General features: G+C 56.2%; 1 protein-coding gene across 5 annotated transcripts; it reads left to right on the top strand.

Moving 5' to 3' along the window:
- Nucleotides 1-35,924: 35,924 nt before the first annotated feature.
- Nucleotides 35,925-118,773, top strand: ZNF516 (zinc finger protein 516). 5 transcript variants are annotated; one of them, XM_053912371.2, is made up of 6 exons: nt 35,925-36,113; nt 76,470-78,364; nt 102,538-103,959; nt 108,922-109,026; nt 109,811-109,878; nt 115,813-118,773. In XM_053912371.2, the coding sequence occupies exons 2-6, from the start codon at nt 76,642-76,644 to the stop codon at nt 115,870-115,872; spliced, it is 3,378 nt and encodes a 1,125-aa protein (XP_053768346.1). In that variant the 5' UTR covers nt 35,925-36,113; nt 76,470-76,641; the 3' UTR covers nt 115,873-118,773. The 5 variants fall into 5 exon arrangements, with proteins under 5 accessions (XP_053768346.1, XP_053768347.1, XP_053768348.1 ...); XM_053912372.2 differs by lacking the exon at nt 35,925-36,113 and adding an exon at nt 39,667-39,752; XM_053912373.2 differs by lacking the exon at nt 35,925-36,113 and adding an exon at nt 39,704-39,737.
- The last annotated feature ends 21,208 nt before the right edge of the window (nt 118,774-139,981 follow it).

The raw sequence follows: 139,981 nt of genomic DNA, 5'->3' as shown, positions 1-139,981 counted from the left end.
TGCCGTTCGCTTTCCCTAAAAGACCAAATGTGTTGTTAGCAAGTATTTGATACCCTTAGAAGACAGATTCTGAAAACATGCAAAAACAGGCCGGCATCATGTCAGCAAAACCACAAACGCTACTCGTTGTAAAACCGCTTTTAGAACAGACCTACGGGAAGATGCCTCCCAAGGAAACCACCCTCGTCTTTTCCTGTGACGCCAAATTCACCCCAAGTCGTACTGATCGACACACTGGGGAAGTTGCACGTCCCAGGTTTCTGGGGCCGCACATTTTCCACACACGCGCACACACCTGGATGTGAAGTGTGCCACGGGGCAGCGGAGTGCCTCTGCCCTCTCTGAGGTCCACCTATGGGCTGCAGGGTCTCTGTGCCCTGCTTTCTTCCCCTCCACCCAGCTGGGGACAGTTGCATGGGAGACAGAAGCTGAAATGCTCTCGCTGGCAGCCCCTCTGTCCGGGGCTCACAGACAGGCACTCCCAGGCGTGCAGGCACCTAGGCTCAGCGGGTGGGATGACTTGGGCAAAGCAAGCTCCTCTAAATCCCCAGAGCCACCGTGTTTGGTGACGCTGTCACTACCACCCACTGTTCCGGAGATAGAATGTCGTCACCCCCAGAGGCAGGAAAGCATCCAAGGACCACCCGGGCGACACCTCAAAACCTTAGAAGGAGCTCTGCGTGCCCTCAAGCTGACGTTGAACCCCCCGCCCCCACTGCCCACCCTCTGAGTGGTCTGGCTTCCTGGGCACAACCTCGGGCCCACTCCTACCACACCAAGATGCCCTCATGCCCCTGGTGGCTCCCCAGGCGCAGCGTCAGCTCCAACTTCTGGGTGCTTCTCCACCGTTGACCTCTACACCATGGGGTCGGGTCGCCTAGTTGGACGGAACTGCAGGAGCTGGTTCTAGTGCCCCCACTCCTGTTCCAGGGGAGGGCAGGGAGGACCAGCTGAGGGCACTCCAGGCAGCGTGGGTGGGGGCAGGTGAGGCGGCGCACGCCCCCTCTCTCCGTATGCAGGGTGGTGTCCTCCTCCCTGCAGAGCCAGCCTGGCGGCACCGACTGCTCAGTGACAGGGAGGGGACTCGGCAGGACCTGCTGTAAAAGTGTGCTCTCAGCCCAGGGGTACCTGAGACTGGCCCCCTGTGGCAGGACAGTTACCCAGGGGTCACCAGGAGACGTTCCTGCTCTTGGCAAGTGACAGAAGCTGATGAGGTTTGCTGAGTCCCTCAGGAGGCTGCAGGCCGCAGTCACCTCTGCCAGCACAGCTACTCGGTTTGGCTGCAAGAAAGGTTATTCGGTCTCATTTTTGCCCCCAAATCTTCAACCCGTGGCATCTGCTCTGAAGCTTGTATTTATTTCTCTGTCCCGCAGAGCGCTGACGGCTTAAGGCCTTCCTGCCAGACTCTGGGCAACGCAGAATGTGGAGAATACGAGACAAGCAGAAAAGCGCTGGAATCAGAGGAAGGAAGCAAATGCTCCCGGCAGGGGAGCAAAAACGCAATCCACGTAAAGCCGGAGACTTGGGACACCCTAAAACAAGTCAATTCCAAGGACCCTTCAGCTGGGAGTGAAGATTCTGCAGAGAAGATGTCGGCCCCAAATCTGAATGGAGAGAGAGCCTTATATCCGGCCCCTCCTCGCCTGCCTCTGTAAAAAGCACCATCGCTGACAAACCCACTCCCCTTCTGGTTATTTACAGCCTTTAAACCCATGAAACTGAGTATTTCGAGCCCCTGGCTCAGTGTGGGTGAGCGCAAGCCTGGGTGGACAGCAATTCCAATAAGCTGAGACAGAACCGAGAAAGGTAACCTTGGATTTACCGATCCCCCCCCATAACCCTACAAAAAATGTGGCAGTCTCATGTTACTTCTGCTGAAACACATGGTCCTGTGAACTTCCGAAATTTCACCCTGGCGTTGTGTCCCTCGGGTCCCCGGGGCAGAGTGTCACAGCCCACCAAGCCCCCGTTGCCGCTGCACATGCCTTCCCCGAGCTGTCCCCTGCCCCAAACACAGACGCAGCAGGTGCGCAGGGTCACGGACCCCAGGACAAGCCTGTGGTCTCCCTCCTCTGTGGGTGGGACTTGTCTCGACCCCCGCCCCCCTCAGGGCCTTAAGTTTCTGTTTAGAATCTTATTTTTCAGAAACCACTTGGCAAGTGTTTTATAAGTCTACACACTATTTGTAATACAAGAGGAAATCTTAGGTTGGCACATCCCTCCATCTCTTAGAACTGAGGAAATTTGTCGAATCTAAGCCAGGGTTAAAATTCGAAGACTTTAGGTTAATCGAGAGTCTGCTCCCTCCCCCTTTGACTTTCGTAGGCCTGGAATTCCCCCACAGAAGCTGCTGGCTCTGCACCGCGCCCCTGACCCCAAACTGACAGGTGGTCGTCGTCCCATCCTCGGTGCCCTAAGATGTTCCGCCTACCTAGACATCACCGATTAGGACAGGACACCATGCTGAACACGTCCTGCCGTGCCCCACATTCTTATCTCAATGTCCCCTCTGTTGCCGTCCTCAGAGGCTGGAGACCCATGTCACCTGAGGACGTTGCTCCCAGGAAAAGGCCAAGTTGAGGAGAAGCCACGTAAGAGGATGAAAGTGTCACAGGAAACGGTAAAAAAAAAAAAAGTTAATTTTTTTTTGTTTCGAAACAGATGAAACCAGATTACATAATGAAAATTATTTGGATTTATCCTACGCAAGACGTAAGCTACAATTACAATGGTGCAACAGTCACCAGACTTTCTAAGCAAATGCTTCCCGTATAATGGCTTTCCTGGCCCGCTTTCTCCAACCAGACAGGGTGCCGGCAGGGTCTGCCTCCCTCCCACTTCGGCCGTCCCAGAACGCCGGCCTGGCGGAACCGCTGGAGGGCTGCTTCCCCTTCCTGAAAGGCCCCTGGCACCTCTGGCTGCGCAGGTGTGTTGGGTCGGAATCCACAGTGACGCTGCTCTGTGAGTTCTGGTTGTAATCAGAGGGGCGGCCTGAGCGCGGCCAGAGACGGCCCCCTGAGGTGACTTTCTGTGACTTGTGAAGCCCCGTTTCCGTGAGGTACGGTTTTACTTGCATTGGCCCACACGTACCTGTGGCCTCGCTGCTCCCGAGGAAGACGCCAGCTCTCCTCCCTGGACAGCTGCACGTGGGGGGTGGACCCGCCCCTCAGCTCCACGTCTCAGGTCCAGGACACCCCATGGAACCACTGGCAGAGGCCTCGGATGCAAGTGCCTTTCAACTTGACTCCCCGCCTCCTCGTGACCCCCCTTCACCCTGGGTTTTCCCCCAGGAGCACAGGCTCACAACTCCCAGCACACAGGTGGGGTGGAAGGGCATTTATCTCAGACCTACTCACATGTTCGTCCTCTCACTTCACCTCATTGCTCCCCACAGCCGTTCCACGTCACAGGCAAAGGTGGCAGGAATTCCTCCCACTCAAGGAGCAATGTCACGCTCTGGCCCTCAGGCACACCGCCCCGACTGCCACCGATTCACACAGGTCCCGTGACTTTGGCTCCGTACTGCACTCCCCAAATCCACATGCTGCAGCCCTAGCCCCCGTGTGACACAATCTGGAGGTGACTGGTCCTGAGGGCAGAGTCCGCATGCCAGGATCTGGGGAAGGGCCAGCACTGCCTCCCGGTTCTCCAGGCGTGGATGCAGAGAGAGAGAGAGAAGGGGACCACCTGGGAGCCAGGAAACAGACTCTTGCCAGAGCCTGAACTGCTGGCACCCTGACTGCGGGCTTCCAGCCTTTAGAGCGAGGCTCAGCCTCTGGGGTTCTATCCAGTGTGGCAGCCGGGGTGACTGAGCATCTCATCCCAACGCAGAGATGGGAAACGGAACACAGCCCCCGCGTGGACAGGGGGAGCCCCACCCCAGCATCGCACAGACGTTTCCCACGGGCCTCGAGACCCGCTCGCCTTGCCCCTCTGCCCACAGACCAAGGCCTGGCGACACAGGAAGCTGCCCTCGCTGGCCCGATGGAAGGGACTCACACTGATCCTGCTGGAAGGGCTTTCATGCCAGTCACCCACCACCTGCATGACCTGAGTCACCCTGGAGGTGGCGGCAGCCAGAGGCCTCTGTCCGACCCAAAGCTGTCCAACTGGGAGATGGGTGTGGACCAAGTAACCTACCAGGAAAGAGCAGGGAGAAGGTGACCACCCCACACCCCTTTTTCCACGATCCCCATTAGTCCAAAATACTTACTGTAGGGTGTTAAGTCTGTGTCCCCAGTGTGTTAATCCAAAACATAAACAAGAACTTAAGTACTATGTATGCCCTATGCCTGCCTTCAGTTTCCCCGTTCACCAACCTGCCCCCAGAGCTAAAATGCTGTGTCACTCCTAAGAACACCAGTGCAGTCCTGGGTTTTCCCCGCAGGACGGGCTGCAACAAGCCCCAGGTGCGAGGGCAGGTGTAGGAATCCGTGGGAAAGCAGGAAAAACGGTGGCCCTGGCCCACCAAGACCACAGCCGTGGGTGGGGAGAGCCGCACTACTTTCTAGCTGAGAGGGGGCCACCGCCCTCAGGGAACACGCTGGAGAGCAGCTTGTGAGGAATCTGGTGCCCCTTCCCGTGCCTGCCACCCCTCTCCCCGTGGAAAGGGATGGCCGCATGCAGGCCCGTGTCACCACACTCCCTCTGGTCTTGGCTGACCCTAGAAGGGTGTCTCGCCTGTGTCACCGTGCCGTCCATGTATTTTGTACCTGTAGTTATGCCCCCATTTTGTGCCATGTTTGCATAGGAGTTTCTACGTTCTCAGTATTTCCGATTGGAGGGCGACACTGGGGGAGCCCAGATGCAACTGGAACTCACCACACGCTGCCACCACATTACAGCCTCTCCTACCTGCCTCTCAGCTCTCACCGCGCTGGCTCCGCTCGAAGGCCTCCAGCTGCTGCGCTCAGTTGAACTAGTGGGGCTCTTAGAGGTCTGCGCCCTTTCCAAAGCCCACAGTCCTCTCCTCTCCCGCTGAGGCCCCTCAGCAGGCCACTCAGGCATGGGACACACGTTTCACCTGCTCAGATGGGGGAGGGGAACTGGGGACCTGCATGAAGAGGCAGCCCGAACTCAGCACAGAGCAAGGTGTGCGGTGAGGTTGAACCCGTCCTCGGGGCTTGGTTACTGTTCCCCGCCCCTACCCCCCCCCCCCAAAGACTTTCAAAGCCCTTCCATTCTGGGGAGAAAATGTGGGCTGTCCTACTGTGTGATCACACGTGCACCCATGAGGAGCTGCTCCACTCCAAAGATCACGAGTCAGCTGGGGGGAATCCGCCATGGGGCTTTTATTCCCATTCCACACAGCGCTGGAGTGGCAAAGCCCCGGTGGGCCAGGCGCAGAGCAGGTACCTTGATGACCCCGAAAAGATTTGAAGTCCTCACCACCAGGACCTGTGAATGGGCCTCATTTGGAAATACAGTCTTTGCAGAGTTAAATCGATGTCATCAGGGGGGTCCCGAAGCCAATATGACCACAGCCTTATCAAAAGAAGGTTGGACACAGACACACACACCTGGAGGAGGCCCTGTGAAGATGGAGGCAGGGGTCAGGGAGAGGAACCCACGACCCAGGGGCACCACACACTGCCATCGCCCACCAGAGCCCAGGAGGCAGGCCCAGCCCCACCTCCCCACAGCCTCTGGAGGCACCCACTCTGCCCACACGACCTCAGACTCTTAGGTCCGGACCTGCTCAGAAACCATTCAAACCCGAGGCAGAACCGTGGATTTTTCTTCCCAGCATTTCCACATAGATGTCCATTGTTGGAAGCAGAGAGGTGAGCCCGGGCAGCTTCCCCTGCCTGCTGGGGTGACTCTGGCAGAAACCAGGACTATGTTCCAGCGCTTTCTGCTAGTTTCTCCCAAAAGAGCTGCATTTATACAGATACCAGCAAGCCATGTAAAAAGTCTCCGTCGCACTATCATTTCTGGCTAGACTCCCGGTGAGCTCTGCAGGTCCGAGCCCAGGCACACGTGTGCACAGCCTTGCTGTGTAATGCACCAGCCCCCGAGCCACAGGCATTTTTCAGGGGTTTGGAGTGAATCCTGCCACAGGCTCCATTTTCAACCATCAGCCTGCCTGCACCGAGCCAGCCAACATCTGGAACAGCGGGAGATGATCCGATACCATTGCGAAACATGGGACATGAGGCTCGTTAACTTTTTCCTGTGTTAAAAATATTTTTCGCATTATGGAACCAATCCGATAGCTCATTGAGAAAAACTTGAGTACCCAGAAAAGCTGCAGAGAAGTTTAGTCATTTTAGGGTTTCTTTCTATTCGCCTGAGTTGCATTCTTATCCAATTTTAGAGCATTGTTACCTTTGCAAAAATGGATTTTGCTTTAGAAGCATTCTCATACACGTTTGCCTTTCTGTAGGTACTAAGGTCACGCTGAGCCAAAGGAAAACAAGCAGCCATAAATCAGCGCATTAATGAGCAAAATAATCCCACTACACAGGACTCATTGTCATTGCTGGTCTTGCTCAGGCTCAGTCCTGCGATGGGCAAGATTTTTCCGTGTCCTGGCAGCTCTGCGAGACCCAGCGCCACACACGGGAAGCAGCTACAGCCAAGTCTGCAGGAGCAGCTCAGGAGGAAAGCCCATCAGCCACAGCGTGACTTCCCCAGGGGGCCTGCACCATCCCTGGCAGCTGGCCAGTGGGTGGGGAGATGCAAATGACCTCAGCAGGCCTGCCCCCCGATTGGCCGGCCCTCCTCTCCTCCCAGTAGCTGAAACCTGAGTCCCAGCCATAAACATCCTCAAGTCAAACTCTAAGTGAAAAACATCTTAGAAATGTAGCCTGCACTCAGCAGCCACCCGCCCCCAACCCCCAGATAAGGAACCACAGAGAAGGTACAAGACAGAGGGACAGACCCACAGGACTATGGACACTCTTTAATATAAGTCCTCTAACACAAAAATGAGACGTCTGTATTCTGCAAACACAATGAGTCAGCAAATTGCTTCTTCAAGCCTTCAAGGTCAGGGAAATTGACCTATCATTCTAGCTAAAACATATCCTTGGTTTCCTAACGCTGCCAACACTTGAGTTCTCAAAAGAAACTTTGCAGGCTAGAAGGGATTGACAAGAAATATTCAAAGTCATGAAAAGCAAGGACCTACAGCCAAGACTGCTCTATCCAGCAAAGCTATCATTTAGAATCAAAGGGCAGATAAAGAGCTTCCCAGAAAGGAAAATAACTAGAGGAGTTCATCATCAACAAACCATTATTATATGAAGTGTCAAAGGGACTTAAGAAAAAGATCAAAACTATGAATAAAATGGCAGTAAATATCTATCAACGATTGAATCTAAAAAAACTAAGCAAACAAGGACAGAATCATGGAGAGCATTTTGATGGTTGCAGAGATGGGAGGGGTGTGTAGGGGGATGGGTGAAGAGGTGAGGGGGTTAAGTACCACCAATAGGTAGTTACAGAGTAGCCACGGCCATGTAAAGTACAGTATGGGAAATGGAGCAGCCAAAGAACTTAACAGCATGACCCATGGACATGAACAATGGTGTGGGGATTGCCTGAGGGGGTGGGGGTTGCTGGGTAGAGGGGGGCAAAGAGGGGGGAATCAGGATAACTGTACTAGCATAACCAATAAAATATAATTTAAAACAAAAATAGCTAAAAAAAAGTTTAGAAGGCAGGATTCCAGCTCTGGCAGACCAATGCCTCCCTGACACCTAACCGTAGGGAGGTGCAGCGAGAGGCCCAGGTGAACAAGCCGCTCTGAGCAGCGGAAGGGGCCGGCGCCAGGTGAGGATCCTCATCCACACCCCCTGCCCCCTGGAACCTGCCAAATAGGTGCAGCGGTAAGTGGGGCTGAGAGAGGCCGCGTGCTCTGCCCAAGGTGACAGTCGGGAAGAGTGGCACAGGTGAATGCTCACCTGCATCTCTACCAGAGGGACAGCCTCCTTCCAAACATTAAGTGAAGGACAAATTGCTTTCTCGCTACTTGTGAAAAACTGTCATCGTGATGTTCACTTTGGGGAGAGAAGGACGGACAGTGGCCACAAATCCAGGCCCACCGTACCCCTCCCCCCAGAGCCGAGGGCCGGCTGCGCAGGTGCGCCTGTCTCGCTCCAGGGTTGACCCTCACGTATAGCTCCCTCTCCGGCATGTCCTTTCGACTGCGTGCCCAGGGAGGGCCGCGTCCTCACGCTGCCCCAGAGGAAATGCGGGTTTACACAAGTTAAAGGACCCACCTCATACAAGGCGGGAGGAACCAAACCTGGAACCTGCCAGCGCCAGCCAGCTTACACAGGCAACAGGTCTTTACAGAGCACTCCCCACATGCCAGGCGCCGCTCGGGGGAAGTGCACTAAAGGGAGAAAATTGTGTATTGGGACAGACGTGCTCGTCTGTTGTGGGATGTGAGTGTCCCATGAGGCCCCCAACTCCTGTCTGCTGTGCCCGCTGCCCTGGGAGGCGTCTGGGGAACGTGGTCTCTCAGCTGAGCCTTGTTGCCCAAATTCTGAGACAGGAGCATTGTCTCTTGTGTGGTCGGGAGGGGCCCCAACTTCTTCACTTTGCTGCAAAAATGCTCCCCCATTCCCACAGGGGCGCCCCCACAAGGATGCTGACCGTGCAGGAGGACACCTACCTGGGTGCCACTTTAGTAGCAGGAGGTGGCATGCAATGCGGGTGACCGCCGGAGGAAGGGGCAGGCAGTTCTGGGAGGACCCGATGCCCGGGAAACACTGACAGTGAGCTGCTCCGGGGACTTGTGTCCGTCCTCAGCATGGGGACAGCGAAGGCCCAGCCCTGAGTGAGCAAAAGTGGGATAAAGTGGGTAGCACGATGCCACCGAACTTTCTGAAAAACACCCAACACAAAGTGACCCTGTCTCCGAGAAAACACGAAAAGTCGCATTAAACGTGTTCATATGTTTGGCAACTGGGGGGCACTGGGGGCTGAGAATAAGCGGGAATAAGGAAATAGGATCTGCTAATGACGTAGAGGCGGCGGCCAGCCTGTCCCAGCCCAGCAGTGACCCTGTGCCACCAACAGAGGGAGTAAGAATGAGCTCGACCCTCCCTGTCTGAGGTCAAACACTACCCCTGCACATCAGTGTCCCTCGTAAGGAAATGTGAGGATACGTTTCTCGCACATTTCACCGTGAGACACGCCGAGGCCTGAACAAGCCGAGTGCCCCTGGAGCAGGCTGGGGAGGGTCTGGGCATTAAACAAGTGACAAGTTTATGGCTTTCGACCCTGCATCGCTTTTAGCTCCTTGTGAGCAGGATTGGGTTCACCCTCAGGCGTCGTCCTCGGGGCTGTCAGGACTAATTGCCCACTAGAGTAGAGGAGTTTGAGAAAAGGTGCTATTTGTTGTCCAAGGAGCACCTCCCCCCACCCCGAGATTGCTGCGGCTGACAAAACCTGGGGTGGGAGGGAGGTTGCCCCGTGCTCACTGCATCCCCCGCCCCAGCCTGGGAGCGTCTGGGTGGCCCTGCTGAGCTCCGCAGCTGCCACTGTGACACAGACTCACGTTTGTGCCCTTTGCACACACACGTTAGGTAACCCCTTCCCTGTATGTAGCTTTCCATAAACTCACTATGCGTCCGCCCCGTCTCCCTCCGCCTGGTTACCTCCTGTTAATGAAGCGTTGGCTCCCCAGATACTGAAATCGCCAGTGTACAGGAGTAGCAAAGGTTTAAGGCTGTTTCCGTCAGTCCCTGGTAAAAGGGGAGGTGCATGAGACAATGGGGGGCAGGCTTCCCCCGCAAACAAGGGGGCCTCACTCTTGGAGAAAGGTCATTCCGAAGAGAGGTCGGAACAGAACAGTGAACAGCTTAAGAAATTTCTAGAAAGCTGCGAGGAGGCATTTCCTAGCACAGAGGTGGCTAGGTCTCCCAGTGAATTCCTGGAGGAGACGGTGGGAACCATTCTTGGAAGGGCCGCACAGACAGGACAGTGGAGGAAAACATGGAACAAGCCCCGAGCAGACACTGTTTTCTAAACTCTTCTGTCTCCAGGGCCCAGAGGCAAGGAGGCTCAGTACACGCAAGAGGACGCACGAAAGCAGTAAAAACACACCGCAGTGATTCTTAATAACAAATTCCCTTCCTCGGCACGCTTTTTACGATAACGTCCTGCAGGGTTTCTCTGAGCTGCCTCTTCCTAAGGTTTAGAATTCCGGCCCATCTTTACGTGGCAAGAATAGTTGCAGTTTTACAGGGCGTACTTGAGACTCAAGTGCCGGGACACAGAATAAAACAGAACTCTGTGCAATTCGGTCTCCTGATTTCTGCAGCAGCCTCGTAATTACTTCCAGCAAACCCCCGTCTTCCTGGCCTTCCTCCCCGGTCCCTCGTCCAAACAGCAGGATGCACTAACCACGACCCTGCAGAAGGCTTCGCAAAACCGGGCTCACCCCAAACCCGGGGACAGTCGGACTTACAGCTGATGCCTCAAAGACAGCTCGACCGTCCCCACCTTCCCTGCACGAGGATCATCTTTGAGCCTTCCTGTTTCTGTCTGGTTAACCTCAACAGTTCAGGGGAGAAACTCGGAGGGACACACCAGGTCACTGCCAGCTTGGGACCACTGTGAGAACAGCACCCCGGCTGTTTCCACCTGCAAGATGCTCTTGAGGCAGGGCTCAGAGTCCCGACTCCAGACACATTTTAAAACAGAGACCACCTTCCTCCTCCTGCCGGGCACTGCTTCTTGGGAAGCGTTTACGTGTGAGGCTGCAACAAGGGGACAGGGGATGTCCCTCGTGAAACGTCTGCCCCTTACCCAGCAGCTCTTTGGGAAGGACCCCAGGCCTTGCCTTCCGCCCCTTCTGGGGCATGTGACTAGGAGAAGGGGATACAGGGCCAGTCTCTCCTGCCCTGAAGTGGCAACCTGCTGTGGTCTGGGACAGCAGAATCGCCACCCGTTCAGGGCAGCACCCGGACCTGAGACATGGAAAAAAAAAGTCACTCTGAGGGGGGACCAGGGCATTTGGGGGCCCCAGACCAAAGGCCAGTGTTCTGTTATCCTTCCTTTGAGGGGGACAAGACTGAAAAGCAAACAGGCCCTAGACATGGCTGCACAGCACCCGCTTACCCCACTTCTCTTCACCGTGTCCCACAGAAGACGCCAGCTCATGGAGGGAAACGGAGACTGAGTTACAACGCCCGCCCACACCCTACCGGGCATAGAGGTGTGAGTGTACCTGGGGGAGGAGTGAGGCCTTTTATAGGGATACGTGCAGGGCGAACACTGCAGAGATTGGATGTGCGGGCTCACCCGGGGAGCAGGGCCTTCCACGGGACACGTGCAGGGTGGTCCCTGCAGAGATTGGATGTGCGGGCTCACCCGGGGAGCAGGGCCTTCCACGGGACACGTGCAGGGCGGTCCCTGCAGAGATTGGATGTGCGGGCTCACCCGGGGAGCAGGGCCTTCCACGGGACACGTGCAGGGCGGTCCCTGCAGAGATTGGGCGTGCGGGCTCACCCGGGGAGCAGGGCCTTCCACGGGACACGTGCAGGGCGGTCCCTGCAGAGATTGGGCGTGCAAGCTCATGTAGGGGGATCTTCCACGGGACACGTGCAGGGCGGTCCCTGCTGAGATTGGATGTGCAAGCTCACCTGGGGGTGGGGAGCAGAGCCTTCCACGGGACACGTGCTAGGCGAATCCCAGCCTGTTCCACGGCTTGGGGTCTGAAGTCACTGGGGGTGGCTCACTGGGCCACAGGGGTTATGCGTCATGGGACTCAAGAGGGATGGGTTAAGCCATTGGACAGCACACTGTCCCCAGTACGGCTCAGAAGGCCCAGGCATTCAGATGGGGTGGGGCACAGAAAATCACAGGGTACACCCAGGGGTGGGGTCTCCAGAGTGTGTTAGGGTTGCGCCCCAGGTCTGATGCTCACACAGCTTCCCCTGCAGAAAAACGGGCTCATCGTCCCTTTGTTTCCAGATACGGGTCTCTTTAACTCAGGGGTTGTCCTGACACCATTTATTTCTTCCTTCGATGGTATTCATGCCTCACACTGAACTCTTCAAAACCATTGTGTCAATATTGATCACATCCCCAAATGCCTCTGTAGCACAATCCAAGGTGACTCCCCCTGCACAGGCATGTGCGTGTGCACCCCCCCCATGCGTCTCAGGCGCTGCACCGCGGTGTGAGTGGTTTGGACTTGGAGCAACGTCCGTGGGAGTCCTGTGCGAGTAGATCCGCCCTCCGTGCAGGGGCAACAGCATCAGCGTATGTCTGATGTTTTCACCCAGGACTTATTTGTGCTGCAGCAGCATCACTGTGGCTCCTTGTCTTTCCACACACACATCCCAGCAAACGCCGGCTCTGTTCGCGCAGGCCGAACACCGCGCCACACGAGGCGGGAAGGACTGGACTGGAAATCAGGAAATCAGAGGGCCGGTCCCAGGTGCGCGATTAACCTCTTTGAGGCTTAGTTTCCGTATCTTAAGAATGATGTTAGATTACGATCTCTAAGTACTTTTCAGCCCTAAAATGCGATGACATGGGGCATAATTTGACTTTTTAAAATTAGTGCAGACATCAATAATTACCGCAGATTTGCTTGTATGACATTGTGTTAGTCACACTTATTTATTTAATGCCAATTTTTTAAAGGAATACAACCACTAACTGACACATTGTTTGAGAAAAATATTCAGCTGCACTGCATGAACTCACTGACGTTTCACCATTTTTGATTTACACAAATGGCAATTTCACGTGGTACAACCTAATTTACCTCTTTTGCAAGGATCTACATGGAACTGCACATACTTTTGTATGCAGTATGCATTAAAGCATTATTTTTTGTTTGTTTTAAAGATTGTATTTACTCATTTTTAGAGAGAGGGGAAGGGAGGGACAAAGAAAAGGAGAGAAGCTTCAATGTGTGGTTGCCTCTCATGTACCCGCTGCAGGGGACCTGGCCCACAACCCAGGCACATGCCCTGACTGGGAATCGAACACAGCGACCCTTTGGTTCGCAGGCCTGCCCTCAATCCACTGAGCCACACCAGCCAGGGCTGAAGCATTACTTTGTTTTGAGGGAACATTTTGCCACCGTTTTTGTAACTGCTTCGGCATGACTCGGGTGTGACCGTGCATGTGGACGCGGCCAGCAGAAAGACCTGCCCTTCAGAAGGACTTAAAGGAGGAGCGACATTGGGACTGCACTTGGGCACGTGGAGATGAGGGCAGGTGGGGGGGCCACCTGGGTCCAGACTGTTGGAGGCATGGCCACTCCTGCCACCGGCACTTGGGTCTGGCGAGAGCTGGGCACAGCTAAGGTGGGGGGAGCCCCAAGGGAAGAGGACCTTTGCTCTGGAGAATGAGAAACTTGACTTCCAATCCTACCCTTCAAATCCAGGCATTGGGCACTGAACAAGTGGCTATGTCTCCATCTACAGAATAGGGGGATGGGACTGGCTGGCAGTGGGTGGTGAGCAGCGACCGGTGCTGGAGCAAAGTGACCCATGCAGGGGAGCTCACTGACATCCTCTCCAGCCATTCCCGGTCTTCCTCACTGTCCCCTTCAACGTCATCAACACCCCCGTCCGTCAGGAAAGCCCAGAGGGGCAGGCATGGCTCAGTGGTGCGCTCTGAGAGAGGGAAGGCCGGGCCCAGCGTGGCTGCGCCACGTCAGGCCCACATGCGTTTTGTAGGGTCGGTGGGTGACGAGGAGCAGCGGTCTCGTTGCTGAGACAGTGAGGAGCACTGGTGGCCCAGGAAGACAAGGGGGAAGCCCAGCCTGCCCACTGGGCAACGCAGCCACAACTCTGCGTCATTAAAGATGCGCCAGACTGGCTTGTTGCTTTTAAATATTTTTAATTCTGAAACATTTTAATTTCATGTCTCAAAGACTAGCCCAGGTTCATATGTGATCACCATCTACAATTCTCAAATATATAGCTAGGCCACGCACTTGGACCTGAGAAACGGACAGGAAAGAACATTGCTCAGAGCCCAGAGAGGGTCACTAACCTCCCTGAAGGTAAGAATATTAGTCGGGTTTTTGAAAAAAAATTATAGTCAAGATACCATTTCCCAAGCAATATATTCTCATAAAAAGTTCAAATACCGAAGACAGCTGTTGTCATAAGTCTGATAAGAAATCTCAAATGCACAGGTCTATTAAGTCCTAAGTCGGAGCCCCCACCGCCCGCCCCGCCCCCTCAGAGGTCAGGTGAGTTCTCGCTCAGGGGTCCCCTGGCAGCCTGTCCTCCCGGCCAGCAGACCAGCCATCTGGGGCTGTGACCGGTGAGGCTTGGGGCACCGGCACCACCTGGGAGCTTGTTAGAAAAGCACATTCTCGGCAGCCCCAGGTCTGCCGGATCAGACGCCAGGGCCCGGCCCTGAATTGTCGCAGGCCCTGTGGTAACTCAGACGCCCGCCGAAGTGTGTGGGCAGTGCCACATCCACACTGAGTTCCACCTGTCAACACTCACACACACACCTCGAGGTAACGGGGTCGTGCCAAACAAACAAAAGGAGACCCCGCTTTGTCCCCGAGGAAATGGAGGAGGAGGCAGACACGGAAGAGCCTTTCCCTCCCCTGGGTGCCCTTCAGGTTGTCCCACCAGATGCCGCCCGGTCTGATGACAATGGGGACCCTTCCTCCTCCCACTGGAGGGGCAGGCTCACTGTCACGAGAGGCCTTCCCTGGTTGCCCTCTGACGGGACCCGGAATCGGAGGAGGCGGGTCCTCGCCGGGACAAGTACATCTCTCAAGTCCACCTGCGCAAAGGTGGACGTACCTATTTCAATTTTGACACACTGGGAAAAGGAATGATAAAGCGGAAAAGCAAAACACACCCGAAATACACTTCCTGTGACATGAGGTCACCAGTCAGCCCCTCTGGCCTGCGTGGGTGCGACGCCATCTCCCCGAGTGTCCAAGTGCTGATGTAGGAACGCACTTTGGGTGCCATCTGCTCCTTTCTAATTGTCGAGGACCGTCTGTATGTCTGAGTTCATCAATGAACAGACATCAACGCCGGAAATCTTCGGGGAGGTGAGATTCGATTTAATCCATTTTTTCCCTCTATGTCAGCTCCTCCGGTCATGGTTTTGATGGGGAAGAAGTTTGAAGATATTGGCTAAATAAAGGTTTTTGGATTATGTGAGAATTTCAATTATCCATGCTTCACCTGGCCCCAATTAGCAGTAATAATTGGGTTCACTGAATAGAATTCACCTCCCATCATATCACTCTTTCCAGAGGCGTATTTACGGTGTCTCCCACGGAGCTCCCAAACACAGAGCCTCTTTCTCAACCAGCGCTCTCAGCCCCACCCCACGATTTGTCAGATTAATGCGGCTTAACGGGCACAACGCTAACTGCGGTGTCGACTCAGGAACCCATGCTCTTCCTCACGACGCTGTGCGGCTGAGCCGTGCAGCCAGGGTTTCCAACGCGACGCGCACGGGACGACCGGCGTCAGAGCCGGGAGGCATCCCGAGGCATTTCCACAGCATAGTTGGAAATCAGAATCAATGCTTTGAACTGATTTTTCCCCCCCAGTTTCAATGGAGATTCGTTTATCCCTGTTGACGTTAACAGGGCTTTGGAAAGGGCCAGCTAATTTTAGCAGGCTGCCCCTTCTTCAATGTGTTTATATTTACTAACCACAACCTGTTTGCCTTTTAAGGTTTCGGTTTCTCTTCTCAGACACGCTTGTGTTTGTATGAAGCACAATAAATAGCTCCCATTCCGACAGCCCCCTGTGACCTCGGGTGATCTCTGAGTTCCAACATCCCTTCCCGGGCACAGACATCAGCCGACCTCCGGGCGGGCGCGTTGGGCCTGCGCCCGGCCCTCTCCAGCGGCGTGTTTTCTCATTGCCATGGAGACGCAGCCTGCGACAGAGCACAGCGACCCAGCTGGGAGAAAGTCCCTGCCAGGTAGAATTACTAACTAAACAAACCAGCCTGGCCTCGGGGTGCCAGGGAGGGGTCCCGAAGCTGTCGTCTGCTGCCGACACTCAGGTCACAGGTGCAGGGCAAAGATCGCAGGGGCTCGGGCGCGGTGGTTCTTCTAAACGCCCAGCCCACGTGGGACTCCTCGCCCACCAGCCTGTGGGTCAGACGGGATCCACCCGCATGCGCTGGACTTGGGCACCTGCGAGGGCTAGCGTTCCATCTGGAAGCACGGCCACCGGGGGCCCCTCCCTCTGGGTCTTGATGAATCAAGAACAGCAGACGGTGGGCAGAGCCCCCCGTGAGGACTGGGTGGGGGGCCCAGGGCTCTGCTGGCGGGCCACCCCCACTGCCCTGCAGGGGACACACAGTGACCGGCTTTGGGAACACACTAAGACAGCCACTCGACTGCAGGGCAATCTTTCAAGAATTAATAAACTAATTAACGCACGGCTCTTTTTTGGTTCCTAAGATCACAGACTGCCAACGCAGCCTCTGAGAAGCAGCTAAGCAGGCTTCTCCATATTATTATGTCTTTTATTTGTATTTCCTTAGGGCGATGTATTTGATTTTAGCCAAAGGAAGCCGGGTCAGTCTCTGAGGGACGTAAAAAGTGGAACACGTGAATATTTGGTAAGGAAATAAAGGGACCTTTTGATTTAAAGACGTCAGTGTTGTTTTTTACATGCAATCTCTCACAAAGATTTTCTAAATTCAAAAATGATATGGCAACACCTACGTGTTAATCATTTACTTTTTTTACTTCGACAGTGTAAGCTGATCGTCATCTGACATGAACGACGGCATTAGTTGACTCATATCTGTTCATCTGTCTCCAGTTTCCGTGGCAGGTCCCGGTCACTTCTCCTGCAGAAAGGAATTGAGTCCCGTGTGAGTTGTCACTTTCATGTCATGGGTGCGCCTGTTGCTGTGTTCTCGCCAACTGTCGACCCTGCTTGGGTTGAGGTTGGAAACCCCCAGCCCTCTCAAATCAGCACAGCCCTGGCAGAGGGGGTTCGGGTGACTTCCAGTGACCTTTGAAAATCATATTAACCGGCCACTTAACCTTGACCATTGGAGAGTAGTGTTGGGACGTGTTCAACAGCATTCTAGGTATTAGAGGGTGTTTTTGACAGCAGTTCATCTCGTGCCTGAAAACTCTTTTTGCCCCCATTTTCCACAGACGTTTAAAGACCTAAAGTGACTTTAACTTCCCTTAGAAGTCGTTTCCAGGAAACAGAACTCCCAGTAAACAAAACCAACCGAAGAAGAAACCCCACTAATGTCGACTTCATTTTCCTTTTCTGAATTCAACAGTCAGCTCACTCTTCCCAGCGAGTCTTTCCCCGTCTGCACGGAGGCCGGGGGTGTGTCCTCGCATAGGTGCTGAGCCCAGACGTCCAGCCTGGCAACTGTCTGGGGAACGGCCTTTTAAAATACCGACTTCCTCCAAACCACGCACACGTGCCTGGGGACGCATTCCTAAAAGAGAGGAACCCTGAGCGGAGACGTCCCTGTGGGATCTGCATGGCCCGTCCCACCCACTCGGGGAGGGAGGCAGGAAGGATCACTGAAATTGCTGATATTGGACAAATACTCATCACACCTGTTTCCTAGCAACTAGGAAAGCCCCGCCTCCCCGCTGCCTTCCTGTTTCAGGCAGGTAGACAGAAGAATAGAACATAGAATTAGGAGACAGGCGGCTGGAAGTGTTGCCCGTCCTCACGGTCCTGTTGAAGGGATTGCTGGCCTTCCTGTCACTGAGATCATTTTTAATTGCTCTCGATGACAGAGTGAAGGCCTCTGGGAAGCATTTCACCCGGGCTGTGGCCTCCGGGACGTGGCCTCTCCAGTCGGCATTCACAGTCGGCGCGTCCTAGGAGTCGTGTGTTCTGCTCGCTTTCGAACAAGCGGCAGACGGAGCGCACAGGCCTCCCAGGACAGGCCAGGAGGCCCCAGCTGTGCTGCATCTGGGCGCGGGGCCCCCCTGGGCAGGAGCAGGTCTGTGAGCAGAAACTCGTCCCGGTCCACGGGGAAGGCCAAGGCCCCGAACACTGAGAAGAAAGGGGCCTCTGTGGGCCCCAGGACGTACACACCCCTACCCCCGCCCCCCACTCCCGAGTCCGAGTCTGCACGCAGCGAACACTGGCCGGACGGCCACGGAAGGGTGTCACAGGTGTGTCTCAGTGAAGGTCATCTCGTGGCACTCTCAGGGAATGCCATGTTCATTTGGAAGCATGCTCCCATGAAACCTCTGCCTCCCGTGGCCTTACGTCTAAATGCCGGGCAAAGAGGACTGCTGAGGTTAATTTACCTGCCGCCTAGGATTCTCAAGGGTTGTTAACAGTATGGCTCGGGATTCTTCGAAATCAGTGTTGTCCGTTTAAATGGGTGTTGACACTGCAGTGACAAGAGCCACGTAGCAGCAGTTCCTTAGGACCGACGTGCCCCGTCGTTTCATGGTACCCGCCCTATCCGCCTGCCGACTGGGCTGGAAGCATGGCCGGGCTTTGTGGCTGCAAGTGTGAGGTGTGCAGGTGGGACGGTGGGCGCTCCTGGGAGGCTGCCCCCTGTGGGTGTGACAGGCGTGTGCGCGCAGCGGGGCGCCCTTCACAGAGCCTCAGGGGGCCTTCTCCTTTCCACCTGGGCGCTGACAACCAGGAAGCCCAGGTATGAAGACCAAAGAAATCACTTCGACTAATATAGCAATTAAAGCCAAAGCCTTGAGAAGCAGCCGTGTGCATTGTGGTAAGTAAACGGGCCAGAGAGACCTGAACCCTGCCCACCTGGCGGGAACGAGGCTGTTCGAAAACGGCGAAGAATCTTGTTTCGAGAGAGGAAGAGACGTTCTCTAGCGGGACGACGTCAGCCGTTACAGTGCAGGCACCACTCTCGAAATAAATGTCCGCTCGTGGGACATTTATGTGGAGACGACAGACACACGGCTCCTTTCAGCACTAGAGTTTAAAACGCCTTTGCCAGTTTCAAAATACGTGCTAGTCTTTCCCTGTATAATCTCGGTAGCTCGTTCGTGGGCTGCCTTGGGCAGAACTATCACATAATTGTCGTACTCTGCAGAGAACGTCATTAGGCGCTAGAGAACTCGGGCAACGAGGCCAAGGTCTCCAGGGAAAAGCGTCTCTCCCAGTTTTACTCGGAACGTGGTGCGGACGGCCTTCCCTTCCCAGGACACGGAGGCCCTGGGCTTCCCCACTCTCGGTTCTGGGCGGCGGGGCCCTGCTGGGCTGGGTGTCAGCTTCCACACTTCTCAGGCTGAGACACGGGCCTTGCAGCTTCTGAAGTTAATCATGTTCTGCTCTGAGCTCTGACAACATTGCAGTGGGACGATGAATTCTCCAAGGCGTCCTCCCTGTCACTTCCCGTCTTCCCCCCAAATCTAGAGAGAGAAGTGTCATTCTAATGGGACCGGGGCCCCAACCTGCACCTCTTACTTGGGTTAAATATGGGAGAATTTGGGTTAAATAAGACGGGCACAGGGAAGTGAATACTTCATTGCACATTAACGCTGATCACGACGCCTGCATTGCAACCCTGCAAACGTCAGCAGCTGCCCTGTCCCCGGGTCCGAGAGAATGGACATGCAGATAATTTCCGGGTCCAGCTGAGGGAGCATTACGGCATGCTCCAAGAGGCAATTTGTTATCGGATTGAAACTAAGGGTAAGAACCCTAGAACAAACTGTAACCAAAGGGGACTCCCAGCCGAGGGGTGTCATTAAAACCCAATCACAGTTACAACGTCTGCCCGTGTACACGCAGACACACACATGGTGAGCTTGCCACGTGTGTCTGTAGCTCCGTGTCCCTGAAGGGACCACGGCTTTGTTTTTTGTTTGTTTGTTTTTCAGTGTCTGAGAAAACCCGGGAACTGGGGCCAGGCTAAGTGGCCTAAAGCAGAGCCGCCAAACGGTGTTTGCAAGTGATTCTGCCCCAAATCAGTATGACCAGCGACAGTTTGCCTAATTCAGAGAAATCAGCCAATCAAATAAATGGAAAAGCTGTCTTTGGTAACGAAATGCAGTTTCTACAGAGAGCCCCCACGGAGCATTAAGCCCGAAGAGCTGGGATTGGAAAGGGTGGGCAGCTTGCCACCCCCAGGCCTCCCTTCCGCTTCTTCAGTTTAAGTTTCGCACAAATAGCTTTTTGGAACCCTTGGCTCAGAGTGTAGGCCTGGCTTTCAAAACAGCGATCTCGTAACAGTGTAGCAAAAAGAAGTGAGGGAAAACAAAGCCGGACCAGTGACCCGAAATTAGGTTGTTGAGGTTGTGTAGAAGTAGTGTGTTTGTATCTCTTTCTCCACTCTTCCGATGGCTTTTAAAGTGTACTAGGTCTGCCAAAAAGGTCGTTAACACACCCACTGGGGCCTAAGTGCGCTGCCTTCCTGAAAACACCACCCCAGAATGTAGCAAATCCCCCCAGCACCATTTGATTTTGTATTGTTTCAAATTTCATCAGCATTCGGGTATCTTTTCAAGAGAAACTTGAGAGAAATGGGTCCCTATGCTGATGCTTCAGTCCCCTGCATGCGTGGAAAGCTGGGAACACGGTTGTTCATCACAGGGTTGCCGAGATAAAGCCTGGTGGTCTGTGGGCTGCAGCTCCTTCTCCTGGCAGCAAATGGAACCCACGTCCTGGGCCCTTGGGGGAGGGTGCCAGCCAGTCCCCGCGCATTCCTCCTCTCTTCAGAGCTGCCAGAAACTCCTTGGAAACTCCACTTCCTGTGCTGCAGCGGGAGGCCTTACACGGGACCATGGGAAGAGGGGCTTTGCCCTCTGGGAGACACAGCACCAGCTTCAGTTGTGGGTGACAGGACACCCCTTTCCTCTGGCTTCCCTGCGCGTGTGCAAGTGTGCAGCAGCAAAATTCTGGGGTGTTGCTAACTGGCACTCCGAGCCAGGATTGCCTTACCCAGCTCAGTTTAGGAAAACGTGTCGATCTCTAAAACCTGCAGTCCCAAACCGGAGCAAGTACGTGTTAACGGGTGAAAGCAGGGCTCAGATGGGGGGGGCGGGGGGGCCTCCCCTGGCTCAGACTTGAAAAGAGGAAGGAGGTTTTTCTCAGCAAGGCTGAGTGCAGGGTGCCCGCAGAAGAGGAAGCTCCAGCCCAGCCCTTTGGCAGGAAAGCCAGGGTGGAAGGGGGACCTGGTAAGAGGACCCTCCTTGTCCTTGGCCTGCCTGGAGGGTCCCGTCAGCACGGAGCCCTGCAGAGCCACCCCACAATGCCCCTCATGCCTCCTCCTCTCTCACCGTTGAAGACATGATGTTAGTGTTTTGAAAGAAACGCAAATAAAGCACTGGCTAAATAACCCCAGCGTGCTGCTGGAGGTCCTCTTGGCAAGGACTAGCCGGGGACTCTCTGTGCAGCCCTGTGGAAGCTCCTGTGGACATCGGGAAAATGTGGCTCCCAGAGAAAAGGCAGGACTTGTGAGCGTTTTCGGAAAACTAAATTTATCTCCACGTCCCAAGCGCTGGGCACCTCTGCTTATCCGGACCTGCACGCTGCTGTGTGTGTGTTGTACAGCTCACTTCCGGTGCTCCAGCTCGCACAGCAGGGTATTTAAATAACAAAGGCGACAACCAAGGAGCCCCCTGACTTACAGTGCGATTCCTCAGCTCTTACTCCCGTCCCTGCTGGGGGGCAGAAATAATTAGCACACCCAGGATCTTTCCGGGTACTGACTGCCCATAACTGCGCCCGAAACAGGCAAGGGACCCGGGTGTCTCCTGGGCCCTCGTGTGTGGCCAGGGGCTGCTTGTCTCCCAGAGGAAAAGCCGCTACGCCCCTCAGCTTGCGGGGTTCTGAGGTCCACTGTGAACCCCAGGTCAGTTTCCCACGCATAATAAGCAAACAGATGCAGCCACCTGTGGGAAGACGCCTGATGCCCGCCCCCGCCCCCACCGAATCCACCATGACACTTGCCATGTTCAACAGTTTTTAGACCTTCAATTCTGTTTTCGTTCACGTCTCAAAGCCCGCCAGGTGTGTTTCCAGCTCACAGCCCTCTGACGTCGTTTCCAACGTCCACACTGGAAACCTGACCTCGGTTCAAGAAAACCCTTTCGGCTGCATTAACGACCACGCTCCCAGCCTTGCCCCTGCTGGTGCGGAAATCTAAGCTACCAGGCGGTCGGCCCTCTCCCACGACTTCCTTCACAGGGCAGGACTGCAGGCGCGTTAGCCACTGTGCTGTGCCGCCGCTTCGGTGTGGTGACCGGTGTGAGGGCCCGAGTGCTGCGGACCAAACCGGAGGGCAAGGAGTTCTCTGCCTCTTGCCCGTTCCTGGGGGACAGCCCTCAGGCCCCTCTGCCCCTCCGTGTGTGCGTGAATGACCTTAGCCCACGCACGCCCCTGATGAGAACCCACGCCGGGTGCCAAGGACCACGTTCAGTTTGGAAACCAAGACTTCTCCTATAGAGAAGAGTTCCGACTTTAAAAACGCCAGGGTTGCAAGTACCGCCCCTCGTGGCTGGAAAGCTACAAATGTCTTACATCTGTGTTTACAGACTTAGCAGAAGTATTTCAATCAAATTACCACCTTGTAGCCTATGCAGTACAACACTTTTTAAAAAATGATTTTTTGATGTATTAGCTTAAATATGCTTGTGTTATGGAAGAATTGAGAAATATACAGGGATAAAAATAAAACCCTAATCACCCATCACACAAGACAGCCACGATTCACATTTTGTTCCATGTTTTAAAAAATAAATAAACACAATCTGTTTTGTTTTCATAATTATGTTTATACTTACTTACATATGATATTTTACATCAGAATCACGGAGTTCTAATGTGGGGGGGCATTTAGTACAGGCCTCTGTTTTCAGAGGAGCTGTCTGATGCTCTGAGAAGCTGAGTTACTTGCCAAAGTCACCCAGCCGGTCCTGGGTCACCCAGCCGGTCCTGGAAGCTGGGCGAGAAGCCATTCCTCCCACTTCTGCCCTCCAGATGCCAAGCCGTCCCTCTTCACAGCGGTGACACCAGTCCTTTCTAAATGGCCAGGAGACCTATGGAGTCAGGCAGACTTAAGAAAAAAAAAACTGTAATATAATTTAATACCTAGGAATAAGCAAGGTCTTTCAGGCCATTAAACTCCCTTTTGTGCATAATAGACAAAGACCGTTGGTCATGACCCAGCAACTTTTAAAAAAGATTTTATTGATCTATTTATTTTTAGAGAGAGGGGAAGGGAAGGGGAAAGAGAGGGAGAGAAATATTGATGTGTGAGAAACATCGATTGGTTGCCTGTTGCTCACACCCAACCGGGGACCCGGCCTGTGACCCAGGCATGTGCCCTGACCAGGAATCGAACTGGCGACCTTTTGGTTTGCAGGACGACGCCCAGCCACTGAGGAGCGCCAGTCAGTGCACCCCCGCCATCTGTTTAAACAACAGCCTCACTGAGGTACCACGTGCACCCCGCACAACTCGCCTCACTCAACGGTGCGACATAATGGTGTTTGGCATCACTGTGCAATGTCGTGCAACATCACCTCTATCCACGACCGGAAGGTTTTCACCACCCCGCGCCCGCGAGCAGGCGCCCCCACCTCCCCCAGGCCCACAGCCCCGGCAACCACTCATCTACCTGTGTCTCTGCCTACTCAGCACTGTCCCGTGTACGAGACCTTCACTCCTCTCTCGGGCCCATCGGGGCTCCGTGGCGAACATGGGCCGTTCATGGGGCTGGACATGTGGGCGGTCCCACCGGGGGCTCTCACGGATGATGCCGTCCACGTGCAAGCTTGCATGTGGACATGTGTTTTCACTTCTCCTGGGTGTTGACCTAGGAGTGGAATTTCTGGGTCACACGGCAACTCTCTGTGTAACCTTTGGAGGAGCTGCCTGCCTGTTCTCCAAAGCAGCCCGTCACTTGACACTCCCACCAGCAGAGATAAGGATTTCCCCGCCTCCTTGCCAACACCTGTTACCTGTCCTTTGATTCTGGCCACCCAGTGGGCGTGGCACAGCAGCTGACTGGAGTTTTATATCTTGATTTGCGTCTCCCAGTGACTAATGACACTGAGCATCTTTTCATGTGCTTACTGGCCACTTGCATTTCTTCTTGGGAGAAATGCCTAGTCAGATCCTTTGCCCATTTTTAACACGGGTCACTGGTTTTTAATTATTTGTAAGCATGGAAGACATTTCTATAGGCCCGATACAGGTCCCTTATCAGATACGGCGTGAGCTTTGCAAATATTTTCTCCCATTCTGTGAGTTCTTTTCACTTACTGGATGGTGTCCTCTGAAGCCCAGAAGTTTTTCATTTAGATTGGGTCAAATGTATCTGTTTTCTTCCATGCTCTGCCTAACGCAAGTTCGTGATGGGTTGCTACTTACTTTCTTCCAGGAGTTTTGTCTCGGCACTTCCACTTGGGTCTGTGATCTGTCTGCAGTTAATCTGGGGCATGTTGTGAGGAAGGGGTTCAAGGGCACCCTTTGAATGTGCGTGTCCAATTGTCCACTGCCATTTGTTGGAAAGGCCCTGTCATTTTAGATGGGACTTTTGGACAATTTTAATAAAACCTTAAAGGAAGAGAACATGGATCAGAAGTAGGAACGACACCATAGCTGTCACGCGCTGTATCTCTTGTCACCAATCTGGGGTGTGTGGAAACAAGGTCAAAACCTTGCAGTACTACGTTGGTCTCTTAGTTGATCTCAATGTCAGCCTCTCCGGCCGCCATCACTTTGTCCTTCCGTGCCTCCCCCCGGGCCGACCGGCAGACCCGCAGACCCGCAGGGCCCCAGCAGGGCACAGAGGGCAGTCTGGGGTTCAGCCTGACTTGCCATTTTCGCTGTCTTTCTTTTCCACATTACATTCTTCCAAAAAACTGTCTCCCTCCCTCTCGCCTCACAGAGGGAAGATGGCTGATCAGGCTCGGACTGACACTCCATAAGCATTTTCGCTTCAGTGAATTACTTTGGGGAAACTGGAACCCCTAGAAGAACTAAATGAGCACCTGTGGATATCGGAACTCGGCGTTCCATGGTGGACACTAGGGTAGCCGACTGCCTGAGTCCCGACAACAGGAAGGGTGTCACCCCACCCCGAGGAGCGAGGGGACCAACGCTCAGTGCAGAACAAAGGACTCTTTTTTCCTTTGACACCCATATGGTTTTAAATGGCCAGGCTAATCTGGGACTGGGAAGGTTGCAGAGGAATCCGGATTCTCAGGATTGTGTGGGTGGCAGGTGGCGGAAGTCCCTTGTCCTCTCATCTCCTTTGGAGACTTTTCCCCACGCGGTGCGGTGGGAGGTGTTTTTCTCCCAGGTGGGTGGAATATCGTCTGCTGAGGTCCATGTCTTCGAGGCAAGGGACACGGAACCTCGCTGTCCTGCCGTGTTGTCCCGTGCAGCGGGACAGCGGGAGACGGGGCGCCTGCCTCTTTTCTGCAGGCGATGGTGTCGTGATGTGTGGTTGGTTCCAAAAGGGAGTTGTAGAGCGACACGAGCGTGCTTCTCACGGATTGTGTACACTTGCATTTGCCCACCTGCAGGTAGAGGTCTACAGTTAGCGGGGTTAGACAAAGAAGGGGGTGGGGAGATGCTCTTTTTACTGTATATACTTACAAATGTTTGAATATGTTATTTAAAATGAGCATGTACGGCCTCTCCAATGGAAAACTTAAGAAATTTGTAAAGGATCCAGTTCCATAAAACCACTTAATATGATGCCTTTTAAAATCAAAGATTTAACTTTATTTTCACATTTTTCTGTTTTACTTGTCTGTTTATAGTTACTATTTATTCTTTAAGCTCATATTGGTAACTTATAGTCCTTAATGACTTTTAGAAAAATGCATTTCTTTTGAATTGTTAAATATATTGATATAAATGTATTATTCTTTTATAATTTAAGGAATATTTTTGCATCATTTATTCGTAGTGGTTAGTCATGTGCAATCTCCTGTGTCTTGATCGGACTTGGCCAAGTTTACCTGATCATTCATTTGTTTACTTTGACCGTTCAACTCAGTGATTATTATTTTTTACCGATTTCATTCGACTGCGTTTTACTGTTACAAGTGTCTTCGTTCTTTCTCGGGATTGACTTTATTTCCGCTCACTTTTTTCTCTCGATGACTCCCTGAGCTGACACCTTCCTTTCTGCAGCTGATAACGAACACATCCCATTCAGCATCCTCCCCTCGGGGTCTCAGCTCTCCGAGAACATCCCTCCCCTTGGCCCTGTAGGGCCTTCACTTCTTTTTTTCTCTAGTCATTTCTGGTTGGTTTTTCCCTTGAAGCCTCCCAATGTGTAGTTATGCGAGATACACCTTCTGTTCAGCGTCCTGTTCCTTTTTCCCAGTAGGTGGTTGGCGAGCTGTGGGCGTCGCTGCTGCTCAGGCCTGGCCGTTTGAGTGCGTTTCAGAGTCATGCCCCCTGATTCCTGCGCTTGGGAATTTTATCCGCAGTTCCTGGGGCTCTTTTCTTTTCCTACAATGACAGTTTCACGCCTGTCTGCAGGGGTTATACACTGTCTTCGTTAGCTATAGTTTTTTATTAGCTCAGCCTTAGGGAGTGTGTGATTCGCAACTATTTTTGTGGACTTAACCCGAGATTTCTATTCGTGCGAGTTAAGTCTTGGAGTATATCGGGGGACTTGCCCCTTCCTGGGTGTTCATTACATCTCGTTTTGCATGTTTTAAAGCTATGGAGATCGTGTTGAGTCTGTCAATGTCTGTGACTCTAACCTTTTCTTTTTTACAAATCTTCATCCCAGGATATATTTTTGTTAGTTTGTAACAAGTTTTTCTTTTTGTGATTTCTTTTCTAGTTGTTAATCATGTATTTTGAACACATACCGTATTTTTCGGAGTATAAGGCACACTTTCCCCCCAAAATTTGGGAGGAAAAGGGGGTGCGTCTTAAAATCCAAATGTAGCTTACCTGGCTCACTGGGGCGGGGTGAGGGGAGGTGGTGGAGCAGGTTTTTTCCCCTATTTTCCTCCTGTAAAACCTAGGTCTTATAGTCCAAAAAACACGGTATGTTCCATCAATACCCAGTGGTAACAAGCTCTCTTTCTTCCACCCAGCACCACAGAAATCTTACCAGGCTTGTTAACTCTCCCTCCATCTTGAGATTTTGGGGGATTATTTTTCCACATGGAGTTATTATTAAATTTTGTACATCCAACACTTACTAAAATACAGCAATGCATTTTCCTGGTTTCTATAGTCACCTCCATTTCTTCTATCCCTTTTCTTTTTAAATTTATCCTTTAGCTCTAATTTCCTTTAGTCTGAGGTTCAGAAGAATCCCAGGCCCTAAGGCTGGTGAGAACTTGGAAGAAAACACAAGGTTCCCATGCTGCGTTTTGAGCGGCGTTTCACGACTGAGGCAGGCGGCTGACCTACAACAGCTCTAATGTGGGGTATTTGAATGAGGACTGAGCTGGGCCCAGGGGCGGGAGGGCAGCGGCTGGGTGGGTCCCAGCGATGCTGGACTTCCAGAGCGCTCAGCATAGGCCGTGCACGGCTCCCAGCCCAGATGTGGCTGTGGCTGCTGCTCCCCGGACGCCCACACGGAGCACCCTGGGCGGGAATGGGCTTGTAGGTGGGGAGAAGGGGCCCAGGGTGGAGTCCCAGAGGGCTGGCTGCCGCTGCCAGAATCCCGGATTTTCTCCATCTAGCATGAACCTCTGCCTCCATGGGAAACGTGCTCCCTTCTCTCCACCTTCGAGCAAACCGCAAGGAGAGGAAGACTTCTGCTTTCAGCCCGAGACCCCTCCAAGTAGGGCCCGAAGCACAGGCTGGGCCCCTACTCCCACACTGCCCCCCTTTCCCTTGGGAGCCTCTGTCCCGAGGCCCCTGCCACGGCCTGTCACTGAATCCGATAGAGGTGCTGCTGCATCTGACCCCTGGGCAGCTCTGCCTTCCTCAGGTGCGCCGCCCACCTTGGGGAGCTGCGCCCACAGCCCGGCCTGGCTGCGTTCAGTCTCCTCGGGCCCAGCCCGCCGCAGGCAGGACTCGGCCCTGCAGGCTCAGTCCTCTTTCCTTCAAGGGATCCTCCACCTCCGCACCTTTCTCCCCCGACCGGAGGCTTCTTTGAAAACCTGTCCGGTCCTGTCCGTCTCCCCGGGAGAACGCGTGGGTGGCCGCCTGTTGCCTCAAATTTGATGACAGAGCAGAGTGGAAGTCACACACAACCAGGGGCAAACTCCTCGCAGTGGGAGGGGCAGAGGGTTATCGAGAACCTTAGTCTTAGACGCCCAGTTCCTAAAAACACGGTACGAATTCGGAGCGACTCTGTGGCCCGCTGACCACCACCCGGTCGACAGAGCAACTTGGCCCTGGGCCTGAAAGTGTTAAGTGGATCACGGACTCGGAGCCAGCACACTTTCTGTTGTGAGCGGCACCTCAGTGAAATCAATGGGGAGTCCTGGGAAATGAGTGTGTGTGGTCGTTGCGGTTCCGTGGGACAGCCCCTCTCCCCGTTTCAGAAGGAATACAGCGGTCCCCTGTTCCGATCGCAGCTGGTGTGGGGGCACTGAGGCACACACGTCCGTGCCAGGGCCACTGGGAGATTTGACCGCTGACCGTTAATGCACTGATTTTACGGGGTCTTTCCACGTGTGACTCATCACCGTAGTTCTTTGCCCTTCGGACCTGCGGCCTCTCCACGTCCTCTGGACTTAGACGAGAGAGGGGAGCAGGCGTGGGCTTCTTTCCCACGCCACCACACGCAACGTGACGGATCAGGTGACACCCCCGTCCCTGTTGGGAGGGGATTATTGGGTGGAGGGGCCACAGAACAGATTTGTGTTTCCCTTGGTTTCTCTGTGTTTTGTTTTTTTTGTCCACAGAGAGTTAGCTAACCCTTACACAGACATCAGTGTTCACTCCATTTGGTGCGTCACACCCGAGCGGCCCCGGGTGAGGGGGATGTCTGCACCATTAACTTCCCTGTGATTCTGCACAGCGCGGGGGGGGGGGGGGGGGGGCAGGGGGCTGAAGCAGCTCCTCACTGTCATGTGGACTGGGGGGGCCACTCCCTCATGGGAACGATACTGTCACAGCCCTCCCCGAGCAGAGTTCAGCGGCCAAAATCCTGTGTGCGCTCTCATCGCCCACAGAGTGAACAGTCCACTCACAATTCCACTACGGGGGCCCGTGGGTGCCGGTCTTCACCTTTGAAAGGGAGGTGGCCCTTTTCTGGCTTTGTAAAGGTAACCGTGGTTTCACAGTCGTCGATGTCATCCTTCACAGAGGGGGCTTTTTAAAATTTGGGTTTCGTGTTGTTCCAAAGAAAGGCTTTCTGCTATTACAAATATTAGTAAAATGTTTCCTAAAGAATACAAGGCCTAGAATTAAAGTTTATGATCGGTTTACCTAAAAGTCACTTCTCTGCTCCTTAGAGTAAGTTCCAAAATAAGCAACTGGATAAACTCAACTGAAATTTAAAACATAAATAAATCAAAGGTGGGGGGAGGAGCTGGAAAGTGGAACAGGGCTTCTCCCTCCTGTAAGTTTGAGGTGTTTGTCCAGCAGAAAACAGACACCGACAGGAAATGACTTCATTTTAAGGATTCCTTTATTTTTACCGATACCTTCCATTCACTGAGGTATGACTACTCAGAAGCAAACTAGAGGGGAAAGACGGACCCCATGTGGCTCCCCTCGCTGGGCCAGGCCTGGAGCAGTAGGTGTGCAATGGATGCATAAACGAGGCCCAGATGTGAAACGTTAGAATTTTAAAATTTGGTTAATGTTCGTCATCATATGCTTTAAACGGTGACCGTCCATCCTGTTGAATGTAGTAGCAATCTAACACCCTTCCCCACGTTTCCCACGGGTCACAGTTCCCGCAACGCTGCCTCGCAAAACAGAAGCACACCAGAGCGCGCCTCCGCGGGGCGCCGAGAGAGCGAGCAAACTGCGTCTCTTCCACAACTCCCACGGCGGATGGCCCGCCACACCGGGTCTTGGGAGTAGACCACTAGCTTGAAGCCTACTTATAAACTCCCTCCATCCCCCTTCTGAAGTGGAAGGCCTGCCCGCAACCCGGCAGGGAGTTCCCGGGGCGCAGGCGTCCCGGTTCCAGCCCCAGAAGGTGAATTCTCTCAACCACGGCTTTTCCTGGGGTCAGAAGCTCGGGCTCACCTGACGCCTGTCTGCAGCAGCCTCACGTGTCCAATTCCCAGTTCCTTTCTGTGGATTTAAATGTTTGATTTTCAGGTTTTTTAAATACGCTTTTTCCATTGTTGGGGGGAGCGGTCTGGTTATAAGTCATAAATCAGCCATGAAAATACTGGCCAGAGAGCATTTGACGCAAACCCAGCTCCCGGCCGGGTCTCGGCAGTACTGCTAACCCGGTCTCTGTTCAGGGGGCACGTGGGCTTTCTTCATATTTTGGTTTGTTTAAAAAAAGATTTTGTTTATTTATTTTTAGAGACAGGGGAAAGGAGAGAGAAAGAGAGGGAGAGAAACATCAATGTGTGGTTGCCTCTCGTGCGCCCCCCACTGGGGACCTGGCCCACAACCCAGGCCTGTGCCCTGACTGGGAATGGAGCCGGTGACCCTGTGGTTTGCCGCCCGCACTCAGTCCCCTGAGCCGCACCAGCCAGGGCCTTTCTCCATTTCTTTTGAATTAGGCAAAGACAAGCAAAGACAGCTGGGTAACGAGCTCATTGTATGTATGCATTTATTCATTTTTTATTGATTGATTTTTAGAGAGAGAGGAGGGGAGGAAGGCGGGGGGGAGAGAGAGAGAAACATCAATTTTTTTGTCCCACTTACTTGTGCATTCATTGGCTGATTCCTGTGTGTGCCCCCAGCTGAGATGGAACCCACAACCCTCAAACCTACGGAGCTCCCCAGCCAGAGCGTGAGGTCATTGTAGGTAACAGAAGAAAAACTCCTGAGGAGTGTTTCTGTTGAGGTTACAGCCACTTCCTTAATCAATGTGTTTGGCAAAGTATTGCCTCCAGTGTCGATAACCGCAAGGCCAAACGGGGCCTCGCTGCACGCTGCAGCAGGGATGAACTTGGAGAACACCAGGCTGAGTGAGACAAGGAGACACAGGGAACAGATCTGTCTGGTCCCCGAGACGAGGCCCCTGAACGGTCACGTTCGTGAAGACAGAAGGCAGAGGGTGGGGGCCCGGGGCCGGGGGGAGGGAAGGGAGCCTCACGGGTGGGAGTTTCAGTTCTACAAGAGGGACAGACTTTGGAGACGGGAAGACGGTGGTTTGCAACACGAAGAACATACTGAACGCCACAGAGCCGCACACGTGGAATGGTTACAACAGTAAGTTTTACGTTACCTGGATTTCACCACAACAAAACACGTCGCCGGAAGAAAGTACCTGGTCTCCGCCACCAACAAGGCGCCTTGACTCTTAGTGATGGCGGCCGCTCGCCGGTGTCCCGACCCTGCCTTTGGCTCTTGCTCCGTTGCCAACACCATGGAACCGCCTAAATGCCCAGTTCTCCTTCTCTTCCGGCGGCACCGAGCGATGTTCGCACGTTCCCTCAAGCAGACGTCTCCGAGCGCTTCACACGTCCCCCGCAGTTTCACTACTACTGTGCCCGCCCACACACTGGGAAGGAGGTCATGCTGGTTCCCCAGTCTGGATTTCTGTTCCCCTAGACGAGCCGTCAGCGTCTGCACTTGCCAATCGGGGCCGCGTGGTGAAACAGAATGAGGGCGGGGCAGAACGGTTTGCTGCTGCGAGGACCTGGGGTGCGCGGGGCCACCCCCGGCTGGTGGTGAAGTTAGCGCATGGGGGGTCATGAGGAAAGGAGGGAAAGGAAGCAGGCCCCCTCTTCCCTGCCAGGGGGAGTCTTTCAAACAACACTCCTTGTTGACCGTGTTTCTCCAGAAGTGAAATCTGCTTTTCGTCCTCCTTCCTTTGCTCGGCCTCCCAGATGAGCCCATCTGTGGGATGCGGGCTGAGCAACTCGGCACCAGCTGGTGCTCAGTCTCGGGCTCAGGCTGAGACCGAGAGCAGATTCGAGGGCCCTCTGCCTGCTGGGAAGGCCTGATGGAGTTACCACCTCAGCGGCGAACGGCGAGACAACAGGAACTATATTCCTATAGTTTCCACAGCACTTTTGCCGCAGTGGCAAACCTGCGCTTCCCCCTCTTATCTTCACTTTTGACCAGAGTAGATGCACAACCTCAGTAAAATAAAACCCATGTTGCCGGAATAACAGAACCGCGGGCCATCGTGGAGGCGGCTTTTGAGCAGAAAGCAAGATCAGGTGCTAAGCACGCTGGTTTCCTGGAAAAGTTGTCCGGTTTTTGGCCACAAGGAAAAATGAGCAGCATACTCTGTGTCACACACGTGGGTACGTTTTGCACACCATCTCGAAGGGACGCTTTGCTGCTTATTAAAATGTCTGAAAATTCAGGTACGACCACCAGTTGAAGCATCTTTAGCCTTGGACGCCGCGGAGAGAAGAAATGTTGGTGAAAGTATTTCAAAGAACGTGCAGGTGCCCACCGTGACGGAGCAAGGCTAGAGCCCGGCCAGAGTGGCCCGAACTTGCCCTTCATAGGAGAATGCTGCCGGGTGCGGAGTTACCCCTGCACCAACATGGGAGAGCCTGGGTGTGGGTCCCGCGGGAGGTTGGTTTGTGTGCGTGCTTATAGGAAAATGTGTATTACCTATTTCGTGACTGGCGTACTCATCACCTTCCGCAGAATCAGAATTTAAGAAGCAGCCCGAGAAAGTTTCCGACACAGAGGTTAAGAACCTCCTGCTCCTGAAGTGTGGACTCAAGCGGTCTCGGAGCCGTTTCGTGCAGGACCACTTAGACGGAATCTCGGCCTTGTCTCCTGCTTTCGCAGGGAATTTTCCGACGCCCAGTGGCCCACGGACGCACCCAGAGGTCCGTCCCTCCATCACCTCAGTGCAGCGTAGCCTCTGAGTTTCCAAGTTCTGTGAAAAGGGATGATTTTAGAGGAGGACAGCGAGTCGGGACTGGGGCAGTAATTGTCGAACCGTTGGGGACGAAATGCCGGTGGCACGGGCACCTGCTCCAAACAACGGACAGCGGTCAGCAGCTGTCCTGCTCATGCCAGACTCTTACCGGGGAAACGGGCTGAGCGTCTGAACCAAACCTGCCTCCAACCCACTCTGGAATCTGCAGATTTAAGTCACTTCAGAGAGTTAAAGGTTAGTCCTTGATGCAGGTGCAGAATGCACTCTCCTTCCTCAGACAGAATTTTGAAAACCCTAATAAACTCATCTGGAGAAAGAATTAGCATTAAATATTTACTAATAAGTAGTGCACGTAAATGTGTGAGCATGCATATTTCATAAATATGCTTTACTTTGTCTTGGGTTTCACGCTGCAGTTCAGAGAGTTTCATTTCCAGCTTTCAGGCAGGACAGGCCTTTTTTGGGGGGCGGGGGAGGAGATTCTTATTTGCTTTTTCCTGTTCTCTAGTCTCTAATGGAACTGGTCAAGAAGCCTTCTCCTCTAAACGGCCTCCCGTCCTGCCACCGCCTACGCCACACAGACAAGCCACCGAACCCCATATCACTGCAAGACCATTTCCCGTAGCTTGAACAGCCGGGGCCCTAACCCTGAACAAAGAGTTCATTAGACAACAACAAGGGAAAATAAGTGTTTCCCTCTCCATCTGTTTGGTGGGCTAGATTCATCGCAAAATCAAAACTTGTAAATAGCCAAGTATGTATTCAACCATTAATCCATTCATATTGCTGACTTTTCTCCACCCAGATATTGTAATTTACCTAAACTTTTCAAAATAGGAAGACCGCTGGGGGTTTTCAGGAATTTGTCATTTGTATGGAAATGATCCTTAATCTTGAATGGCTACTGGGAATGTTTGAAGATGTTAAACACTGTCCGGTATGTTACAGAAACAGTGTGGGGACTCCCATTACATGTTTTGTTTTTGTACCGAGCACCCCTGGAACAAGCTGCCAGGGGCTTGCTGACAAATGCAGGGTGACCGGTGGCTTTGTGTACACGGAATCTTAGGCACATTTTGCCCGGCACGAAAGGCGTTGTCCCCAGTAACAAAACCGGCCGGCCCTCCAGCTGCCCTGTCCCAGAACCTAACTCTTGCCCATCTCTCAAATTACCTTCTCAGATTCTGTGTACGTGGTACAGAAGCCTGGAAGAAAGGAAATCTCTTAAAAGCAGGATCTCACCAGAGAACGGCCTCGGCCCGGAGTGAAATCACATGTGGGGGCCGGCAGACTGGGGACAGGAGACAGGTCAGGGAAATCACCATTTTGTGTGGAGGAGCCTGGAGGTCGTTCTCACTCTTTGTTCATCTAACTTCTCAATTCTCAACACATGGAAGTTATTAGAGCAATACTGTCGTTTTTAATAGACCCAAGGACGAAGATGAATGTAGATTTTTACCATCAACTCGAATCTGCTCGAAAATCACGAAAGCTCTTAAAATGCCGAGGATTGAAATTTGAATCTCTTTGTGGGCCACACCATATACGTGATAATATCCATTTCTATATGTGCCATTTCGATCCTCATCGCCCGGTGAGCTGGGGGAGACGGTTATTTGTGCATTTTCACTGTGTTCTGTAATGATTGCGGGCCCTCCGGTACTTTTCTGTGAATCCGGTTGTTCAAGGGTAGATCCAACCGAGGCGTTCACGCTGGGACCGGCCACAATTGTACACGGCCCTCCCCGCGCCTGCTCTCCACACCAGCGCGGGTCACTGACCCCCCGCGCCTCCCACGTTCGGATTCGGGGTCCTTCTCTCCAAGGTTCTCCGCCCTCTGGGCCGCCCCGCCCCGCCATGGAAACACACTCATCGCACGCAGGCACGCGCGCGCGCACCCAGCACACGCAGAATGGCCCCTGTGTCTGAGTCCGGCTTTGCAGGCACAAGCTCCTCCCTCCCAGCGAGCTGTCTGTAGTAGTTTCTGTTGCAAATGCCCTAAGTTGGAGAGGCCCCGAACTGCGGCCCGCGAGTGGAGGCGAACGTTAGGCACGGAGAAATGCCACCGCGGAAGGTAACGCCCGGACCGCAGCGTGGCTGCCAGGGCACCGCGACGTCGGTGCCCTGGACGGAATCCATCTCCGCTGCGGAGTTATCAGGAGGAGGGAACAATATGGCCAGGAGCGACGGGAGAGGACGCTTCCCTCCCCGGGCCACAGCTCCTGGTCGCGCGCCGAGGTGGGGGCGCTCCGCTCGCCCTCCCCCGTCCTTGCCTCCCCCCACCTCTCCGCACCAATAATGGTTTGGGGAGTCAAACTGGGATTTTCGTTCCCAGACTCAACTTATTGCAACTAAGTACCGCCCATGGGGAGTAGTTGGAGTGAAGAAACGGAGTTCGAAAAACAGAAAAATTGGAGTTGAACTTTTCAAAGATACACATAAAAACAAGTCATTAAAAATTGCCCTACGGCCGCATCCGTGTCCTGAAGTCTGTCCGAGGGACCCTTTGATCTCGGTTCGGCACTTAATGCATTGATACTCCGCGTCTGAATACCCTAAAACACATTCGCCAGGAAGTTAAGTAAACGCACCCCCCCCCCCCAGGCCATTTGTAACGCACACGCGCTTGGGGCCACCAGGAGCCCCGCAAATCGCTCTGGACTCGAGGCTCAGAGCTCAGGTGCCCAAGTCGGCTGAGATGCATCCCCAACACGTCTGCACGTATGGATGCGTGCGTGTGTGCGGATCCGTGTGTGCGCGCGTAAACAGCTTCCCGTAATTGGGGCTGCGGCGGCGGAGTCCTTGGGAGGAAGGGGCGACAACGAGCCGTTGGGATCGTGATTCAGGGCTATTAGGAGAAGAATGAGCTGCGACTGAGTCATCGCGAGCCTCCAGACTTTCCCCGCAGTGTGGCAGAACTTTGTGCTGATGAGACAATAGTGGAGAGTGTGCGTTTCCTACAGGGCAGACCATTCTGGGGCTGGGGGAAGCCCAGGGCCTGCGCCGGGCCGCGGTGGCCCGGCCCCCTCCCCGCGCAGCGCAGCCCCCTGAGCCCGGCCGGCGCCGGGGTCCCCGCGGGGCTGGCGCGTCCGGGGCGCGCACGGGAGGCGCGGGGAGGGGGCCGGGCGCGTGGCAGGGCCCGCGCGCCCTCGCGCGTCCCCCGCGCCCGGGCGCAGCTGGCGCGGTCGGTCTAGTGCAGCGCTCGGCTCCGCGCCTCGGGCGCTCGGCTTCACCTTCAGAGGCGCGGGGCGTGCGCATCCTCCTCCCCCGGCCGCCGCCTCCCGGCTAAGGTAGGGGCCGCGGTGGGGGGGCGCCGCGGGCCCGCGGGGGGCGGGGGGCGCGGGGCCCGGGCCTGGACGCGCCAGGGACCACGGTGTACGCCGCGGGTTGGGGGCGCCGGGGAGGGGCTCCAGGGCGCGGGGAGGGCGGCTGGGCTTTCCCTGCTGGTGGTTGCCGGGCTCCGCAATTCCAGGAGAGGGAAGATGCAACTTCAGGCGGCGCGGCGAGCACCGGGAGGTGGTTTTTACCGCAGTGGAGGGGCGGGGTGGGGGCCGGGGTGGGAGCACGGAAGAGCCTCTGTCTTTGTACACTTCGTCGAAGCCGATGTGGGAGGAGGAGGGGAGCTCGGATGCGCTCTCCATCCATTAGGAGACAAAGAGCAAATTGCCTTACTTTAAAGTAAAACGCTCTGGCTAATGAAGGTGAGTGATGGGGCTGCGGGCCTGGAGAGCCGCTTCGGTTATTAAGGGTTTGGCTGACGGGATCGATACGGTGGGCACCGAGCGCTGCTGCTTCGGGGACGCGTTTGCGAGGGACGGGGGGGGGGGTTGTTGTTTGTCCTTCCGCCTCCTTTGCTTGCCTGCCCCTCAGCTTGGAGCCTAAAAGTGACCCTAACATTAAAGAAGTGAGATCCTGGAAAGGAAGTTAGGGCAGTGGTGGGGGTGGGGTGGGGGCGAGGGTCCAATGACTCGGACACTGGTGGGGAGAGGGGGTCCGGGTGGCAGGGACTTCTCAGAGGCGCACCCAGCCAGGCTGGAGCAGGGGCTGGGGTGGGGGGTAGGGACGGGGAGGTGTTGATCTCAGTATATATCCGGGTATATATACAAGAAAAGAATGCTTGGGCGGGGGGGGGGGGGTTGGAAAAGCGTCTTGTCTGCCATTTCCAGGGATAACTAACATACTGAATAGTTACGATTGGCGTTTAGATTAAACCGCCTCGCCAAGTTTAAAGGAACTTGTATGGATAAGTTCACTAAAAGCCAGCGAGCGGAGTATTTAAAACCGCAGTTTACGGCGGTGACGCTCGGGTGGGCTGGGAAGCCAGTGGGCCCTGCGGTTAGGGACCAGAGAGACCCAGCCTTTTACCCGAAAACGTGGGTCTGTAAGTCAGCCCCATTTATTATCAGCCTTAATAAGCACCCCGCAGCAGGCCGGGAGCTTCTGTTTGTGTGTCTGCCTGTTCCTCATTCCGCTGGGCTTGTTGATAAAGAATTACTTGGTCTCCGGGTGTGCAAAGATCAGCTCGCTCGGCCCCCTTTTAAAATATATTCATTCTGTGCCTTATTTAATCCAGATGCACAAAAAGCCATTTGCTGCTTCATTGTTGGTTTACATTTTTTTTGAAAAGGCGACTGGTGTAACCTGTGGAATTTGAAATGCAAATAAAAGCCTGTGGGAGTTGAGGCAGAACAAATCGGCGTTTATAAAGTGAAAAAGATTTAATGTCTTTGAAATCATTGCAGAGGCAAAAAAAAAAAACAACAAAAAAACCCCCCCAAAACCCCACCAAAAACAAAAACAAAAAAAACCCGGGAGAGGGGGCAGTCATTTTTCAGGGAGTGAATTGTGACGTCAGGTCTTTTTGGAAAAGATATTTTTAAGGTCTGAAACCCGGGTATGTAAAGTGCTTACAGGAAAAACAGATTACAAGATTAACATCTGTTAACATGATCATTTATCTCCAGCCAAAAATAGGTCAGTTCTTAAGGAAACATGACGGCTACTGGCGAATGCTTAAATAAAATTAATGAGTTCATAAACTAGGACTGGAGTTTTTTTTTTTTTAATAATATGACCTGTGAAAAAACATTTTCTAATTTCGAAATAAATGGAAGGTCAAAGTTCCTTTTGAGTGTTGAAAAGGACTCTTCACCCTGGGTCTACCCTTCGCAGAAGACCCCCTTCTCCGTATTCTGGGCTCTCTCTCCGTCCCCTCCCGGGATTGCTAATTTTCCTTTTCATCCATTGTGGGAGTGCAAAATATACTTAAATGGATATTGTTTGACCCCTCCCCTGCCCCCGTCCCCCCCGGTTAGAGAAGGAAAACTCTCCGGGCAGATGGCTAACTTTCAGATGTTCTTTTACCATTAAATGAATCGGTGGGGGTGGGTGGTGGGGGGGAAGGAAACAGCCTTGCAAAGTTTCCCTGCCCCCTGAGTGAGAGTGACGGCTCTGCCGGCCAATCCGTAGCGACTCTCCATCCCGGAGGTAATTTGGGGTGTGAGTGTGTGCGCGCGCGCGCGTGCATGCGCCCATGTGTCTGCACACTTAAGTCCCACCAGCCCCGAGCATCCGCAGGCTCCTGATTTGCACAGCTGTGTGCTACATGTAGACGTGGACACGCGTTTATGCGAGTCTGTGCAGCTAGCTGGGCACGCAGCAGTCCAAATGGAGACCCTGCCTCCTCCGAGTGTCCTACTGTACAGAACGGACGCAAGAGGCGCTTTTGGATTCAAGTGGAAACCTGCAGAAGGGGACGAAAAGAGGTGTAATGTGATTATGCTTTTCAACAGCTGGGGAGTTGGCTCTTTCCGTCTCGTTCCCACGCGGCAGGCGCGCCCCAGCGCGCTCGGGGTCCGGGTGGAGGAGCCCACTTGCCGGGCTCAGAACGCACAGAGAACGAGAATTGTTGAAACTGTGTTAACTCCGTACAAAGTGAAGGCGGCGTGTACCTCCCGACTTCAAATTTTATTTTGTCTCTGGAAGTTGATACTTAGTCCCTCTACAACGTGACCTGCTCATGGTCAGTGAAAGTTACGCGGCCCAGTGACTTAAGAGCGTGGAACGCGGGTCGCGTCGCCCGCACAATGGGCACATTCACGGGCGGAGAGCGGCCCGGGCCGCCCCGCGCTGCGTGCTGGCTTGATCTGGCACCAGCCTCCCTGGGAATGTTGGGAGTGGCGTGTGTGGAAACGTGGGGACCGGACCTGGCCGTGTAGCATCTCTGGTCACTGTCGCGGTTGCCGGGCTGCCTCACTGCGGGACGGATGGCGACGCCGCAGTGCACGGGTTAAGGACCCCGTGTGCCCTCTCCCTCCCCGGAGGCCCCTGCTGGGAGACCCCTGGGAGGGACCCGCGCCCCGGCCGTGGGGCCGGACCGAGGTCATCCCGAGGGCCCATGGACGTCCCCAGGCGACCTTCGTCCTCCCCCCGCAAGAACCTAACTCGGTTATCAGGCGACGTCGAGCCCCGCGCCTTCAATTCGGGCCATTTCCGCCCCCCAAGGCGGAGTTGGATCCGATTCTGCCTCCCGCCCTCCCAAGGAGCTCGCCGGTGGAGGAATGGGCAGCGGGGAGAGGAGTCGCTGGATTGAATCATTCCTATTTCTGTATCTCCCGGCGTTTCGGCGCTGGGCCTGGGGCGCACGGGGGCAGCCGGGGGCGGGCTGGGGGCGGGGCGGGGGCGGGGGGACATACCTGCCCGCCCCGGGGGCGGGGGCGGTGGCCGCTTGTTGCTGGGCTTCCTGGGGGCGGGCCGTGGGCGGGGCGGCGGGGAGCGAGGTGGGGGAGGGCCCGGCCCGCGCCCCCGCCCCCCGGCGCCCGCCCCCCGCCCCCGTCATGTGGAGCGGACGTCACACGCCTGCACTGTAACCCTAGAAGTGAAAGAGACCGGGACCCACGGCCCAACTTCGCACCGTAACAAAGGCGGGGGTCCGTGCGGGCCGGAGGGGGACGAGCTGGGGTGGGGGCGGGCTGGGGGGAGTGGTGGGGGCGGGAGTAAGGGGGTGGGGCGGCTGGGGAGTGGGGGCCTGGCCCGGGCTGGGGGGGGTCTCTGCGTCGGGCAGGGGAGTGGGGGCCGGGCCTGGCCCGGGGTCCGTCGGGGGTGGGGGTCTGCGCCGGGCCCGGGGGGTCTGCGCGGCGGCAGGGACCGCGCTCCGGAGGCCCAGGCGCGGCGGAGGCCAGGTAATTGGTTTCTATTTTAAACTTCACTTTGTTCTGGCGGAGGTGGGGCGGTGGGAAAGGCGTGGCCCCCAGAGCGATTACGTAACTGTTCACACCTGATTCGGTCCCGCGCCGGGGGTTCCGCGCGGATTGGGGCGCACGGGCCCGGGCGCCAGGGGAGGGGCTGCTGCGTGTGGGTGTGTGTCCTGCCCGGCGACCTGCCCTGGCTCGGCGGGAGGAGCCGGGTGGACTGGGGGCCGCCTCGGAAGCCTAGAGGTGCCCGTGGGCGTGGGCCGGGCCTGCCAGCGGGGTCCACTGCGTAACAAAGGGCAGGGCTGCGGGACCCTCGACCGCGCACCGCGCTGACCTACCAGCAAGTCACAAAAGGAACTTTAGACGGTGGTCTCAGTGAAACATTAGTTCTCTTGTGAACCTGCCATTAAGTCTCCAATCCTGATTAAAGGCGACTTAAAAATGGATGTACCTCCCCGCTGTGCTGGGTGATAAATAAATACCCTTAGAGAACCGACCAGCAAGGAAGCAGGGTTAGCCGTTCCCCCCCAGGATCTTCTCCAGAAGATTTTCCAGGGCGGCCTAGGAATACGGTTGGGGTATTTTGGATGAGGAATGTAAGTGCTACTTTAAGGAAGGAGGCATGTGTGCTATTTCATAGGCTACTTCCTCCTGCCCAGTGAGCAGCGCATGGTATCATTGGTTTGTTCCTCCTTCATTTTCTCTTGCATTCTTTGGTTGTGGCGTCAAAATCGCCGCGTTATTTATATTTACACAGACCGGCCATAATTAAACATGCCACATGCCGCTGCTGCGTGTGCATGGACAGTTCTCCCGCCCCTCTTGGTAAAAGTGGAGCGAGCTGAGCGGTGCTGGGGGGTGCGGGAGGCTGCGGGTTGGGTTGCAGGCAGGAGGATGTCTTGGGTTTCACCGGAGAGCCGGCCGTGCCATCTTGAATGGGCCCCTGAGAAACCCAGCTCTGACTGCGGCGTCTCAAGTATTTTGGTAATGGAATTACAATTTGGGTGTGCTCAGCTACAAACATAGTGTGTCTGATATTTTTCTGTGCCCATTTGTAGGACTTGGTTTTTGTAAACTCGCTGATTTGAAGGTCCTGAAACAATCAGGGCACGTTAGCATTCAAATAATAATCCCAGGGGATGTGTGTGTGTGAGATGCAGCTGACCAAGAGGCCTGGGAATGCCTCTCCAAAATGAAACCACACAGCTCTGTGCAGAGTTGTTCGGGACAGTACTCAACAAAGGGGAGACAGGAGTTTTGGCTGCTTTGTTTTTTCGGAGTCTCTCTCTCCCACAGAGGCTGGCTGTTCCGAAATGGACCGGCCCAAGCGCTTTGGCTTTGGGACGTGTGACTGCTGCCCTGGGGATACTGTCCAGGAGCAGAGTTAATCCCGCGTATTTGTAAACAACCTTTCAAGGGGCCTGAGCCATTTAGAATTTAATCAGCCTGAAGGCCTAGGTTTGTAACTTCGCAGGATGTTGTCCCAGAAACCGAACCGGAGGGAGAGAGGGTTGTGGAAAGAGGTCAGTACTAAAAGCCCATTGTGCCCACTTCCACAAATTAAACTTCACCTTTATTTACCTTGGTCCTACTTGGGGTTGTTCGAGGCTGGGATAGGGAAACATTTGATGTTACGACTGACCAAGGAAAGGTCGCTTCTTTAAAGGATGCTGCCAAACCAGGTCTACTCTCACAGACGGCTTTTAGTTTTACCAGCAAGGGACAAATGATAATATGACCTGGAGACTTCGGTAGAGTTTAGTCAGGGGTTGTTCTTGAAAAGCCATTACTTAGTTTATGGGGTTGTTGTGGATTTTTATTTATTTGCTCTCAGGGTCTGTGTTGCTCTTCTTCATAATTTACCAGAAGGAATCTTTCTAAAATCTTGAGGGAGTGGCTGGCTGGCTGGAGGCCGTGTGTCGAGTTTCAAGGGCATTACACCTTAATGCCGGAGAAATAGGAAACTGAAAGAGAAGCTGCGGATGCTGCTCCACGCCGAGGAGCGTGTCCAGGCGCAGTGCTGTCCTGGTATGATGTGCTTGCTTTAAATGTCCAAGGCCGGGCTCTGACTTTTACGCCCTTTTTGTTGGAGAAAAGGGCGTCTGTTAATTATATAATTGAAAATGGCATTTTGCTTATCGTGTAGCTAGATTTCCGAGTGAATGAGGCTTCTCTGTCGCACGTGGAGGGAACAAATGATGTTCTCATTGGCATTTGGTGGCCAGTTTAGCTGGGGACATCTACAGTTGGTGATAGCGTGGATTTAAGGGACGGTCATGGAGCTGATGGGAGAAAGCAGGAGAACGTTCAATTTATTCCATGGGCTGCTGCATTATAAATACTGGAATGTGGAAATACCATTCCTAGTTCAAAAGCAGACATCTTACATGCTGTGAATGTTGACACATTTTAGTGTGTGGATAGAGCTGTTCTGACACCTTCAGTTCCTTCTTTCAAACCTGCATGTTTTGGCCGCCCCAGCCCTCCCCCAGGCCCCCCGCCTGCGGAGGCTCTGGGGACAGTCTGATGAACCCTCATCTTACTGAACGTAGTCCAGGGATAGCTGTGGGCCCAGAGATGCACCAGGGCACCTGGTGGCTTGGGCTCTGCCCTGAAGCATGCTCCTCCTCCGGCCCACCTGCTGTCCAGCGAGCACCGGGCACCTAGAGCCGCCCGGGATGGCTTACCACGTGGTGGCTTTGACCTGCGCTTCCAGGATTATTAATGTCCAAATGTGAGGATTTAATGGCCTCACTGTCTTTAGCTGCCAGACCCTCCCTGTGTTGGTGGAGATTCTACCTCCTGTGTGTTTGCATTTTTCAAGTGGATTGCAGAGCGGGGGACGTGGGGGTGTTGTGCGGCCTGACTGCGGGGTGGGCGGAGATGGACGTGTGTCCTGCAGGTAGATGGCAGGAGGCAGACAGAAGTGCGGATGCCGATTCAGGGCTGCAGGCTGAGGGCTGTGCGCCCTTTGCCTGGGAGTTGAGGGAGCAGCAGTTGTCCCCCTCTTTCCTGCGTTGGGCTGGGCGCTGCATGGGGTGTGAGCTAACTCGAGTGACTGTGGCCCTCGGCCCCCCTCCTGGCCTCCCTGGCCACTCACCCCCGACCTCCCTCCCTCATGGCCAGCGGTGTGCTGGCAGCAGCCCGTTAAGGGTTTGAATGTGTCTGGGGCCTTGAGACGGACAGCATTTTCCAGAGTCAGTCCTTGGCCTTGGTCCTTTTTGGCCCTAGGAACCAGTGTGTTTGGGGGGTGGGAGGTGGACACTTTGATGGAGGGGTGACCTCTGCCCTGAGTAAGGTGAGGTCACACCTGTCCCCAGTCTCCCCAGAGGTAGGGGAGCGGTTTCTGGGGGTGGGTCCTCTTTATCACTGGCCTCTCTGTGAATGCTCTTACAGTGTTCAGGAATAGTGGCAAATTGTCACAAACCATTTTAAGAAAGGAATCACATCAAATGGTTATGAAGAATTTATCAAATTAACCTTGGGAGACAACTAAGAACAACTTTGCGAATTTAAAATGTCTCATCCACTTCTTTAAAAAGCATCTTTATTTAAAGTTAAGTTTCCTGAGCAGAGGGCTGCTTTAGGGGCAGGGCTGAGCTGTAGGAGGGGCGTCCAAGGGCACTGCGAAGGCTGTCTGTGCTTGAGATCTGCTAGCTGCCGAGGTCTCCAGCACGTCTGAGTGGCCTGGGGAAACGAGCAGTTGTAACGGTCTGTGTGTGTATTCTTTGTCCCTCGAATCTGGCTGCACGTGATTGGAGCAGCTGAAGCTTTTCTTTGCGAAGCTTGCCCGGCTGTCAGATTTATGTCCAGAAGGAGATGTTTTCCAGCGGCATGCGTTCGAGGGGGAAAGGAGTGTGATTCTGTGGCTCGTGACTTTCCTTAAAAGTAATTTCCTGGAGAAGACGGGGCTGCTAGGCTTGGCTTCCAATGGCCCTGGAAATGACAAAGCAGGAGCAATTACAAATGCAGCTGTTGTTAGCACACAATCATGTGAATATCTGTAAAGTAAATGGGAATGCATAAACAAACAGTTTAAAAAGCAGCTACACCGGGTGCAGATACGTTGTGCTCTTTACTTCAAATGTTGTGTTCTTCCTGGTCGATTTTCTTCCTGTTTTGTGTGTGTGCCTGTGTTGGTCAGGAACTTAATCCAGTTAAGTTCTCAAACTCACTTAAAGAGAAAGGTATTATGCAGGGTGGGGCAAAGGTACATTTACGGTGGTGAGTATGCAAAATAGAGTTTCTTCTTGTGTTGTTATTTATTCATTAGCGTATTGTTTTCCACATGATCAACTAGCAGGAGGCCTGCCTTCGCCCTCCCGAATTGTGATGGAGTTTTTAGACAGCTCCTCTGCGGAGTGGTGAGAGCAGGGAGGGGCGTTAACCTACTTCCTTCTCCAGACAGAATTCGTCTGCTGTGTTACTCTCGGAGGCAGGTAGACGCCTCTCTCCCCGTTCGGCACCCCAGGGAATGGCTGACGTCAGCTCAGCCCGGGGAGACAGCTGTCCTCCCGGCCCCTTGCTCACTGAGGGGCAAGGGAGCCCAGGCGACATGTGGTGTTGGCTTTCAGGGACCGTGAAAGGGAGACTTAAACATTGAGGTTCTGTGTTAAAACTGTAGTTTTTTCTTAATGGCTGATAAGTAAAAAAAAATTTTTTTCAGTGTTATTTAGTAAACCTCGACAAACCCTTTCCCCTTCAGCTCTTCCCCATGTGAAAGGAAAGGGTTTGTTGAGGAATTTTTTCCTTTGTTTCAGAAAAGGGCAACATGTGTCTGCCTTTGCCATATGGCACTATTTAACCTCTACTGCTTGGGCCGACTCGGCTCTGCGTTCTCCCTGATTTATCTCAGCGTTCGAGAATGTTCTTTGAAATTGCGCACCGCTCTGGGTGCGTCGGGAGCTGTGGGAGAGGCCGCTCCTGGCTCGGGCAGCTTGTTGCGCAGCTGATGCTCAAGGGTCGTGAGCCCAGGTCCCGTTTACCGCGCCCAAAGTAATTTTTGTGGGAAATCTTTGCCTTTATGTGTTGACGGATGGAGTTGATTCAGGCAAGCACAGGGCCCCACGCGAATGGTTAAAACCGCTGCCGGTGTGGACAGGCTGAGGCAGGGCTGGTGTGGAAGGACCTTTGCCTCCGACTCCAGTGCCTTTAACCGAGAGCTAAAAATTGGTTCCCCTGAAAGGTGTGCCTATTTTTATTTTTATTTTCGATGATTGGATGGATGAGTGAACAGATCCTATTTCATAATTTTTCATTTTCGCTGCTTCTTTAAATAATTTTTTATTTTTCAATTAAAGGTAACATGCAATATTATATTAGTTTCAGGTGTACAACCCAGTCTGAAAGACGGCTTAATTGTCTTTAATTTCATTCAAAGCAATTTTGTTAGATGGTATGGTGACAACTGTCATATCAGTGTGCATTTAAGAAAATCTTATCAAAATTGGTGAATTTTTGTGCAGCCATTTTAATATTGAAGAAGGAAGAAGATATGCAACATTTTTGGTGTATCATGCTTTATTGTTTCAAGAAAGGTGAAAATGCAACTGAAATGCAAAAGAAGATTTGTGCTGTGTGTGAGAAGGTGCTGGGATGATCGAACGTGTCAAAAGTGGTTTGTGAAGTTTTGTGCTGGAGATTTCTCGCTGGATGATGCTCCACGGTCAGGTAGACAAGTTGAAATTGATCACGATCAAATCAAGACACGAATTGAGAACCATCAGTGTTCTACTATGTGGGAGATAGCTGACATACTCAAAATACTCAAATCAATAAAGTTACAGGTGAAAATGAAAAATGTGTCTTTTATTTGACTGGAAAAAACTAAACAGACTTTTTGGCCGACCCAATAGAACTCACCATGTGCTCGTCCCACCGCATCCGGTGCCCCCGGCACCATGCACAGACGTGACGTCATTGCCGACGACACTCCCTGTGCTGTACGCCGCGGCCCAGTGACTCTTCTGTGACCGCGATCCTGCTTCACAGCCGGAGCGTCTGTGGTGAGGTGCTGGAATTACCTAGAGGCAGCTCTGTAATGTTTCCACCTAAGCGTTTGTTTTGTTTACACAGGCTGTACACGTTTGCGTGTTTGGGTTGACTGCCAGTGAGTTCACAAGGGGGGCGCCTGCAGCCACATCTCGGGAATGGATGAAGGTACCGTATCACAGAGGATTCGCCTCTGTTTTTAACATCCTGCGTGGCCGTGGCCTTGCGGCCGTGCCAGCGTGTCATCACTAGACCCCTGTCCCTGGTTGAATCCGTCTCGTCAGCTTCCATGACACTGTTTTTCCTGTCTTAGGGGAGGAAGCCGACACGCTTGTCCCCGTGACTGTGTGCACCCGCAGCGGGGCCACCGTGCACAGGAAGGTGGGCCTGCCAGCCGCTCGGGCAGTGGCAGCTGTGGGCAGCAACGCGCTCGGGCTGATGCATAATTTATGTTGACATTACCAGCAGCTCAGAGAGAACACTTTTATGCCATTTGAGAAAATATCATCATTCACAGTGTCAATCACACCCCCTCAGACTGAGCCTCACCCCGCCAAAGCCGTTGCGTCTTTAGTGTGACCGTTAGCGCAGTGACGATGGTTGGCCCCTTTGCAGCGCCAGGCCCCGTGGAGGTGCACAGCCCCCGCACTCACGCAGCTTCCTCCTTTCAAAAACGGCTTATTACTCTTGAAAATAAGATGCAAGGAAGAGGGTCTCACATCTGAACGTAGAGACTGTGACTGTTAGTGAATGGCAAATTTAAAGGTACTTGTCAGCGTGGGGACAGTTCTGTGGAGGCCTGGGATTAGAAGTGGGATTAAAATTGCCCTCTGTAAATTACCTTGGATGACCGAAAGGCAGAATCTGTTAATAGTTTTACAAGAAGATTGGCTTACCGGGTTATTCTCTAGGTTGATGGAAGATGACGACCTGCTTAGAACTTGAACTTTAGAAGGAAAGGGTGATTTTCCTAATAGCTACACAGTTTTCGGCGTCTGCGGGAATTGGCTAACACGAGGACTTGGCTGCAGGCAAACATGTCTGTGGCAGACAACCGTGTGTGTTGTGATGGGATCAGGAGCCACCGGGCCTCTCAGGCTGTCCGCACGGTGGGTCCACCCACTGCCCCTGGACGCCGTGGACCACCTCGGAATGTGCATTGGACCTCTCGGGCCTCGAAGGCAGGGGCTGGATGCGTCCAAGCTGTGGTTTCCTCCACTGCCCCTTCCAGGGCTGAGTTCATGGGGCTCTTCCTCCACAGTGTGGGTTTCCCTTGGTTAGGAGTGGTAGGTCGATTCTGTGGAGTGACCGTGAAGGAAAAAACACTGACTTTCACGGTTATTTACCTGTGTTTGTGACTTACTTTCTATCTGGGCTTCTTTCGGAAAGTTAATGTTGAGAGTTGTACATATGTTACAATGGGAGGGAACAGAGAGCTTTCTGGGCAAAGTCTGACGTTTTACGGGGAGTGAAGCGCAGAAGGACGTAGTGATGGGGTCAGGGGCAGGGCGGCGGACGGGCTCCAGGCCAGATTTCTTGACTCCCAGTTCACATCTGGCTGCACGCACAACATCAGGTGGGGAACAGGCCCCCCTCGAGTTGAGCTTGCCCAGAGTTGTCACGCTGCCCAGTGTAGACCCGGCCAGCAACCGGGGACTTGGGGGTCGGCTGCGTACCGTCCCCACACCTGTTCTGCTTCTGGTGCCGAGCTCGAGCTCCAGAGAGGAGGAGAGATGTTAACCAGGTTTTTGCGTTTCTCCACGGGGATGTCGTGTCAGTGTGAGCCCTGGACGGGGTCCTGTTCAGAGGGACAGTGGCGGCCAGAGCCGCGAATCGGGGTGCCCTAGTCTCCAGAGGCCCCGCAGCTGTACACATGGGTTTCCCGCTCGGCGTGGGGCCAGGACACAGGGTTTCTTGGGAAACCCAGTGGCAACACCCACACAAAAACACTTTTCACGAGGGTACGTATAGAGAGTAAATCTGACCAGCGTGGGAGAGAAAGTCCTGAAAGAAAAAATACCCAACCCTTCCGGGGAGAGGGATCAGAGAAGACGGGTGGTGGTGGGGACGATCCAGCTTCTCCTGGGCGCCCGTCCTGATCTGCGTGCAGCACCTGGGGACCAGAGCTGGGGGATCGGGCATCTGCAGGGGTCGGTTCTCCATGTGACAGAGCCCAACCTCGGGGCCCAGATAGGCTGAGGCTTGAGAAGGAGCTGCCAACAGCATCCTTGGTGCCGGCGGGCAGGACAGCCACCGAGGCGGAGCAGCTGGTCACCATGTGCTGCCCTCTCTCCTGTCCAGTGGTGGTTCAGACACGCCACACACAGCCACCCCGGATGGCCAGTTGTCATGTGGACTCTGGCCACCTTGACAGCGTGCGCGTGGGTCCCCATCCCCTCAGCTGGCTCCAGGGACCCGAGTGGGGCCAGGAGCACTGGGCGTTTTCTCACGGTGCCAGAGCCGCGTGGAAACGCCGCCTCCTTTTGCATTCTAGCCCGCGTTCTAGCTGTCCTCTGCGGAGGAAGAATTAGTGAGTTGAGACCCCAATTTTGAATGTGTTTTCCCTTTTCTGAAGAAGATAGTACTGAGAACTTTCTAAATTATTTCTCTGAAACGATATCCTAGGTAGTTTGCTGCCTTTCTGGAAACTTCTCAGACCCTTTGATGACCAGTGTACAGCAAGAGGTGCCCTGGTCGCTGTGCCGGGTACAAGGCTTCCTGGCTGTCGTCCTGTGTGACTGTGACGTGTCTGAGAGTTTTTGTGGGCTTCAGGCGCTGGTGGCTGACACCCTGTTATGTCCACGTGGGTCACAGCCATTGGCCTCTGTGCGCCTGTCCCATCCCATCAAGGGTGTGCGGTGCCCTTGGGGTCACACGTGAAATACACAGGAAAACAGACATGCCAGCCAAGCAGAAAACGGAACGGTGGTAGGCCACGACGAGGGGAAAATGCTTCGTGACCAGGTCATGACGTTCCCTCCGGAGGGTGAACTTGACCCACAATTCAGCATCTGGCTTTCTCCAGCTAAAGCAAGAAGGAGACGTGGCCGTTCATACGGCGAATAGCTGAGGAGGGCAAAACTCATCAGTTCTCCTGTGAAAGGAAAGCCTTTTTTAGCCGCAACCAAAAGGAAATTTTTTACATTGATGTCACACTGGCTGTTTCTGTGCATATTTCTACGCAGGCGAGTGCCTTGAACGGCGTTCTGAAGTCCAATGCCACTGCAGCCTATTCGAAGGCGGCAGCTCTGACATGAAGGACCAAGGGCACGCGAGGAAAATGCGAGGCATTGGGAGCTGTTTTGAATCTCCCGTGACCGTAGGACCCACGTTATTGGGTGTGACAGTTTCCCGTTAGAGTACAAGTTCAATTTTCTTACTGATGACTTACTACAGCCTGACAAGACCAGATACTAAGTGTTTTGGGCCCACCTCTCCATTGGCACGACCCAACCGTGGCTGGGAGTGTGGGGCCAGCCAAAGACGACACACCGGCCAATAGCCGTGCGTCACAGCGGCCCCAGACTTGGGTTTTGTGTACTTCTCGTGTCACAGAACGGCATTCTTCTGATTTTGATCCCGCCACTCGAGAACAGAAGAACCGTCTGTAGCGCACAAGCTGTGCAGAACAGGTGTCGGGCGGGGTTCGCGCCGGCGCCGGCCGCAGTTGGCTGACCCGCGGGCGCCGCGTTGCGGGGTGGAGCTGCAACGCACCTGTTGTTGCAGATGTTTCTAGTGACCACGTGAGAAGGGGTTAAAGAAGTGGGTGAAGTGATGTGGGTATGTTGCATTTAACCCGTGAGATCCGAGATGCTACGGGGTCCTGTGGAATGATACACAGATCGTTACTGAGATTTTTTTTTTACACTAAGTCTCTGAAATCTGGCGTGCATGTCACACTCACAGTCCATCCCCATTTGGACTTTGCCCTGTTGGCCCCCACAGGGGTGAGGCAGCTGTAGGGGTTGAGGTGGGGAAGCCCCTACCATAACCCATGGCCAGGAGCTAAGGGTGAGTCAGAAACCTCCACTCCGCAAGTTCACCTATTTTTAAACAAGGACGTTGAGGGAAGGTATGTTACTTGGGAGCCATCTCAGCCGAATCCTTGCTGTTAAAGGGAAAAGGTGTCTTTGACCACCCGGGGAAATGAGCCAGGAGTCCCTGGGGCCGTGTGGGGTGCTGGGCAGGAGGCGAGGGCTGGGCCTGCAGCGCATCTGCCCTTGAGTCCCAGGTGAGTTGACCGAGGGTGCTCCTGGGTCAGAGACCCACCACTCTGTCTAGGTGTCCCCACAGCAGACTCGCCTCTGAGACAGCAGCTAGTACCCGAGACGTGGTAACTCTGTCCCGGTTGTAGGGAGAGGGGAACCGAGCGGGGTCAGATGCAGCCTCCGTGTGGAATCCCCCTGCAAGCGTGTGGCTCTGGGCCTGGCACGCAGCCTGTGTCCTCCAGCCCTTCTTGTGCTGGTGGGGCGGGGGTGGGGGGGGGGGTGGGGGGGTGGGCGCCGTTGAGGCCTGGCCTGGCCCCAGGGCCAGTGACGGGTGCCCTGATGGCTCGGGAGGAACTCGCGGAGTGCAGTGCACAGCCCGAGGGTCTCGGAACACAGAGGGGAGGTTACAACGGTCTGAGTTCTCTCTCCGTCTCACCCAGTGACCACTTCACAACCAGCGTGAAGACCGTGTGAGCGATTCGGTCACTTCTCCTTGTTGTAAACATCGCCTGTTTATTTGAGGAGGGTGAGGAGTGTGATGTCATCGAATGAGGGGGAGGTACGTCGAGTTTGGCTCACCTCCAACTCTGCATGCCAAAAGCACACGTTCGGAACGGAGATGCCGGTCCCTCTGCCTGGGCGCCAGGTGCACCTGCTGCGAGAGCCGGGCGGGGCTGGCTTCCTGTCTGCACACAGGGTCAGAGTGGCGCAATACCAGCCATGTGCCCTCTCTGTCGCGGAACAGAAGACAGGAGGGAGGCGACGCCCCCCAGCTCCCCAGCCCCCCTCCCGAATTGTCACGGATCCCGTGCTGCTCCGGGTGCCAGAGATTTGAGACCTGGGGCGGCTTCATCAGGGGTCGGTTTGCTCCCGGCTCTGAGCAGAGCTCGGGAAGGGCTCGCTGTCAGGGTCTCCACTCAGCAGGGCGGCGTGGAAGGCAGAACTTCCCTCCTCACGGTGGTTCTGGGACAGACGTGTTTTATGGGGCCTTTTAAGTGGGTCCTTTGAGTATCATAATACTAATAACAACAAAAACGAAGATTTCTCTCCCTCAATGGGTATCGGCAATGGCTCAGAAAAGCTCTTCTTAGAGGAAGGGAAGTGAGTAATTTTGTCAGAGTAAACCCATCTCCTTCAGGAGGGCGCTGCTTTTGAGGAGCTGAGGCCCGAGTGTGTTCCTGCCCGCAGTATTTTCTGAGCATGGGCCTGCGTGTTCCCGGGCTCCCAGGAGTTACAGGGAGGCACACAGGTCCCCCCTGGAGCATGTAACAGGTCCTGCCTCGAGGACGGAGCAAGGGGCCGTTTTGTGGGTACCGGGTGGTGATGGGGTGGTCCAGGAGCCAGGCAGAGGGGATGGTTGCATCATGTAGAACTGCGAGGGAGTCGTGTTGGTGTATTTATTCAGTGTCTCAAGGTCGGCACGAAACGCTGCGAAGCTAGTCCTTCTCCCCGTGGGGCTCGAGACCGCCGATCTGTCTGGCGGTTCCCTTTTGTCCCGTTTTCAAGGTGAGACAGTTCAATTGCTTCCTCATTCCGGGCTGGCCCTGTTCTTGGCGACAGCGCCCTGGCTCACCTGGTCTTCCTGCCTGTAAATCAGGTGTTCAGCTCAGCAAGTTTATTGTTCTGACTGAGGGTCAAGCTCCATTTCTTCCCCTGCCAGTCACCGAGGCGCCCCTCTTGTGGTCGACGGGTGTGGAACCGGACTAGAATTCTGTTTACTCTCTTGCCTGCGGAGTCGCCGTATTAATGTTCAGAAGACTTACCAGGTTTTTATTGTTTAATAAGATCGGCCAGGGTTCAGGTGGAAAAACAAAGTCCAAACCAACATTGTTCAGCCGTGATAAAGAACACGGCTTATCCTCAAGTGTCCTCGGGCCAGCAAGACCGTGCCGTGGGTCCATGCCCTGGGCGTGTGCAGCCTGGGCCAGCGGATGTGTCTGCCTGAAGCAGGTGAGCTTCCTTGCAGGGATCCCAGTTAGTGTCTGACCTGAACGTCCCCGGGGAGTTTTGCAAATCCACACGTGTCTCAACGAGTTACATTTCCTAAGTTCAGGCCTTTGTCCTGAAAATTACTTAAGCCTCCATCGCTGGTCACCCCCCTCTTGACCGTCCGTCCATCTGGGGGGAGTCTGGAGCTTAGGCGGTTTCCACCCAGTCAAGTGAAGTTCATAGGCGTTCAGCTGCCCGCGGGTCTGCTGGTCGGCCGGCACTGGTATCAGGGCAAGTTCGAGTGTTGCGATGCAAACCACCCTCTCAGACCAACCGTGACTGGGCGCGGAGGTCTGTGGACACCGGACGTGGGACTGTAGGCTTCTGTCGAGTCCCTCAGGTCAGAATTTCAATCGTCTTCATCTGAAAGTCACTGTGCTTCACTCCCCTGAAGACCTGAAGACGTCTGGAGTTGGCACTAAGAATACGGGTCACGTCCTGTCCTTAAAATACAGGGGTGCTAGTGCTGCGATCCCGCCGCTCCTTCCCCCGACCCGGTGATGCCGACTGTGGTTCTTCCGTAGGATCCCTTTGCTGGCAGTGAGTTGAGCCAATGGTCGTTATTGCAGGGAATTGTGTGAAGCTACAAAATGTGATGATCAAACGGGAATTGAACACGGACAGCAGGTACCTGGCCTCTTGCACTGTCTTTCTCTTGCAGGAGGGAGTAGAGACGGAAGGAGCGCTTCACTTTTAAGACATACAGAGGTTTTCAAAAGTAAGTTTCGTAGAAATTTGCAAGAGGTCTGAATACGCCTGACTTCCCCCTTTGGTATCACAAAGGGGGCTTGGGGAGGGTGTGGCATCATCACAGTGGGGGACGCATTGCGTTCGCCCACACTTGTCTACAGCCAAACTGCGCGGAGCGCCCCTGCCCGAGCCGGAGGCTTTCTTCTCAGATAGTTGTGCGAAAGGCGTGGTTCATGGGCTTCAGTCTTTGTCACCTTCTCCGTCAGCGTCTTTACAGCCTCAAGAGGAAACTGCATCTGGGAACAGAAGAACGTGTTGGATGCTCCCCATCTCAGATGTGATTTTATTTTACAGAAGCGACTGTGGATTGAGTGCCTGCCATGTGCCAGTTGCTGTATCGGGCATTTAAATACATGAGCTTAACGGCTACTAAGATTTTCACAACTTCCCCTTCTTCGAAGGGACGTGCAGAGGGCACTTGCTTGCTCACACCCATCGGACAGGTTGTGGCTGTGAGCGGCCCCTAGGACTGGACGTCCCCCCAAGGAAGCTGCCCAGTATTTGTCCCGCGCTGTGGGGGGCTGTCCTGGTGTGCAGAGGAACTCTCCCATATGCAGTGTTGTGTCGTTGGGCATAGTTCTTCAGGAGAAACCTCAATGTTTGGGAGGAAGGGGCGCTTTAACTGGTGGGTCTTGCCAAATTCCCCAGCTTCAGGTATCGAAACGCCATCGCACAGCCAGCCCCCGCGACAGTGAGAGCGATGGCCGGTCCTCCTCCCCACGGGGCGCTGTGAGTCCCTTAAGTCTTGGCCAGCATGGTAGGGGAAACATCTCTAATGACTGTGTGCCAAAGACTTGAAGTAGCGTGGATCCCTTCGCAGGTTTCCCGGCCATTTTCTTTTCCTTGTGAATCGCCTGTTCGTTCCTTTGGTCAACTGTTGCTTTTTAAAAACATCTGTGTTATCAGATAACCGCCCTGTGCTCTGTGTTGCCTTTTGTTCACTGTGTTGTATCTTACATCGTGTGTAAGTTCTTTTTGCTCTGGAAACTTCCAAATAGCCTCTGTCTGAGCTGTTTCTCAAAAAGTGTCTGGATTTACGGGATGTTTTTGCATTTGAGTGGGTGGAGGCAGATATAAGCTCTTGTCATTTCTTACATGGTTATTGGTCTGGTTACTTTTTCTCTTGATTCCCAAGTAAATTTTGGACATTTATGTTTTAGTAGAAAATCAGTCGTTCATCCATATTATCCAATTCATTAACCCAGAATTTTGAAAAACGTAGTCTTTTAAATTTTCTTCTGTTGGTGGTCAGTAACCCTAATTCTTCCTAATGTGTGACTTTTTTCTTTGTTTAAAACAGATTTTATTTATTTCATTTGTTGGAGGGGAAGGGAGAGAGAAAGAAAGGGAGAAAAATATCTACCCATCGGTTGCTGCATATCCCCTTCCAGGGACCTGGCCGGCAACCCAGGCACGTGCCCTGACTGGGAATCGAACTGGCGACCTTTAGGTTCGAAGGCCGGCACCCAACCCACTGAGCCACACCAGCCAGGGCCTGCTTAATTTCATTAGGTCACCTAATCATTTTTCTCATCAGGTTATCAAAGAACCAATTGATTTTGTTTATTAGTTTTACTTTTCCCCCCATTAGTTACTTTTTAAAGTTGAAATGTGAGGGATTGAACCCTTTTCGTTAGTTGTTGAGCCAATTGTTTTGTTTACATCCACTGCCTCTGAGGGCTGGAGCTGTTTTGACACAGAGTTTCAGGAGAGGTTTCAGTTGCACTTTGCTTTCCTCTCCCCCGGGGAGCTCTTACAGAGAGTCTGACATTTTCCAAACGACTGAACTTTGGTTGGTGCCGTTTCTGGGTGTCAATTTTGGTGTCCCGGTCCCATACCGTGAGCCCCCGAGACCTGCGCCCTTTCTCGGTTTGCAGCCATGAGAGGCCACCTTTGGGGTCAGGGCAGAGGGGCTGCCCCTCTCTTGTCGCCTGGTTAGCAAAGTGCAAGTGTGGGGTTCGACACTCACACGTTTCGTAAACCTTCCTTTTCGATTTGAGTCCTGTACCGTTATGGTTGTCGTTTTGATCCGCCGGCTGTGGGGAGAGCTGTCATTTCTCCCAGGCCACGTCCTCTCTGGTGGTCTTCCCGTGTGCTCACTGGCGTGTTTGCTCTGGACCTTACTGTGTGGTGTTCCACTTAAAGTGGTAGGACAGTTAACCCTCTTTGTGGTTTCTCTTTTTTACCCTTAATAATGACACTGTGGCTTTTGTGCAATCTTAGTGCCTTTTTAAAACCGTGAATTAAACTTTTACTGATATTTTCCCTCTCATTATTGCTTTTGCTCTCATTTTTCTGGTATATTTTGTGCCCATGTCTCACTTTTCTGAGTTCCTTGGTTTTAGGTATCTCTGTAGAAAACACACACTGGATTGAGTTTTTTTTTTAATCTGATCACAGAATCTTTTTTAATAAAAAAATTTGTCCACTTACATTAATGCTAAAACATTTGTCTTCACTCCAAATTAAAAAAAACTTTTATCTTGTTTTATGCTTCTCCCTTTTCCCTTCATTTTCTGTTCATTGGTCTCTGAATTGTTTCCTCTCCTTTAATTCTTGAAATCAGAAGATATGTAGAAAGTCTAATGTTTTCAGTTCCACTAGTGGTTATATTTATAACTTTTGCTTAAACTGTGTTTCTCAATTTATCAGCTTCAGTAACTAAGTCGGTTTCCTCTTTGGGGAAGATGAAGAAATCGGTGCTCTCCTGTTGCCTTCTTCCTCTGTCTTCATCTCATCGCCTCTGGCTGCATCGCACAGCAACTCCTTTTTTGGATGTTTTGGTCTACTATGGTCTACTATTAATTTATTTTTAATTTTATCGTTTTGTTAATTTTTAGAGGGGAAGGAAAGGAGAAAGAGGAGAGAGACATCAATGTGTGGTTGCCTCTCACGCCCCCCACTGGGGACCTGGCCCCCAACCCAGGCATGTGCCCTTGACTGGGAATCGAACCAGCAACCCTTTGATTCGCAGGCCAGCACTCAAACCGCTGAGCCACACCGGCCAGGGCTACTGTTGTTAATTTAGTATTTTACGTTATGTGTATTTAATTTCAAGAAGCGCCATAATGACATGTTTAGCCCATGTGCAGACCGCGGGTGTCCGGATTTGCTTCTGCTACTTGGCTCCCTGGGTTCAGCGATCGCAGCCAGACTCTCGTTGTTGCCTTCCTGCCGAGGCCTGAGTGCCCTCGGGTGTGACCTGGGGACGCTTCCAGCGGGCTGGGTCATCGGTCAGGAACCCGTGCTGGCCGGTGGGGACGCTGGTCCTGCGCACAGTGAGCTCCCTGAACGGGAGGGGGGGCACCTGTGGGGGCCGAGTGAGGGTAGTGGTCCCAGCGTGCGTGCGTGTTTACGTGCATCTGCATTTGCGTGCTCACGTGTTTGCCGTGTGTGCACGTTTGTGCGTGCGGGCCCGTGCGCGCGCGCTCGCCACGTATGCACGTTTGTGCGTGCGGCCATGTACGCTCATGCGTGTGCATTTGTGTGCGCACGCGTTCGCCACGTATGCACGTTTGTGCGTGCGGCCATGTGCGCGCGCACGTTTGTGCTTGCGTGCGTGGGGAGCGGCAGGCGGGTGAGCGCAGCCCCGGTCCGACGTTTCCGAGGCCGTGTCGGGCAGAGGCTCGGGACTGTGGCTGTGGTGAGACGCGGGGCGGGGTGGGGCGTCCTCTCCGCGGTGCCCAGGGCCGAGGTCCCGGGACCCTCCGGGTCTGCTGTGCGGGCGCCCTGCGGGGGGCCCAGGGGAGGGTCGCGCCTTCCAGTGGACGAGTGATCGAGAGACCGGAGAGGTGACGCCCTGGACACGGTGAGAGGGGAGGGCTGAGGGTGGTGTCGGTCCGCGGAGGGGCTGCGGGCCGGGGGACGGGCCGAGGGCTGGGGGCAGGCGCGGGGTGGACGCGGAGCGTGCTGGGCCGCCGCAGGCACTTGCTTCCATTGTCGCCTGGGCCGTGCGGTCACCAGGGCTGGGCCGCGGCACGGGGTGGCTGCTGGGCGTGGGGATGTGCTGACATCACACGGTCCAGCGAGACCGCGGGCCCGTCCGCAGAGAGGCCTGACCGCCCTGCGTGGCGAGTTCCAGCCATGGCGGCCGCGGCCTCCGGGGCCCCGGAGACGCTTGGTGTGTGTGGCCCCCGGGCGGGTGGCCGAGGACGGGGACGATCCCTCGCGTCTGCCCGCACCGGTGTTCGGATCTCACGTGGGAACCGCCCGGGGCGAGGAGTCCGCGGGCCCAGCAGAGGCCCTGCCCCAGCCGGGGTGGGTGGGGGGAGGCCGGGTGGGGCAGGACGCGGCTCAGCCCGGCAGCGTCTGGGGGTCGGAGCGGCAGAGCCACGGAGCTCAGCGGGTGGGGGGTCTGCCGGGAACCCACCTGCGGCCTCCACGCTGCGGAAGCCGCGCTTCCAGGGTTCTCGTGCTCCTGCGTTTTTACCGTTTCCTGTGCCTGCGGCCCGCGGGTGGGCGGGAAACACGGACGTGTGTGTCTGCGGTGAGCGCAGACTAAGCCGCCGACAGGAGTGTTTGCGCTAATCGGCCTCCAGACACACGTGGGAGGAAGGAGGACCGTCCAGGAGGAGAAGGGCGTCCGGGAGGGAATTAGAAACCCGCCTCCTTGCACCCGGGGGGGCTCCTGTTCAGGGGCGCGTGGTGGTCGGATTCGGGAGGCCTCGTGGTCGCGCGGTGTTCGCGACAAAAACCCAGCGTCTTGGAGTTCTCCGGGGAAGTGGGGCGGCGCCGAGTGGGGTCCGCGTGGACCTGCGAGCCGGGAAAGCGCGGGTTTCCTTCTAGGGCCGGTCGAGAAAGGGCCCCGTTGGCCCTGCCGCTGTGCCCTTCAGCGCGGCCGCTCCAGCGGCGTGAACGTGGGGTCTGTGGCGGAGCCGGCCCGTGGGAGCAGGTTTGTGCTGGACAGAAAGTCACCCTTCCCGGACTGCGCGTGGGGACCTGTGACGACTTCTGCTCGCTCCGAGCGGAGGCGAACGTGGGGGCACCACGGGGGACGGTTTTCTGCGAGTGTCCGGCCCGGGAGCTCCCAGCAGAGGCCGCGCAGACTGGGGACGGGCCACTGGCTGCCCCGCCCCGGAAACATCTCTAACCAAGCAGGTGATGGTCTCCAGCGGCCCAGGGCAGTCTGACGCTCCGGGGGGTCGGGCTTTTCGTGGTGGGTTGATTCCCTAGTGAGGACTCGTGAAGTGTTCGTTCATACTTCGCGCTATCATCTTTAAGAGAGGGTGGCGTTAAGTGCCTGAAAGGATCATAAGCCTGTGAAGCCGAAGTAATTTTACTCTGAACTTTCTGCCGTGGTAGAACGGACAGCATAAACGTTGCCGTGGAGCAGTTTCTCCGTGGGCCAGTGGGTGCCTGCACTGGCTTTTGCTCCGACGGAATGCGAGTTGAGAGAGACCCAGGCTGCTGTCTGATGTCCCCAGTGCGGCTTCACCTTCCAGGAGATAAAAGTAGCGAGTGAGGCCTCTGTTCAATCCCAGCGTGAAACTTTATTTTTAAAAATATTAACGTTTCTGGTCAAGAGACTGAAGTTACCATAATCTCTTTTATCCAAAACGTGGATCTCCGCCCTTGGCCCAACCCAGCAATTTCACTTAATTCCTGGTCCATTGAGAGAAGTGGCTTTCCCCGCAGTGCAGTTGTGGAAACGGTGACGAGGACTTTGGTTCTTTCCCCCCAGAAGGGAAAATATGTCACCTGACATCGCGGTGCTTGCTGCTGTCTGCCCACGCTGTATAACACACATTCAAGACCTTTCCTACAGCTTATTTTTAGAACACCCACTAAATACAGAGATGTAACGAGTGTAGCTTTCTTAGTAATGTTAAAAAAAACAGGGCAGGAGGTCCTTAATAATAATACATTCGGGTGTAATCTGGGGCTGGTGACTTCCAGCCAGCCCTGCACTGCGGCTGCTAATTTTGTGTTTTGCTGGGAGAAGGAGCAAGCTGTCTTCCAGCCGGGGAAGCGCTGGCACGCTCTAATTCGACATGAGTTATCTGTATTCAGGCGTGCAGAGCTGAACGTGTGGAGGGCTCTCTACCTTCATTAAACCGAAAAAGGCCCTGGCGGGGGAGCCAGTCGGTTAGGGTGGCGTCCCCACGCGCCAAGGTTGTGGGTTCGATCCGCAGTCAGGGCACCTACAAGACGCAGCCAATGAATTCATCACTAAGTGGAACAACAAATTGTGGTCTCTCTCTGTCTTCCCTCCTCCCCCCACCTTCTTCTCTCTCTTTCTTCCTTCTTTTCTATCTCTAAAATCTACAAATGAGAAAAAAATGGACTTTTAAGTGCCTTTGAAAGTCTGGGACATCGAGGGCATGACCACACTGCAGACCTGGAAGCCCCTCCTGATGTGTTTTTTCCCCCATCAGTATCACACGTCTGTGGTTCAGAGACGGTCGGATGTGTGAAGGGGTGCAGAAACACTCTGGATACCCAGGACCCCCCCTTTCTTTGAGGGCTAAACTGCAGGACTAACGGGAGCTCTGCTCCGCCTCTGCGCCCACATGCACACCCTGCCCCCGCCCCGGAGTGAGCGCCTTTGCTGCGGAAACAGCCCCCGTGAGGTTTTTCTAGCCCAGATCAGCAGCAGGGAGGACGCTGCTGGTCTCCATCTCGGTGTCTGTCATTTCAGGTAGATGAAGGTTCCCTGGAAGTGGGAGGCAGGGTCGCTGTCTCCCGACAATCCTGTCTGCCAGAGTGAGCTCCGAGTGCCTTGTGTCCTGCTGTCCCCTGCGCCCCAGGGACCTCCTCCTCCTCCGGGGACACTGGGGGTCTGGGCACCGCGGGCCTGTGTGCAGGTGGGGCTCCAGGTTGCTGCTGGTGTCTTGGTGCCACACAGGCACGTGGGCCGAGGGCTCCGGGGAGACACCAGCCGTGGAGAGAAGCCTGGGTCCCTCACTCCATGATGACCTTGTGCTTGGACGTCGCTGCCTCGGAGGCTGTGCTGAGGGGCTTTCTGCGTGGGAACGGGTGCGCCTGGCCCAGGAGCATCCGGGGCTGTGCGGCCCCGCGTGGTCGCGTCTGCAAGGGCTGGAGCCAGCTTCTGCACGGACGGGGTGTGGACTCTGAGGGACTTGAGGCGTGTCGTCTTCAGCAAGGTCACAGTTCGAAGTAGCAGGACCTGGACAGGGGCCCTGGCTTCGTGCTCCCCACCAGAGCTCTCTCCTGAGTGCTCTGGTCACCTGGAGCCTCTGGGGGCCATGGGGCCCTTTCTGATGCTGAGGTGCTTGGCGGCTGGAGGGGCAGGAAGGTCTGGGCGTGATGTCCTTTTAGCCACATGCCTGTCAGTGATCTTGTCCGTCTGGGGTTCCAGAAGATGGGCGAGACCCACGGTGGTGGCAGATGACCACTTTCCAGAGCTTCTGTTTTCAGCTTCTCCTTGGGAAAGTGGAGTCTCTGTCCCCTGCCTGGTGTCTCCTCGTCTCCTGTTTGCTGTGGGATTCACAGGACCTGCTCTCTAGCTCCTTCAGGTCTTTTGCTGGGGATGGCACTCTGGTGGCTTCCAGTCCTTGTGAGTCCTGTGAATACTCACCCTGGTAGTGAGGGCCTTCTTCACGCCCGTCGTCTTTGTCCACTTGTCCCTGGCCCATATCCCAGGCTCTCTCCACAGTCTCCCCATCCCCCCTGCCCAGGAGCATGCTGCTGGCACCTTTTCCCCAGGTTTGGGGTTCACACCCCAGAAGTCACCTCTGCCCTGTGGCTCGTCAGTCCCTAGACCCGCCTCCTTTCTTCACTAGATCCCCCTGGGCACCTCCTGCAAATTGAGTTCTCCCTCAGTTTCGCATCACCCCGGGACGGACTGCTGATGGGTGCTTGTGGGGCACCCACGTCATCCTCATATACGAGGTTTGTGGGTCTAGTTTCACCGCTAGATGGTGTTTTGTTCACTGCCCTCCCTCCCACCTTCGTGGACTCCTGGCTCAGCCTGGGGCCAGTGTGGACCCCCGTGCTCGGCGTTGGAGTGGACGTGGCAGGAAGAGTGAGCCCTGCTGCCAAGGTGGGGGGACGGTCACGGGACCCCGACAGCCATGGGCCCTGGGGCTGGTACATGGAGGCAGCCACACCGGATGTGCGGTGTGCCTGGCGGAGCCTGTGTTTCAGCAGGACTCTCCTAGTAGCCAGCGATTAACGCCATAAATGAACTATATCATGGGCATTTGAATTAACATTCACTCCCCGAGGACCTCGGTAATTTCCAAGAGGCATGCGCAGCCGCAGGGACGGGAGGAGTCTGGGGAGACGTAGACGTTCGTCAGCGAACGCGTGCACGGGACACCTGGGCCAGCTTTTAATTTAAAGTTACGTGCTCTTTGCCCTTTGGCAGTTCCAGCTGGGGTGTGGTGAGCAGAAGAGAGGGTGGGCAGAAAGAGGGGTCTTGGTGGGTCCTCTTCCTCCTTCGGGGCCCATCGGGCTACAGCTTTGGGAGGGCGGCCACCGAGGCTCTGGCGTCGCACCGGGGGGTTGGTCTTTTTATTTGCGTCCATTTCTCCCTCTGCCCAGCTCCGCTTCCTTCATCATTTACTGCTGAGGACGTAGAAACGCACAGACGTCACGTGGGTGTCCCCTAGACGCTGTGCCTGAGGTTTCCTTGTCACACTGTTGGCCTCTGGAACCGCCCGCTCTCTCCCAGATGCAGGCCAGCACCTGTGGCCCCAGGGAGATGGACAATAGAGGGCTTTTCAGTTGAATTTACCAGGGTGACGGGGGGGGGGGGGGGGGAGGGGGGGGATGAAACCACACAGCTTTCCCGTGTACACGTGTGTAACCTCACCTGCATGCTGCATCGTGCTCGCTTGGCTCAGTCAAGTCTTGAAGGGATTAAGCAACGAGCAAGCGAACGGGCACACACAGATGCTGCCTGGTGATGGCCAGAGGGAGAGCAGGTCCGGGGAGGCGAGAGGGGGCAGGGTTGGGGGTGATGGTGGCAAACAGAGGTTTTTGAAGGCTCCTCTTGCTCCGTGGGAGTTCCGGTGAGTGCAGAGTGGCTGCCCAGGAGTGCAGTCTGCCATGGCTTTCTTCCCTGGCCTGTGGGGGGCCGGACACAGGACGCTGTCCCGGAGCCCGCACGGCTCGTCCCGGCCCGGGAAAAACTAAGAGAAGTGTGTGCCTCGTGTGAGAAGCCCAGACGTGGAAGCACTGAAGCAAGTTGTCCAGCAGCTGGTGCACCACGAATGCAGGACCCTGGGCCATGGGAGGCGTCCGTGGGGCCTGTCCTCAAGGTCACCCAGCGATAAGGCAGGGCAGACGCCCCACTGAGCACACCCCAGAAACCGCGTCTGACCATGACCTTCTAAGGCCGGTTCCCCGAGTCACTCCGGGCGCTCAGACCTCGCACCCTTGCGCCCCTGCCCAGCCTCCCAAGGGCGCGAGGCGGCCTAGCTCAGGTCTGAAGGATACCTGACTGGAAAACTACTGAAAGTGGGAAAATAAAGGGCAACTTCTCAACCGCCCAGCGAGTGAAGCGGCCAGACGTGGGGCACAGGACAGGCTGGTACCCCTGTCATCTGCACAGAGGTTGGGGCTTAGCCGCCTGGTCCCAGGGCCCTGGCACTTCCCCGCAATCCTCCCAGATGCCCAGCCTCTGGCTGGAGACTCTGCGAGTGCCAGGGGTTGGGGACACTCATTTCCTGTGAGCTATGGGGTCCGGCTCCTGAGCCTGGCGGTGAAGACGCTCCGTCGTACGGAAGGGACTACTTCCACGCGGTCTCAGCTCAGTGGGCTCCTACCTCTCTCCTCGTTTTGAAAAAAAGGTGTAACTTAGGGTTGAGTTAACCCTTCGCGCACTGCTTAGGGCTCAGGCGGCTGCAGTATTTGACTTTGGGCTTTGAAAGATGTTTGCAAGTGTCACTTCTGCAGCTCGCTGTGACGTCTGTGCAGGATCCTTCCACGGGGCTGAGTGGTGAGGGGGCACCGCGCTCTGGGTCAGCGTGGTGGCACAGTCTGACCCCTGGCCCTGGGGTGCCCTGTGAGGTCAGACACGCGGGGCGGGTGTGCAGGTGCTGCAGACCGGTCTGCGGTCCAGAGGCTTTTCCTGGCATTTGTGGGGACCGGCTCGGGGCGGGCGTGTCGGAGGGGCAGGTTGTTACTGGCAGTGTGTCGGAGCTGAGGCGGTCAGGGAGCCATGTGGGTGGCCTCAGGGCTGGCTCTGTCTGAGTGTGGCCGGCACTCAGGTGGGACAAGAAGCCGCTGCAGGCTCGAACTTGGCTCCTCGCTGCCCTTGGGGAGCTTGTATTGGTGCTGAAAACATCGCTGTAGCCCCAGGAAGCCTTTGTCCATTGCTTCCGCTCACTTTTTCTTTGAAGAAAAGCAATTAGCCAACTTTTCTTAAAATGTGACTACTTTAATGGGAGAACTTGCTCATTTCAGACTCAGGGGGCCGGTGGAGTTCATAGTTTCTGGCCCTGACAGCCGCAGCTTTACCGTGGGGGGGCACCCCCAGGGGCCGCACCTGGAGGGTCTTGTTATTCATTTACGTGTCCCCCAGAAACTCAGGTCAGGTTCCCAGCGAAAGGCTTCCTGTTGAGTGTTGCAGACCTGGGGCTGAAGCGTGGAAGCTGAAACAATTTTTCCCTTGGTCACGTGGTGTTGGATGGTAACAGAAAAGTAACTAAACAAGAACAGCTCGTTGTGAAGCCTCCTGTTCCGCCTTTTCCTGGCCTCACAGGATGGTAGAAGAACCTTCCCTGGAGACGGCTGTGTCAGCAGGTCTGAGCCCGGGGCTGCGGATCGTTATCTGGGCAGGCCGGGGGGAAGGGCGTCAGTTTGCCTACGAGTGAAACTGGTGCTGCCCACCCTGGGGAGCGGGGTGCCCGGGTCACGCACCTCCTGGTGTTCCCATCCTCCCGAGTGTAGGGTGTGTCCGTTTGTGTGGGCAGGGGAAAGGTTTTGGTGTTCGGTGGGCGGGTCTCCCAGGAGCAGGGTCTGTCGTCTGTCTGCGCCCCATGCAGCTGGGACTTGCGTGAACTCGCAGGCCAGGCTGTTCCTGTGTTTGTGCCGCAGGGGGCGCTCTGGGAGCTTCCGTGTTGGGCGTGCAGCTCCTTATAAGGAGGGTGGTGTGTCTTCCTCCTGCCCCAGGCGTTTGGGCATTCTCATTTGACAAAAGCTGTGACGTGGTTTGATGTGAATCTGTAGGAAGGAGTCCCAGAGTTGCCCCTGGGCTGGGCTGGCATCATGGGCATGGGGCCTGGGTGGCAGGCTCCCCCAGGCAGCCGGGAAAGCCCTGTGGGACAGAAACTCCTTAAAACGAGTGTAGCTGCCCAAAGGGAGACGGAACATCTGATACTAACACTGGGCTCTAGGGCCAGAGGAGCCAGGGACGGAGCCGCCGGCCGGGGGGAGGTTAGCAGTCGTCTGTGGGTGTGGGTGCCGGGTCAGCCCGCCAGTGACTTGCCGTGTTAAATAGGGCGACGTGGGGTTTCTCACTCGAAGTGTGGCCTGGTGCTGGTGACCGCTGTCCCCTTATAGACAGAGCCTCCGCCTGGTTCTGTGGTCATTGCGCACCGTCCCTGGTGAGTCAAGTTCCGTTGGCTATAGAATTGCTTCCTGCACCTCTCTTCCTTCGAGAAGAACACGGGATAAGTGGTCACTGGTGAACAAGGCAACAGGAATGCCACATGGGCTTGGTGGCCCAGGGCATGTGTCCCTTCCTGAAGACAAGAGCAAAGGGGCCCACTGTGTTTCCTGAGCTACTGGGCTTGCTCGGAAAGTCGGAAGAATGGGGTCCATGGGATCATGCCCCAGTTTGTGCCCCAGCTGGTGACAAAAACCTGGCTGGTGTTTGCCCCTTGCCAGCTGCCCGAAACCTACCTCGTGTTTTGTGGGTGTGGGTTTTGGCTCTTGGAGGGTGATGGTGCCCCCAAGCCCGCCCCGTGTGGCTGACCGCCTCACTCAGGTCGCACGTGTGGCCCGGTGTGATTGCGGGTTTAGAGTGCAGACCTTTCCCTGGGAGGTTGCAGCTCGTCTGGTGACATTTGAGCCGAAGTTCAGTGTCCTTCCCTATCTGGGCGAGGAGTGCCATTTGCTGCTGGGGGTCACGTTCAAGTTCACAGCCGGTGTGACTGGGCAGCACTGACCCGCAGTTGCAGGTGGGGCTCAGTCCTTGTCTGACATCGGTGGCTGGGGACAGAGGAGACTTGGAGGTGGTTGCATTTTCGGGGCCTGGTGGCCACGCGCCAGTTCCTGTGGCTCAGCAGCGGCGTTTCACACTTTGACTTTGTGGATGGCCAGCGCGTTCTAAGTGGTTCGTGGGTACAAAGCGGTGTGGTAGCATTAACAAGGCCCCAGAAGGACTTCCTCCCCTGGAGACGTTGGGCTGCCCGTTGCCCCAGGGCTCTGCCTGAGCAGTCGAGGGGATGGAGCCGCGTGAGCTGGGCCCGGAGGGGAGAGCCGAGTCCCGCTGGCGTCCTGCGGAGTGATGGATCCCGTCTCTCAGGACGGACTGGGCTTCGTGGCCCCTCAGACTGAGGGACCGTAGCAGGGCTGTGAAGGACAGCTGTCCTGGCCTCTGTCACCAGTCCTGCCTGTCAGGCCTGCAGTAGCAGCTCGTTCGGGCAAGGGAGTGGGAAGCACGCTTCAGAACCTCTGTGTTTTGTTTCCCAGTACCTGGTGGGTTCAGAGGGCATGCCGCCCCCCCGTTGGGCTGTTTTCTCCCCGCAGGCGTCTGTGCTCACAAGGGACCCGTCTATCGCGTTGCCGGCAGGTCGTGAGCAGGGTCTTTGTGGGACAGGCCTGTGCTGCGGTGCCTCGAGTGGGCTACAATACACCGTGCACTCACGAGAAAGCGGCCCCTTCACCAAGGAGGTGTCAGGTCGTCGGGTTTAGTGAACTCTGTCCGATTGTGTTCTCGGGCCCTAGGGTCCCTGACTGTGGCTGTCACGGCCTCACAGGACTAGGGAGCAGGCCTCCCAGGCCAACGGCCAACTGGGCCTGCGTGTGCTGAGGGTGAGCATGGCCTTGCGGGACCCAAATGGGCCACCCAGGAGCAGCCGCTGGAGCCCCGTCATGGTCTTCGGGTTCTTGGAAACCATTCGTGGCGACAGCGTGGCGGCTGTCTCCGCTCTGCGGCCGCAGGACAGGGCTGTGCTCATTCACACACACACTCTGCCCCCAAACAGGCCTGGCTGGGCCAGCAGTTCTCAAGGTTGATATTTGTCCTCTCTGGGGATGGGGTGGAGGCGTGGCCAGGAGCTTTGAAATATGAAATAACATGCCTCATTGTATTTAATGCTTACTTTTTACCTGAAGCTGTTGCTGGGTAAGATGCTTTTGTGAAGAAAAAAAAAAGCCTTTTCATTTCTGCAAGATGAGGGGTAGCGATTTCTTAACTTTGGTGGCTGAGTAACACAAGAACGTGACGGTGGAGAATTAAAGTGGAATTTTGCTCATTGGGGGTTTTCTGTTTCAGGGGACGTGTGGATGGTCTCTTATCTCCAAAAGTCACACTCGCAGCGTGTGCCAACCAGGGCACCCAAAAGTGTGTTTCTAGACACGTTTGCAGGCTGGATAAATCCTGGGGCTGGGGGCCTTACGTTCCTGTGGAGAGCCGCTCTTTGTTGACGCTCTGGAAGAGGCTGCGTGGCCCCGCTGCTCCCGAAGTGCCGGTGCGCTGCCGATGAACCGGGCCACGCCGTAGCGGTTACCGGCAGGGCTGGGCCTGGAAGGTTGGCACTGGCTATGGTGTCTGCGTGCTGCCTAGTGAACCCTTTGGGTGGCTTGCGTCCTGTTATCCTTTTGGTCCTTTACGGTACCGCTTGGTGTTTATACAGTGGCACACAAAGTCCTAACTGGTGTCTTGCTTGGGGTGCCTTTCAGCTGTCCCATGAAAATAGACTCAGTTCAGGGTGTCTTCCCAGACCATGTTTGTAAGCAGTTGGTTGGAATCCTGCAGAATTGGTTATTGAAGGGCTTGCTTTTCCCTCGTGTGCCTCTAGTGCAGGGGGCTGAGTTCTGTGCTGAGCCGTGGACCTGGGAAGGCGGTATTTGACAGGGGTCTGCAGCGCCCTGCGCATAATGCTCTCTCCCTGTGCGCTCAGCACGGTTCTTCCTTTCAGGTGACGGCGGGGCTTCCAGGCTCTCGCACAAGAATCACAGAAGGGAGGGTAAGGTCAGACAGGCATTAATTGCTGCCTGTTTTCTTGTACTGGGCGAGAAATGCTGGTTTTGCCACAGGGGCTGGAGGAGAGGGCAGCGTGTGTGTGCTGGGGGGGGGGGGGCGGGGGAAATCCTGCCTTTGCTGTTGGTTTACATGGCATAAAAGCTCACTTACGGAAACAAATTTTTGTTAAAACATGTTTTGCAATCAAATACTGGAAATTTCATAAGCATTTGTCCAGTATACGAGGTTTCACATAGCAAGAAAATACAGTGAGTTTCTCTGTGTATGATCGATTGTCTTCACTGCCGATAATTTAAAACTTAAAAAAAAAATTTATTAGATACTGAATTGGTGGTAGTTTCTGCACTCGGAGTTCAGGGTCAGTAAGAAAACCTATAAGCCACTTTCCAGTGGGATTTTTTTCCCTGCTCGAAGTTTATCTGAGCCTTCTGGCCTTCCTTGTTTGTTTTAAAAATAGGAATTGACGAGTCTTCGTTTTCTCTGGCGTCCCCAGTTTGCGATGTTTCTGAGTTACTCAGGACGGCTTTCTCGTCGTGGCGTGGAGTGTGACAGTCAAAACCGTCTGTGCGCTGCACGTACGTACGGCTCACGCCCCAGTAGCTAGCGAGCCGTCAGTTTTTCTGTCGGTGTGCAAAGCTGAGCTGCCCTCGGGGGTTTTGTTCGGTGGTTTTTCTTCTTTTGGTTTTGTGAAGTTTACTTTTTAAAGGACAAATAGATAGGTAAAGTTACTACTTATGTGAGACTTGGGAAATCGTGGAAAAAAGGTATCATGAAGGCATTAATTTTGGAGAGCAAAAGAAAAACAAGTAAAAGGACACTTCTCTTGATATAAAAATTCTCCCCTTATTTCCCCATGGACGTCTCTTTATTAAAGTCTCTGTAATTCCACAACTTCGGGTTCTCCAGGACGTTATTAATGATGGGGAAAGCAAGTCCCCACACCCGGCCCCTTTATTCTTGGGCTGTCAGAACGCGATCGGTAACTATGCCATGCGTTTTGTTCCCCGCAAGGGCAGATTTGATTGACTGACAAACTCTGTGTCTGAGTCAGAGGGCATCCGGCCAGCTGCTCTGTCCACGGTGATTTATAGTTTACACTTCCCTGCGGAGATACATTGGTCTACCTTCCTCACCGCCTGGAAACGGGCTTCGTTTGGAGCTGCTGTCTGGAGGTGCAGATGGAACCTCTCTCTTCTCCTAAACCAGAAATTTCTGTGGGTGCTTGACAGATTTTGCAAACAACTTCATCCAAGGTCACCTGCTTACTGGAAAACCTGTGGTTATCCTGGGGCGCTCAAGTCACCGATGAGCTCTGTGATGTCAGGCTGCGATCGGAGGGAGGCACGGAATGGAAGCTGGAAGATCAGGGCGATTGCCAATCAAACCTGAGGACGGACAGTAGTTACATAGTGGCATTTGGTGAATAACATGTTTGCTGTGATTTATTTGGCCTGTTAAGTAACTTAAAGGAGGCCTTTGTTTCAGGAAATGGAACTTACACCCTCCTGCAGGTGGTTCACATGGGACTTACCTTTAAGATGTTTTCGGCAGAAATGTGGGGGCACACTGTTCCCCAGCTACAGGGACGGGGGGTCAGTTAGAGGAAGTGCTCGTTTCTCCGACCCCCTGGGAGAGTGGGTTTGCATCCTTTTTCCTTTTGTAGGGGAGGTGGGGTGGGGTTTCTTGTGAATGTGGCTGATTCTGGTCGCCTTTTATTCATTTCTCCTTATTAGAGTGGAAATGTAGTTTGCTCATAATGGATTATTGATTGGCCTGGGCGCAGTGGCCTCAGGCCTGGTCATTAGGGCCCTTACTCTATGAGCAGTGAAAGCGTCGCTTCATGGAACCACTGGGACCCGGGTCTGGGGACTATAAGCCCGGAATTGTTAATCTCGGGCAGATTGGTGTGTGGGGAGAGGAACTCCTCATTGTTGTTCTGGAATTTCTCCCCATTTGTTCCAAGAATAGGCCTTTTGTCCTGGCAGTGGATAAGCTTGGGCAGGATGTTAATGATGTATTTTAATTCATGGCTCATAATACTACAGTGTAGCCAGCAAAGCGCAGTTCATTGTCTGCAGAGGAACAAACGCCCAGTATCCCGAGCATGCTGGGTCCCGCAGCACTGGGCATGCCCCAGGCCGAGTCCCCTTCAGAAACGCCCGCCCACCCAGTTGGAGACTTCTCTGTCTTTCTCTGCCACTTGCCTTGATTTAGAGCCTTCTCGCCCGGTCCGTGTCCCAAGCAAGCGGTTGGTCTGCTGTGCTGCGCACTTTCCACACCTCCCCACGCCCCACACCTCACAGGTTCTCCTGTTACCAGTGCTCCACACCTCGGCACACCTCCTGGGACCACAGGCCACTGGCCCGGCTCAGACCCTGCTCATTCTGCCCACCGTCCCCAGAAGGTGACCAGAGTGGGGGGAAGGACGAGTGACCGGACGTTGAGGAAACTAAAGTGATCTCTTAGTGTGCTGTGGTTAATTGGCGAACGGGATCTAAAAAAAAATACCAACCAGAGTCTTCGGAAACAGCCCATGCTTCAGGTTCTGCTTTCCGAACCGGACAAGCAGTGAACCCGCTGAGGACTTGCCCCACCAGTGGGCCCTCGGCCCCTCCCAGCCCTCTTTGCGCCTGCTAGGGCCCTAGGGTCACTTTCAAAGACACTTGCAGAGTTGCTTAGTTATGACAATTACTCTAAATGTTAGAGTTTGAACATCAGCCTTCTGATAACATTTTGATAGAATTAGCTTTGAAAGCTTTGGGGAAATGAGTACAAAACTGGCTGGCTTTTGCTTTGTGTGGGTTTAATCCATAGAGCAGAAGGTGGCAACATTTTCTATAGATTCAGAAGTAGGTCTACTGTTTGTTTGTTTATTTTTTTTTAAGATTTTATTTATTCATTTTTAGAGAGAAGGGAAGAGAAGGACAAAGAGGGGGAGAGAAACATCAATGTGTGGTTGCCTCTCATGTGCCCCCTACTGGGGACCTGGTCCACAACCCAGGCATGTGCCCTGACTGGGAATTGAACTGGCGACCCTTTGGTTCACCGCCCATGCTCAGTACACTGAGCTACATCAGCCAGGGTAGAAGTAGGCTTACTGTTTAAAAAGAGAGATTATTTTACCTTTCCCTTGACAACACTGTATTTCACTGATCAGAAAATGGTTGTTTTAAAACACGGAAAAAAACCACAAGAACAAGACTGCTTTTTGCCTTGGAAATTGATGGGAAGGGCCCTCGCCCCCTCCCCCCATCCCAGTGAGCGGAGCTTCGCTGGAGAAAGTCACAGGGCTCCCCTGTAGGGCTGCACAGCTTGGGGTGGCTTCCTGGGTGTATCTGGCGAGCCTAGGAGACAGCAGCAGCTACGCTTCTCTTACAATACTGCTTTTCCCTTAAGCAGTTACATGGTATTCATTTGCTTTTATTTTCTTTGGATTTCACCCTTTAGCATTAAGGACGGGAACTTTCCTAACTATATTGCTTAGAGACCCCCGAGCTTCCTGGGGGTTCTGGGATGGAGGAGCGGAGGGGGAGGGGGAGGGGAGGGGGCCTGCCAGGCTCCCCCAGAGTAGCTCTGCTTTGAATTGTGTTCCCAGGGTTGCAAGTAGTCATTTTTCCTTTTTTTAACTTTTTTTTTGGTAAAAAACCGAGAAAGCCCATAAAAATAGAACGAGTAAGTGATGAACATACACCCCTGACACTCAGGCCCAGCAGTTTGCCTTCTCTCTCTGTTTTGCGATCAACCGCGGAAGTGCTCCATCCCTGGCCCCCGGACCCCAGGCTGCTCCCTGACAGCAGCGGCCTGACGGAGCGGTGGGGTTCTCGGCATTGTCTGCCGCCCAGTGCCTGGGAGCTCGTTTTCACTCAGGCTGGGAGGCTGGGTCGCATGTTGGTGACCTGTGGTGGTGCCACTGTGGCCGAGTGAGCACACGGGTGGTCCCATGGAGCGAATTCCGGCCTAGTGTCCCGGCCCCTGTTGCCAGGCCCTTCTGTGTTTGTCGGGCCAAGTGCTGTCGTTGCCAGGGGCCAGGCATCTCTGGGCGGGCACTGCGCTGACGCCCCTTGACTACTGACTAATGACAGTGCCCGGAGCCCCTGGGTAGGGGCTACCACTACGGGCCAGCGGCGGGCAGAGGGTGTCAGGGCCCGGCACGCCCGTGCTGTTCGGGGTTGGGTCCTCCGACTGGGGAGGTCCTCTCACAGGTCAGTTTCACCCGGAGCATCTGCCGTTTCCCAGGTGAACCTGGACACCCCTGGGAGGACCTAGCTGGGCCTTGCCAACGCCGGTCCTCCCTTCCCTTCCTGCCCTTCCAGAAACTTCCACGGGCCCTGCCAGGGCACGGCCACTGTGCTTTCCTCCACTGTGTTTCCACAGTGTTTCTTTTGCCAACTCCTGGGTACCTCGAAGCGAAGCCTGTTTCTTAGTCACCCTTGATCGTTTGGTTCCCAGGTGCTGCCTGGCGCCTGGTGGCCCTCGGGGATTGTGACGAAGTGCAGTCACTGGGGCTTCCGTCCCCGTGGGGATGGGATGTCAGTGGAGATGTCCTCTCCCCGTACGTTCTTTGTAGACCCTTTGGCGGCACTTGAGTGCTGTCCCTCTGGTGTGTGTCTGGATGTTAGATTTGCGGGACTCGCTGTCACACCTGGAATGAGCCCTGTCTCTGCACAGCAGGCCACCTGGGTGCTGCAGGAGGTGACCTCTCTTGCCTTCAACGGGTCCAAGACACAGTCCCCAGGGTCCTCACTCACAGAGGTGAGACTTTAGTTGAAGCATTCGCCTGCAGATTAAATTTGTCTCATGTTCAGGTGGTGTCCGCCATCTCGGGTGTCACTCTGCTCCCACTGGGCTCTGCAGGCCAGGAAGGGACCAGTCTCTGAGGCACGGCCGGCCACACCTGGCCGCCCAGACCCCTGCTGTGTCGGCTCCTGCTGTCACTTGGGACGGAAGGTCCTTGAGCTCAGCTGCGTGCTGCATGTTCCTAACTTCTGTGTCCCGGTACAGCGCCCTACTCCCCAGAGTGCGTTCTTGTGTTCCAAGTCCACAGTTCTATTTCCTTCGGGAAACATCTGGGTTTTCCCCACTTTTGTAAGTATTAAATTACCTCTTCCCAAATAAAATTTATTTTGAAAACAATATCAGGCATTTTTAAAAAGCAGCTTCAGACTGTTCATTTCCTGAGAAACACGCATGCGTACACGCAGAGAGACGCCCACCAGACACCCACTGAAAACCCTCCCCGGCAGGGCATTTTCGTGCCTAAGCAGCTAAGTGTCAGTCTTGTCTGGCGTGCTCCCACCGCCTGCCTTGGGAGAGGTTCGTGACTCGGTAGCAGCGAAGCTGTGATTGCTGGAGGGCAAGTCCACGTTCCCGGGGGCTGTGCTCCACCTGCGACTGCAGTGCCGCCCCCGCCACTCCACGTTGGTGTTGCTGGGACACTCCCTTCAGTGCCTCGGTGGGGGTGGGAAGCTAGCATGTGCTTCTGTGCACGCTCTACATGGCGGCCTCGCTTTAGGTTGGTGCGTCTCAGGGAGTGTGGGGGCCGGGACTGTGAGGACATTCAGGGCCGACACAGCACGTGCGAGAGCCTAGAACTGTGACCGTCACACCGTGGCACTCGGGGCCACTGGGGAAGGGGAGAATCTGTCTGCGGCCCCCGCAGCTCACAGAGTCTGGGAGGCTCTGGAAAAAAGGTCAGCAAAACCCACAGTGCCTGAGAGTAACATCCCCGCACCCTGTCAGTGGGGCGGCTGCCTGGGGCACATTTTTAAGTTGCAACTTCTGATGACAGCGTTCTTTCTCTTTTTTGGGAAAGGAGGCATGACTGTCTTAAAGAGCGGGTTTTGCCAGCAGCTACAAGGTGCAGTCACAGAGGGATGTTGATTCGGCTACTGAGCAGAGCAGGGGCAGGTGGAGAACCACGCTCCCGACCCACCGTCTCTCACTAGGTTTGCGGGAGCCTGGTCGGGGGCAGTGGGCATCCGAGGGGCCTTGGGGGAGCCGTGTTGTTGGTGCTATGGTTTCCGGAAGATAATGGCGTTCAGGCCGAAGTAGTTCCTGCCAGGACAGCGTTCGTCCCATTTCTGCATTTATGTATTTTCCCCTTCAGGGTATCGTGCAGTCTGTGAAGTCCCAGGCCGTGCGGTTCTCTGGGGCACCAACCGCAGGGCTCAGGTTTGGAGGATGCAGTGGGGAGTGCGGGGGGTGGGGCACTGACAAGGCCAGGCTGCCAGACTGCTGTGGGCCCTCATGCCTTTCTTTCCAGAATGTTCCTGGACTGGGAGGGCCTGCTGGCTTGGGCAGAGCCTGGGGTTGGACGGTACTGGAGAAGAAATGGAAGCTGCGTTCCCAGTCTGTGTTCTCTGTCCAGGCTCCCCTGGGGCTTGGTGTGATGCCCAGGCCGTCGTGAGGACGTGTGCATTCTTGGGGGGCCAGCAGGGCAGCATGAAGCCTTTTCAGATGTGCAGGAGGTGCTGAGACCCCCCAGAAGGAAGGGGGACAGTGCTGCCACATGACACCCTGCAGGACCCAGTGGCACCTGGGTGCTGGGCACGTCTGCAGCGGCGGGCTGTGCTCCCATCGACCTGCCCTTTGCCCCGGCCCCGGCCCTGGCGGGCAGGGTGCCGCCTGGTCCTAGAGGGAGGGCCTGGCGGGCAGGTGGGCAGTTGTTCTGGACTGTTCACTGCCCTGGGGCAGGGTCTGCGTGGCGCTTGGAGGAGGTGCTGTAGGGGGCTTCGGTGACACACGGTGCCTCAGGTCAGGTGTCCTGACAGTCAGCACCTGGCACGTGAAGATGCCCTTGGGGTGTGGAGGACGCCCCCTGAGAGCCACGTGGCTGGTTCAGGGACCAGGGCTCCCAGGGCCCACAGGCACCACTTGGTGCTGGTTGTGAGCTGGGACCCGCCACACCCGGATGGCACAGAGGTGGGGTCACCCGGAGTTGCCACCAGCTTTGACCAGCCGCCCCTGGGTGGCAGAACAGGCCGACTCTACGTCTCTCTGCCTTGATGGATGGGCTGGGAGGTTGGGCGGAGACTAAAAGTACTTCAGAGCCGCTATTCCCAGTGTCTCAGCTGGTTTTTCCTCGTGAACTCATTTCTGTACGTTCCTTGAACTCCTAGGGTCTTTATACCCAGATGAAGTCACTAAGTGAAACACAGTGTGTTTCATTCACAGTTTTGTGTATTACCTCACGTGCCGTACTTTGGGGGTGAAATAGGCCCTGGGATAGAAGGGCATCCGTGCATGTCATCTGCCTCATAAAATCATCACAAATGACACACAGTCACCCAAAACGGGTGCCGAGACCGAAACCGCTTGGAAAAACAATTTAAATGAGCTTAAAGTGCCGTGGAGAGGTGTGCCAGTTGGCGTCATTTGTTCATCCGATTTTCGGGGAAGTTCCTATGCATCTGCGCGGGCGGAGTCTGTCTCGGGCTCCCTGTCCCATCGGGAGGACCGTGTGCACCTGCTGGCCACAAGGCTCTCGGCCACGGAACTCAGTGCGGCTCCTCTTTCCAGGGTTGCTGCTTAGGCCATGCTGGTCCCTGAGTCCTGGGCAGCTCGCCAGCACGGAGCTTCCTTGAAAGGTGTTTCAGACACACAGTTCTGACCGAGACTTGTCCCTCTGTCGGGTCGGTGGGCGGAGGCGTTTGGAGAGAGCAGGAGGCCTCTCTCCTGGATGCGTGCACGGCCTCGGGGGAAAGTGGAGAAACAGAACCGAGCCCCAAATCCCCCCGCTCCCTGGTGGTGTGTGGGTGATGCCCCGCGCCCCCCATCCTGTCATCAGCTTTCCCTTCTGTGTCTGCTCCCGTGGCAGAGTGACGGCATGGACCCGCCAGCGCAGGAAGGGAGCCATGGCCCAGGTTGTCTCGGGAGAGAATCTTTTATCTTTGAACTCGAAAGGTGCATTGGTGCGCTGCCGGCTTCAAAACCAGACACGCTTGGCCTCTTCATGTTTTGTACATCTCCACACCTAAGGCCTCAGTGTGTGTGAGGCTTAAGTTTGTAAAAACACAGCATCCTTCCTACAGGTCACAGCTTTTTAAAGAAAATCTGCCTGTCCGGGTGCATCTCTGTGAAAGTCCAGGCACCCTCCGAACCAGCGACTCTGAGACTTCTGTTCAGAGAGGAGGATAAATAGCCGTGTCCCAGGGGAGCCATGGGGGCTCTCCCTCCTGTCCTAACGCACCCCGGTGTTGTCCTGAAAGACACCGCCCCTCTCACGTGTGTTCTGATTGGCTCATTTGTTTATATTCTAGGTGTCACGCTCGGATGGAAATCCCTGTTCTCACTGCACTTGGTTGCTTTTGGTGTGGACTGTCTTTGGCCCATCTGGTGGTTAACAGGCATTTGGCTGGGCTTCCCCCAGCTCAGAGGCTGCCTGCCGGTGCCAGGAGCAGCTCTGGGCAGCCCGGGTCCCTGTTGCCTTGGCCTGTGTGCAGGGTGCCGGACGCGCCCAGTTGCCTGGGGAAGCAGCTCAGACCAGGGCTGCCCTGAAAGTGACAGAGATGACACAGTATGACATGTACTGCCGCCAGGGAGAGGGGGACCTGGCTTCCCCGGGAGAACTGCTGTGGGATCTGGCCTGGGGAGGGGCAGCAAGGCCACCTGGGGTCCGCAGGGTTTTCTGTGCCTGGGACTCAATCCTGTGGCCAGAGCTTCGGTGGCTCTTGGGGGCAGGACGGAGGTAGGGTGCAGGAGAAAAAGGACAGGACTGGGATGCACGGGCGTTGTGAGGTAGGCCAGAGATTGGGCTTCATCTAAGAGTGGGTGAGGCCCGGACCCGCTCTGCAGTAGGCCTAGTGGCCACATACCCCTGGGGTGGTGTCGGTGGGACAGCTGGTTCAGGGCACAGAGCTGGAAGCAGCTGAGGGTTCCCTTTCTGTACCTTGTTGCCTCTCTTTCACTGAGTTACCCACATTCTTAACCAAAGACTCGTTTTTGTGCCCTCTGCACACCTGTGTACACTTGTCCCACCCGTGGCTCATTTGCCATCAGCGGGAGCTCTGCCTCCCGTCTTTGCCATCACCCACTTACCTTGTGTGTCTGCTCGTCACTCCCATGCTCTCCTCCTGTGGCTGTGCCTCACACCCACGGCTCTTTCTAGTCTCTAAAGATTTTATATCCTTTTGATGAAGTTATTTTAGTGCACAAGCATTTACATTGGCTTATTTTAATTATTTGACACCATCCTTATGGAAGATTACTTGCTTATTGATCTTTCAAAGGGGGGTATTTTTGAACATTCCTGGATTTTCATTGGTGCCTCCTTTCTCTACTTAGGGCTGGGCTGATGTTTTTAAGGAGGATCGCGTGGACCACTGGTGGTGAATGGGGTGGGTCCCCATCCTGGGCAAACCTCCCCGCTAAGCATTCCTCTCCTCTCCTCTGTTCCAGGTGCCTGCTGCCCTCCGCCATGCTCTCCAGGTAGGACATGAACGTGGCTGTGGCAGGCGCATCTCTGCAGCTGGGCGGCAGGGGGCCCCTCTGAACATGGAGAGATAAGACCTTGTCCTGCAGGCCTGCCTGACCGAGAGCCGAGCCTGCCCGGGCGGGCTGAGTCCTGGAGATGGATCGCAGCCGGGAGGCCGAGATTGAGCTGCGGAGGGGCCCCGAGGTGGGGGGCGACAAGGCCGTGAGCCACAGCTGCTGCATCTGCGGCAAAAGCTTTCCCTTCCAGAGCTCCTTGTCGCAGCACATGCGCAAGCACACGGGTGAGAAGCCCTACAAGTGCCCCTACTGCGACCACAGGGCTTCCCAGAAGGGCAACCTCAAGATCCACATCCGTAGCCACCGCACGGGGACGCTGATCCAGGGCCATGAGCCCGAGGCCGGAGAGACACGCGTGTCTGAGGGCCTAGATGGCTGCACCAGCCCCACCAAGAGTACTTCCGCCTGCAATAGGATCTTGAACGGCGCCGCCCAGCTGGACAGCAGCAAGATCCTGCTGAGGAGCTGCCGGAAGGAGGCGGAGGGGGCCCCATACGCTGCTGAGGACGGCCGGGCTGTGGCCCAGTGCTCCTTCTGCAAAAGCAAATTCCAGCGCAAGAAGGAGCTGCAGCGACACGTGCACCGGGCGCACAAACCCTTCAAGTGCCGGCTGTGCAGCTACGTGACACTCCGGGAGGAGTCGCTGCTGAGCCACATCGAGAAGGACCACATCACTGCGCAGGTGCCGAGCGGCGAGGCCTGCGCGGAGAACGGCAAGCCCGAACTGCCGTCCGGGGAGTTCCCGTGCGAGGTGTGCGGCCAGGCCTTCAGCCAGACCTGGTTCCTGAAGGCGCACATGAAGAAGCACAGGGGCTCCTTCGACCACGGCTGCCACATCTGCGGCCGAAGATTCAAAGAGCCGTGGTTCCTGAAAAACCACATGAAGGCCCACGGCCCTAAGGCGGCGAGCAAGAACAGGCCCAAGAGCGAGCTGGACCCCATCGCCACCATCAACAACGTGGTGCAGGAGGAGGCGATCGTGGCTGGCCTGGCCCTCTACGAAATCTGCACCAAGTGCGGGAACCTGTTTACAAACCTGGACAGCTTGAACGCCCACAACGCCGTCCACCGCAGGGTGGAGGCGGGCCGGACGCGGGCACCGGCCAGTGAGGGCGCGCTTGGGCCCGCAGACTCCCAGCAGCTCTTCCTCCAGTGCCTGAACCTGCGCCCTGCTGGGACCGATGCGCCTGCCCACACACAGGCCGGGCAGCGGGTGGCTGAGCTGGACCCGGTCAACAGCTACCAAGCCTGGCAGCTAGCCACCAGGGGCAGAGTGGTTGAGCTGGCCGAGTACCTCAAGTATGGGGCATGGGACGAGGCGCTGGGTGGGGACGTGGCCTTCGACAAGGAGCGGCGCGAGTACATCCTGGTGAGTCAGGAGAAGCGCAAGCGCGAGCTGGAGCCGGGTGCACAGGGTCCCCCACGCAAGAGGATGGGCACACCTGGGGACCTCATGGCCGGGCCCCCAGATTCCCGGTCCACCGCCGCACGCCCCAGCCGCCGCGCCACCACCCCCGCAGGCCACGGCAAGTCCTCCGAGTGTTTCGAGTGCGGCAAAATCTTCCGCACCTACCACCAGATGGTGCTGCACTCCCGGGTGCACCGCCGTGTGCGCCGTGACCAGGATGGCCCCGGGGGCCGCATGCCCCACCTCCGCTCAGGCTCCCTCAGTGAGGGTGACTCAGCCTCGCAGCCCAGCAGCCCTGGCTCAGCTTGTGCCGCTACCGACTCTCCAGGCTCGGGCCTGGCCGAGGAGGCTGCAGATGAGAGCGGAGAGGAGAGCACAGCCGATGCTGCACCAGGTGAGCATGTGGGCCTCTGCCCTGTGCCTCCAAGTTGCTGGTGGTTGGCACCCAGGTGGCTCAGGCCCAGATAGTCTTGGTGCCCAAGTATCCCATGCCCAGGTAGTCTGGGCTCAGGTAGCCCTGAACCCAGGTGGCCTAGGCCCAGGTAGCCCTTTGCCAGGTATCCCATGCCCAAATGGCCCTGTGTCCAGATATCACTGAGCCCAGGTGTGCCTGGCTCAGAGTTTTGTACCAGGTGGGCCTGTGTCCCAGGAGCCCTTCCCAAGGTACTTCTGAGCCCGAAAGTCCAGGCCTGGTAGTCCTGCAGCTGGGTGGCTCGGACTCAGGGAGGTGAGGAGCCCAAGCACCCATGCCAAGGTAGTCATGGCTCAGCTCACCCCAAACCCAGGTGTCGCAGGCCCAGTAGCCCCATAGCCAGGTGGCTCAGTGTCCCGCACCACATGACCCTTGCCCAGGTCGTCGGGGCTCAGGTAGGCCTGCCCCTGGGTGGCCCAGAATGCGGGCTGGCGGGTGCAGGCGCAGTGCCTGTTGCTCCCCTTGAGGCTCCTTTCGCTCATTGCCCAGACATGTTTGCGTAAATGAACACCTTTGACCTGCTGGGTTGATGGACCACAGGTGACGGCCCACCCATGGGGCGTGCCCTGCTCTCCTTTTGCAGTCCCAGACTTAGTTCTCTTGCCACACGTACACTGGTGTGCGCGCACGCGCCCTTTACTTTGCTCCTGCCCCCCCCCCCCGCCCCCCCGCACCCATCAGCCCAGTCAAAGAGTAATTTCCAATCTGTGCAGGTATAATTAATCTCCCTGGACTCAGGACCCCGTGGGTTCAGGGACAGCTAATTGGCAAGGGTGACTTTCCAAATAGCAGCTACGTAAACATCTTAAGATGCTTGGCCAACTTTGTGTGCATCGTTTCCCTACTTGTTACAGGTTTTTAACTGTTTGGTACTTCTTGTTTTGTGTTTTGAGGAATCCTTGCAAGTTACAGAAACTGTCACTTTCTCCACATAGCAAAGAAGGGTTTTTGTTCCCTTCTCCCTGAACATGGGGTCATGGGTGTTGCTGTTACCAGAAGGGTTGGGGTGATGGAAACGGTCGCTTCAGCGGGGCCGCTGCTGCTTTGTGGGGAGGAAAGCCCCGTCTATAGGTGTTCGCACCCGTCAGTGAGTGAGAACCCGCCGCGCGCTGCCGCCCCACACTTGCCATGCTGCACAAGCGGGAAGGAGCGGGAGAAGTCACTGCTCCCTGGACGTGCAGTGCCTGCTCCTGAGCTCTTTCTGATTTGTCATTATTCCTCTGACGGTTTGTCATGCAAAACCTGGGGAACCCAGTTGCGACCCATGGTTGGCACTTGAACTCTTGGTCTTCTCCTTTTTAAATTCTGACAGCTAGACATTTCACTTGGTCACATTCCAGCAACACTGTGACCACTTTTTGGGACAGGGATGAAATACTAGGTTGGTCCTAAATCTCATTTATTTTTTCCTTTGAAGATGGATACTTTTACTAGTTGGAAGAGCTCTTGGACCTGCCCCCACCGTGGTGGCGGTGGTCAGAAGTGATTAGCCGTGAGCCAATTCTGTAGCGCTCTTAAAGGCAGGATGTCGAAAGGTCAGGTTATTTTCACTATTGATTAGAAATTGGTCTTTTTCTCACGGTCACTAAGTTTTAAAGGTTATCCATTTCTTGGTAAGATTCCATGTGGGTTCTCTAGACGTAACCTGCTCTGAGGCGGTGCATCCCTCAGTTGACTGCGTGACAAGGTGGTAGACGGTCGTCGACTTTAACAGGCTGGCAGTAGAACGAACAGAATGCTGCAGCTTAGCAGAGGCTCAAAAAAGAGATTCGTGCTCATCGGCGGCAATAAAGCATTGAGGAGCACTGTCGGTCTGCATGGGTCACTCTGCAGCCCCCGAGGACCGTGTCTTTCCCCTGAAACCACACACTTTTCAATCCTGGTGGCTTGTAATGGTGGCGTGCAACCCGGAGTTGCTGATTCACGGACGCCCCTTGAGGAGAGAGGTGCGTGCACGTGATTTCATGCCCAGCAGACACTCTCACTGGCGGCTGCGTTGGAAAAGGAGACGGATGTTTTGGATCCTCTCCGATGTGCTGTAGGGCGCCTTTCTTTTCTCGTGAAAGGCATGTAGCTTCGAAAGGTGCTCTCGTTTGCTGGGACTAGAAGGTTGCTTAGATTTTTAAACATCTGAGTGACTTGAAGTTGTCAGAGGACTTGGAGAGGGTGGCTGGTTAGAAGTGTGGGAGCCGATGTGTAGTCAGGGAGGGACGGGAGGTCACAGTGGTCCTCACGACAGTGGATCTGGCCACAGACTTGACAGCGAAAGGCAGAGCTTTGTGGCCTTCCAGCACACCCCTGTGCGGTCACTGCACTGAGCGTGTGTGTGTGTGTGTGTGTGTGTGTGTGCGCGCGCGCGCGTGTGTGTGTTTGTTTGCCATCTGGGAATGGGTTTGCATGCTGCTTCTGCATCTAGAGAGGATTTGCCCTGTTAGAGTCATTGGGAGACACAGCTCTGTTCACGTGACGTTCTCCCCAGTGAGGGCTGCTGCCCCACCCCCCAGCGGGCTCTGACTGTCCCTTTGCTTCTGTGTCCACAGCCGATGGGCCATGGTGGCTTCTGTCACTGAGCCCTGATGAGAAGGGCAAAGCTGGGGACCGAGTTCCATCACCTGAAACATGTTACCTTGCTCAATTTCAGTCCTCCACTGGGATAGCGACCAGACCCGAGCAGAAAGTTCCCAACAGTTAATTCTGTTCGTCAGGGCAGAGGGGCCTCCGAGGGCCTGTCCCTGAGGTGCACAAAAACCAACATCTCCAAACATGGAGCAGAGTCCAGGCTCTTGGGGCCCAGCCCTGAGACGGCCGTTTCAAGCCAGCAGGCCCGAGCCATCTGCTCAGAGAGCCTGGGGACGACTTAGGGATTGGGGGTGGGCCACCAAGCACACCTGGAAGGCCCTGCCTCACGCGGTACCCGTGCCCTGAGAGTTGGCGCCTTTGTGAGGAGCCCCTTCTGACAGCCCTGCCTGGCGTAGGGGGCTCTCCCAGGTGTGGGACCTGCCCGATGCAGAGCTTCTGCGAGCCCGTCTCTACGAGTTGTCAGCGTATCATTTCTGCTAAAGTGTATGTGACTACCCAGGTTTGGGCCATTTCCGGTTATTCTGACTCCCGTCCCATCCAATCCGCAGACCGAGGAGCTCACCCTCTTCACTTACTTTGGATGATCACCGTGCGTTAACGCTGGTGAGACCCCCAGTCGTCACTGATGTCGTGTGGCATTGCAGCAGGTGACTGTGTGGGACTGAGTGGGATGGTGGACTGGATGGCTCAGCCTGACGCGCCAATGAGCTCGGAACCAGGGTGGCGGCATCCATGCCGCTGGAGGGGTGAAGGGGCGTGTGTCAGAAAGTCAGACAGTGTGTGGGCCAGGGGAGGAAGGGGGGTTGGAAGGAGCGACGCGGTCACTGCAGCCAGTCTCCGTTCCCTGCCTCCAGCCACCTGTGCCAGCACAGTGGATAGAAGGTCCACAGTCTTTGGTTCTAAAATGTTCCTCGCTGGGCACGTGCCTTGCGCCTGGCCAGGTGTCCCTGAGTGCACGCTGGCCGGCAGGGAAGGCCAGGCTCAGCTGCGCAGCCGGCACAGAGGTTGAGCCTCCATCGCTGCCTCTCTGCAGGGGAGCACAGTCACGAGAACAGCGTAGGGGACGCGCATGTTTCTCTGTGTCCACCCATTGTAACTGGGTTTAGGGGAAGGCCAGCTAAAGAGGTCAGGGTGTGGGATGGGCAGGGGGCAAGGACGCACTGGGCAGTGGGGTCTGAGCTGGGCGTAGGGCAGGCAGGTTCCAGGTCACAGAAGAGCATCACAAAACGCTCCCCCCCGCCCTGAAGACGGAGGTATTGGTTTGGTTGGGAATAGATGAAGCGAGAGTAGAGACCCCTGATGTTTAATTCATACTCATTGTAAAGTACAGTGACGTTTCTTAAGATAAACACTTGGGTGTGCTTGACCATGGTGTACAGAACACCTGGTGGGTTAGTCAGCATCTCAGCAACCGGAAACGGCTCCCGGCCAGCGCTGGACGCACCCAGGCTGGGTGAGGATGGTTTATGTGACGCTGCCATACCCTGTGGGCTCCGACTGACCTGAGGAATGCTGACTTAGGATGGACAGTGTGTCTCCCTGGCTCTGACCCTCCCAGGGATCTTCTGTGCATGGTGTGCATGCTTGTATTGGCTGAACAGAACACCCTGCTCCCTGCCCTCCAGAGTGAATTTATCAGTCCAGGAAAGATGGTCCTAGCAGCTGCGACTTGGGGCTTTCTTCCTGCCGCTGAGACACGTGTGGGGGGTCTCCTCACTCAGTGCCGTGGAGCAGACACCATGCAGACTGTTTGGTTTGCTAGCAAGATCCAAACGCTTGATGTACTTTCTTTCTCTTTCAATTTTTTATTGATGTACAACAGAATCACAGGATTTCAAGCTGGGGGATGGGAGCTCAGAGATGTTTATTATGCCCCCGCCAACCCCCAATTTATCAGTGAAGAAACTGAGGCACGGGGAAGTCTTAACATTTGCCCAAAGCAGAATGGTGTGTCTGTTCCCCAAGGACAGCGTGGTGGGTGGAAGGCCTGTGATCTTGGGCTCACAGGTTGTAATTTTTTTTTCTGCACTGAGTAGCAGTGTGTCTTCAGGAAGTTCTTCAGTCCAGTTTCCATGGTGACAGTGAGGGGCTGTGACGCCCGCAGAAGCGGGTGTTGTTAGCGTGTTCCTGTGTGTGCCTGGCGTCCTGGATGTTCGTACACACGGCACTTTCTGATGCTGCAGCGAGAACCAGGACTGGGGGCCGCAGGGTGCAGTTCCCAGCGGAGGACCGGGCTCCTGTCCTGGTTGGTCACTTGCGGGGTAGCTGCGCGTGGTTGCAGGCTGGCTGCAGCCACAGAAGAGCATCACAAAAGAAGAGCATCGTCCAGGGGCCAGGGGCCCCGCCTGCACTCACGCCATCGCTGTGGGCAGGACGAGATGGAGGTGGCCGCGCTCGCTCGCTCTGCAGAGGCTGGTGTTCTGCCCGGTGGGTGCTGGCATCACCCTGTCCCCGCAGGAGGCTGCTTGTGGGAAACACCGCGTGGCCCTTCTCTGACGATGACGTTAACGGTTTTCCCTGGTTCCAATAAAAACGCGTGTGCTGTGTCTGCAGAGTCGTGTTTGACATGACAACCACCCCACCTCTGCCCTCGTCCCAATTCCTTCGCGTCACCCTCTGCGCCCTGCAAGGCGTAGCTGTTTCCAGCCTACGGTCTGGGTGACGCTGACTGTGATCTCCAGCTCCTCCCCTGGGGTTTAAAGGTCACCATTGCTATTTTGTCACGACGCACAGCTCTTGGCCTTTTCCAGTTCATACTTGAACTTTTGAGTCGTGACATTTCGGGAACTCAAGACGTACAAAGAGGAGTTGTACATTGGACCTCTCAGTACTGAGTAGAAACAGCTGGATTTGGATCTTTGGCCCAGTCCCTAGAGATATGACCTTACACGTGAAGGGAGTAGATGGCACCCAGTCAAGCAGCGTCTGCAGAGCCAGTTGCTCTGCTCTGGCATCTGAACCCTGGGTTGCAGACCAGCGGGGGTGTGGGGGTGGGGCTGAGGGTCAGCCCTGGAAGAGGAAGCCCCCCTCAGTGGAGGCAGGTTCATGCCTGGTGAACTGAGGCTGGGGCTCCCTGGGTGGTTCACCCCAAAGATGCTGCTTGGTCTCAGAGCTGTATGGGACACACGTCACCGTCAGCAGTGTTTCCACTGCTGCCCGTGCTGGCGACCTGGCTGTCCCTGTGTGCCTGGGACGCGGCACGTGGCTGCACTTGCTGCTTCCGTCCATTGCCAGTGTCGTGGAAGCCTAGACGGTGTCCCGTGGCACGAGGAGGCATTGTGGCTCTTAACACGGGCCTTCTGGGGCCCCGGCCCACCCCTTCCCACCTTCGCTGTCCCTCACTGTCCTGCCAGTACTGCTCCGCTTGCCCTCCGTGCGTCCTGAGCGTTCTGTTGCAATGGCGTGTGCACCGGACACCGTCCCCACCCCTTGGTTGGTCCCTTCCTCTGCTCAGTGCCCCTGGAGCCTGCACCTGTGGTGCCCGGGCAGTGACTCTCTGTTCTGGAATGTGGGTATTGGCTCCGTTTCCGGGCCTCTGTCTGCTGTCCAGACTTCCCTTGTCTCTCGTGCAACTGTGGCCTTGTTGACGGCTGGGGTCAGCCTGACGTGTCTCGTGCCCCCATGGTGTCCACGATACAAGTGGTGGCTGGCAGCCCCACTCAGCTGGATTAGGTTCATCCCCAAAACTTGCAGGGAGCTATGTCAACAGGGGTCACCTCCAGGAGGGGTGACTTTGCATAGGAGTTTTTCTGTTGGCTCCCTGGAGGCCACATCGTCTGTAACAGTAGCGAAGCCTAGGTAGCGACTGTAACGCTGTCTCGTCAGTAAGAGTAGCAGCGCTCAGTCACAGTAGCTGCGCCTTGTTGGTCACAGTAGCGATGGCTCCATTCCGAGCGTTTACTGCGAACGCTGCGTCTCGTGAGTGAGAACCGTTACCCCAGCCTCTTGGGATGGGCAGGGCTTGGCAGCATTTTTAGCCACTTCTGCTGAGTTGTCAGACTTAGGGTCAGGGAAAGTGTCTTTCTTGCGGCTTCTGACCCCTCGTGTCCTCAGAGGTGCCTGACCTGGAGTCTCAATCCTGTGGACAGACAGTGGAAATGGTAGACTTGGCAGTGCCCCCCTGACTCCCACTGAGCGCAGGGCCCACAGAACAGGACCCATGTGCTGCCCGGCTGTGGCTCTCAGGGCAGCTGGGGCAGCTGGTGGCAAGTGTGGCTATGGTGCACCAGGGCCAGTGCCTGTGGTGGGCAAGGTGTATCCCAGGGCCTGTGAGGGCCCCTGAGGCACAGCACCTGGAGGAATTACCGGGACCTGTCAGCAGTCCTTTCTTGGGGGGGTGGTGCTTCCTGAGCAGGGAGGAGAAACTGCAGAGATCCTGCTGGAGCTGGGGGCCGTCCACTGCCAGAAGAAGCAGGCCCTCCTGTCCCTGCCTGGGCTGAGCCCACTGTGAGTGGAAGGGCATGCTTGCAGCCCAGGAGCTCCAAAGCAGCCCCAGTGCCCCGTGCTGCTGTGGAAGGAACCTCTCAGGAGGCTGGGGCCCCCACGGAGCGCAGCCCAGGCCTGGGTGGCCAGTCAGGAGCTCCCTGCTTGGTGGGCTGCTGTTTCATCTGCATCCACCTTGGTCTCTGTGCTCCTGGGGCGCACTGAATCACTCAGGGGGGTTAGACTCTTCCCAAGCACTTGGGTTGTATTAGCGAAGTGTTTCTGTTGTGTGCGTGTCTCTGGCATGTTTTCAATTTTTCATTTGTAAGTTTAGGTTCTTTTCTTTTTGGTTCTTGACGTCCTATGTGCTGGACCTAATAGGAGGCCAGTTTTTCATGGAACCTCCATAGAGCCAGCATTTGCATATTATTTGCATAATCCTTTGCACAGTGAAATGGATTGTGGGTTTGGATTCAGGTGTTACAGGCGTTAAAAAGGCTAGGGGTGTCGTCCAGATTAGAGGTGAGACAGCCACCCTTTCCTTGATGCCTGGTTCTGCAGTCAGCATAGTGGTGTCCCTTAAAGGGCACCTGTATCCTGGTCCTGTCACGCAGGCCACCGTTGACTTGAGGGAGGAATTTTCACAGATGAGTAAGACATTTGGGCTGCTAGCTGACAAACCTGCTCCTGTGAAAACGTGCCAGAGCGGAGTCTCCCTTACGTTCTGTGAGGAACTGCTTTCCGCATGGCGAATAAACCGCGTTCCGGACTTCCTGGGGTGACGGTCTCATCTCCTAGCGCCAGTTGGTTATTGAGAGACATCATTAAAAATGATAATCCAGTGGTAACCCTGACGACTTGGCCACCCTCCAGAAAATTCCCCGCATGCTCGACTCGTAATACCTGAGACCCGCTGGAGAGTGGTGGCTCCCCCCAGCCGTGGCCCGGCCCAGCGGTGGACGCTGATGTGAGCGTTCCGGGGACAGCTCATTCGTGGGACTGGGCTGTGGGAGAACATCACTTCTGATGTTGACATGACAGCCAGGTTTCCCGGGTGCTGCCTCATTTCATTGAAGACTCCCCTGTAACGTTGTCGGTTCGAGCGCGCTTACTTCACAAGATGTGGCTGACACATGTCACGTGGTGTCAGACTGGGAAGGTGGCGGCAGGGCCACCTGACATTTTCCTCTGTAAGAAGTGTTCCTGGGTCCTGTCCTTTCAGAACAGGTGAGATTTGGTCGGGCAGAGCTATGGGGGTTGAAAAGCAGGCACAAGCCCTTAAAACCGGGCCTGATGGAGAAGGTCAGCGTGTCACCTGCAGATAACTGTCCCTGTTCCTGAGTGTCGGGGAGCCAGTCAGTTGCGAAGTCCTGACTTGGGGCTTCTGGAAGCTGAACGGGAAGCTCCTGGACAGGCTGTGCAGCACCGAGGAGGGAGAGTCCCTGCGGTTGCCACGGCGACAGCCCACACACCACTGAGCACCCAGTTCCTGGGATTGTGTGGAGAAGCCCCAGTGGCGAGAGGCTGTGTGCCGAAGGAAGGAGGGGATCGCTGGGCAGGGCTTCCCCGTCCTTCCCCGTCAGAGTGCCATAGTTTCTTTCTTAAGTTAAAGCTGTTTCTTTGGATTTCGAGCTGACAGTTGGGGGTGTCGCTATAGGTGTCTGTGGAAGCTTTCAGAGCCGTGCTTGTGAGCTGTCTGGGTGTGTCTGCAGTGGGGATGAGGACCTAGTGGTCTCCTTCCTGCCACCTGTCCCCAGGCCCCAGACGAGGCTGCTGGACACAGGAGCCCCTGGAGGGGTCGCCTGGGCGCTGCCATTGCCACCCTCACGGCCCCTCTGCCCAGTCCCCGCGTGACTCACCACACTTACCAGCTCTGGTGCCCCACGCCACGGGCTCAGAGCATGTGCTGGTTTCCTCTGAGAGCCGGAGAGCGCCACCGGACTCAGCAAACCCAAACGCAGGACGCCCGTTAGCAGTGCACGTCCAGGAAACGAGACTCCCGTTGCTACGTTGTAGGAGCGTGGCCCCTGGGATGTCGGAGACGTGCTGAGGCCAGAGCTCTTCTGTTGTGTGTCTGAAACTCAGATGACCCAGCCGCCCTGTGCGCTCCATGGGGTGTGTCTCTGCGGCGGTCTCCATGGGCAGGTTATGTCACTTGCCACTTTGCGAGTGTTATAGGAACAATTAGCTGAGGAAGAAAAGGGGACAACTTTTGGTGGAGTTTGCTCTTTTTCTGGTTTTATTTGCTAAAACTTTAAGCTTGGGTATAGGCTCTGTTGCAGGTTACCACAGTGTGGTGGAAAAAGATTCAGAAGAAACAAAAGTTCTCTTTAGTCTGTTAGCTCTGCTAGGATGTGACTGGGTATTTTCTAGCCTGGCTGTGTCCTGGGTGCCAGGGTGGGGAGAGGTCTTCGCATATGTTCACCGTGCAGTGCCGGGGGGCTGGGCCTCGGACGTGCCTTTCAGCCTGGCCTCGGGTCTGAGAGCCAGGCTGTGGGGCCCAGCCTCCCTGACCTAGACATCAGGGCCCCGAGAGGAAGTCCTTTTTTTTTTTTTTAATGGTTTCAGAAGTTTTAATGAGTAACTTAAACTTGGTAAATGAATGTAATTGTTCTGTCAGTTTTGATGCTTGAAATGGCTGTGTGCGATCTTTGTGACCGATACAAATTTTACTTTTTATCGTTTTTAAGCGTTGTTATTCAACCACAGTCAACCTTCACTGTTATTTTGTATCAGTCGCAGCATAGTCGCAGGGACTCGAAGTCCAGCGTCAGGGGCGTGGTCAGTAGTGTTGTAACAGCCATGCACGGGTGCCGGTGGGTGCTGGGGTTATGGTGGACTGCTTTGGAGGGATCTGCCGCGGGTGGGGTTTCGGAGCGGGGGCTCTGTTGGCCTGCCTTCTTACGTGAAATGCCAGTGTCCCCGGCGTGGCGGAGGAGCCACAGCTTGTCCCTGATAGGTGGGACATTGGCAAATGCTGCACAGGGTCCAGTGAGAGCGAAGGTGTGAGAGAGAGCCCAGTCCTGACTGCGGAGACCCTGTCACATGGGTGCCCCTCTTCCCTCAACCCAAAGTTGGCAGATCCCCCAGACCTGGGAAAGGTCCTGAGACCCCTGCGGTGCCTGCTTCGCCTGCCTGCTGCTGCCCTCCCCCCTGGCAGGGTGGGGATGAGTGGACGTGTTGAAGAGGCACACCGCTCAGACAGAGGAGTCAGAGAAGCAGTGGGCCCCGCCCATCCCTCCGCCTCCCAGTGTGCAGAGAGACCTCAAGTCCATTTTCCAGTAGGTTGGTCTATAATTGAAATAGAAGGTTCTGGGGCCTGCTGTTACTTTGAGATGAGGTCTCGGCGAGTCATGGAAGGTCCTGGCTTCACCTGAGTGTGGTTCAGGCTGAGCGTTGCCTCCGCCAAGGTCTGTCTTGTCCAGTCTTGTCGCTCTACCAGAGGCCAGTTCCTGTCAAGTCACGTCAAGTAGGTATCCATGGAAACACATAGGAAGGACTGGGTGCCCCCGTCTCTCCCTGGAGCTTAGGGACACCCAGGGCCTGGTTGAGGAACCTTCCCTTTCCTGCCTTGTACCGACGCCTGCAGGCTCACTGCGGGGCCGCCCTGGGAAGGGCCGCCGCGCGTCCGTTTGCAGATCCGTCAGGATGCAGTCCTGTTGGGGTCTGTGCGGGTGTCGGCCCTCACTGCGTTCTGCCGCTCGCTGCTGCCGGGATCCTGGACTCTTTCTCCTCTTCTTTACCTCCTTTGGCCATCTCCAAGATCCAGGACTTGTCAAACCATTTTTCGGTCTGTTACTGAAGATGGCTGGGGCGTGGGGCTGTCCAGTGACCTTCAGCGACATTGCAGGTTGGGTGCCCGTTCGTGGGCCGTCTGGGAACTTAGCTGCCAGGGCAAAATGTCCGGATGAAGATGCGTTTTTAGTTTTCAGCAAGCAGCTCGTGCAGACTTTGTTTTGGAACCTACCACTCGGCAGCTGCAGCCCCTGCGTTTTAACGTTCAGGGAAGGTCCGGGCCGCACGGGCACTTCCACTGCAGGAACCGCTTTGCCCCCGAGTTCTGTGACTGCCTCTGGTTGGGAAATTGTTTAGGTGTCCACCGTTTTCCATGAAATAATGTCGCCCTCAGCACCCACACACAGTAGTTCCCCAAACAGTGGTTCCACCCTTCAAGTGAGAAGTGTTCGCAACCCAGCGTCTGAGATGCAGTTTTCCCCTGTGTCTGGTGTTTTGTTGTGTCAGCGGTTGAGCAGCTCACCTCTATGGCACCAGGTGGGAGGTTGGCACCCCGCCAGAACTGGGGCAGGCGGCCGGTGGGACCTCGGAGATTTGGAGGACCGAGCTTTCGTGGTTGGCCCTGGGCTGCTCCTAACTCGTGCCGTGCCTACATCTCCCTTCCACCATGGACTTCGTGGGAGTGAGCTCAGGGACACGGGACCAGTGAGGACGAAAGGCTGGGTTGGTATTTGGGCCAGTGGTACCTTTCTCTGCGTATCTTCGGTCCACATTCTTCACCTGCATTTACCATGCTTGTGTCTAGTCTGCCTGTATTTGCACACCCCTGCACACACCTGGGAAACAGTGGCTCTTCAGGCTTTTTATAAACCTCCCGCACCGCGAGCTTTCTGTGTGGCCTGCCGTGTAGTTCTGGGTCGGTAGGTGCTCGGGGGCCTGGACGTGGAGAAGGAACTCGCTTCTGGCCTTGAGGCTGCTGGGTAGCAGCGGCTGTGACTGTGAGTCTTCTCTGGACCAGGTGACGTCCACATGGAGCCCAGCCCCAAAAGGAGTCTTGCCTGGCTGGACAGCCACTCACCACAGACGCTCTGTGTCCGTCCTTTCTCAACTGGGAAATGAGATGATCAGACCAGGAGCGGGGGAAGCGGGCCCCCTCCGAGCCCCCGTCTGCAGCCCCTGCTTTCCTGCCAGTCTCTCGTCCACAGTTGTCGAGGAAGAGGCTCGCTGTCCTCACTCGCTGGCAGGTTGGGTCTGTGATTACTCAGTTGTGGCTTCCATGGAGTTCTTCACAGGCAGGCGGAGGTGAAAGTGGGCGACAGGTGTGAGTACACGGAACACAGTTTATTCCCGTACTGTTCTTTACAATTATTTGCTCTCCATGTGAACAGCTGGAAAGCTGCATTTGCCCCACCCTGTATTTTAAAGTGCTCGCTGGTTTTCCTGTACCTTGGCGCCGTGTTAGAGCTTTCCAAGGGAAAATGGAGGTTCATTACATTAGAAACAGTTATTGCTGCAGGATTCTGTCTCTGCGGTCAGGCTTTTGTCGCAAGTAGGGCTCCTCTAAGAAACACTCTTCCTTACCCTTTTAAAAAAGCTGTATCTCAGGCCAGCGTATTGCAGGCAGTGGTCCGCGGGAGTGGCGTGCAGTGAGAGGCGGCCCCAGCAGTGACCTGCGCTCCGAAAGCGTTGGAAGAGAGAAATGAAAAAATGCTGTATTCTGTTGACACTTTACCAACAAACTGCTCACATTTGCTTTAAAAAATGCACCTTTGTGTTTGACTGCTGGGCAGAGAGACCTCCACGACTCTATAACTAGCGGAATTGTGGGATTTCACACTTCATGGGTGCGTGCTCTCGTTTCCTTTGACCGCCATTCTCTTCGGCGGTCAGGGTGGTGTAAATAGCTATGGATTTAGGAATTTCCGGAAGGTATCCGGAACCTCAGATGACAGTAGTAATTCCGTAAAAAGAACTATGTATTTTGTTTCTAGGAATAATGAAATCTTCAATACAGTATTTTCTCTAATTAAAAGTTACCAAGTTAATATAATTAATTACATTAAAAAAGGGAGAAAAAAAGTCCTTTCTAGTTTTATTATTTCTTGGCTTTAAGTAGCAAAGATTTACCACTGACTCTGAGTTGCGTTTATGGAGGATGCTGATGTGATAGGCTGAAGGAGCAAACCCTTGTCCTGGGGTCACGCACCAGTCTGCCTGAAGTCTTTACCAAAGTGGGCGTGCCAGAGAGGGATCATCGCCTGCAAGGGCCCTCCATCGGGGCAACAAGTCGTGCACGCCTTCCGGGGGGTGAAGGCAGAAGTGTGTTCAGGTTCTGCAAGTTTCTCAGGGTCCCTGGAGTCGTGCTTCGGTTTCCACAGTTTATTGGTGAATAAAACGTGGAGGCCGTGTGGGGCTCCCAGCTCTCCGCCTGGCTAGGGAGGGAGAGCCCGCGCTTTGAAGTCAGGACTGGACCTGACGGACCGTCAGTAGCTGTTAGGAGGGGAAGCCTCTGAGTTCAAAGCCTCTCCCAGCGTGCCCGCTGAGTTTCCTCTCGGAGCTTCACGGCAGCCTTCAAACGGCCGCAAGCCGAGAGCACTGTGGAAAACTGTGGGTTTTGCACGCAGCCTTCCAGGCCGGCTGACCCTCTGTCCTCCACGTTATTCACGGAGGTGTTTCGGCCCCATTTGCCGATCACGAGAACAGCTCCTGGTTTGATTATTAACAGCGGATGTAATTTGGGCTGGAAGCTGCCCCACTCCTGCACTGTGGAGGAGGAGGGTGGGAAGACGAGGGAGTGTCTGTACTTTCATCTAGAATCAGCCCCGGATGGCGGCAGTATTTAAGAAGTAGGGAAGTGCCTATTTCCAGCTTATACTGTGTTTTGCCATGTATAACGTGCACCTGTGCTTTTAGCCCAAATTTGCAGGCAAAAAAATTCCGTTTTACTTTCTTAATTCAATTATGTATTTATTTATTTATATTTAGATATTTGCTTTTTGTATTATAAAGGAATTTTAGCGTTTATTTGTGAACATATGGATGTTGTTACTGCTTTCTAAAGTGACACTTTTAATGCATGAGTGTAAATATCTTGTGAAAACTTCTCTATATAGATATGGAATTAGTACTACCCGTGTATAATGTGCATCCTTATTTTTCCCTCAAAAATTTAGGCAGAAGAAGTGTGCCTCACACACGGCAAACTACGGTGTGCAGGTAAATCTTGCCAGCACTCAGGACTCAAGAGTTTCACTCCTTGGTCTCGGTGACTGCAGAGGCTCAGGGCAGGCTCGCGCTCAGGGCTGGTCGTCTGCCTGCCACCCAGAGACACCGAGGGCAGAGTAGGAGCGGCTGTGGGACCCCTTGGGTCTGTTCTGGGCTCTGCGGAGGGGTGTGGAGTGTCATGTCCTGAGCTGGCTGTTGGGGCTTGCATCCAGTCTTAGGGTGTGAAACTGGATTAAACATCTGATTAAAAACCTGAAAGCCCAAAGCAGTACGTTTCGACCCCGTGTGGATCCCGTCTTGGCCCTTCAGGAGAAGGTTCGCTGCAGCCGATGCTGTGCGAGGCACATTCTGCTTTTCCCAGCAGGCTGTGCCCACGGACACACCGCCACCTGGAAGTGGATTTGGGGAATGTCACCAGCTTCGCTGAAAAGAGAGAGAGGCCCCCTGGTTCCCCGTAGAGTGTGACAGGAAGGGACTGATCTTCCTGGGGGGCCCCTGGAGGCCGGGGTGCCTTCCAGCCCTGGGGCGTGTGTTCCTGGTGCGGCGTCTGCTGGAGTAGGCTTCCTTCCCACGTCTACACTGGTATTTCTTGAGAGCCTTCCCCTGCTTTCTGGTTGGCATGGGCGACCCCTGTGCAGGGCCACGATTGGACCCTTCATTCAGAATGGCCTTGCGCCTCATGTGGAAGGCGGCTTGTCAGGAACACTGGCTGCCCGTCTTGAGTGAGGGAACTTCGGGTCCAATGAGTGGGGATGGTGGCCACCAGGACGGTGACTCGTTTGCGTGCCGAACTACTTGGTCGTTGTAGCTGAAGCGACGTGTCAGGTCGTGCGTCCTGGGCGGGGTGGCTGGGGACCTTGTGCAGAGTGCTTGGTGGGAGGGTTCAGCCCTGTCACAGCTGCGGGGGCGCAGGCTCTGGCGTGAACCTGGTCCCGGGATGTGGAACGTCTGGAGCTCGTCCTGGCAGGTCCCTGTGTGGTGAAGTGACAGAAATTAGACGGATGTACTCTTCCCGGGCAGCGGGGTCCGCCCTTTGCACAGCAGAGTTTCTTGGAGTCAGAGCCCCGGCTCCGCTTCAGTAGCCACAGGCCTGGTGCTGGGGACCCGCTGCCTGGACAGACGGATGGATGTACCTCTGCCTCCACCTGACCTTGGCGGTCTCGCTCTGTCGTCCGCTGGTGATGGAACCTACTGGTAGCCTGGGGGGATGGTGTGGAGAGGAGGACGTGGCGGTGGGACACGGGCCTGTGGGGGTCTGCTCGGTGCCCACGCCGAGCCGGGGCATCCACGACAGCCACGGCTGTAGCAGAGCTCAGGGACCAGCGCATGGAGACATGGGCTTAGACAGCTGCGCCTCGTCCCTCGAGATTCTCTAGAATTGTCTATCAGCTTCACTGAATCTGAGCCTCGGTCCTCGTGCTTGTGACCTGATGTGCAACAGAGAGGACCTGCTGTGGTTCCTGTCCGGGGCTGGGCTCCGAGTGGGTGCTGGACCCTCGGCCGGAGCTCTCTGGGGTGGGGGGTGCGTGTGCAGGCACGGGCCGATTGGGAGCCGCTGCCGCGGGCAGAGCTGTACGTCCTCCGTCTGCTGCCTGCTCAGGGGACTGTGGTTTTGAAGACATTGTGAGTATTGTGTGTGACTAATACAGTTTTTCCCAGATCTAAAAATAATCACCATTTCATTTGTGGCAGCCGTGTTGTGGCCTTGGTGTGTGTGTGACATAACCATCATGGCGCTAGGGGTCGGGGGATGTAGGGGAGGGGGCTCTGGTGTTTCCGCGGCGTGGTCCTTGCTGGCTGGTAAGATGGGGCCCTTCTCAGTCCTCAGGGGCAGGGGGTGTGCTCGGCTTGTAAAAACAGCCCTTAGAAGACACGCAGTTTCTCCTTCCGGAGGGAAGGACGGTGCAGTCCTTTGGTTCGCGTCCGGGCCTTGCAAATGCCTGGCTGTGGGGGAGAGCGCGTTCTCAGGACGCAGGGTTGCGCAAGCAGTTACCTGGCTGGACAGCACTGGCCCCTGTGGTCCTCCCAGTCCACCCCCCGCGTTGTCCTGTGGGAGGTTGTGTGTGCTTCTGTGACTGCATGCAGGACTGCGTGTGTACCGCCTGTGTGTACACGCATGGCTTCCCATGTGGGACTGCACTGAGACAGCACCTGTGGGACCGTGTGCACACGTGTCTGCTTATGAGGAGAGGCAGACACAGACAGAAGTGAGTGGGATGAGTAGGATGTGGCGGGCTGGCGTGGAAGGAGCGTGGCCTGTGTTTCCAGGTGGTGGTGGCGGGGGGCGCTCAGCAGCACTGCAGATCCTTAAGGCCCGGGAACATGGCTTGTTTTCGGATGTTGGTGGCTCTCGCCCCTACAGCTGCTGCCCAGCTGCAGCCTGGGACCGTTCCCAGTCCTGTGTGCCTGGTGAGCCGCTGGCCTTGTGGGAGGAACAGTGGTTCTCAGCCGAGGGGGACAGGAACGTGGCTGCCTGGCCAAGGTGTGTGGGACAGAGGAGAAAGAGTGACAAGGTCAGACCCGCCAGGTGGCTGCTGCTGTGGAAACTGGGTTTGGGGAACAGGTCAGTAGCAGTTTTTCCTATCACTTCCTGTTTGGCATCATCCATGCCTTCTTGCTTGTTGCCTCAGCAACCTCACGGTGTGCTGGGTAGGGCCCTTCCATCCCTGGAGGCCCCGTCCCTGCGCCGGGGTGCACAGGGAGAGCGAGGGTCACATAGGTCCCTGGGAGCTGGAGATGTGTCCTGGGTCTGGCAGGCATGGGACCTGTGGCCTTCACCTCTGCGAGGTCACCTTTGCTCTTGATGATTTGGTATGCCCCCAGGTACCCCCTGTGAGGATGGCGGCAGGTGCTCTGCTCACTGTGGAAACCAGCTTGAAGAGTCGCCGTGACGTTGAAAGGTGGTGTTTACAGAGCAAATGAATCACTGGCCAAGACGGTATCCCTGAGCAAATAGCAAATAGAGGGCACGGGACTGAGAGGTGGCGACTTAATGTCCTCAAACTACGGGGTCGGCCAAAAAGTCCGTTTAGATTTTTCCATAAAATAAAATTCGTTTTTCACTTTCAACAGTAACTGCATTGATTGGGATGTTTTGAGTACGTCGGCCACTTCCCCTGTGGTGGAACACTGATCGTTGTCAATTCGTGTCTCGGTTTGATCGCTGTCACCTTCAACTGGTCTGCCTGACCACAGAGCATCGTCCAGCGAGAAACCTCCAGCACAAAACTTCACAAACCACTTTTGACACGTTCGATCAGTCACAGCACCTTCTTCAAACGTTGTGCAAATCTTTCTTTGCGTTTCAGTTGCATTTTTACCTTTCTTGAAACAGTAAAGCATAACATGCTGAAAATGTTTTCTTCCATTTTCAATATTAAAATGGTTGCACAAAAATTCACCAGAATTCTGATTTTCTTTTTTAAAAAAGCACATTTATATGGCAGCTGCCACAATACAGTCCTAACAGAACTGTTTTGAATGAAGTTAAAGACAAGTATGCTGTACTAGAGCCGTCGTCCAGAAAAAGGGAACGGAAATCTTGGCCACCCCAGTAAGCTGTCAGAGAGCCGTCCCCACCTCCTGGGACAGCCGCCCGCCAGCTCCCAGGTGTGTGTGGTCTCTACTGTGTAGAGGTTGCCACACAGCCTGCGCTCAGAATCACTGCTCTCCTGGCCCCTCGTCAGCAGGTCGTACTTCTACCTGCCTGGGGGGAGAGGCTGAGCGAGTAGCCGGTGACCCGCTGTGGCCTGGCCCTGTGCTCCTCACCTTCGCCCCAGATATCTCCTGTCCCCGGTTATTTTGGGCTGGCGGGGTGGCCACAGGGCCTTCTTAGACAGCCTGGGGAGGGCCACCAGGCTAGGGGAGGCCGAGGGACGGGCCAAGTGCACTTCCTGGTAGGGCAGCCAATAGGATTTGATGGGGAGCAGCCCTTCACTTAGCTCTGAGAACCTCTGATTCATGGATTTGGGGCTCTGGCTTAGCCAAGGGCTCCTGGAAAACTGTCCCAGAAACGAGATTTCGCAACTCCTTCCCAAAATAGAACTGTGACTCAGTGATTGAGAAAACAGGCCTTCCGGAGCGGGCCTGTGCAGCGGGCCTCCCAGCGGCTTCTTGCCAGGGCTGGGCGCCGCCTGTGACGTTTCCGCATCTGCAGGAGCTGGGCGATGAGTCCCTCAGGAGCAAAACAAAGATGCGCAGCGAAGGGGAGTCTGCTAGTTTCCTCTCCCGAACGCGGTGCAGACGCTCACAGAAGAGAATGTGCATGTGCTGGTTTAGGGTTTTTTGTGTGTGTTTTGTGAAGAACACTGTAATTACAGCCCTGTTTCAGCACACAATGTGGCCTAGCCAGCCTGCCTGGGATCGCAGAGATACTGCGTGGTGGGTGGGGAGAGTTGCTTCGATTATTGAGCAGCGTGCAAAGCAGTTCTTTCCACTGAGTGTCGCTGGGGCGTGGAACTCCCGAGATAGAGTGTTTATGGTATTCGTGTGATGGTTTCAGCTTGTCATGTTGGAGAGACAGAAAATCCACCTATTTTATGTTCATTTACGTGTTTACACCCAGAAAAGGCTGTAAGATCCCGGTGCCTGGCGTTCAGGGGTGGGTGGGATTACTGGCCAGACAAGCGTGGCCCGCCTGGGTCACAGTGCCCCCGGGTACCTCTCTGCTGATAGCATTGATAGCTTTGTGGCCCCCACGTACTTTGGGGTGGGGTCAGGACCACCCAGGCTCTGCATCTCTGGAGCCTGAGGGAGGGGCTGTTGGGTGAGGCAAAGTGGGATGTTCATTTGATCTAGTTGGCTTGGTGAAGTAATCAAGTGTCACCCTCGTGGGCCAGGAGTTAGCAAGTCCCTGCGCGTGCCCAGGAATGGCTGTGCCCGGCCTGTTCAGGCCTCCTGATAGAAGACACTCGTGACAGCACTCAAGGAATGAAGTGATCTCTGTCTGGACTGTTCGTGAAGGGACACAGTGGTACGCGCCCTGTGAAGAGCGCCTGTCTCTGTCCTCGTTCCTGTGCCGACTCGCAGGACGAGCTGACTGTAGAAGTGGCTTCCACTCTCCTCCCCGCTCCTCACACATGGTCCTACCTCTCCTGGGCACCTGACTCGAAGCCCCGGGGGGCCTGTGATGGGCGTGTGGAGTGCAGGGCGGAGTGCCGGGCGCAGGCGCAGACCTCACTTGTGGCACAGAGGGACGTGCCCCAGCCGGGGTAAACTGGAGGTGGGGGCGTCTCCACGTCAGACGTGGCATCAGCAGCGGCCCTGGGACAAGGGACAACGGGCCCACCTTCTTAGACTGGACACAGCGCCCACACCCCGGAACAGTCCTGTGTTTTAACTTTGAGAGCAGCTACTTTGAAGCCAGCGTAAAAATACCAACTGGAAAACACTTCAAAGCCAGTTACTAAACCACTAAAATACTTCCAGGCCGTTGCTAGATCACTAAATCGAACACGTTTTCAAAAAGTCGGACATTTGAAGGTGCCGGCCCCCAGGGTCAAATGCAAAGAGACGTGTTGTTCCATCTACACTGATTTTTGCCAGCTACTTCCAGTGTGTCATTGAATGAAAGCCCTGAGAACAATGATGAATGAGCAGGACCCCAAACAAACTCCGTGAGAGCTTGGTGAGCTGTCATCCATGTGATGTGTGGCCTGAAGCTGTGTTTCAAAGAAATTCGCAGGATTGTATCACCGGGTTGCAAAGCGAGTTCTTGGTGCCTGTGTCTTGCTAATAACTACCTGCTGTTCACAAGTAGATGCCTCTTGCATCCATCCCCTTTCTGGAATCCAGGGACCACCCACATAGTGCTGGGCAGAGTGGTCATGCCTTGGGCACTGGCGCCACCTAGTGACGGAGCACACGCATGGCGCTGGTGCTGCGGCAGTCTGCTTGCACCTGGGGCCCAGACGGTCCTTCTGAAGTTGCCTTTGTTCTGCAAGTGACACGTGCCTGACTGTACCTCTGGAGACTCTACTAGTAAAGCACCTTGTTTTTTTTTTTTAAAGGGTCATTATAATTTCCATGTAAAGAGACAGAATTTGGGCTTTGTGTATTTGGATAATGAAGCAGAAGAACTTGAGGTGGGGGTTACGCGCTCCCTGGGCAGGGCAGCACAGGTGCTTTGTGTTCAGGGCACTCTGGGGCAGGCTCCACCAATGATTCCCGACTCCCTTTGCTGTGAGTGTGAGGGGGGTGCCCAACAGGCCCTCTTCCCTGCTCCTCCTTGTGCGCTGCCCTGTCCACGTTCAAACCCCCGGCGCTGAGAGTGCCTGCTTTTCAACCCTCACCTGGACTGTCGCTTGTAGGCTCCATTTAGTCTCTCCACCTGTGCCAGGTGGGGACACTTGCTGATACTCAGCGTGGTTTGTGACCTGTTGTTCGTGATTCCTCTTTATTTTTACATTTCTGGGCATTTTTCCTTGAAGGGACTTGCTGTTAGATTTTGGGGGTGAAGGGGGGGATACAACGTACAGTAACGTTGAACATGGACTTGCATCCCTTCACTTCAGCATGGGTTAGATTTGAAAAAGCGGCCACAGCCGCCGGAGTGACTCGTTTCCCCGGTCCAGTGCAGGAGGAAGTAGTAAGTAAGTTCCAGGCTTCTGGAACGTGGCCGTGTTGTAGGGCACAGGGACTGTTCGGCAGCTGAAAACTACGAGTGGAACTGGGTATCTGATTAACCTTTAAAATGTTGACTTTGCAGTCGCTGAATAGGAAAGCTTTTAAAAAATTTTCCCCAAGTGTTAAGCTTTAGATTTTCTTGTGTAAGTAACATGGTTACTTTGGTCAGAAATTGAGTATTTAATTAGTAAGTTTTTTTCTTGTGAAATCAAAATACGATGCCCAGCATCCTGAGAGGTTTACATGTATCTCTGTTGACATAAGGGAGTCACAGGTGTTTTGGGAGTTGTGTTACCACGCGAACTTGTCACAGTGGAGCCCTGTGTACTGTATTGCGTCACACGGACAGCACGGCAGGGGCGACCTAGGGGACAACATACGTGTCTGTTCATAAGCGCTGTAATTTGGGACGGCCCAGTTTGCAATGTTCTGGGGCTGTCGTTTCCCGTGTCACTTACTCTGTAGCTGCCGTTGCTTGGGTTACGCGTGGCGGTGTATGTATCACCACGTGAGCCGGGGCTTAACCGTTCCCTCCTCACGGAGACTTTCTTCTTGTGGATTTTGTAGTCTTCACTGCACTCGTAATAAGCAGGCAGCTTGAACACGCTTCCTGAAGAGAGACTTTGCCGACCCTGGGGTGGGACTGGCCTGTCCTTGACAGGTACTGGAAGCATTTTTTCCCGTTCTCCATGGAAACCAAAGCTGTCCTTTTCTGAAGAGTAGAGCGGATGGCACTGTTAGGTTAGTTTCACTTTGGTGGCAGAGCGCCCAGTCCCAGGAGCCTCGGGACACCCTTTGTCTGCTGGAACCCTTAGGGCCAGGCAGCCCTTGCGCGTGGTTCCAAGGGTGCTTGGCCCAGGCGGGTGCCCCTCTTTTCCGGGGGGGACGGTCAAGGGTGTCCAGCCCGCGGCCATGCTCTTCGCGGTGGCCTTTGCCTTCCTTGCCCCGGAAGCTCATTGAGAACCCGTGGGTACCTGCAGCCAGCACTGCGTCTTAAGTGTTTCCTGCTTCGCATCCGAAAGGTTTCCTGTGAGGGCGGCTCCTGCGCCTCACCCCCACCCCGAATGGCGGTGCGTCGTCGCATTTCACCGAGGAGCAGTGTTCTGTCCCTGAGGTGTCCCCCCAGGACTCTTCCCCAGACGCCCTGGCCGGGTCTTTGGTGGCCTGCACTCCAGTTGTCGCAGGGACTCCTGAGCTGGAGCTGCATCTTGGTGGCTGCCATTCTCGTTTTTCCCCCAGCGTCAGACCCTTCCTCTGTCTGGTGTCTTCCTGGTTGCCAGGTGTCCCCTTTGAAGACAGGTAAAAAACGACAGGAAGGCTCTTCTGAAAAAGCGTTTAAAACTGCGATGTTCTTGCTTTGGGAGCAGGAAGTATTTGATACAGTAGCGGCTAGAAATTCACAAACACCGGAACTAACTGCTGACCTCGGAGAATTCTTTTTCATCTCCCAGTCCCTGATGACGAGGTGTTTCCAGGTGCGCTGCCCTGGGCTCCCGTCTGTGGGTTGGTGCTAGGTTGGGTGTGGTGTGAGCCACGAGTGGCCCGATGCGCGAGTCTATGGGGAGTGAGGCTGTTTTATTCTTCCTCTCCTCCCACCTGTGTGGGATTCATTCGGCAGCTCTCTCTTCAGTAGTAGTTGGGGCACAACAACGTCTCTCAGCTTCGGCTGTTCGGGCTGAAGGGCCAGGCACCTGCGCCAGAGGCTCGCCGTGAGCCCTGAGCACGCCACCTTGGGGGGTCATCCCTGCAGATGTGATGTGGGGGCCCTGACCGCGGCGCCACCACAATAAAAACTTTTAAAGGAAAACTCAAGAGGGGAGTGATTTTCTTCTGCCAGGTGCCCGTAATCTCTGTGTCAGCATTGCAGGGGGGGGGGTGGTGGGCTGGTGTGTGTGAGCTGCTGCCTTGGGGGGCCCACTCATGTACAGCCCCCAGCTCTCGCCCCTAGAGTCCCGGGGCTGGCGGGCGTCCCGATGAGAGAGGGGTGTGGGCAGGGTGAGCCTGGCACTCTGCGCTGGGACACGTGTCTAGTCAGGGCCGGGGTCTTAAAGCCACGTCCAGGAAGGTCCCCTGTAGACAGAAGTGGAGGAGCGTGACGTGTGTGCAGGTCTCGTAAGCAATCGCGGGCCGAGCAGAGAGCAAGCCTGGGAAGAGGACTGTGTCTGCGAGTGCACATGTGTGTGTGCGGCGGGTCACGCACATGTGTCACATGCTTCCTGCGGCCCGTCGTGTGCCTCAGCATCCGGGCAGCGGCCGGACTCCCGCGAAGGGGCCCCATGGCTGCCGTGACTCGTAGGCCTTTCTTGGCCCCTGTTCTCCCTCAGCCTCCGGGTCAGGGCCAAGTGCAGCCTCCACCTGAAGTGCATGGCTGTGCTCCAAACTCCAGGCTGCCTTTCCTGCACAGGTCTGATGACGTGGTTGCCACATGCCGTCCCTGAGGCAGCTCCGCATGGACCTTGGTGACCTGCGGGAACAGCCGGACCTCAGCCAGGGCCGGGGTTGTGCAGCGAGCAGACACTTTGTGCGGGCCGTTGGCTGCGGCAAGGGTGGTGGCCAGGCCCACTTCCCAGCGGTGGGGGCGGTGGCGATGGTGGCATGTAGTTCCGTGAGAAGTGCCCCCACGAATAAAACTGGAAGTGGCACCGAAGGACTGGGAGCAGAGGCTCTGAGTCCTGCCCCCTCGGGGCCAGCGGGGAGCGGCTCAGCACAGCCATGGCCTGTGGATAGATACCACATAGTGTCCACCAGGCCAAGGTGAGGCCAGACCTCCTGAGGAGGCAGGTGGCTTGCGTGTGCCCTGGCTGGACCCTGAGGTGCAGAGAGCTGGGGGTGCGAGCAGGATGTCTCCCCAGAAGGGTGGGGGTGAGTGGCATGTCTCCGCCCTCCCTCCCTTCCTCCACAGGAAATTTTCGGTTTTGGGGTTTTGGACTAGAACTTTGGACCGCAGCAGGCAGAGTCCTAGGGACCCTTCCGGGGTCAGGCCAGCTTGACCTTGGGTGGTTTCTGGGGCAGAGCAGGCTGTTTGCTGGCCCTGCCTGGTGTGGCCATCGGCTCGTCTTGGCCTCTCCATGTATCTCGCCTTGGGTGACAGGGGTGACAGTGCAGCTCTCCAGGAGCCCCCACGTCGGGCGCCTGCATCAGAGAGCTCCATGAGGGCCCCCAGAGGCCTCATGTGCTTGTAGAGAAGTGCTCTTCCTGGTGTGTGCCAGAGCCGGTCACCTCTGTTAACTAGTGGCCGTGTGGTTAGAGGCAGCTAGATGGGCAGCCGTGCTGTTTCCCTGGGCAGTCTCCAGAGTCACTGAAGCCCACTGAGAATAGCAGCCCCACCCAGGTGCCAGCCTGCCTCCAGTATGGCTGGCTCCTCCCAGGGCTGTGTGGGGAGCTGGCCAGACTGAGCGTGGTTTTGACCCCGGACGGGCACCCATGCCGCACACCGCACCTGGCTGCTTCTGAACCTTGTTCTGTTCTGATGAGAAATGGTAACTTCACGTTTCACATTTGATCCTCAGGGGCAAAGCCACGCGGCTGCTGCTTTTCCGAAGACGTGGCTTCTGTGCTCTCCAATGGAGGCCATAGCCTTGGTGATGCCCTGTCAGCCGAGCACAACCCCGGCAGGCCCTGCGTGGAAGTCGCCATCCCTGTGTCCGCCCGTGAGGACCACGGCAGGGAGATGGCAAGGAGGCCGGAGCCCCCACGATTTTCTGTGGACTTGAAGATGCCAGCGTATTACCCCAAGCAGGAGGTCCTCGGTGCCAGGGACACTGCAGGTGTCCCTTCAAGTGCGGATCAGACTTGCGTGGACGGGGCGGCCTGGCAGCGCTGGTCCGAGAGCCCGGCCAGCCGCCTGAAGGAGCAGCTATGTGGTTTACACAACAAGGAGCGTCCCGGGCAGGGCCCAAGGGCGCTGGCCCCTGACCTGGCCCCACTGGACCTCAGTGAGCGGTCGACCCGGGATGACCGCAGCCACAAGGAGCTGGCCTCCTCGCTGCAGGCTGCGCTGGCCGTCCACCCCTGTCCTTACTGCAGCCACAAGTCCTACTACCCCGAGGTCCTGTGGATGCACAAGCGCATCTGGCACCGCGTCAGCTGCAGTGCCGTGGCCCCCCAGTGGATGCAGCCCAACGGGTGCAGAAGCATCAGGAACAACCTGGTGTTCCTTGTCCGTAGTGGACGCACAGGCCCCCCACCCGCCCTCGGGGGCAAAGAGTGCCAGCCCCTGCCCATCGCTCGGTTCACCCGCACCCAGGTGCCGGGTGGGGCTCCAGGGCCCAAAGGCAGCTCCTTGCCCCTGGGTGGGACCGCAAAGGCCACCGGCACATCGAAGAGCAGGGAGGGCCAGCCCGGGGGCCCCTGTGCGCTCTGGGCGGCCGGCTCTGAGGGCCTTCGGCAGACCAAACCCGGCCACAGCCCCGAGCAGCACAGTGCCCTGGCCCCGACGCCTCCACCAAGACCCAAGCAGGAGGCTGGCCCCAGACCCGCGCCCGTGGCGGGTAGTGGCTTCAGCAGAAGTGCCACCCCCACACCTGCTGTCATTGCCCGGGCGGGCTCCCAGTCCCCGGCCACCAGCAAGTTGGGGGACAAGTGTGTCATCCCTGCGGCGGGGGCAGGCCTGGGCGCCCCCAATAAGCACAGTGCCCTGGACCCACTGAAAGCCAAATCGAGCCCTCAGCCACAGGGTCTGCTGCACAGGAAAGGCGATGGGGGCCCCCCTCTACCTCCCCGAGAGCCCCCCTCCAAGGCCAGCCAGGGCCCCAGGGGGAGCACAGCCCTGCAGGCCCAGCCTGTCCTGCAGGCCACCAAGCAGGAGTCGGCTTCCGAGGGCCCCGAGAAGCGCCTGGACATCCTTAGCATCTTTAAGACCTACATTCCAAAGGACCTCGCCACCCTCTACCAGAGCTGGGGCGCCGAGGGCCCTGCGCTGGAGCACAGAGGTAAGCTGCGCAGGCCCTGGCGCCTGCCCATCCTGGCTGGGCCCTACTGTGGGGAGCACTGCCCATGGAGAGAGGGGGTGTCTGACCTGAGGCCACGGGGCCATCCTCCCGTGATGCCCGCGTGGGAACCCACGCCAGCACTGGTGAGAGCCGCACTGCACAGCACTCCACTTCTCTGTCGTTTTAGGCAAAGTTATGAGAGATGTTCAGTGTCCCTTGCTAAGTTTTACTTTGCACATTTATGTAATTAAGCACATGCACATACGTGTCAGTTCTCCAGCATCAGTGAGTGAAGCCTCGTGGGCTGTGAATGCACCACTCGAAGCTGGGGGGCTGACTCTTGCTCATTCTTGAAATACCCCCCCGTGCTGGTTTCTGCTCCTGCCAGAGCCGTGGCCGTGACGCTGACGGTGGTGATAAGTAGGAGTGCCAGCAGGTCCCCGCCTGCTCTGTGGGGCACATGCCTGAGCACCCGGCGAAGCCCGAGTGTTTCTGACTAGCAGCCCCCCGGCCCCCGGGGAGCCACGCTGGGCATCCACTCCTGGGTGGCCCGCACCCTCCGCACTTTCTCGAGAGGGTTCCCGTTGACTGGCCTTGGAGGTTGGTCTCTCTCCATGCAGGAAGCTAGAAGCACTTTTGGGGGGATGTGCTTCAGGGTTGGGGGAAGTTACGCCAGCAGAGGAGCACCCCAAATCTACCATATGAGGGGACCGGGCAGACAGGTGTGAGTCCCAGGTCTTGCTTTTCTCCTGGGGCTTTGGAACCGGCCCCAGCCCAGCCTGCCTGAGGAGCAGTGCCTATGGGGCAGGTGAGTCGCCCGTGGAGAGGACCTCGGGCTCCTGGACCGGGCGGCAGCTTGGGTGTCGCACAGTCTCGGAAGCTGTCTGGGGACCCTCCTCCCAGGTTGGCCTCGGCTTCTGCCCCGGAGAGGGCTGGGCCCTTCGGGTCTTGCTCACAGCTGGCATTTCCTGAGGACATTCTGGAAGGAAGCTGAGGTCCTGGACACCCGAGAGGCGTGTCGAGGGATGTCGAGAGGCTGGGAGACTCGGCAGGCCTTTCTCCTGGCAGGACGCTCTGCACCAGTGTGACCAGGCACACTCGTGTCGGCGGGCGGCGAATCACAGCTGCCACATGGCTTTGCGCTTGTGTTCTCCGATGCCCTCTCCCTCGTGTCAGCTGCAGTCCCCAACCATGCGAGTTATTTGCTGTGGAAGGGAGGGAAGTGCCTTGTTGGTTGGCCCTCTGCGTCTGATGCTGGCCTCACTCTGTGGATGGGGATTTCTTTGGAAGCAAGAAGTCTTAGACTCGGGTGGCAGGGCAGGGCCATTGGCCTCCCGGTGCCGGCCCCCTCCTGGTTGGGGGGCACCATGCTCGCTGCGTGTCCAGGGACCCCCACCTCGAGATTGGACCAGTGCTTGCTGGTCCCACCCTGGTGGCTGCACCTCACACTGTGTGAGCATCACGCCCGCTCTCCGAGGTCACGTCCCCCCACCTGCCCTGTGGCCAGCTTATTGCGTTTATTGTCTTCCCCCCAAAGAAGCGAGGTTGAAGCGAAGGGCCCGAGAATGTCAGGCAGCAGAGACAGAGCTACAAAGTGGTCCGACAGAGTTTCCTCTTCCTAAGAAGCGAGGTTGAAGTGAACTGGTTTTAAGGCTCTTTTTTAAGGAGAGACTGAACGTTTGTCTCTCACACGTGAGAAACGCTCAGCTGGCTGCCCACCTTACACGCTCTGCCAGGGTGGTCGCTCCCTGCTGCGCACGTCCAAGCAGTTGGGGCTCAGCAGACTGCGGGGGCGGGGGGCGTTTCCACTCTGATGGGCGGCTGGGGGGCCTTGGTAGAGGCACAGCTTCCCGGGCTCAGGGAGGGGCCGGATCTGCTTGTCTAGATCCCTCATCCGCATCCCTGGGCCACGGCCACGCAGTGAGAGTGACCGCCCGGCAAGGGGGTCCCCGCCCCAGGTGGCCCATTCCTTGGCTGGACTCCGTGTGGTTCCTGGGCTTGACTCAGGCCGTTCAGAGCCTGCTGGTGCTCTTCCCTGGGACGGGGAGCTTTCCTCCCCCACAGCTGTCATACTCTCTGGGGTCCCCACTCCTGCCCAAGCCCCCCCATCTGTACAGGTTCCCACCGTCGCTTTCTCCTCACTTGGAAGTTTGTCTAGGAGGCTCTTGGGTGTTGGGGCCAGAAACAGACCTGCAGCTGGGGTGGGCTGGCTGTTGGAGAGGTGACCGGGGTGTGAAAGTCCTTGTCATGCAGACTCCGCCATAGCTGGCTGGCGGTGGGTGCGCCGTCGCGGCAGGTCGCCGCCTCTGCCCTCCCCAAGGCTCCTGCACCCGTAGCTCCTGTCACTCCTGGGCCCTGTGAGCCGCGGGTCCTTGCGTCACCAATCTAGACTCTCACCTGGCTCACCTCAAGTCCCCATCATTGTTTGCACTTCGTGCTCCACACCTGTCCACCCGCACTCGTGGTGTCTCACACTGTCCTCTGAGGCACTCGCTGTGTCTCCTGGGGGGGGGGGGGGCGTGGGAGGAGGGACGGCTGGCTGCCGGGGAAGTGTGTAGCCTCGCCCTGCAGTTGGGGAGGAAGAGGTGCGCAGGAGGGGGCCTTCCAGAGGGGAGGAGGGACACACCTGTTATGTCTGGGCGCCGCTTCAGTGCTGTTCCCGTGGAGACAGAGGGCTTGGCTCGCGGGCAGTCTGTCTGGGAGACGGAGGTTTTGGTGGAAGTGAAGGCGGTTCTCGGACCTTCCCCCCACGTTTTGCCGCGGAGTGACGTTTGTCCAGAAATGCATGACGTGGAAGTCCTGCCAAGAGAGGAAGGAAGTACGTGGAAATGAACGCTTCAAGAATGAAAAAGAAGGATTTTCTGTAATCATTCTGCCAAGTCTGGAAACATGTGAAGGTGAAGTAGACGGTTTGTTGATAGAATAGTAACAAAGTAGCAAGCCACCTGTGCTTCCGGACTCGGGGCCAGCGCGTAGCGTCCGACACCCCGAATTTTAAGTAGAAGATGGAAGACTGGAGCAACGCTGGTTAGAATACCACGGAAGGCCTTTCTTACCGGGACGTGAAGACTGGTCACACCAGGGGTGCCCCTGTGCGGTGCTCGGAAAGTCTGTCTTTCTGTGGTCTGAGCCCCCTGGGACTCTGCAAGGGGCCTTCTCTAGGGGGAGAGGCTACGTGCCCTGGAGAGGGGCCAGGCCTCTGCTTTCCTCTGAGTCCACACCGCACGCACACCTCGGGTCTCCAGGCCACACTGCCAAGCTGCGGCTCACCGGGCATCTTCAATGCAAATGAAGTGGACGGCCTTTAAGATGACTCAGAAGTCTGCAGTAGCTCGAGCAGACCGACAGTGATCACGCAGGGCAAGGGTCCTTCCTTTGAAAAGTGAGAGAGAATGGCAGGGTGGGACGCCTGGGGAAATGTGTGCGGGCTGCTTAAGGAAACGAGAGCAGTGAGTGGAGGGGCCGGTGGGCTGAGAGGCAGCCAGCTGGAAGATTGTCTCACAGCACCAGCACCGAGCTGGCTCAGTGTTTGCGGGTGAGTTGCAGACACGGGGACCGTGCTGCCTGTCACAGCCTTTAGCAGGTGCCCCGCGTAGGTATGGGCTGTGCATTCAGGAGCCAGGCAGCCGCCGGGATGGTTGGGCAGTTTCTGTGGGCACGCCCGGGGCGGTGAGGAGTGGGGACGAAGTGCTCTCAGAGCCGAGGGTCTCCGGGACCCACCTGTGGAAGGAGGGGTGCTTCTGGGAGACACGCCTCGTTCGCTGTTGACAGAGCTATGGGATGCATGTACCCGGACTGGGGAGGACTGGCAGGGGCCCTCGGGAGCCCATGGGCCCACTCTGGGGCCCGGGACGCACCCTCAGAAGGGTCAGCCCTCTGAGCTCTCCCTGCCCTGACGTGCTTGGTGAAGACTCTAGCGAAGAGGCCCGTGGCTGGCGCCGGCGTCGCCGAGTCGGTGGAGGGGCCCCGTGGCACCGCGGTGCGTGGCAGTGACTGTGGACTGTGGTGGGAAGGTGTCTCTCTGTGTGTTCCCGACTGAGAACGTGGCGGGCAAGCCCTCCCGCTCCCCTGGGGCGCGTGGTCGTGAGGGCACCTGAGAAAGCAGGCCAGGCCCTGACGGCCCGCACGTGGCCCTGCCGACTGGGTCTGGCGTGTGCAGAGGCTGCCTGACCCGCGGAGAGAACGGCTCGGCCTCAGCCGGTCTCACTCGGACCCTGTGCCTTTACAGCCAGGCTTTCGGTCCACAAACACAGCCCACGGGGCGCCGTTTCAGACATGTCGTGTCAGGGGCGGCTCTTTCTGGTCGGGGTTTTCACGTCTTGTTTCCCTGTTGAGCTGAGTCATCGGTGAGCACGGGGGGCCCCTGCGGAGCTGCCATTCCCTGAAAACCAGCCTTTTCTTTGGAGAGACGCCCTTGCAGGCAAGGCTCCCTCCCCTTTTCTACCAAAGCAGCGCGTCCATTAGGATCAAAGGGGACGTGACGCCTGGGTCCCAGGTGTCCCCGTGGGCTCTGTGGGGACAGCACAGGGCTCCTGTCCAAGGGCCCGTGGGCGGGGTGTGCATGGCTGGGCCCCTGGCACATGGCCCCGCAGAATGATGGGTCAGGGACCGAACCTGCTGCCTCCGAGTCCCCGCGCCCAGTCTGGACACGTGGTTTCGCTCCAGCTGTCCTGGTATGCCGCTGACAGAGCCCAGAGCCCACAAGTGGCCCGGGGAGCATCCAGCTGCTTGGAGCCCCACCCTCCCGACAGCTGCTTGTGCAGGCGCGACCAGGGAGTGGGATTTAATTCGGTGTAGCGCATGCTCCCTCTCGGCCCTGTGAGTGCCTGGCTGTCAGTGGAGCCTGGAGGCTGCTGGCAGCTGTCCCCGGGGCCTGGGGTTTCTCCCATCAGGGTGCATCAGACGGACTAATGATGGTTTCCTCTTCTCCACCCCCAACCCCCCTTGGCCACCGCTGCCCAGGGACGCTCCAGACACAGGCCCACCAAGGAGACTTTGTGTGTGTGGAGTGCGGGAAGTGCTTCCACCAGCCCAGCCACCTGCGGGCGCACACACGGGCTCACTCAGGTACGCTCGCCTTGTCCCTCTGCCCTTGCTGTCCCTGTCCCTGTGGGGGATGATGACTTGGCCCCTTCCATGATGACACGCCGGACCCCCCTTGCAGCACCTGGAGTGGTTTTTCCTTTGCACCCAGTCCCCTGTGGTGTGAGATAAGCCTGTGTGCAAATGTCCGGTTTTAATTAGAGCGTAGACGCCTCTGAAATGAATATGCTAATGAGCTCGGTGGCCTCCAGCACACAGGGATATCAGAGCCGCTTTTGGCGTGATCCACGCTGGCTCCCCCACCAGTCCTGTGGGGTGGCTGGGCCCCTCGGAGCCGTCCGTGAGGGAGGCGGGCCCGGCCTCCCAGGGTGTGCTGCCCTGGGACCCAGTCGGGCTCAGGGCCCTGTGTCACCCCAGGGAGTGGGGGCTGCAGGGCCTGTGCTCCAAGTGTGAAGGATCACACTCGAGCCAGTCTGATGTGAAAGGACAGGGGCCAAGCGGTAAGTATCGTGGGGGGCGGGGCGGAGGGGTGCCTCGCCACAGGTCGGCAATGGCGTCCTCAGGGCCGCTTCCTCCCGTGGGCCCTGTGGAGGCTGGGGGAGGGGGCAGAGGCCCCGGCAGCATCTCAGCCTCTGGCAGTGAGTGTGCCCGGCAAACGGGGTCAGGTGCTGCTTATTTTTTCCTTTTTCTTTCTTCCTTTTTTTTTTTAATCTGTGAAAGTGCTCCCCATCTGTGACAGCCCTGATTCCGGGGGCGTCTGTGAGCCTGTGCCTGCCCGCCCACTAACGCACCACCCTTGTTCCCGCAGTGGTGTTCGACTCCGATGGCCTCCGCGGTGCTGAAGTGCTCGCCGCCTCCATGGACGCCCCCAAACAAGTAGGTCTCCCGACAGCTGTGGTGGCAGGTTTGGGTTGAGGTGCGGTTGCGGGGACGTGAGCCGTGGTGGTCGTCCTGGAGCGGCCGCACTCTCGCTGGACAGACGGGCAGGCGCCCCCGCGGGCTTGGACGCGGAGCCCAGACCTGCAGGGCAGCCCGGCCGCGGGGGTCGTGAGGCCCAGAGGGTCTCTTGGCTGCCTCTGCGCCCGCGAGGGCCGTGGAGACTGGGAACCTGGACTCCCAGGTGCTCACAGCGCAGGTGGTTTTGCCTGTAAGTTTGCTCGAGAAGAAACGACCCTTGGTCTCCCCTCTTCAGTCCCGGACTGCTGTGTTACTCAGTCGGAAATGTCCGCGAGTTTGGTGTCTCCTGTCCGTGCTGTCCCCATCCCGTCACCCACTCCCCTGCACAGCTGCGGGGTGTCAGGATGCCTGGGCATGTGTGGCCTGTGTGTGCGGAGCACTCCCTGCCCGCACAGTGTGGCGGACCTCCGGGACCCGTGCCCGTGGGGCCGTGGGCACCGCTCTGCAGCGGGGACCCACACACCGCCCTCGTCGGTCCCTCGTGTTGTCCCAGCTGTCAGCCTCGGTGTGGAGCACTCCTTCCTTTCTGTCTGTCACAGCCACCTTCTCGTCCTCCCACACACGTTTTCTGCGTGACGTTTTCACCTCCACACTCTGTGACCGCGGATGCCCTCGTTGTGAGTGCAGAGGGGCGTCTGCCGCCAGCGTGAGCACTGCACCCCGCGGGAGCTGAGACGGAGCGAGGGTGCCCTGCCCCCGCGCTCGTAGCCACTGGAGGGGTCGTGGAGGTTGACGGTGAGGCTGATGAGGGTGCCCGGGGGGCCAGAGGGGCTGTACACACCCCGCCCACCAGTCTGTCTTCCCGGAAGAGCGTGCTGACAGGTGGCACGGACGCACCAAGGGCCCCCTGTGAATTTGTGGCTGACCTTCACGAGCGCGGGCAGCACCAGTGAGGGACCTCCTTTTTGTGTTTTTGCCGCATCTTTAGAATTCCTTGGTTGTTCAGAGCCTTTCCTCATACTGACCACACTACTTGCGGTGTGTGACCGGCTTTTAGTGGCGGCGTTCCTCTCTCAATAATGACGCCCGTCGTTACTTCACGACGCTGTGGCAGTTCCTCATGCGAGCAAGGCTGCCCCAGCGACCCCCCGAGTTAGGCAGCCTCTCCTCTGTAGCAGAGGCCACCCCGTGACAGGGGTCCCCCGCGTGTCTGTGGGACGCTGTCCCCGTGAGGCTGTGCCGTAACTGGAGAACTACACACTGAGACAGCGCCCGGAGTCAGCCGCCGGGCTGTGCTTTTGGTTACTTCTGTGTGGCCTCCAGTTCGCTGGGAATTCCTAACAGTGGTTCTCGTCCGCACTGGGACAGAGAGAAGGGGGCTTCACACTGTCGGTTTGTCTCTGTGAGCTCAGGTCCTGCTCTTTCACACTCACTGGCAGCTGGCCCCCCTTCTCCGAGGACGGGGACTCGGTAGCTGTTCAGGCCGGTGACAGGAAGGCTGAGCCGGGCTTGCACTCCTCCCCTCGGGGCACAGCCCACTGTCCGGTGCCGTCTCTGTGGTCGTGGCTCCGACAGTGCTTTCTGTCCTCCGCCACGGGGGGCTTTTGCTGGTTAGTCACTGAGTGTCTGGTTCGCGAAGGAAATTCCATCTTCCTCAGCACACGTGGGCACCGGAGTATTCATGTGCAGACGCATCTGCCGGGGTGACCAGGCCCCTTGGTCTCCTGGCCACTGATGTTGGCACTGCTGGGCGGCGTGTGGGGACTGCTGCAGGTTCCAGAACAGCTCACAGTTGTTTGTGTCCAGGACAGGGCCTGTACTTTACCAGCCAGGTGGTTTCTCATGGCTAGTGCGCTTCACCCCCATGAATGAGTCAATGTTGAAATCAGTTCTTCTCCTGTAGCCTTTAGAAGGTGTGACTCATGGGCTTTAAAAAAAAAAACAAAAAACCAATCATACAGTAGCCCTGGCTGGTGTGGCTCAGTGGATTGAGTGCTGACCTGCAAGTAGAAAGATCACCGGTTCAGTTCCCTGTCAGGGCTCATGCCTGGGTTGTGGGCCAGGTCCCCAGTAGGTGGCGCTCGAGATGCAACCACACACTGATGTTTCTCTCCCTGTCTTTTTCCTTCCCTTCCTCTCTTTCTAAAACTAAATAAAATCTTGGGGAAAAGTCACACAACACATGCATCCGTGCAGAAGTTACCGGTGCCCCCGAAGCTGATGCAGTAGACAATGCGTCACGTGACTGAAGCAACACGTGGGAGTTCGGCTTCACAGTGACCACCTGCTCACTCAGGGCCCGCATTTCCTGAGCGCCTGCAGTGTGCCGGGCTCCGTAGTGTCGGGGGGACAGGGGAGTGTTTTCCCAGCTTTCATGATTCTTTTCAGGTTGGCGGGTGGTTCAGACACAGAAATGGCAGTGCTGGGGTGCAGTGCGGTCCCCAGGGCCTGGAGAGATGCCGTGTTGGGTGCCTGTGCTGACAGGAGGGGGTGTCCCCCGCAGGCAGTGCAGAGCCCCGTGCCGGGTGACGTCTCCAGTGGTGGATTTAGAAGGAGTGCCACACTGGGCTCTTAAAACGGGGTTGGGAGGTGGTTCCAGATTGTGACGGAGCACAATCCCGCTGGGGGACCTCCCAAGGTCGGAGGGACAGAGGGGGCCTGCGTGGGGGTGGGGCCAGGGAGGGCCGGGTGTGTGGAGATATTTGGCAGACAGCAGGGCGTGAGGGAGGATGTGGGATGTAAGGGGAGGAAGTCAAGGTTGAGATTCCTCTTGGGGTTCCAAGCAGTCATGTCCAGCAGGCAGGTAGGATCCGGCCTGAAGTGGAGCAGCATCACCCTGGGGGAGAGTGGCTATTTCTAACAGCCCTCAGGATCTACATTCACTCCAGATGGGCTCGTTCTACTCTGACAGACCTGAACGTAGGAGGCTGAGGGATTGGGTCACTGCACAGATGGCCCTGACTTTGACTTTCTGCCCCTTAGCTTCACCTGTGTCTCCATCTGTGACACACAGACAGCAGCCATTGGCCATTGGCGCTGTGACGTCGCTGAGAAAATCGGAACAGAGGGGCCGTGCCTGGTGTTCCAGGAAGGGACGGCCGTCCCTAGTCCCCAGAGGAGGCTCACGTGCAGGGAGAGTCCTCGAGCGCTGTGCCTGTGGCAGCTGCCCGCGTGCAGGGGCCTCGGATTAGTGCGTCTTGGCCTCCCTTGGGGTCCCCGGCCTTGCTAGAAGCCGGCCTGCAGTTGCAGACGCTCTTGTTGGGCCTCATTTTATGTGACCGGCTGTCGGCCAGTTGCTCTTCCAGGGAGGATGCGGGGTGATGCCCTTTTGGGAAGAGTGCCATCAGCTTCGAGGCCACGGCCTCGCACGCACGTTCAGAAGACCTGTGGGGTGGGCGGACATTGTGTTTACCGGCCCCCTGTGAACCCCTGCCCTTGCCTCGCCGTATTCACGTTAGAGCCGTCTGTGTTGGGTAATTGTCACCGGTCGCACTGTGCACCTCAGGGAAGTGGCTTGAGGGCGTGCGGTGTGGCAGAGGGGTGGACACCGGCATAGGAGGTCAGGTCAGCCGGGCCCTGGGCCCCAAGGAGATGTGAAGTGACTTCCTTGGATGAGATCGTGCTTGTGGTCTCTCCTCCATGTGCGCGCTCCAGTCCAGCCTGTCCGCCTTGGGGCTCCCCGGCACCCCCACGTCTTCGCCATGCCCCCCTGTGACGGCAGCGCAGAGAGGACACGGAGACACACGTGCAGGCTGCGGGCTGAGGAGCGGGGCCCGGGGCGGGGGACTGGGTGGGCACGCACTCTCCCCCAGGCGTCTCTTCCCTGTGCTCTTCTTGTGGGAGGGTTGGGCCGTCCCTGGGATGCGGGATGCCTAGGAGGGAGGGGCAGTCTCTTGGAGCAGTACTGTAGAGCCCGGCGCTCACACCGCCGCGAGCGAGAAAAGCCAGACTCCCCGAAAGCGTTCCTCCCGCGTCTGGTGACTATAGGACGAGGAGGAAATGACGACCTGTGTGCTCGTGACCTCCGTGTGTCGGAGGCCCCTGCACTCCAGCCAAATTGTCCCCTCCGCCTGGTTTCTCCCATGAATGCCACATGTTTCTTAAAACCCCAGGGACGGTGCTCGGTGGTGAACTCCTTCGTTTCAGGGGACCGACATGTGCAAATGACTCTTAAAACACGCAATGCTATTCGAACACAACCTTCAATTCTAAAGGGAGACAGCACCCACCCGCCCGGATCTGGGGACTGAGTGACAGCCTGGCCAGTCAGGTCACCAGGTGCCGCAGTGCCCCGGAAATAAACATTCGCACCCCTCCCCGAGCCCCACAGCATCCATTCTCTGGGGGTGGGGGGCCTGCTCGCGCTCTCGAGGTCCTACTCGGCCAAGTGCCAGTTTGTGTTTCTGTTCCAAAGAAAGGGGGGCCCCAGTGGGTACCTGGGGGTGATCTGTGCTGTGCACACGGAATCGAGACACATACAACACCCATGTTCACGTGCGTTCTGTGCGCACCTCCTGGAATCACGGGCAGGTCTGTCCCACGCATACCCGGCGGGGCAGAGGTAGGTGTGTATCGTGGGCACGCGAAATGCAGAGTTTACGCGTGTTGCTGTTGGTTAACGTGGTGGTTTCCGTCCGAGCAGCTCTGCACCTGCTTTTCCTCCGCCCTGTAGTTACTCCCCAGGGGGCTGCGAGTCACTCACCCGACAGACTCCTGGTTTTTGTTTCTGTTTTTGTTCTTCCTGGGAAAGCACAAGGGCTGTTTGCCCCTCCTCCCCTGAATGAGTCCAGACCAGTCTTCAGCAGGCCCGGTCCCTCATCCGTCTCCCTGGGGTGTGACGTCACCCTGCAGAAATGCGCCGCAGCCCCCTTGGCTGCCCGCAGGAAGTGTCCTCATGCCTCCTTCGGTTCTGGCTTCCTGCGCCTCACTCACTCTGCGCTCCGCGCACTGTGCCCCCCCAGGAGCCCCCCTCTGTGCTGCGGGCCCTCACACTGGCGGCTGCCGGATGTCGACGGGGACTTTCTGTGCCTGCCGTGAACACAGGGCCCTTGGAAAGAGGTGTTTTCTGAGTCTGCTGACAAGAGAGAAGCACTTAATCCGTTACGTCCACCAGATGCCTTCCCCCTATTTCTGGGGCCCCAACAAGCATAGCTGGAACCGGCTGGAGCTTTCCCCGAGGGTGCTGTTTGGTGTGCAGGCTCATTTTGAGTGGTCAGTGTCTCACGACCAGGCTTTCAGCTGAGGGTTGGCAGGGCGGTGGTGGATGGGCCGCCCTGCCGCCCCATCCTCAGGTGGTAAGCGCCAGAGTTCCAGCAGCGACGCTTCCCGTGCTGGCCGCGAGCCTTCTGCAGACGCCGCGGGCTTGCCTTTGTTCTCTTCTCTGGTAGTTCACTTGCCTCGGCAAGGGGGCCCCTTCCATTTCTGCCACGTGGCGACTGGTGGTGGAAATCGGGGTGCGTTGCTCAGGTTTTGTCGGTCCGGGCGGGAGCTGTACTCTGGGTTTGGCCCCCAGACCCAGGCCCCCTCTGGGACCACTGTCCGCGCGTGTGCCCACCATGCACACGTCTGCTTTTCCGACCCCTCCCCGCCCCTCCTCTTGCCGTCGGCCTGTCCTGCAGAGCTGGCTCAGAGGCCATTACTTCCCGTTCTTGTCCTGGCCCCCTGAGAGCAGCCTGGCTGTCCCCTCAGTCCCGGGACGGACCTCTCAGCCTCTGCCAGAGGCGGCAGGTGTGCTTACTGCGTGTCCTGCGCATGGGCCGGGAGCCACAGCGGGCGCCGGGATCTTGGAGCCGAGGGCTGCTCCGCTGGCCGTGGTCTGTGTCCTGGGGTGTGGGTGGGAAACTCAACAGCAGGCGTGCGCTTGGAGACCAGGAGGCGGAAATGAGCGTTCTGTTGTCTCCTTTTCTCACACAGGGGAGAGACCCTTCGAGCCCAGACGCTGCCCCGACAGTGCCTCTCCGAAAGGGGACCTAAAGACACGCTGCCAGCGGAGCCCCGTGCCCTGTGACAGCCATTAGCAGTGCCCCCTGACGTCCCAGCAGCCTCCCAGCTTTGACCCTGGCCCACCTGCGCAAGGAAGCGGGGCGGAACCCTTGCCACCCACACCTCCGCCCTGGACCGCTGTGCCGGCTGGAAGCCGAGGGGCGAGGACTCATGGCCGGCAGTGCAGAAGCTACCCTGGAGGTCCTGTGCGGCCCTCCGTCCACCCACACACGCGCTTCACCCACGGTTCCTTTGCTGGTCGGGGCCCAGGGAGGGCGCGGGCTCCTGCAGTCGGAGACACGCTGGAGACACTGGAAAAGGGCTTCTGTAGTGTGCTGGACCGAGTGAAGCCTTGTGGGCGGGACTGTCGGAGGGGGGTGAGCTTGACACCATGGGACCACTGCGGCTCCTCCCGCCCTCATGGGTGTTTAAGTTGTGCTTGAGTTGCATGGAGGTGGCCAGGAGGTGGGCGTGGGGGGTGCAGAAGAGAGGCCCTGGCTGTTCGTGGCTGGGCTGCGCCCCCTGGGGGTCCTCTGCATTCTGTTGCTCTCCCCACGCCTGCACTCAGCACCTGGGTGGTGGAGACATGGCCGGGGGCCATCCAGCCTCGGAAGCAGAGCTGGTCGAACACTAAGAAAAGCGGGATCCTTTGTTTCTTCTCAGGGCCTTTTGTAACAGGGCTGTGTTCTGCAAACTGCACCCACGGGAAGGCTGCCCATCCCAACGTGCGGTCTGGCCACTGTGCACCCCGGGCCGGGCCCTTTGCGTCCCTGGACCACCCCTGGGCTGATGCGGGGGCCTGACTGCCGGGGCGCTGTTGCTCCGGGACCTCCTGCCCCCTCCCCCTCCCTGCCCCACCCCTGCGAGTCGGCCAGTGCTCCTGTGGGCCTGGCGCCCTCCACAGGAGGGGCACCTTCTCTCTGGAGGTGGAGGGCCCCAGGCCCCAGGTGCGGAGGCTGTAAGGCTCTATATACCTCTTCCTCGGTCACGCAAATGCAAGTTTTTGTGGTGGGATTAAGGCCCTGAGCAAAGGATCTTAAACCTTGCAGTGTCCGCAGTGAGAATTGTATCCCACAGGTAGAAATATTTGCTTTTCCTGGGACCGCGACCCTCTGTGTGATGGTAACATTTCGGAGCGTCTCAGATTTTTGCACATGGGATTTTATGCATTATCAAAAGTTACTGCTGCCTTGAATGGAAATGTTCTGTGAAATTTTCTGCAAAAGCTTTACTAGGTTTTTTTTTTAATTGTGAAATTTTGTAAAGGCAGGAAATGGATTAAAACGGGCATGCTAAATATATTTTTCAAAAAAGCAATAATTTTACATGTACAGAAATTATCCTTAACCTTTGATGCTGGTGAGAGCAACAGTTTACTTCATACCATAATGGGGTAGCGCGGTTTTTGTAGAAAACGGGCTTCTGATACAAAGACTTATTTAAACATACACCCCCCCCCGAAGTGTGGTTTTCTTGTTCTAATGGTTTGTTGAATTGTTATATTATTACTGTTGTTATTGTTATTAGTTTGTGTTTGGTTCTGGATTCTACTCATTACTGAGCTGAAATTACTTGACGGTTCAGCTTACTTTGCAACACTTGGAAACAATGCAACCTAACCGGCTAGCGCATCTACACACGCGGATGCGTATGTGCACACTCACATGTACATGCGTATGTGGGTGTGCGAGTCTAATCCTTTACTTGTTCCTGACACGCTCACACCCGATGTGTACCAGAACGACCCGTCTTGTTGGCGTCGTTAGGAATCTCCTCGCAGATACGGCGGAGCGACTTGCGACTGTTCTGTAAAGTCATTTTGAGCAAAGTTGCAGATACATTCCTCTGTCCACCTTAGAAATCACAATGCCTTTCTGTTGACTTACGTTCAGTCACTTCGATACTTCTCCCCAACACAATCATTTCTGCTTTTTCTGGCTTTTCATCTCTGCTGAGCGTGGACGGCGGCAATTCAGGAAGGCCCAGGGGCCAGCGATGCCGTCCTGTCTGTCTGTGTTTCAGTCATTAAAAGAAATTCCGCACCCAAAGTGACAGGGGGGTGTCGTGTCCATTCCTTCTGTTCCAGAGCAGCACGCGGGCGCCCGGCGGGCCTTCACCGACTCCTGTCCGGGGAGCCTGGTGGACAGGGGGCAGTGCCTGGGCCCGTGGGCGGAGTGTGCCCTGAGCCGGCCCGAGTGGTCGTGAGCTGTGCGGAGTGCGGACACCAGGCTACCAGGCTTTGGCTTCACTAGACGGATGGGCGGGGGCCTCCAGGACGCCGCCCTGCAGGACGCTCAGTCTCCGGGCCTGCCCGGGGCCCTTCCTCCCACGGGTCATCAGCATTGTACTGGGTTGTGAATGCCTTTCTGTCCGTGCTGCCCTCGTATTTAATGTGGTTTGTGTTTTCTTATTTATTTAGCCGATGTGCTTGGTTTGCTCTCTTCCGGATGACTTCCGTGTGGTCTCCCCTGTAAGCCGCCTTCTCCCTGTTCCAGACTTGCTACTACCTCTACCGGTCTGCTGTTTCCTTCTGCTCCCCAGAGTTTTACAGTGTTGGCGCCTCGCGTAACTCAGACAATAAAGGGTTTGCTTGTTCTCACGCCGCTTCTCCGTGTGTGTCCCAGCCCCGCTGCCGCTCCTGGTGAGGCGCTGCCACCGGCCGCGCCTTCCTCTCCGCTCACGCCTCCTCTTCACTGTGGGAGACAGATGACTCAGAACGATATGCTTACAGCAGGCTTTCCTTTGGGCTGCTCACTCCTACTCCTGATTCGAAGGATGAACACTCATATTCTCTGAAAAGTCGGCTGTTGGGCATCTTCCCTGGGAAGCGGTCCCTGCTCGTCACTTCTCTGGTGCCTGGGAGGGCACAGGGCAGTTTGAGGTGGGTAGATTCCAGCTTGCTCAAAACACAAGACGGATTTTAAAGCCAAGTGGGTTTTGCCTTTTTGGTTTTGAAAAGTATTAAATGCTTTAAGGGGTGCCCCCCATAGTTACTTACTTCTTAAACCAGGAGGCACACTGGTCTCCTGAAAGACGGGTTCCTGGACATTGCACTGGGGACTCACCTGTGGCCACCTGGTGAGAGAGAGGAGACTGTCGCCGGTTTTGCGCAGTGTGCCCTCTCTGCCACGGCATCCCTGACGCGCTCCAAGCAGCTACGTACAGGCACACGTACGCCTGGACCCTCAGTCCTCCTCAGGGTGGGCTGCTGGGTGTGGCAGGAAGCGGGGTTTGTCTCTCCAGGGTGCTGGCTCTGGAGTGCAGCTCAGGGGACAGGTGTCTTCTGCGTCACACGAAGTGACAGCAGCCCTCCGTCCCTGCACATCCTGTCTCATCAGGGCCAGGTGCTCTCAACCAGCATTCCTTCCTGAAAATGAGTCTCCACCCCCGACCCGAGAGGTGTCAGGGACGGGCAGAGAGGGGACCCCTCCCCCTCTCACTGTGGGAGTGCCCGCCTGTCGGGAATGCGCGTGTTGTGTGACTGCTTTCAGCTTGCGGAGTTGTCATCCCAGAGCCTTCAGCTCGCTGAGCGGAGGGAGGAAAGGGCCAGGCCAGGCCTTCGGGGCAGTTCCCGGCACGCCGAGCCCGCGTGCTGTGCACGGGGCCGCGGGAGAATGTTCGTTCTTCGTCAGTTTTGCTAATTCTACTTGGAGGCAGGAAAATGCAAAAACCATAGAATTTGTATTTCTTTTTTAAAATACAATTTATAACATTATATTTTGTACTCTTTATATTAGAATTTGTAACTAGATTGATGTATTTAACTCTATTTCTGAAAAAATAATGTTTCAGTTGTGTGACAAAATATTTAGATAAAACATAATCATTCTATTGGAATTTGAAATCAATAAAAACATCTTGGAGTTCTTGAGATCTGTAAGGCCTTTTTCCCTACTCAGGAGGTGCCTTCAGTCCTTGGACAGCCCGGCTCGGTCGGGGGTCTCTTCTTTTTGTCGGCCGAACGCAAACCAGAGGGAGGGCGGTCGGTCTGTCTTTAAGCGGGAGCGTTTGTGGGAGGGCTCCTGGACAGTCCACCTAGAAGGCCAAGGCGGCCGGTGTTTTCAGATCTTCTCCGGGCTCCAGGATATACTCGCACTCGGAGACAGACATTGGGGGGGCGACTCTGCCATCCCGCCCATCTTGCATTCCCCACACCAAATCCGCACAACGCATCTGGTGAAAAACCGCGTCCAAACCTCGGGGACACCGAGGGGTGGGGGGCTGTCGTTGCCACAGCTCACTGATCGGCTGGCAGACAGAAACAGGCCCGGAGGCCTCAGGTGAGCTCACAGAACTGTATCTGAAATAGATAAAATGCAGTGAAAAGTTACACTAGAAAAGGGACGAGGTAAGTCCTGGGATGTGGCTTCCTAGTTGTTCCCGGGAGGGGGCTGGCAGGCTGGGCATGTGGCCGGTCTGCTCACAGCTGATGGGGTCCCCAAGCTCCTGCAGAGGGGTTGTATGAAGGCCTGTCGCTGTGGGCCTCGTAACCTGCCGTCATCGGCGGCGTGGGGAGAGCTTTGACCGGTGTAGTGAGAACCTCAGTCTTCGGTGCTGCTGGCCCCAGTGAGGGAGCGGAGACACCAAGCCCGTTGGTGGGGACACTGGTAGCACTTGCAGGATGATGAGCCCCGGCCCAGATCTGGGTGTCGCCTGACAGGGGTTCCTGTCAGGTGGTGTGGGCCTGTGACCGTCATGAGTTCAGGTCCCAGACAGCCCCCTTCCCTGTCCTGGGGCCCCCCCCGAGTAATTGCACCCCAACCCCCAAGGGAGCGGCTCTCTGCGTGCCCACTGGTCCCCTTGGGTGGCTCCTGTGTTCCTGCCGGGCGCTGCTGGCCCACAGACGCCCAGACTGGAGGACTCAGGCTGGGGAACCCCTGCAGGGACCGGTGCCACACAGTGTCCTTCAGGGGGAGGGGAGGGTGAAGTGCAGGTTGCGGTGAAGCCGTGCACTTGGGCTTCCCCCTTGGTCACGGAGGACGGTACTGTGGAGAGCCTGTCCCGAGTGCTCTCCGTGGGCAGGGTGTCTGCTGGGAGTTGGGCATCTGGACGAGCCCCTGGCCTGGGTGGGTGCTGATCGTTCCAGCTTTTCCAGGGGAAGAGGGACCTCGTGTTTCTGGTACCCAGGTTTGTTACTGTTCAGGCCACGACCAGGCATCTCACCATCCTCACCATCTTCTTTTCACGTTCTGGTCAGTCCTGGAATGACGTTTGAAGAGGAGGAAGAATATACTGGAATGTTCCCAGCAATAGGAAGGGGCTTCTTCACTGGGAGGGAGGCTCCACCCAGTGGGTGTGTGTGGGGGGGGCATTTGCAGGCCAGCGTCCAGAAGGAGCAAGTCGGAACTGCGGAGATTCTGTGTTGCAGAACAGCGGCCCATGGGTGGGCAGCGCGGCCGACGTGGGCCTGGCGTAGAATTCCCGGGGCCCAGACCCGGTAATGGCGAGATGAGCTGCCCGGTGGACCGACCGACGCCCTGATCCCAGAGAGGTCAACAGGCTTATTTGTGAGGAAACGAGTGTCCCTGCCCGGGCGGATGGACGGAGGTCCACCGGACCAGAGGGACTGGCAGGTCTCACCTGATAGAGATCTCAGGCTTCTCCAAAATCGTAGAAAATGTACAGAAAGTTGTTGACATAAATTCATTCAACAAACACAGGGTGCCTGTCACTGCCCAGTACGGCCCCAGGTGCTGGGACGGGAAGGGGACAGACACCCTGGAACCTGTGTTTGGTGCGCTCCTGGCGAGAAAGGCAGACATTAGAGCCAGTTCGGATTCAGACAGACACGGGCGGGTGGAGGGACGTGGCTGGGGGAGGAGTCCGGGATCTAATCATGTCACTCAGGTGCCCTGTGTCCCTAAGACCAGGCACCACCTACCTGAGACTTCTGGAACAGTTTTACAGAATGATTTGGGTAGTAACTTGGACTTGAGATAAAGCTGGCACCTGGCGTCCAACCCTGGCCGACCTGGATAATCTGTAAGGAGATTGTGAGTGGGGACAGCAGAGCCAGCTGCAGTTTTCAGCGAGGAAAAGCCTGAGGCCGTGTGCTTCGCGAACCCCCCACGGGACACTTAGGACCCATTTCGAGTTGTCAGATCTGACCGAGGAGAGGGACTGAGGTCATTGTCAATTATATTCCCCAATGACGTTAACTCAGACTGAGGCTTTGGGCAGCGAGGCCACGAGCCTGTGACCAGCCCGCAGCAGCTGGTGGCTGCTTCGTGCAGAGGGATATGCACCTCCCTGAGCTGCAGGGAGCCTCTGTCCCCAGTTACAGGACCAGAGACAAGTCAGAGGGGACAGTCCAGTGCTCAAGGGGACGCTGGGATGGGAGACACCAAGGGGCAGACTCTTGGGTTAAGACAGACCAAGGCTGGGACGGACAGTTCCTACAGTGAGGTGGCTTCGTCCACATCCGGGGGATGCAGCGTCTGGGCTTGAAAGGTGAGTTCCGAACAAGCGCAGGAAGCTAAGGACGGCCCAGCCGCCCTCCCGGGGCAGGCCACAGACTCCTGGGCAGGTGGAGGCACGGAGGTGGGGGCGTGGAGCCGGGGGGCCGGGCAGCCCACCCGCAGCACCTGCGGGCACAGCGGGAGGGGAGGCTGGCTGGCTCACAGGCCCCTTTTCCAGCTCTGCGTGGGGACAGGCCCGCAGGGTGGTCGAGATGGCCGTCTCTGTGCCATTGGTGTGTCACTGCTCCAAAACCCTGACCCCTGGGTCCTGGCAGCAGCCTGTGAGGGGAGGGGCGTGCAGACTGGCGCCCCCCCCCCCCCGCCCCCGTTGGAGAGACGGATGCAGCCGTGTCTGTGTCAGGACGAGATGGTTTGGAGCCTCAAGCTCTTGTTTCGCGGGGACCCACGTTGCTCCCGGTTGCCTTCTGTGCCTGAAGAACCAGCATCTGCGGGGATAAGACAGGGATGGGGCACCTGGCGGGAGTTCCCAGCGTGAGGTACACGGAGCTCAGGGACCGTTAGCCAGCCTCCCAGGTGCAGTCTTTCCTTCCGACTGGCTCTTCCTTTCCCCTGCAGACCCCCCCGCCCCCACCCCAAACACCGCCACGTGCCAGCCTGCCCCCTGCCCCCTGCATGTGTCCCCTCCTGTGTCTCCCAGAGAATCTCCCTAAAAAGCGTGGCCACCGCCGCTTGTGCCCTCCCCAGCCTAGCCTCGAAGGCCACCCCCTACTTCACTGAAACGCCTGGTGTTGAGGTCAGTGCTCACTGTCCCCGGCAGCGGGCACGTGACTGGGAGCGCTCACTGTCCCAGGTAGTCCCACCGAAAGTGCTTCCTCTTCCTGTGCACCCGCCCTTTTACACCCATGACCAGCAAGGTCTGGCCACAGGGCGGCGGCGTCCTCAGGCAGGAAGCTGCCTGCCCTGGAGGGGACTGGAGCCAGCCTTCCCGGGGGCACCCTGCGCTGGTCCCTTGTCCCGGCTCCTTTTCCAGAGGCTGCCTACCCCGCACTTGCCCTCTCCCACCACTAGGTGGCGGATGGTGGTCAGATATGAATGCAGAGTTAGGCCAACTTTGAGTTCATTGGCTTCCAACTTACTTTCTTTGGTCAGCAAACGTGCACCGAGCACCCACTGCGTGCAGGGGCATGCAGGCTGGCTGCCCGCGTGTGGGCTACCGAGGCAAAGACGTGGGGGGTGCGGGGCGCGCAGTCCTGGGCACAGGGCGGGCGATGGCATCCTCCTCCCTCGATGTGAGTGCCTGCCTGTCCCCTCAGCTCCAGGCACCAAGATGCCAGGCTCCTCAGACTCGAGCTCCCGTCTCTCAGGGCGTCGCGTCCTCCGGGGGTGCCCGGTGAACAAACACATGTGGAAACCTCAGGGTGAGGTACCTGCAGTGAGCAGAGAAAGGCCGAGAGGCGTGAAGAAGGTCAAGGAAGCATGACCACGCTTCCTGTTGTGGTCGTGCATGGCCTTGGCGGGATGTCTCCCCCGACCAGGAGGCTGAGAGCAGAGAGCACACGGAGAGAAGGGCCCCAGGCATGCGTGCAGAGCACAGCAGCTGGGTGCTGGCTCCTGGGCTCGGGTGGGGGGCCCACCTCCAAACACAGTCACAGTGCGGGGGTTATGCTTCAAGTTACTGATTTAGGGGAACACAGTCTAGTCCAAAATGGTATCCCCCGGAGAGGAGGCTGGGGAGCAAGGAGGGGCAGATGCTGGAGGAGGAGGGCCGGCCCTGCTGTGAGCGGCCCAGGCTCAGTGCTTGGGGAATGGAGCCGGCGTGGTCTGCTCTCTGAAGGTCTGCCCGAAGCCAGGCCCAGCGGTCCGGGCCAGGAGACTGCCCTCCCGGCCTCACTGAAATGAACGGTGGGGAAAACATCAACAGGAGCCCACTGTGTGTGGACTGGTCAACCCCTGCAGCCTGCCTCCCCAAGCCCAGCGCCCCTCCATCCCTGCAGCTGCTCAGGCACAGACTTCCCATGCAGTTTGCAAACAGAGGAGCCTGCGGCCAGGGCCGGCTCTGCGCTGTGGAAACCAATGAACGGGCTGAGCAGAGGTGGAGGAAGGAAGCCTGTCCGGGGTCAGCGCCCTACAGTCCGGCTCCTGCTTCCTCAGCTCTGTGACTGGGCGGTGTCCTTGTTTCTTCTTTTTCTTTTTCAGTTTGCACGAGTGTCTTTATTTTTTTTTATTTCAAACGACTTCCCTTTAATATTAGACTAAATGTGTTCATTAAAAAAAATAAATAAAGACAGGTAAAAAAAAGACAAGTAACAGTGTGAAGTCCCACCGTCCAGAGGCGACAGCATTCTAGAAACAGGGCCCCATGGAGTTTCCGTGGGCGACACGCTCACGGAGATAACGGGATGGATCCCAGTCTCTAAAAAGAGGTTGTATTTTACGTACCGTTTCATGCTGGTTTTGATCGGTTATGTGGACATCTTCCGTGCCGATCAGTTTTCACCTCCAGGGTCCTAGATGCAGGGGTTCAAAGCCATGTGCTCATGGATGAGTAATTGACTTAACCCGTTCTGCCTGGGTGAGCCTAGGGATTGTTTTCTACTTAAAAAAATATAAACAAACAGCTCTGAGAAGCGTCCTTCGCTCGCCCACCTCTGGTTTACCTTCCACCCCTTCTTCGGTCTGTACCCGGGGTGCAAAACTGTCGGGAGCCCGTCCAGTGACCCCGAGGTGGGGGCTCTGTCCCCTGGTGGCCCAGTGCGCAGGCCCCGGTGGCCCTCACCCGTGCTCAGCGTCTCCCCACACACGTCCATTCATTTCCTCTGAAAGCAAGCCCCTTCTCTTAAATTTTGTCTTTACTGATGATGTCACTTACTGTCTGCTTGCCCTTCTGGCTCGGGCCGTTCTCTCATCTCTGGTTATGAACGAGAAGCTAACATTTTGGATCTGAACCAATCTGTGCATTTTAGTGACCTTGGATGAATCCAGCCTCTCGGGCGGAGGGTCTCCTCTCTGGCCTCTGTCACAGCTGGGGTCTGGGTCACATCCTCCTGGCCGCCCCCCTCCCACCCTTTTGCCGAGCAGAGTGCCTTCTGTCTGTCTGTGCTCCTGAGTCGGTCAGTCAGTCCCTGCACATTGCTGCTCGGTGTCTCCAGGTAGCGGATGCTGGTGGCGCCGGAGACGTGGGCCCCCACCCCGGGATTTGTTGCTTGCTCTCTGCAATCGAGTTCCTGTAGGAAAGGCTTACTCGTTGTGACAAGTCCTCGAGCCTCCGCCACAGCGTGCTTTGCCGTGACATAAGCTGTGCCTGCAGTCAGCTCGGTGGGTATACGACTTAGAAAGTGGCTGCTGTGCGATTTTTGACAATTTGAAATTCAACCAAAGGACTCCCAACACCCCCACAGGTGAGCTGGCTGGGCGTTTGGCTCACTGGGGGCAGGAGCCAAGGGCAACCCCCGGCTCCACTGGTCAGCAGCAGTCACGCGGAGCCCCTCGAGGGCCTGGGCACAGTGAGTCCGCAGAGAGGCCAGTGGGGTGCAGCGGGGAGGCCCCGGTCAGCGGTTCCGGTGCATCGTCCGGCCCTCCTGAGTCCGCGGGACCCCAGCGGGCCGGCCTTCCAGGTCCCACGTCTTCCACACCTCAGCCCAGACTTGCACCTAAAGCACATACTTACTAGGCTTCCTAGTAACTTCTTCCAGAAGAGTGATTATTTTTCATATTTCTTGACATTTTGGTGCCGTTCTAGCTTTGGTTGGAATCCGATGTTTCTAAAATTTTTTTAAGCGCAGGGGTAAAGATACAGCCAGTGCCACGCCTCCTTCCCTAACGCTTCTCCAGGTTTCTGGAGGCTGCCTGTGATGACGCACTCGGCAAACGCAAATGTGCACCAGGAAGGAGCAGGACGGCCACCGAGTTCTCTGTTGGCCCCAAACACGGGAACGTCGGGCTCTGTCAGGCTGTCAGGAGGCTCATTTCTTGTCTTCGAGGTTGCTACGGAGAGAGCTCGTTACTGCCCGTGTTTGGTAAAACGCCTTCCCTGCCCCGTCACTCGCCTGGTAAATAACATCTTCGCTAACGGTGTGGCCGAGCCAGGAAATTCCTCTGTTTCCCTCTCACCAAGTTCAAGGCTCATCTTTTCCCTTTCTCCTCTTCCCCCATCGTGGGTTTTGTGGCAATTCAATGAGTTATTTTAGTCTAAACCGTGAGGTCGTGTTCTTCAGATACACGTCTTATTTACATCTACCCACGACCTCTCGAGGACGATTTTATTCTTCGCACTTTGGAGGTATGAAGAGACCCGCTCTGAGGCTCCAAGAGGTTAATTAACTTCTCAAATGTCAGCCACGTAAGAAGTGGCAGAATCAGGATTTGAACTGGGCTCCGTCTGGCCCTGGTGTCTGACTGCTTTCTTCCGAGGCGCTTCGCTGTTCCAGTGCTCTGGGCGCATCGGACTCTGCAGCCGGGGCTTACCAGGAGAGTGTCTGCGGTGCCACCGGTGAGATCTGCAACCCGGGGACTGCCGCGAAGCATCACAGCCGTGGCTAACAGTGCGGCCTCGCCCACGCTGCCGTTCGTTCGCATTGCCGGCATGTTCAGTGAGCACCCGCCACACTCCAGGCCTCGTACCGGGGACAGGGTGTTGGGCGGGCGCAGGCGGTGGCGGTCCCGTCCCTCCCTGAAGAGACTGAGGACACAAAGGGAAGAGAGACCTGTCTGTGCAGCACGCGTTGCAATGAGGAGACGGGAGGCGGGCGGTCAATGGAGCCAGCTCTGCTCGCAGGCAGGTCTTCCCAAGGAGGGCTGACCGGGCTGAGACGGGGTGGTGGGGGTGGGGGGAGAAGACAGGCCAGAGTCGGCCACGGCCAGGGCAGCAGGTGGTGGAGCGGCTCTGTCCCACCGTCTAGCATCTGAAGAAAGCCGCAGGCCCACCTGGAGCGCCCAGGCCCCCAGGGAGGCAGGCTGGGCCCCAGGGGAGGGGAGGGTTGAAGATCGAACCAGCGCACAAATGCCAAGTGGTCTCTCTCCACCGCTCAGTGTGTCTGCGGGAAAGCTTTACATGTTCTGTTCTGAGTGGGTCTGAGAAGCTAGTCTCACAGTTCGAGTCTTTGCAAAGTATCAGTCACAGTTTTTGAGTACAGCTCTGACTTCTAACACCTTATTTTCCTTCGTTTGGTAGGTTGATGGGTTTTCTTGAAGAAGAACAGCTGTGGGCCCTGGCTGGTGTGGCTCAGTGGACTGAGCATGGACCTGTGGACTAAGGGGTCACCGGTTTGATTCCCAGTCAGGACACATGCCTGGGTTGCAGGCCAGGTCCCCAGTAGGGGGTGGGAGAGAGGTGACCACACATTGAGGTTTCCCTTCTTCTCTTTCTCCCTCCCTTGCCCTCTCTCTAAAAAAGTAAAATCTTAAAAAAAAATTATGCTATTAAAAGAAAACAGCTGTGCATAAACTCTTCTTCAAGCCCAAATGTGTCTTGGTGCCCTGGTCGCAGGCTGGGGTTAGCACAGCGACGCCGGAGCTGGGTCCGCGTCATCGCCTTCGCCCCACACAGGTGAGGGCGGAGACTCCGTGCGGACGACGCAGGGTGAAGCACACAGCCCGCCCTTCCGAGTGCTTCTCCAAACTGCCCTGCACTCAGTTTCCCTCGATTTTACCCGACGAGGCGGCCCCTCGGTTCCGACCCCCGAGCAGGGCCCGGGCAGCCCTGAGCCCAGAGCCCAGGGCCGACGCACCCAAGGGGCACCTTCTTCGCCCGGCTGGAGGCAGAGTTTCCTCTTATTTCTATTGTGTTTTTTTTTTTTTTTGTATTTAATAAACAGGAATTTGACAAAGTACTACAGTATAATCACCTAATAATATCCATTTCACCCCATAAAATTATTATGCCCAGTCCTAAAATGTTAAATGTGCCACAATGAGAAGAGAGGAACATAAAACCCCGTTTATAATATTAAACCTTGTAGCGCGACACGACGCAATCAATCACAGCCCCTGGCAATATTAAACTTTCCTCGTTTTTCTTTAATTTCGCATTTTTAGTGTAATGGAACGAGCTTAAAGCATCAGGCTTTTGCTCACAGTCCCCTGGCAGCGAGTGGCAGGGTGGTTACATGCAGAGCGATGACAAACACATCATGCGAACCCCTCATATGTCACGTGTCAGGCGGGTGACGTGACTGAGACTTAGGGCCCCGCGTGGCGTCAGCCCAGGATCGGTCCGGCCACCGCAGGGCCTGTGCCTGCAGCCACTTTGGACTCAGTGGAGATGATTAGAAAAGGGCTTGAACTACATCGGAAGCAGCGGAGGAATTCTTCTCGGAAGTTTCTCGCCGTGGTTTTCGTGACGTCCCGGAACACCGTATTTTGAAGGCAGAGAGTAGCCCGTCGGGCCGGGAGCTGTTTTCTTCCAGAGCCTGTTCACGCAGCGGAGCACAGCCGACGACCTCTCTGCCCCTCGTCGCCCCCCCCCCCCCCCCCCCCCCCCCGAGCACTGACGTGGCCAGAACTGTTCGCTGGGGGTGCCTGATGGTGCTGGGGTGCGCTTACTCATGCTTCTTAGGCAATGGAAGTCGCGTGTTTACTAAGGAAAGGGGAGGTCTTTCTGCAGTGGTTGAGATGGGCTCTGAGTGGAGGACCACCAGACAATGAAGTCTTTCAGATCGCCCAGTTCACGCCGGCCAAGCTTCTTCTTTGCCTCGTAGGCACCATGGCTTCCTGCCGAGCACGGCCATCGCCGAGTTCGCCACGCCAAGTGTGCGTGCCACTCTGCCACACCCGGCCCATGGCCACCCTGCACGAGCCTCTGCCCGGACAGAGTCTCTGCCTGCCTTTCCAGACGGCCAGTCCTGGGTCTGGTCTCTGGTCCCAGCTCGCGACAGTGTGCACAGCGGACAGCCCTCGGCTCCGATGCGCGGCGGGCTCGCTGGTCTCCGGGGAGCCATGCTGTCCGCGGGGCCCGCGGGGCCCTCCTTCCCTCTCAGTCTGCTCGCAGCCCGTGTGAGCTTTTCTGAGCCGCTGGGAGGAGGCTCCTCCGCCGTGGCTGTGCGTGCCGAGGCCTGTGGGGGGCGCTGAGAACAGCCACCTGTTTGCAGGTCTTTGCAGGTCTTGGTCTGCTTTCTGGGTCAGATGTTTATTGTTCTTGGCATAAAAACGCTCGACTGTGACCCCCGGCCCCCAGTGATGAAAGTGCACACTAGGGGGGTGATTCCCAACGGCGGGCAATGCCGGGCCGCTGGTGTCTGCCTTGGGAGCGGGAGTTTGCACCTGCAGGTTAGTGGGCCGAGGAGACGGCAGAGCAGGCCGCAGGGCTGGGTGCAGCCAGTCTGTGTCCCCAGGCCGCAAGGGCCGGCTTCCTCGCGGCTGCCTGTCCTCGCTCTGACACCGTGGGTGGTTCCTTCCTGCCGGGAGCAGCACCGGCCTTCGAGGGGTCAGGTCTTTTCAGAAGAAGTGACTGATGAGGCGATTGCCCCCAAGCCCTGTGGGTCACACCTGAGGGGCAGGGCGTGGAACCTCACAGACAGATGGGAACGTCCCGTCATTAACGACTTGGTGGTCAAGAGCGCGGGCTTGGGGTCAGGCCCGAGGTCCCGCTCCTTTCCTTGCGATCACCAACCACCATTTTAGGCTCCTTAATTTCCCTCTCTGACCCTCAGGGTCCCTCGCTGAGGGTGGAGCCCCCGCCCCACGGATGGACCAACATTGAGGATTAACTCGTGGGCGGAGCTAAGGTGGCCCCGCAGCGGCATACAGTAAGCGCTCAATACGTGACAGTAGGCGCTCAATACGTGAGAGCCCTTGGCTTGACTGCAGATCGGCTTCCTGACTGCAGCAAGTACGTGGGAGTCAGAGAGTCTAGGGGCTCCGTCTGCTCCAGGGAGGCTTCATCTCCGAGAGAGTTTGTGTCGTTTCCACTGTGCTTGTTCTCCCGCCGGGCTGGAAACTTACCGGCCAATCCCAGGTGCTGGGGAGAAAGAGCGACTTCTAGAACATTCTTTTAACGAATAGAAGGCAGAGACGGCCTCTCTCTGTTCTGATGGATCTCAGTACAGTGTTCCGTCATTTGCTGCTGCCGTCCTGTGCTGTGATGACGTGGGCGTAGTGGGCACCTGTGACTTCTTTATAAGGCGGCCGCCCGTTAGGAAATGCAAACGTGAGAGAGGAGAGGAGCAGGGCTGGGAAACGGGAATCAGACAGAGGGCCGCAGGCCGGTCGAGGACGGGCCTCAAGGAGGAGGTGGGGACTTCATTTGAACCTGGCAGGAGGGGTGGCCGGAGCAGGTTGTGCTCACACAGGCCACACCCACCTGGGGGGTCACCTCTTCCTGCTTCTCAGCGCTGCGACCCTCAGCCCCGTGGGCGACTGCTCTGGGGGAGGTGGACCCCACGCCCAGGATTCAGGCAGAGGGATGGATCGCTTAACGGCATCAAGTTAACACAGTGGTTTCTTCTCTGAACCCCCCTCCCCAGCAACCATTTCAAATGCTGCTCAGAAGTTTCTGACGGGGAGGAGAAGGTGTGAGGGAAACCCCGTTTGAAGCTGGACGTCTCATGGAGGACAAAGGTGCGGCTCCCCAGGAGAGGAGGCCGACTGTGGAAGAAGCCGACTGTGACGCCTGCCTTTTCAGGGTCACCGGGCTGCCCGAGCCCCGGCCTGAGGGACCAGGCAGAGCGAGGGGCAGAGAGCGTTTCTGAGAGCAGACAGCGGGCCCTCGGGCTCTGCTGGTGGAGTCCCAGTGAGGGGCCCCCGCCCCTTCTCCTGCAGCCCCCTGCTGTCTGGCGGGCGCCTTTTCCAGCTGCAGTTTTACTTTGAAAACACCCACTCTGCAAAGGGGTGTTGAGCTGGTAGACCTGTTGGGCCCCCTTGAATGCCGAAGCGCGGCAGTCGGGGGCAGCCTACCCAGCGGCTGGACCAGCAGGCCAGGGGAGGCCCCTGCGGAGGAGGAACGATGGGATTTAGCAAGTGGTAGAGAGAGAGCAGATACTCACCCCGGAATGCAAAACGGCAACACTCCCCTACAAGGGGGGCTCTCAAAGCCCCTGGCTGGCGACCCCTTCCTGGAAGGTGACGACGCAGGGGTTCCCCCGAGTCTTTAACACTTCCCGGACATTTCCACCGCTTCCAACCCTACGGCGGCCATTAAAGCGAGGCCGATTTGCAAAATGGGATCAGACAGTCCAGGGGTCCGGGGAAGTGGCAGCGATTAATGTTATTGGGAGGACGTCCCTCGACTGGAGGCCCTGCTGGGAGAACCCATCAGCAAAGGGTTAGGCGGCGCCCCTCTAATGGGCCAGCTCGGGGAGACAAAGTAACAGTTTAATGCGGGGCCCTGCTTTGAATTCCGCTTTCATGCAGCCTCTAGACTAAAGGCCAGACAAATTAACACCACTCCACGCATTGTACCGGAGCCTCTTCTCTGAAGGATATGTAAATATTGCACTAATCAGAGGTTCTGGAATTCCAAACGCCCCGAAAGGTTATGGCCCGCGGCCCCGCTAATATACAGGCGAGGGCGTAGGCGGACTCCTCTTGAGTGACAGCGAACATGGGGTGTTTTGCATGGAAAATAACCTCTTGTAAATGACCTCTGCCTTTTTCCTTTTCAAGTGGGTGGCAGTAATGAGTGGGAGAGGGGGCGCCCCACCCCCCAGTGCTATTTACACCTTCCCCGACAACGGAGGTCTCCCTAATGTCGTCTGCCTCCAGGAAACACATCTCTTTCATTTTGGGGGGCTTCCCTACAGGGGCACGTGGAAGAGAGACACACACGTGCAGAGCAGCCAGGTTACAGGGAGTGTTTCATTTCCTGAGGAATCCGCCCGTTCTGTCGGGGGGGCGGGTGGAATCTCTTGGAATGCTGATAAAACCTGCCTGGCTCAGCCCACGACCTTTCGCCAGTCAGGTCTGTGTCTCTTCACGGGACGGATGTTTCGGCAGCTTAGAATCCCTGCCAAGAGACCGTGTTTTCCGTGCACAGAAAGTTCTGGTGTTTTCCCAGATTTCAGCTGGATCAAAGAGCAACATAAATAATGGAGGTCCCCCCCCCCAAGGGGCAAGGGGCTTTTCATGTTTTCTTTGTTTTTTTAATCTTCCCCCAGGACATTTTTTCATCACCTCTAGAGAGAGAGGAAGGGGGTGGGGGGGGGGAGAGAGAGGAACGTGGCTGGGAGAGAGGAGTATCAATTGGTTGCCTCCTGTACATGCCCGGACTGGGAATCGAACCCGTGACCGTTTGGTTTATAGGACAATGCTCCAACCAGCTGAGCCACCCAGCCAGGGCTTTTCACATTCTTTTATTTATTTATTTATTTTAGTCGCAGTCACCTCAGCTCGCGTTAGTAAAGGCCCGTTCTCCTTGCTGTTGTTGCTCAGAGCTTTTGCCCGGAGCTTGCTCTGGTCCCACGCGCCGGAGTGAGGGCCTCGGCACTCTCCCGGTCCTGGTCGTGTGTGGGGGTTTCTGACAAAGGATCTCGTGGTGCTTGGCCAGCAGGTTTTTTCTTTTTTAATAAACTTTAAATTAGACTTCTACCAGTTAGATCCCTTCAAATGCTACTTCGTGAGTCCTCTTCGCATCCAGCGATTGCCCCGCTTCAGTGTTTCCAGTGTCTGTCTGGCTCTGCGGCTTCCCTTCCTCTCCCCGGGAATGCTGCCCCATTCTGCCTGCCTCGGTTTCCCTGGGCGCGATCTCCTGCGGGTGACATCTCTGCATGCTTTTCCGGTCCAGCCTCCTATTCCCTGTGAGCTGCCTGCGCTTGTTTGTTACAATGTTCCGGAGATTGAACGGCCCCCTTATCGTGTTTAGAGAAGCACCCCCGGTTTCCTTGCCTGAAGCCTGCCCCTGGGCACAGGTCCGTGCCTGAAGGAGGTGGTGACGGTGATGGGCGATGACGCCAGGCCTCTAGGGGTCAGTGGTGGCCTGACGCCTGCGGGAGGGCGGGAGGGGCCGGGAGGGGAGAGCCGCAGGTGCAGGGGGACCACGGGAAGTGCCTCTGCTCTGTCCTTCGTTCCCGGCTGGGGGGGGGGGTGAAGCCACGCTGGTGCCCCCGTCTTTCACCTTCCTCCGCCCCTCTGCCCACAGGACAACAGCTGGCCCGCAGCCTCTGTGGACCCCGCTCATCACCCAGCCCTCCGTGCGGTTCTGGGGTCCAGGCAGGGCCCGGCCCTCATCTAGCAGGAGCGTCAGCAGGGGTGGGCCCCTGGCCTGCTTTTCTAGATGCATCTATCTCATCAGCCCAGGGGCTCTCGGACCCAGCAGGAGTGGGTGCCGTTCTCCAAACATCCTGGGGCCCGCGCTGCTCTGTCCTCCCGTCCACTAACCCCAAACTGCCATTTCCATAGAAACCGTCGGGGCACTGTGATGGGGTCCCCATCTCCAGCTCAAATCTAACACCAACACCCACCCCAAGGTGTGGCTCTGGTCACGCGCAGCGCGTGGGTTATTCCCCGCCCCGAGCACATCCAACTCTCTGTGTAGCTTATCCATTCAGGGGCTCGTGGGCTGTTCACCAGCCTATGGGGGGGCGGGGCCGAGCTGGTCTTTTGGCAGTGTCTGTCCTGGGGCACCCCGCCTTAGGCCTTGGGTCCCACCCGCCTTCCGAGGGCGGCTGGTGCCTTTGGAGAGGCGTCCTGAAGACCCAGCCAAGAGCCTGGGTGCCTGTGTGGGGGGTGGCGGAGCCAGGACCACATCCGTCTTGAAGGCTGAAATGCTGGACCTGAGGCAGCGTCCGGTAAGGAATCAGACTCAGAGCCACCTCCTCCTTCATTTGAGTGGTTCCAACCCGGAGGGGCGTGGCTTTGCATCGCTGAGTGGGCTATCTCAGGTGAGAGGGGCCAGTGCTAGCTGTTCTCTGGCCTTGTGGGGAGGGAGGCAGCCGTGGCAGTTCAAGGAGCACGGTGGGCCTGGCAAGCATAGGACGCAGCCACGTGGGCCAGCTGGACTGGCCATGCTGGTTCCTACCGCTCACGTGCCCCCGGGGTCTCTGTCACCGCAGTCCTCCTTCCTCCTACCGGGACACCTCTAGGTTCTGCAGCCAACGGTGACGGCTTCTGATGACTTCACGCCTGTCCTGTGTGTGTTTCCTCAACCCCAGTTCACTCCAGGGGCCATGCCCTCTTCCAGAACACAGCCCTTCCCGTTTTTGAGCCGAGCGGAGCCGGGCCGGGCCGCCCAGCTGTGTCCTGAAGTAGCAGCGTCCCCGTCCCTGGAGGAGCCCGGATTACCGTCGGAGTAAGAGAGAGGCATGGATGCCAAGCCTGAAGGTCTGTCCCCTCCCTGGGACGGGCCACCTGATGGCACTGCTGCCCAGCGCTGGGGTCGTGGGACCATGGTCAGGCCTGGGAGATGGCCTGTAGTACCCCCACCTTTCAGAGCAAATTTAGGGAGTTTTCTCTCTGCCTGTGTTTCTCAGCAAGTAGAGCCCCCTCCAAATGTAAACAAAAATAACCCCCCCCCCCATTTGTTTGACGTTTAGTGTTTGGTTCTGAGACCTCTGAGAACTGTCCCGGCATAAGCCGGTTGAGCGGACAACAAATATCAAAACAAACGCGGAGCTCCGGCCCTGTTACCGTCTGTGTGCACAGAACAAGGCCTCGCTGCGCGGTACTTCAGTAAGCGCGGCTCCTGGTGAGGCCCGAGTCCAGCCCCGCTTTTCCCTCTCTGGACCAGTGGACTGCAACGCAGGCAAGGAAGGGTGGGGAGGCGCTGCCTGTGGTCGCACTCGGAGGGACAGAGCCGCTTTGTGTTGTTGCTTCCGGGTGTCAGACACAGGTGTCCGGTGGACACTGGGATGAAAACGCAGTGGCCATGCCGGCTCCCGTCCCCGGTGACCCATGTCCTCAGAGACAGTGAACACATGGTCTGTAGTGTGGGCTCGGCTGCCCTGTCTGGACGCAGTTCGATTCCTGAGCGGTCACGGAGGGGCTCGAGCCTGCCTGCCACCAGACCGGGTGCCGCGAGGGGGGCGAGGAATCGGCGTCTTGGGCTCGGGAAGCCAGGTCACTGATTCCTGATACTTTGGGTGAAGGACAAAAGCTAAAATCATACTAAGAGAATGTTTACACTTTGATGGAACCTCAGACTTTCAGGGTGAATGAATCTTTGGGTTCTACTTGTTCAAATTAAAAAAAAAATGTACTAGCATTTATTGGTAGAACATTGCAATACATACCATTCCAGACTTGCACACTGCGACTTAAAATTCCAGTTGGAGACTGTGTGTTCTGAGGAAATAAATTACACTCATATCCCCCGTGTGCACGCAGGAAGCTTTCGGCGGATGCACCACGGTACAATGATTCCAGCCCAAGGTTTTGTCTTCCGGCACACTTGGGGTCTTTGTTTTGGAAAAATACAAGCTGGTTTCACCATGAGCTTCAACAAAACTTCATTTCGATGGTGAGTCTGCTGCACCACCAGCGCCCCTTCATCTCGGGACAGAGAATTTGTGGGTGCGCGCTTTCCCTCTTCCAGGTGCTGAGGACGCTTTCCTCGGCTGTCTTCTAGAAACTTTACAGATTAGCCCTCGTGATTTGGCACATGCTGCACAATTAGTTTCTGTGTGCCCTGTGAAGCAGAGGTTGAGGGCCCTAATTTTTTCCATCTGTATATTTAATTCCTGCAGAACCATTAAAAAATAAGGCTTTTTTTTCTCCATTTAATTGCTCTGATGTCTTTTTCAAGATTACTTGATCACGCAAGTGTGGGTCTGTTTCTGGAATGGATATATTTTTAACGCAATAGGGGAGGAAGGCGGCAGAACTGGGTTACTACTACACAGGGCACGCCGCTGCTGTCGCAGAACTGCTTGTGGAGGGCACCCCGCCCCCCCGTGTTGGAGGCCTGGTGAGGTGGCAGCCGGCGGAGAGGAGGAGGAGGGCCACGGAGGGGGTGCAGGTTTTTCCTGTTTGGTGATGAATTGTGTCTCTCTCATACCTGCAGGTCTGTCCGTACCCGGTCTCACCTGTGCTAGTTTGCTGGTCTGGGGCTTTGCTCAGTTCATCGCAGGTGTCTGATTCACTGGCATAAAGGTTTTCTTCTCTTTGAGATCTTCTTTAATAGACTATTTTTACAGCCGCTGTAGGTTCACAGCAGGATGGAATCCTTCTTATGTCTAATTCGCTCTTCCTTTTATAGCTTCTTAAGGTGGAAACTCAGGTCATTTATTTTTAAACCTCTCTTCTTTCTAAGAAAAACTTTTAAATCTGTAAGTTTTCCTCTAAGCACTGCTTTGAATTCATTTAACAATTTTTGATATGCTATGTATTTTTTCTTATCCTTCACTTGAAAATATTTTCTAATTTCCTTTTATGTTTCTACTTAGCCCTGTCGGTGAGCTCCAGAGAACCAGGACCAGCAGGGAATAGAGCGTCTTGGGTTATTCGGTTGGCATTTTTCACTAAATTGGGAAATATTCACCCGTTATTTCTTAAGTTTTTTTGCTTTCTGTTTCTGGGACTCCAACTACATGTGTGTTCGACCACTTGAAGTTCTCCTTCAGGTCCTGGAGGCGCTCTCTCTCTTCCCTCCGCTGGTGCTCAGGTTCCAACAGGGCATCAGTCCGTAGTGAGCGTGCTGGACCTCGCTCCGCTCTTCCATCGTATTCGCTCAGTGTTTACCTCAGTTACTGTAGTTCTTAGTTCTGTGATTTCCATTCGGTTGTCTTAACAGCTTCTCTGCTGTGTTTCCTCATTTTTATCCATTCATTACAACCACTTTTCTTCCCAGACTGTGAACATATTTGTAACATCTGATTTAAAATTGTTTTCTGCTAATGCAAACACCTAGGTCACCTTGGAGCCGATTTTTAGTGACTACTTGTTCCCTTGACTGTGGGCACATTTTAACGTTTTTTTCCCCCTTGTGTACAAACTTTGGGTTGTGTACTTGAGTGGGTGGGCATCACACAGCAGACACTGCATTTTATTACGTTCCTTCGAGGAGTAACTGACCTGGCTGGACTCAAAGTCCAACCTTGTCTCAGAATCTCCCCTCCTGACTCTGGTCTTCCCGAAGTTTCCCTGTGCATACGCCAGCCGCTGAAGTTTGGGGCAGAATTGATATTTGGCCCCTTGAAGTCCAAGAACTGCCTCGTGAATTTCCTCTGTAATTTGGAATCAGCTAATTCATTTTAAATCCTCTTAGGACATCAACTGGATGTTACGGAACACATTCACTCAGTGGGAAGAAGCACATGTCAACATCGAGCCATCTCGTAACAAGATTTTCTATTCATTTATATTTTCTTCATGTTTGTCAGTAAAATGAATATTTCTTTAACATAGTTACTGTGCATGACCACCAGTGAGTGCCATTCCTCGGAATCTGTAGTGCCAGCTACGCACACGGAGTGAACCTTCCTCCTCGGCTCTGCAGCTCCTGCCCCCCTCTGCCGGGACGTGCTGACCTGTGTTTTATCACGCGGTCAGTGGTTCAGCTTCATTTGTCATGTGGGTCTCCGAGCAAGGCGACCGCGAGTTTGTCTGTCCTTTTCCGAGTCTCCTTTTTCCTGCTTCACTGCAGCGACGGGAAAGACCCGCTGAGCAGCGGGGGCAATGGCGGCACGCGATCTGCTTTGATTTTAATGGGACACGGTGCGTGGGGGGTTAGGTAGGACTTTTGCTTCTCATTTCGTGTATGCCTGCATTGTGTTCTCACTGAATTCACATGTCTGGGGGCGGTGCCAGGAAAGGTGTTTGGGGAGCGTCTTTAAGGACCGCTCTCTCTAGTCGAAGGAGCAGGGAGGAGGTCGCAGGTTCCACAAACTTTTAGACAACAGCCGGTCTCCTCCCACCAAAACCACGGAGAGTGGGCCCTTCCCCGCCCCTGCCAGGGAAGAAGGCTGAGTGGGGACCTAGGTGTCCATGCCCACCCGCTGGGGTGAAGGTTCCCAGACTCCGCCAGCGTGGGGCCAGTGGGGGCCGCAGTCTGAGGAGGGCTCTCCAGAAGCCCTCTGGCCCCACTGCAGACAGACGTGGGTCCCCACACTCACCTGCAGAAACCCCGATGGGGGTGAAGGCGGTCCAGCCACCTGGGAAAGGCTCTGACAGCTTCCTGGCAAACTAAACGCACACGTGCCCTAGGACCCAGAGTCACTCTCCTGGGCATCTGCCTCTGAGAAACGAAAGGTGTCCTCGCACAAACTCTGTGCAGGGACGTCACCGCGGCTTTATTCGCCACAGTCCCGAAGCGGGGCATCCCGGTGCCCGACGGCGGCCCGAGGTTCAGCGCACCCGCCCGGTGGACGACTGCTCAGCAGTGAAACGGGATTCTGTTAGTACGACAACCTGGATGGACCCCGAGAACAGTGTTGAGTCAAAAAAGTTACGTGCGGTCTGATGTCATTTAGGTGACCTTCTTGATGGGACAGAATCGCACAGTCGCAGAACAGGGCAGGGGTTTCCAGGGGCAAAGGAGGGGCGGGGGCGGGGCGGGCGGGTGGGCGTCCTGAGGGGCCTGGGGGGCCGAGGCGCTCTGTGTCCTGGCTGGGGCAGTGTCGGTCACCCCGCGTGCGGTGATTCTGGGAGATGATTCTGTTGAGGGAAGCTGGGCACGTGGATCTCGGTATTATTCCCTGCAACTGCTTGCAAACCTGCAACTATCTCAGTATAAAAGGTTGATGAAGAACAACCACAAAATATTGGTAGGCAGATTTGTAGGTTTAGTAGTGGTGGGTCTGAGGTCCCTTCTCCTGACGTCGGAGTTCCAACACGGGGACAGTAGTCCTCAGGCTGTGTGGGGACAATCCTTCCCCGTTGTGGATGGACCTCCCAAAAGCCTGTCACCCTGGCAGGCCCCGAGATGAGCGTCCATCATCAATGGGAAGTGCAGAGAAGGCCAAGCTTCTGTAAACTGCTAAACCAACCCTGGAATTCTCCTCTCGAGACCTGACGCGGCCCTCGCGGTGGTGGCCCATGGCGGGGTCCCACAGCCACCCCGGGGCCGCTCTCAAGTGCCTGGTTCTCCCACAGGAGGCCGAGTGTAGAGGGCAGCCGGTGAAAACCCCAAGCCACCTTGACGACCCCAGAGGGGTCAACACGTCTGTGCAGCCAAGTGTGTGAGCGGAGACTGAGCCCCTCAAGGCTCTGTGGTCATTTCACCCAAGTTACCGTCCCAATGAGCTGATTGTAGGGTATTCGAGTCAATTGACAATAATTCTGTGACTTGTGCACTCAGCGCAGTTTAGCTGGTGACAGACTTGGAAACTCAGCATTCACCATAAATCATACGTCAGCTTTTGAAAGCAGTCTCGCACTTTACGGGACTCTGTGGCTGTGTCCGTGCCCACCGACCGCCCATCCACTGGTTCCGCAGACAGCGCTAGGTGCCACGCGCGCCTCTGGGATGCTGTGACAGGGTCCGCCGAAAAGTTCAGTGTTTTTTTATGTGAAATAAAAGACCCATTTTTTCATTTTCACCAATAATTTCCTTGATTTGGATGTTTTGACTATGTCGGCTGTCTCCTGCATGGTATAACGTTGATTGTTCTCGATTAATGTCTCGATTTGATTGCTATCAACTTCAACTGGTCCACCCAACCGTGGAGCATCCTCCTGCGAGAAATCTCCAGCACGAAACCTCACAAACCACTTTTGACACGTTCGATCAGTCCCAGCACCTTCTCCACAGGCTGCACAAGTCTTTGTGTGTGTGTGTTTTGGTTGCATTTTTACCTGTCTTGAAATAATAAAGCATC

This window comes from Desmodus rotundus, chromosome 10 (assembly GCF_022682495.2).
Source record: "Desmodus rotundus isolate HL8 chromosome 10, HLdesRot8A.1, whole genome shotgun sequence".
Lineage (NCBI taxonomy): Eukaryota > Metazoa > Chordata > Mammalia > Chiroptera > Phyllostomidae > Desmodus > Desmodus rotundus.
This window is presented reverse-complemented; position numbering and strand designations above follow the sequence as displayed.

What these genes read in the sequence shown, in the direction of transcription:
- ZNF516 (XM_053912371.2), top strand. Translation starts at nt 76,642, where the DNA reads ATGGATCGCAGCCGGGAGGCCGAGATTGAGCTGCGGAGGGGCCCCGAG. An exon ending in CCCTGCGCTGGAGCACAGAG is followed by an intron (nt 103,960 to 108,921) that starts GTAAGCTGCGCA and finishes ACCGCTGCCCAG; the next exon opens with GGACGCTCCAGACACAGGCC. An exon ending in GCACACACGGGCTCACTCAG is followed by an intron (nt 109,027 to 109,810) that starts GTACGCTCGCCT and finishes TTGTTCCCGCAG; the next exon opens with TGGTGTTCGACTCCGATGGC.